This window comes from Podarcis erhardii (genome assembly GCF_964252035.2).
Source record: "Podarcis erhardii genome assembly, chromosome: 7".
In the NCBI taxonomy this organism is placed as follows: Eukaryota; Metazoa; Chordata; class Lepidosauria; order Squamata; family Lacertidae; genus Podarcis; species Podarcis erhardii.
Genome location: NC_138511.1, coordinates 83,300,399 through 83,443,021, shown reverse-complemented (window position 1 = coordinate 83,443,021; position 142,623 = coordinate 83,300,399). Strand labels below are relative to the sequence as shown.

Below are 142,623 nucleotides of genomic sequence, written 5' to 3'. Positions count from 1 at the left end.
CTTTCTATAGGTTCTTCCACCGTTAAGACCACATCGTCTGCATAGGCTTTAACCTTATACTCATTAAGGCCTAAAGTTACCCCTTTAATTTGTTTGTTTTGTCTGATTGCATTCAATAACACCTCCAAAACCATTATGAAGAGCAGAGGCGAGAGCGGGCAGCCCTGCCTCGTTCCTTTACATATTTTTATGTCCTCAGTAATCACATTATTAATTATCAATCTCGCCTTCTGCTCTGTGTAAATTGCCTTTATCCCATTTAAGAACTTTTGTCCCACCTCCATAGCTTCCAAATTCTTTAGCATAAATTCCCAAACTACATTATCGAAGGCTTTCTCCGCGTCTAAGAAAATTAAACTTGCTGGTTTATCGCATCTATCAGAAAGATACTCAATGATATTAACTATATTTCTCGTATTGTTTCTTATAAACCTTCCAGGAAGAAAGCCCGCTTGATCTTCGTGTATCGACTTTATTAATATCTTTTTTAATCTTTTAGCCAAAACTCCGGCGAATATTTTATAGTCCGTATTTAATAGGGAGATGGGTCTGTAGTTCTTGATTTGAGTTAGGTCCGAGTCTTGTTTTGGGATGATTGTGATAAGGGCCTCTTTCCAGGAGCCGGGAATATCTTTTCCTATTAGGATGTTATTCATTACATCAGTTAGTGGCATCATTAACGTGTCTTTCATTTCTTTATAGTAACTTGCAGTAAACCCATCTGGGCCCGGGGCCTTTCCTCTTTTTAATTCTTTTATCACTTCTTCTACCTCTTCTCTACGAATTGGGACATTTAGCTGTTCTCTTTGATCTGATGACATCTTCTTCACCATCTTTTCTTTTAGGTATCTTTCTATTTTTTTCTTATTATTCCTTTCCTTGAACCTATACAGTTGCTCATAGAAATCCTGAAATCCTTTTCTAATTTCTTTCGAATCAGTTGTTTCTTCTCCATTTATTATTATTTTACTAATTGTATTTTGCTCTTTCCTTTTTTTGACTTGCCACGCAAGCCATTTTCCTGACTTATTTGCATATTCAAAGTTTTTTTGTCTTAATCTTTTGATATTCCACTCAACCTCCTTATTTATTATCATTGCGAATTGCGTTTGAAGGGATTTTATTTCCTGCATTATCTTTTCATTGTTTGGTTTTTTAATCAGTTTTTTTTCATAGTCCATAATCTGTCCCAAAATCTCTTTTGACCTCTTTTCCTTAATCTTATTTTTCAATGCGTTTTGTTGGATGAAGAGGCCCCTCATTACAGCTTTACTTGCATCCCACACCGTGCTTGTTTTCACCCCTTTATCTAAGTTATCCAAAAAGTATTCCGCTAATTTCTTCCGTATTCTTTCAGTAAATTTTTGGTCATCCCATAAATTATCGTTTAGTCTCCATCTAAAAGTCCGTTCTTCTACTCCCTTCATCTCCATTTCTATTGGGTTATGGTCTGATATAACTTTAGCCTGAATTTCAATTTTCTTTATTCTTGGTGTCAGCTCACTCGATATCCATATTTGGTCAAGTCTTGAAAACGACTGATTCGGTTCCAAATGATAAGTAAATTGTTTCTCTAGGGGATGTTTCAACCTCCATATATCTATTAAGTTACAATTTTTAATCAACGTAAAGAAGGTCTTAGGAAGTTTTCCTTCACTGTTCTTTGATTTTCTTAATCTGTCCATTTCAATAGAGGTCACATCATTCATGTCTCCCATTATAATAATTTTCTGGTCCGCATATTCGAATAACTTTTCTTCCAATGAGCTAAAAAATTGTGTCTTATTTCCATTAGGTGCATAAACCCCTACTATTATCATTGTTTCACCTTGCCAGCGAATGCGCACCGCAATTATTCTTCCTTCCTCATCCTTAAATAGTTGGTGAGCTTCAATTTTATTTTTAATATAAAGTACTACTCCCCTTTTTTTCTCTTTATCTGAGGAGATAAATTCATTCCCTAGCCTCCTATTAATCAGAATTTTCCTGTGTTTCTTAGCCACATGTGTCTCTTGAAGGCATATGACATCTAGGTTTTTCTTTTTTAATATATGCTCAATACCGTTCCGTTTCTTCTTATCGTTCATCCCATTGATGTTCCAACTCCATAATTTTAGTGTCATTTTTTTTTTTTTTTAAAGAATTAACCACTAATTAGATTTGGGTTTAAATTTAAGTTTTTAGCTAAAGCCTTTCTATTTCTTCTTCTTCTTCCTCTTCTACGTCTTCCTCCAACTTTCTTCTAATCTGTTCTTCCTCTTCTCCCAGCTCTGAGTCCTCCCTCTGTCTTGTTCCACCTTCAGCTCCTTTCAGTTCCTCCTCTCCTTGTTGAAGTTCTTTGTATCTTCTGGTAAACTTTCCTATTTCCTCTGGGCTTGTTAATCTTCTTTTGACTCCTTTATAGAAAAAAGAGACGCCCTCCGGAAATTCCCAGCGGAAATCTATCCTGTTTTTTTTAAGCAGTTGCACCAGTGGTTTATAAGATTCTCTCCGTTTCAGGAGTCTTATAGGTATATCTTTGAAAATAATTACGTAGTTCCCGTCAATGTACAGTCTCTTCTCTCTATTCCTCTGTAGAATCAAATTTCTCATCTCTCTATCTTTAAATGTGATTAGGCAATCACCAGGAAATCTCTTTACTTTGCTTGACTTAATTTTCATCCTGTATGCATTTTGTATTGTCTTTGCCACCTCCTCCTCCTCTAACTCCATCCATTGTGCTATTTCCTTTATTAATCTTTCCTTTATATTTTCATTTTGTAGTTCCGGGATCTGTCTAAATCTTAAGTTCACTTCTCTTTGTTTTAATTCATTCATCGCAATAGAATCTTTTAATTCTTCCTGTGTTTTACTTAAATCTGCTATTTCATTTTTCATTTTTTCTTCTTCTCTTTTCATTTCTTTCATTTCCTGTTTAGTCTTTTTAAATCCCTCATCTACTCTTTTCGCGACTTCTTTAATCTGTCCTTTAAGCTCGCTTACTGTCTCCTCAATTTTCTTATCCATTTTTCCGATTTTGTTGTCTACCTGTTCTAATTTTGTCTCTAGATTTTTCTCACTTTGCTTTATTTCTGCAAACATCCTCAATATTTCTGTTCTAAATTCTGTTTCTTGTTTTGATGCTCTCCTATCTGTTGGGGTTCCCCCCTCCGTCCCTTTTTTTTGATTGTATGACATTATCACTGGTCTCTGAATAACAAATATTCCTCTAACTATACCTGTCTTTCCCACCTTTCTCTGTTTTAGTATTCTTACCCTTACTAATTACAAATTCTATATTTAGCCACCAATGAGCATATATCGAATCTCAAACATCTGCCATCATATAACAATAATAGAGAACATGACTACTAATAGTAAAAATCAAAAAGAAAACCAAATCAAAAAAGCCAGAACACGGGATAGTACCTCCGGCTTCTTTCACAGTTCCCCTCTATTTATAATATTTGGTCTGTTGTCTCTACCCCCCCCAATGTCAAGGAAAGTTGGATGATCGCTGATTCTTAAAAATAATCAGTTTGTAGTCTTCTTGCCCCTATTCGGGCTAATCCAACCGGGATCTTCTTGCCCCTATTCGGGCTAATCCAACCGGGGTCTTAATGACCGTGGACCTTCTTTATGGATTTGTGAGCCCGTGCCAGTCCCAATAATGATGATAAATGATGATAAAGAGCAATATGACGGCAGTACTTAAAGCTTCCTATATAGTCCAAATTTAGATATCAATTTTAATATATTAACTGTTTTCAAGTTGCCTATTCTTTACTAATAAGCGTTCGTGTTCAGAGATATTAGTCCAGCAAGAAAAGTGAGATTTCTCTAAAGCTATCACCTTACAAATGGTCCAAAAAAAGAAAATCCAGGAGAAACTCAGCTGGGAATTTCCTCAGTTATCAAATAAGGCAGTGCAGTGTTATGCACCTACCTTCGTGATAGACGGTCTATTTTCACTCCCGAGAGAGTTTCTTATTTAGCTTTCCAAACAAAAAAAGTGGAAGGAGAGTGGCCACACAGCAAACGTATGGTAGAAGGATGAGGTAGCCCCCCAACGCTAGGGGTTATTTTATGATGTTTTATACCCCCAAAGTTAAACGTTTTTTTACAGCCACTTAAATATGGTGTCTGCAGCTCCGTTCCTTTTCTGCCTTCCTTTCCTCCGCAATTAATATGGCGTCGGAGAGTCTTCTCTCTGTTTAACTTTTCCACAGGGTTCTAAACGTCGATCTTCTCTATATTTTCCAGTGTCTCCTACACTCTAGAGACTGGGTTCCCCTCTATCACGCCTCTTCTCTGCTCCCTCTTGACTCCCCCCTTTCCTTTTAGAAGAGAAAGGGTTTCTTTTTAGACTTTTAACTTATAAGTCCTGAGGGAGACGGAAACAGTAACCGCTAGCGGCAACTTACTTTCTCTTTAGGCTCTGCTCGCCGCGCTGCGTCTTTTTGAATGGAGTCAAAACCACCGGCGAACTCGAATTTCCCTCCTGTCACTCGGAGACTTCCTTGTTGACCCACTCGTTATTAATGTAAATATCTATTTTACGAGTCCGAGTTTCTTTATATCGAGAGTGGAGCGCTATCCCTCGCAGGCTCGGGGCTTCGCTGAATCGCCGTTAAAATCGCCGCTGTAATGGCTGCTCAACTGCCTACCGCTCGTTCCGTCGCACTCTTCACCCTTTTCCAAAGGCTACCTGACGACCGGACGAACGGCTGCTTGGCACTGCCGAGCACCTGGACCTCTGGACACCCACCAGAGGTTTAAACGGGAGGTTTTGGCGCCCTAAAAACCTCCTATTTTAGGCGAAACAGCTAGGGTTTCCTCCGCAGAAAGAACCCTCGCCTGCGGTCGGTTCCGCGCTCCACCGGAAGTCGAATCCCAAGCCGGAATTAAGATCGCCGGAAGAAATATCAACAACCTCAGATATGCAGATGACACAACGTTGATGGCAGAAAGTGAGGAAGAATTAAAGAACCTTTTAATGAGGGTGAAAGAGGAGAGCGCAAAATATGGTCTGAAGCTCAACATCAAAAAAAACTTCTTCAAAAAAAACGAAGATCATGGCCACTGGTCCCATCACCTCCTGGCAAATAGAAGGGGAAGAAATGGAGGCAGTGAGAGATTTTACTTTCTTGGGCTCCAAGATCACTGCAGATGGTGACAGCAGCCACGAAATTAAAAGACGCCTGCTCCTTGGGAGAAAAGCAATGACAAACCTAGACAGCATCTTAAAAAGCAGAGACATCACCTTGCTGACAAAGGTCCGTATAGTTAAAGCGATAGTTTCCCCAGTAGTGATGTATGGAAGTGAGAGCTGGACCATAAAGAAGGCTGATCGCCGAAGAATTGATGCTTTTGAATTATGGTGCTGGAGGAGACTCTTGAGAGTCCCAGGGACTGCAAGAAGATCAAACGTATCCATACTTAAGGAAATCAGCCCTGAGTGCTCACAGGAAGGACAGATTGTGAAGCTGAGGCTCAAATACTTTGGCCACCTCATGAGAAGAGAAGACTCCCTGGAAAAGGCCCTGATGTTGGGCAAGATGGAGGGTACAAGGAGAAGGGGACGACAGAGGACGAGACGGTTGGATAGTGTTCTCGAAGCTACAAACATGAGTCTGACCAAACTGCGGGAAGCAGTGGAAGACAGGCGTGCCTGGCGTGCTCTGGTCCATGGGGTCACGAAGAGTCGGACACAACTAAACGACTAAAAAACAAAAAGCCACCCTTCTCCTCAAAGAGCTCCAAATGGCCTACATCATGTTTCTCCCCCTTCTCATTTAATTTCCAACAACAACCCTGTGAGGTAGGCTAGAGTGAGAGACTGATTGGCTCAAGGGCACCCAGTGAGCCACACTGGTCGTTGAGGAATTAAGATGGTCAGCGGCTGGTGAGTTCAGCCAGCATTTTGCTTTGACAGTAGGTCCATGTGCTATATATATGAAGAATTGATGCTTTTGAATTATGGACTGAAGGAGACTCTTGAGAGTCCCACGGACTGCAAGAAGATCAAACCTCTCCATTCTGAAGGAAATCATCCCTGAGTGCTCACTGAAAGGACAGATCCTGAAGCTGAGGCTCCAATACTTTGGCCACCTCATGAGAAGAGAAGACTCCCTGGAAAAGACCCTGATGTTGGAAAAGATGGAGGGCACAAGGAGAAGGGGACGGCAGAGGACGAGATGGTTGGACGTGTTCTCGAAGCTACAAACATGAGTTTGACCAAACTGCGGGAGTACCAGAAACTGTTTGTAAGAAAGTTCAGATGTTGCATGTGCTTTGCAGACTCGATCTGGACAGCTGTCTAAAGATCTTTTGTAGCCTTGCGGTTGAATTCCAAGGGATGGAACTAGCACAGAAACTGTATCCACCTCCGAAAAGGGGAAGGGGGTGAGTTTTGCTTGCTATCAAAATCTGTGCTTCGAATTCCTATGCAAACTGCTACAATGAAATGCCACCAAAAAATTACAGCACACCTTTCCTTTAACTACATGGCAGGACACACAGCAATCATCTTTGATCCTTTAGTTGTTCTCACAGCAGGAGGTGAGAGTGCCTAGTGGGGTGCTGGAGATTTTAAATCAGATTTTTAAAAGTGGGTATCATTGGATCAAATCCATCAGTTCTGTTGGACTAATTGAACTAATAGTTTTAACTGCATTTTGGAAAAAATGTGTAATTAATTGTTACTGAATTTTCTTGTGTTATTATCTTCCTTAGCGGGTTGTGCAAATGGCTATTATGAACAACTTTTTTTATAGGGTACTGTTTTGGGGGGACAGGGGGCGGGCAGGTGTGGATGACTCCCTGTTCCTGAATGGGGCAACTGTGCCCCTGAAGGACCAGGTGCGCAGCCTGGGAGACATTTTGGACTCAGCTGTCCATGGAGGCATAGGTTAATTCTGTGTCCAGGACAGCTATTTATCAGCTCCATCTGGTACGCAGGCTGAGACCCTCCCTGCCCACAGCCTGCCTTGCCAGAGTGGTGCATGCTCTAGTTATCTCCCGCTTGGACTACTGCAATGCGCCCTACATGGGGCTACCTTTGAAGGTGACCCAGAAACTACAACTAATCCAGAATACGGCAGCGAGACTGGTGACTGGGAGTGGCCGCCGAGACCACAAAACACCGGTCCTGAAAGACCTACATTGGCTCCCAGTACGTTTCTGAGCACAATTCATAGTGTAGGTGCTGACCTTTAAAGCCGTAAACGATCTTGGTCCTGTATACCTGAAGGAGCGTCTGCACCCACATCGTTCTACCCGGACACTGAGGTCCAGCACCGAGGGCCTTCTGGCGGTTCCCTCGCTGCGAGAAGCCAAGTTACAGGGAACCAGGCAGAGGGCCTTCTCAGTGGTGGCACCCGCCCTGTGGAACGCCCTCCCATCAGATGTCAAGGAAATAAACAACTATCTGCCTTTTAGAAGACATCTGAAGGCAGCTCTGTTTAGGGAAGTTTTTAAGGTTTGATGTTTTATCATGTTTTTAATATTGTGTTGGAAGCCGCCCAGATGGGTGGGGTATAAAATTATTATTATTATTATTATTATTATTATTATTATTATTATTATGTGGGATGGGGATGGGTTTATGGAACCAAGGAGGCAGTGGCCCCAGAAAGTTTGGGAATCACACATCTGCAGCCAGGGATTACGCTGCCGCTCTCTTGGTAAGCGAGAGAAGGAGGAGCGAGAAAACAGGTCACGCTGAAAGTATCCATTTGAAAAAGAGAATGTGAAAGTTGCAGAAATATGAGCTCCCCCAACCTCCATGAGAATCTCATCTCTCCTGGTTGTTGAGCTGCAAGATGGCATTTGTATAATGCACGAGGTGGGGTTTGTATCATGTAATTCAGTGTTGAAATGCAGTGTCCAGGAAGTCTTCAAAAGCCTCGGCCACATTCCTGACATACATTTAAAGTGCTACGATATCACTTTCAATAGTCACGGCTTCCCCCAAAGAATTCTGGGAGGTGTAGTTTGTAAAAGATGCTAAGGCCTCCCCCCCCCCCAGCTACAAAGTGGTTTATCAATCAATCCCCCTTCACAGGGAACTATGGGATTTGTAGCTCTGGAAGGGGAATATTGGACTTTAACAGCTCTCAGCTCCCTTCACAAACTACAGCTCCCAGAATTCTTCGGGGGAAGCCATGACTGTTTAAAGTTCTGTTGTGTCTCTCTCTCTAGCTCTCTGCCTCAATTCCCACCATCTGCAGCGTGAGTGTGCTTGTTAATAATGCCGACTGTTTTTCAGCTGCTTTGAATACTTAAAAATGATACGCAGGTGAGCAGCACAATGGCTTTACTGCACAAAGACAAAGCCTTCTGCAATTTCTCAATTCATACATGACATGCAAAAATTACCAAGCAGTATAGCATACATACATCCAGGGTCCTCAGCACAGTGCCTACGGGCTCCCTACGACATTGTCTGATCCTCCCAATTATCCCCATATTTTTTTGTTTTTACATTTTTATTTGAGTTTTTTGGGAGGTGGGGTGGGGACTGGCTGCCAGGTTTTGTTGGCCTGTGTTGCTGAGTGTGTTTTTGAGTGTCTGAGTTTTGCTAGGGTTTCTGCTGGGGAGGGCGGAGTGTCCGAATCTTGCCAGTTCTTCTGTGAATTTCATAGATTTCCACATATGCTAAGGTTACCAGACGTCTCTGTTTCCCGGGGACAGTCCCCGGATTTACAAATCAGTCCCCATACAAAATCCATTGAAGTTGAAAAGTGTCCCTGGATTCATTGAACAAAATCTGGTAACCTTAACATATGTCCCACAGGGCCCTAGCAATATTCATAAAAGCAGCCACGATTAAGTTGCAATAGCAAGAATCCACACCATCCGTCGCTGCAACCCATGTGAATCAATTCAGTTCAAGCAAGAACACAGTACGGTTTTTAAAAATTTGCCCAAGCAGTTTATTGGTAGTGGTGGGGATACCGTGACCCCTTCCCATAAGTAATATAAAACTGATTACAGACCACTAATATCCAGGAGTCAAGTCGCAATATTTTGCAGTGTTTTATCCAAACGCAGAGACTACACAAACATCAAAGTACAGTGGTACCTCTGGTTACGTACTTAATTCGTTCTGGAGGTCCGTTCTTAACCTGAAACTGTTCTTAACCTGAAGCACCACTTTAGCTAATGGGGCCTCCCGCTGCCGCCGCGCGATTTCTGTTCTCATCCTGAAGCAAAGTTCTTAACCCGAGGTACTATTTCTGGGTTAGCGGAGTCTGTAACCTGAAGCATATGTAACCTGAAGCGTATGTAACCCGAGGTACCACTGTATCTGGTTCTCACCTGTGCAACACATCACAGGCGGCAACTACACAGGAACGGCTTCTCTCCCGTTCCTTCGTAGTCATGCGTTGAGGGTGGGGAAGGAGGAAGCCTCACCTGTTGAATACTTTCCTGTCACCCAGCAGTTAATAGAAGGATAGCTTCCGGAATGGATTTTATTTCTCAGGGTGCAGTCTGTATTTTGGCCACATGGTGTCACTGCTGCTCCACAGAGGGGGAGAGAGCGCGAACTGCGGGAAAACCCACGAGTTCTTTGACTCACTAATCAGCGGCTATTTATATCGCCTCTGTTCCCACCAGGGATCGCCAACCCGGCGCCCTCCAAATTATGCTGGACTCCAACATTGGTCCCCTTTAACTTGCAAGCTGCAGTTGCCCGCATGTTCAGCAGTTCGGGCAGAAATAGCTAATAAATACCGACCCCATAGCCAGCCTGTGAATGGGGGTGCACAGAGGTTTCTTTGCAGAGCTTGTGACAGCATCACCCCCTGAGCTTGCAAGCGGTTTGTTTGCTATGATGGTCAGGGGCAGATGGGCAGCGGCAGACTGGCAGTGTCCACGGAGAAGAAGCAATTCTTCTTGCATGGGAACTTCAGGTTAGGTCATACTTCTTTTCCTGTAGCTTGCTCTCCGCTCCCACTTCCTGTTTTACACTAAAGCATCGACAAACAGCGGGCGCTGGGCATGATGGCAAACCAAAGGCCTGGCATGATTCAGATGCGAGGAGATAAGCTGTCATCAGGCCAGCTCATGCTCAGAGAGGCACAAAGTCCTCAGTAAAAGTCAGAGATCCATAGCCAGACACTGGAGTGTCTTCTCAGGAGTAAGCATGGACCAGTGGTCCCAAATAGTATAGGAAACAGCCTTACTAGAAAATGCTTGCTAGCATTCGATTGACGTTGGAGATAGACTGAGTTGAGAAATAAGACCAAGGGTACATATTAGATAGGAATGTATTAGATAAAATGTAAAGAAATATACAGTAATAAGAGTACAGTGGCACCTCGGGCTTCAGGTTACATACGCTTCAGGTTACTGACTCCGCTAACCCAGAAATAGTACCTCGGGTTAAGAACTTTGCTTCAGGATGAGAACAAAAATCGTGCTCCAGTGGCAGCAGGAGGCCCCATTACCTAAAGTGGTACCTCAGGTTAAGAACAGTTTCAGTTTCTTCCGGGTCGGCGCCATCGCCGAATGGCGGACTCCCTCCGAGCTCCGGAGGGAGCCTGCACGGCAGGGGCTGGGTCCTACCGCACCGGCGATGCGGGGACCCTTAAAAACCACGGCCACGGGGGCCGTGGACATGGAGACTCGGCTGACACCGTTAGCGCCCTCCCGACTCGTGAAGGAGCCTTTTTAAAGGCTACGGATCGGGTGCCGGGGAGAAGCGTGGTGTTTTGAGTCCTCTGCTATCCCTGCCGTGCGAAGCCGCATGCCATTCGGCGGAGAGCGCTGGCTTTTTCCTTTGAAAATTCGGACCTAAAAGAACAACCCGTAAGTAATTGGAACTTGGACTAAAAAGAGGGACAAAAACTTTAAAAATTTCGGAGCGAGCGGGGGAGGCGCAAAAAAGGAAGTCAGCCACCCCCTCCATTGTAGAAGGGTCAAAGCAAAGGATCTGATAACTAAGATCGGAGTAACATCATTTTGGCAAGTTTTTAACCTCACGAGTGAAGAATATGAGATTGAGCTGGAGGAGGAAAGTAGAATTCGGACTTAAAAACAACCCCCCCTGGAACCCCGGGAGCGATCGATGACGGAGTTTGGAGAGGAGAAAGGCAAGTTTTGACAGCTGTCAAAGAGCTGTCAAAGCGGAAAATAAGATAGAGACTATGTTACAAGGACTTTGCTGGTTATATTTGTTATAAATTGGATACAAATTGTTTTAAATAAGGATTATAAAGTTACTAGGGCTAATGGACGCGATCTGGAAGAGAACTCAGTTTTTGCAATCCACCTAGAGGAGCCGAGGGATATTACAAGTGGTTTTAGCTGGAAATTGGAACTGAACTGTTTATCTCCTGGGAAACTGCAGAAATGGAACATTATTATGACTACAGAGGCCACTACACCGAAGAAGACAATGGAATCATCTGTTGTGGAATGAAAGGAACTTGACGTAATGTTTTGTTTCTGAATAACAAGCCTCTGTAAAGGAACTAACTTTTGGAATTAGGACATTTGTGCAGGAAAACAGGGACAGAAAGAAATAGAAAGAGGAGTGTGATCAATAAGAACAACAAAATAACAAGAATTGGACCAAGTCAAAAGTGGGGACATTTGGGACATCCAGATTTGACAAGCTTAAGGATTATAATTTGGAGTTTTTCACTCCTGGATATAAAAATCTGGATGGAAAAAATGGGCCCTTCTTTGAGACAGAATCCTTCCATGATTGGACATTCGAAACTAAAGAGGACTGGCAAAGGACTATGACTTAGAGAGACGTGGAAATATCGGACATTGAGGAACATTGGGAACGCAACCGGGAAAAGGGGGGGTGGGAAATGTGGAATCCAAAGGGCGTAAACTATGTTTTATTTAGGCTATATACATCTACATGGTATTCTAAAGTGGGGAACTCGTGGTGGGAATAAGCCGATTTTAGGGGAATGGAAAATAATGTTGTTGTTGTTTTTTTTAAAAAAATTTGGGTTAAGGATAACAAGTCTGAATTGAGGAGAAGAACTTGTTGAGATCATTTGAGAGATTTGGAATACAAGGGGGGGAGGGAAGGGGAAGTCCTGAAAGGATGTAATTGGAAAAAGATTTGAAATTGGATGTTTTATTAATTTGTAATTAATTGGAAAACTTTAATAAATATTATTTAAAAAAAAAAAAAAAAGAACAGTTTCAGGTTAAGAACAGACCTCTGGAACGAATTAAGTACTTAACCTGAGGTACCACTGTACGTTCATTTGTAAAAAAGGAATATACAACGGGATAGACAGGAAGTCCAAAGTGTTGGTACATATACGATTTTGGAATAGTTTTTTGTCCTTGTTTTTTGTCCTTTCCCCCCTTTTAGTATATAAACTTTGTATAAAAAGGTAAAGAGATCCCTGACCATTAGGTCCAGTCGTGACCGACTCTGGGGTTGCGGTGCTCATCTCGCTTTATTGGCTGAGGGAGCCGGCGTACAGCTTTCGGTTCATGTGGCCAGCATGACTAAGTCGCTTCTGGCGAACCAGAGCAGTGCACGGAAATGCCATTACCTTCCCGCCAGAGCAGTACCTGTTTATCTACTTGCACTTTGACGTGCTTTCGAACTGCTAGGTGGGCAGGAGCAGGGACCCAGCAATGGGAGCTCACCCCGTCACGGGGATTCGAACCGCCGACCTTCTGATCGGCAAGCCCTAGGCTCTGTGGTTTAACCCACAGTGCCACCCGCGTCTGTAAACTTTGTATACATGTTGAAAATTATAGTATAATAAGCTTTGTGATGTAATAGGGTAATGTTTACCGATTATTCTTAAGTTACAAGAACTTTAATAAATAAATAAAATTCAAAAAAAGAAAAATTAACCAATAAACTAAAACGGACACGGGGACAAATAGAAGAAGAAGGTATGGCTCCCCTTTATCACATACACAACCCAACAAGACAGCGGCAAAAATCCACCAACATCATACAAATCAATATGTCTAACCTGACCCAAAACACCCACCCACCCCACTCACACATGAAAACAAAGACCACCACAGCCAACCACAAATGAAGAAACACACCCTAGGCCAACCCCAACCTCTCTCACCACCAAAGGAACACAAGTGAACAGCAGAGAACCTGCACAAGAAACGCTAACACCAAACCCCACATATATTAAGTATAATAGGAACATCGCCACCCAACCCCATCCCCACTCACCTCTCTCCCCCTTTTCTTACTAATGTCTGATCTGTAAAAAATGTTACTTGAAAAAAGAGAGAGAGAAAGAGAGAGAGAGAGAGACATTGCACATACTTTTGTAAACCAAGAAAATCATTAATAAAAATACTTTTTTAAAAAAAAAGTACAGTCAGAAATCCGGCTGTGGGCTGGGGAGACCTGCTTTCACCTTCCTCAAGCGCCTATAAAGCTGTTTTGGGAACCTGGGGCTCATAGTAAACTATCACCCCATCCTACCTCGCTGGGTTGTTGTGAGGGTGAAAAATGGGACCATCCCTTATGACAGGAGAGGCCCAGATTAACACTGGGAGAAGCCAAAGGTTAATAAGAGGAGGGGGCCTAAGAAGTGTATATAGCCCCCCCTCCAAATCACATCATCAAATATATGTTTCTGTGTGTGTATATATGTGTTCCCTGGTAAGAGGGAATGAATGTTAAAACACTCTGGAAATTGTAGCTCTGGGAGAGAAATAGCAACTGTCATCACCCTTAAAAAAACCACAGCTCCCAGAATTCTTTGGGGGGAGCCATGACGGTTTAAAGTGGCATGAGAGCGCTTTCATTATCTCGCGCGAATGTTGCACTAATTTTCAGTTGCGACCAACTACGCAGCTCAGAACGAGTTCCCCTTTTCGTTCCACTTGAGGAAGAGCTTTGTGTGACGCGAAAGCCTACACTTGTCCCAACGAAAGCCGTGTTCCCTCCTGCCCCATTCTGTATGGTCAGCATAGATAAAAGGTAAAGGACACCTGGACGGTTAAGTCCAGCCAAAGGCAACAATGGGGTTGCGGCGCTCATCTCGCTTTCAGGCCGAGGGAGCCGGCATTTGTCCACAGACAGCTTCCCGGGTCATGTGGCCAGCATGACTAAACTGCTTCTGGCGCCCACCGTGACGGAAACCAGAGCGCATGGAAACGCCATTTATCTTCCCGCTGCAGTGGTACCTATTTATCTACTTGCATTGGTGTGCTTTTGAACTGTGTTGGCAGGAGCTGGGACCGAGCAACGGGAGCTCACCCCGTCTTGGGGATTCGAACCGCTGACCTTCTGAACGGCAAGCCCAAGAGGCTCAGTGGTTTAGACCACAGCGCCACCTGGTATGTTCGGCATAACTGGCACTCTGTGTCCTTAGCTGGAATGTCGACGGGGCCGGCGTGTTCTCCTGATAAGAAGGGACATCCCTTTGAACACAGGATGTGTAGCAACCCTATCAAGATGGTCCTTTCAGCTGAAACCTTCCTCTGCCAACCACAGTACGTTGGTGGGAAGCTGTGTTTCCCCTCCTCTGTAAAAACTAAAAAAAATTCACAAGGCGACAGCAAGCATCCCTGCTCCTGCCTGGATCCATATTGCGCACCTGGTGAAGTGGGGGGAATCCATGTGGATCCCTGCTTTGTAACCACGTTTTTGCACCATTGCGGCCCCACAAACAATGGGTGCATGATTTTTTTGGTGCAGGCTGTAGCCATGGACATGCTATGTGATCTGATGGTGAATTTGGGGTGACCCAATGTAAAAATCCTGAGGATCCATGAGCTTTTACCTCCCCCCTCCTAGGAGCCTCCTTTATTGCTAGCGTCCCTTTTTTCCCTCCCGATTGCTTGCTGATCAGCTGTTTCCTTTTCAACACTCCCTTCCCTCTTGTTTGCCTTAGTGTCTTTTCCTTAGCTGGAGCAGTTTTTTGCTCCTTATTTTCTTCCAATTTCTCTCCTCATTGCCTTAGTCTTCATGTCTCCTCTCCTTGCAAGTTCACTGTCTTTACCTCCCCGCTCCCAGGCAGCCTCCTTTATTGCTAGCATCCCTTATCTCCCTCCCGATCGCTTGCCGATCAGCGGCTTTGTTTCAACACCCCCTTCCCTCTTTCAAAAAAATAAGCATGATCTGCTTTTTGCCCCTGGGCAATTCAGCTCCAGGGACCACACATTCGCCCCATAAGACGCACAGACATATCCCCTTACTTTTTAGGAAGAAAGAAGTATGTCTTATGGAGCGAAAAATACAGTAGTTGCTTTAGAAGACGATCATCAGGCACCCGCACAACATGACCAGTCCAACGAAGTTGATGTTGAAGAATCATTGCTTTGGCGCTGGTGATCTTTGCTTCTTCCAGTACACTGGTGTTATGGTACAAATGTGGCCCCATATGCAGAACATACAAAGAATCGAAGAGCCTACTGGATCAGGCAAATGGCTCCAGCATCCTGACCAACCAGATACCTTTTGGAAACCCACAAGCCGCCCCACCCCCAACCTTGTGGCTTCCAGCAGCTGGGATTCCTAGCTGGAGGGCACCTGGTTGGGGACAACTGTTCTAAGCTACGTCACAGGTTCCCCCACCACCTCAGCTTCCTGCTTATCTTACAACAAACTATGAAGAAGACGAGAGTCTTGGCTGGAATCTAAATATCTACTTTAGCGGCAGGTCGGATTCCCTTGCATTTTTGGGTTCTGTATCCTCCCCTGACATATCACAAAACTATTTTGGGAAGCTGGCCTTGGTTTCAAAAATGGCTTGCCGCACGGCACGGATTCTGGAGCAATAAGGAAAGAGGTTGTGCCGTTCTTTTGATCCTGGTCTCCCATTTCAGACATCAGCGGTAAAAACAAGGGAGGGAGGAACAAGTTGTTCCTGTGCATTCTAGGCTTCTTGATAATATTTGAACTGGATTTGTCTGAGGAAAAGCTGCAGAGCACTTGCTCAGCAGGCAGGTCCCAGGTTCCCCCCCCCCCCCCGCCGGCATCTCGGGATATAGCTGAGAAAGAATCCCACGCAAGCTCCAGGAGAGGGATACTGTAGATAGTTTTCACTCAGCTCCGCATATGCAAATAAGGAATTGAAAGTGATGTTCAGTGATTGGATAGTTACAGAAAGTGGTTACTGTTGCATTGTAGTGGAGCTCTATATAAGCAGGCTGGCTGAACCCTTCAGTTCAGTTCTGTTCTGGCCTGTGAATAAACAAGAGCTTCTTTGAAGAATCGCTGTGTCGTCTGATATGCTCACCCTCAACTTAACACATTCTTTATCAATCTTCTGAGAAAAATACAAAGCCTTGTGCAAAGCCACAGAAACTTGCGAACTACCCAGTCTAAGATGAACTTATAATGTCTGATTTCAATAGAGTTTTCAAATGCGTAACTCAGTCTTTTGTTTTCTGTATCTTTTTAGGTAAGTTCATGAAGATACCAACAAAAGGTAAGTTCGGTGTTGTTCACAATACCGAGAGAAGCTAGTGAAGTTGTAGATGCATGTTAATGAGGTTGTATACGACAGGTGCCAGCGTTTTGCACCTGTTTCGCCCTGGCAGTCCAAGTAGTAATCAAGAGACTGCTGTTCACCCCCGATGGGGCCCTTTTACTGGGGCTTGCAGGTAGCACACTCCCAAAGTAGTTTTCCAGGCTTCTTCAGTGGTCTAATCTCAAAGCCTTGATACGTATATTGATATTCAATTTCATAGAAACAAAAGTGTTACGTTGTGGGCGAACATGGTCAAAGGCCTGGAAACGATGCCTTATGAGGAACGGCTAAGGGAGCTGGGCATGTTTAGCCTGGAGAAGAGGAGGTTAAGGGGTGATATGATAGCCATGTTCAAATATATAAAAGGATGTCACATAGAGGAGGGAGAAAGGTTGTTTTCTGCTGCTCCAGAGAAGCGGACACGGAGCAATGGATCCAAACTACAAGAAAGAAGATTCCACCTAAACATTAGGAAGAACTTCCTGACAGTAAGAGCTGTTCGGCAGTGGAATTTGCTGCCAAGGAGTGTGGTGGAGTCTCCTTCTTTGGAGGTCTTTAAGCAGAGGCTTGACAACCATATGTCAGGAGTGCTCTGATGGTGTTTCCTGCTTGGCAGGGGGTTGGACTCGATGGCCCTTGTGGTCTCTTCCAACTCTATGATTCTATGATTCTATGATTCTAACATATCAGACGACACAACGATTCTTCAGATGGCTCTTGTTTGTTCACAGGCCAGAACAGAACTGAACTGAAGGGTTCAGCCAGCCTGCTTATAGAGAGCTCCACTAGAACGCAACAGTAACCACTTCTTGTAACTATCCAATCACTGAACGTCACTTTCAATTCCTTATTTGCATATGCGGACCTGAGTGAAAACTATCTACAGTATCCCCCAGCTGGCCCAGGGTGAGAACTTCAGTACATAACAAAAAGACTGAGTTAAGCATTTGAAAAATCTATTGAAATCAGACATTATAAGTCCGTCTTTGACTGGGTAGTTCGCAAGTTTCTGTGGCTTTGCACAAGACTTTGTATTCTTCTCGGAAGATTGATAAAGAATGTATAATTATTTTGGTCATTATTGTGTGCATATTCGTCGCCAACGTGTTGCATGAGTCGTAGTACTTCAATCAGCAGAGACTAAGCTAGAGCTCATCATAAGGTTACTTCATAGTTTTGATCACCATTCTGTGAACTGCTCCCTTGCTTCTCGGAAGTTGGACTGCTTTTGAGCATGCCGTGACTTCACAGCAGGGATTTGAGATGCAGAGGACCGGTAGCTGAGTGGGCACATCTGACAGATTGCCTGTTTTAACGCCCGGAAGACATGACATCCAATCTGATGCTATAAACTTATATTACAGTCAGAAGCACGAGGAACTGAGTGATAAAAAGTGGCAAGGGGGGGGGGGGAGATTATCAGAAAGCAAATTGCGCATGAGATTCAGAAATCTGGAGTTGGCAGCACTTCACATGCAGCCACTCAGAGCACATCCAGCACCAATAATCTCTTTCTGGGAGCATTGGGTTTCAGCTAATGGCTGTCCAGTTTCCATTCATTTAAGTGTGCAAAACATAAAATGCAAAGGTGGCATTGGGGTGGCATTTCAAACTAGCCCAGATGATGGTTTGTGCCAGATCTGTGGGGCTCTTTTGAGGACCCCCTTTTGCAAAGGAGTCTAACTTTGCAACCCCCAACCCCGCAGTCCTTCATTCAGTGAACCCCAGGCATTGTCAAGCAGGTAAATGTCCCAGCCTGGGACATTGGAGCACTTTGGGAAAGCTGCTTTGTATACAGAAAATTGATATCACCTGAATGAATCCAGCAGCTTGGAGCCCATTACTGGCAAAAAAAAAAGCAAAAGCAACACACAAGCCCCAGAAAACAACTCCTTTTGGGTGCGTTTTAATCAGCTGAAGTACGTTGCACATTTTCTTGATTCCAAAATACATTTGAGCGTAGATCCCAAACTTTCAAAAGTCAAGTTGCCCCAGAGGAAAATGATAGCATGCCCTCTCTGCAGTAGCTTTCCCCCTTTCCAGTGGCTGAGTCTTTCCTTGTTTTGCTTCTCTTTCAAGCAGCCCATTATTGCCCTACGTTAGCTTCTGTTTCCATGCGGAGTTATCAGACTTTTCCAAATATCTTGGCACGGGCCCGAGGTTTTGTTTTGAAACGGCAGGTTTTGTTGCCAGTAGCTTCTGTGCATTTTCTGTCTGAGGAATCTGAAAATAGTCCATGAAGGGCTGTGTGTGTGTGCGAGAGTGCGTTTTGGGCATATGGAACTCACTGCCACAAGAGGCAGAGATGGCCATTTGCCAGATCCAACAGACTCTTCTCAAATTCTTAGGGGTATAAATTCAAGCTTTTTGAAACCTGACCAAGGAAAGCAGGTATACTTAATACGATTAAATGTGATACGATATATGTTCCGTGCAGATTTATTTATTATCATTTACACTTATCAACTGCCCCTCGTCCCACACAATCCCAGGCAGTGAACATTTTGTTGTTGGTGGTTGGCATCTCAAGAGACAATGGAGTTCGCCTCCAGGGGTGAAGTCAAAGCACTGCATTAGCAGCACCGAAGGGACCTCCCCTGGGTGCAAGCCTGGGCAGAGTGTGTGGGGGTCCTGAGTGGCCCGGACGACAAGACCCCCCCCTTAGCCTTGCTGATGTTGTCCAAAGGAAAGCAGAGCAAGGCATTTGGCACCAGCTGGGCTGCAGGAGTTGCCGGAAGGCGCTATCCAACCATCTTAAGGACTCCATTCCGGATTTTTGTAGCTTTTTCTTTTCCAGAAGATATCCTGCAAGGCAGGTTTAGGATCTGTTATGTACTGAGTTGAATAGGATCCAAAAGGCAGCAGTCTGATTGGTCCTAGAACAATAGGGTCCAGAATGCAGCAGTCTGATTGGTCCACAGGAGCCACCCAATCCAGCTGCAGGTGGAAGTGAATCCGCAACCTGATTGGCCTACAGGTGAATCCCGGAATGAGCCAATCACGTGGGGCCCATTGTGTAAATAATGTATATAAAGCAGAAATTCTGGGGGAACTTCCATTCCTCCTCACCACTATGAGCTGAATAAAGAGCATGAAATCTACTCTCAACTCCGAGTATATTTCAGGATCAGAGTTTTCCTTCTCCTAGATGGGCTATCTTCCCAGGTGGACGAGCCCCATCTGCCCCTTACTTCCCTCCAGTGGCGTAGCGTGGGTTGTCAGCACCCGGGGCAAGGCAAGTAATTTGCGCCCCCTAACCCGTGGATTTGCGGCCCCTAACCCTAACCCCCAGATGTTGCGCCCGGTGCGGCCGGCCCCCCCTGCACCCCCACGCTACGCCACTGCTTCCCTCTACAGTGGACGCTCAGGTTGCGAATATGATCTATGCGGGATGCACGTTCACAACCCGCAGCATTCACAACCCGCATCTGCGCACGTGCGGGTTGTGATTCGGTGCTTCTGCGCATGTGCGATCGCTGAAACCCGGAAGTAACCCGTTCCGGTACTTCCGGGTTTCGCCAGTCCACAACCCCAAAGAACGCAACTTAAAGCGTCTGTAACCCGAGGTATGACTGTATATAATCATAATAAACCCACAACACTCTCCATTTTCAATGTCATTAAAATCCAATTAAACCGGTAAGCACAATTCAAAACAGTTTGGTGGCAGCATCCGAAATTGCCTTGTTAAGTCACTGATGTCCCCCAGATGTGTGAACAGATGTGTCTTAAGCTCTTGTCTGAATATCATCAGGGAGTAGGGCAGCCTCATCGCCACAGGGGGAGAGTTATACAAATTGGGGAGGGGGCTGCAACAGCGGGTGCCCAATCCCATGTCGCTTTCTTAGGAATTGCTTTTAAGGGGCAAAAAAGAGCAGTATATCTTGATTGCGGGTGGGCGACAGAAAACAACAACAACAAGTACTCTGTCTCCACTGAATCTAAAGTAAAATGTATGCTTCCTCATCCTTTAAAGCCCTTTGTGGGAGCCAGTGTGGTGTAGTGGTTAAGAGCGATAAGACTCGTAATCTGGGCAACGGGGTTCGCTTCCCCGCTCCTCCACATGCAGCTGCTGGCTGACCTTGGGCTAGTCACACTTCTCTGAAGTCTCTCAGCCCCACTCACCTCACAGAGTGTTTGTTGTGGGGAGGAAGGGAAAGGAGAATGTTAGCTGCTTTGAGACGCCTTAAAGGGAGTGAAAGGCGGGATATCAAATCCAAACTCTTCTTCTTCTTAGGGCCCTCATATTTACGGGACCGCCTCTCCTGGTCTGCCCCGCAGAGGACCTTAAGGTCCACGAATAATCATAGTTTAGAGGTCCCGAGCCCTAAGGAAGTCAGATTATCCTCCATCAGGGCCAGGGCCTTCTCAGTGATGGCTCCGACCTGGTGGAATGCTCTGTCTCATGAGAATAGGGCCCTGCAGGATTTAACTTTCTTCCGCCGGGCATGTAAGACAGAACTATTCCAAATGGCTTTCAATTTGAACTTAGCCTGATCTTTTATTCCCCTTCCTTCCCTCCCCCTCGCCTTTTTATGATGATTACCCGCTCTGGGATCCCACATCTAATTCTCCCCTTCCAGTAGCACCTTAAAGACCAACTAAGTCAGTTCTTGGTATGAGCTTTCGTGTGCATGCACACTTCTTCAGATACATGACAAAGCCATTTTTCACCTTTTCACCCCTTGCTTTTTCCTGTAAGACCTATTGCAGTCGTTAAGAGTCGTCAACAGGCTCATCACAGCTATCTGCCAATCACCCATTCCCACCACCCTTCTGAGTAATACCCCTCCCCACCTTCTCACTATATAGAAGGGTCTGGAAACTTCTGTTTCAGTGTATCTGAAGAAGTGTGCATGCACACGAAAGCTCATACCAAGAACTGACTTAGTTGGTCTTTTAGGTGCTACTGGAAGGAATTTGTTTTGTTTTGACTATGGCAGACCAACACGGCTACCTATCTGTAACTAATTCTCCCCTGATCTCCTCACTGGCCGAAAGAAGACTAATTTAGCTAGCTAGCCCTGGTGATCATCTAATGTTTGTTGGATGGATTTCCTCCCTAAATTGATTTTTGATTTTATTGTTATTCACGTTTTATACCATATTTTATGCTGTTTTTTGTAGCATCAATTAAGTGTTTTAAATTTGTTGTTAGCTGTCCTGAGCCCGGTTTTCTGAACCGGAAAGGGCGGGGTATAAATAAAAAATTATTATTATTATTATTATTATCCGAAAAGCGTTGTTGTTGTTGTTTTTCTGTGTTTTAGTAAAGGTCTCGTGCCCCATGCAGGGATTCATAGAATAATAGAATTGTAGAGTTGGAAGGGACCACAAGTCATTTAGTCCAACCCCCTTTGCCTCAGGTGGGTCTTGAACCCTGAGATTAAGAGTCTCATGATCTGTGGAGTAAGATATCCAGCTTCGACTGAGCTATCCCAGGAATGAGGGCTGCTGCTGATCACCCCCCACCTCAGCTCTCCAGGCCCCCTCCGGGGCGTTTGGTCATAGAAACGGGATGCGTGGAATTTTCCTGTCCTTGCTCTCCAGTACTCTGGCTGCAATTTGCAGAGGGGATGCACGGAAGGCCCAAAATAGCCTCAGAAAATAAACAAGGGTGACCTTAACTCTCAATTAGCCGCCGCCAATTAATCAACGAGGATTTATTTCTGTATCTGAGTGGCTGCCCCCTTCTCCACAGACCTTCTCAGGTGTTAAGATCAGAAGAGGGGGGCCTATTTGTGAGTAGTTTCAGTGCTCTCAGAAACTTGGGTTTTGAAATATACTCAGAGTCGCAAAGTGATTTCATGCTCTTTATTCAGCTCATAGTGGTGAGGAGGAATGAATGGATGTCCCCTCAAAGTATCTGCTTTATATACATTATTTATACAATGGGCTGCACATGATTGGCTAATTCCAGGATTCTACTGTAGGCCAATCAGGTTGTGGATTCACTTCTATCTGGAGCATGATTGGGTGGTTCCTGCTAACCAATCATACTGCTGCATTGTTCTAGGACCAATCAGACTGCTGCATTCTGAATCCTATTGTTCTAGGACCAATCAGACTGCTGCCTTTTGGAGCCTATTGTTCTAGGACCAATCAGACTGCTGCAGTTTGGATCCTATTCAACTCAGTACATAACACCCCTCCCCTCTAAGTTCCAGTCCTGCCCGGAAGGTCGCATTCATAGTCCTCAAGGTACGCCGGTGGCCTACGTGTGCGTTGCGGCCTGGGGTGTTCCCTGGTCCGGGGTTCAGGTTCTGGCTCGTGTTCCAAGGATGGGGCTGTTTGGTCTGGCGCAACCGGCTCGCTCAGTTGTGGTTCTGGTTCCGGTGTCCTTTCGGCCTCGCGGGTCCTCTCTGTATTTACTGATTCTGCCTCTCCTGCTTGCCCCTGCTGCTCTATGGGCCTCACTGCCCCACTGTTCCCTTGGGACTCCTCTGACCTGTCCTCCTCCTCCTGGTTTTCTCCCGGGAATCGTCGCCGTATCTGGTCGCAGTGGCGGCGCCAGCATTGCCCCCCATCTGTTAGCACCTCGTACGACACGGGGCCCGTGACCCTGGTGACTGTGGCAGGTACCCATGCAGGGCCTGCCCCAAAATTCTTTGCGTACACTGGGTCCTGGGCCTCGAAGGTCCGGGGGTTCCTGCCTTCCCCCACCACTACCTCATCCTGAGCTCTATCGGGGTGAAGGCGCCGACCCATTAGTAGTTCAGCGGGGCTCCGGCCAGTCGTTGAGCTGGGGGTGCTGTGCTGTGCTAGAAGGAATGTGGCAAGGCGGTACTCCCAATCCCCTTGCGTCATGCGGCGAAGGGTGTCCTTGGTGGTCCGCACCATGCGTTCTGCTTGGCCATTGGTGGCAGGGTGGAATGGCGCCGAACGGATGTGGCGGATGGCGTTCTGCACTGTGAAGGTTTGAAATTCTCCTGATGTAAATGCAGTCCCGTTGTCTGAGACGAGAGTGTCAGGGAGCCCGTGGGTTGCAAACAGCCTGCGTAGTACCCGGATGGCTGCGGACGTAGAAGTGGACGGTACCAGTGCGACTTCCAGCCATTTGGTGTAGGAGTCCACCACTATGAAGAATGTTTTCCCCTGAAAGGGGCCAGCGAAGTCCACATGCAGGCGTGACCATGGTGCTCGGGCGGACTCCCAGGACTGGACTGGGGCCCTTGGGGGATCTGGGCGGGATTCCTGGCAGGCCTGGCAGTGTTTGACCCAGGCCTCTATCTCTCCGTCGATCCCCGGCCACCACACATAACTCCTGGCAAGGGCCTTCATTCTTACTACCCCTGGGTGTGTCTCGTGTAGGGCTGTGAGGACCCTTTTGCGGAGGGGCTGGGGAACAACGACCCTGCTTCCCCATAACAGGCACCCCTTGTGGGCTGACAGTTCATGTTTGCGGGTTGTGTAGCCGGCGAATTCTGGCCCGGGGCTGCTGCTGGGCCATCCCCTCCACACCCAGTCCAGGACCCGGGAGATGACCCTATCTTTCTTGGAATGGTGTGCAACTTCTTGTGCCTGAATGGGGCGGTCAGGAAGCAGCTCCAGGCTCATAACCTCTTGTGCAGGTGCTGGGTCGGGGCCTGTTTCCGGTAGTGGTAGCCTGCTGAGGGCGTCTGCATGGCCCATCGCCTTTCCAGGGCGGTGAATCAGTGCATACTGGTAGCTGGCAAGGAAAATTGACCACCTGAGGACGCGAGGAGACAGCACTTGGGGGGTCTGCTTTTCGGGGGCAAACAAGCCAAGCAACGGCTTGTGGTCAGTCACCACGGTGAAGGGCCGCCCGTACAAGAAATCATGGAATTTTTTTACTCCCTTCACGATTGCCAGACCCTCCTTGTCGATTTGCGAGTAGTTCCGCTCGGTTTCGTTGAGTGTCTGGGAAAAGTATGCTACCGGTACCTCTCTTCCATCCGGGAGTTGGTGTCCCAGGACAGCGCCGATGCCATAGGGCGAGGCGTCGCATGCTAGCACCACCGGCAGCCTCTCGTCGAAGTGTGCCAAGACCGAGTTTGAGACAAGCAAGTCCTTGACTGCCTGGAATGCGGCCTCCTGGCGCTGGCCCCACACCCAAGGGGCCCGCTTGTCCAGGAGTCTGTGTAGGGGCTCCGCTACCGCCGCCTTGTGGGGAAGGAAGGAATGGTAAAAGTTCAATAATCCCAAGAAGGCCTGAAGTTCAGTCTTGTTCTTGGGCGCTGGGGCATCACAAATGGCCCGTACCTTGTCCCCAGTCGGGTGAACCCCTTCTGCATCCACCATAAATCCCAGAAAGTCCACTTGAGGTACTCCTAGTAGACATTTTTCCCGCTTCACCTTGAGACCCGCCATCTGGAAACGGTGCAGAACAGTGCGGAGGCGGTCCTCAAACTCCTCTGGTGTGGGCCCGGCAATCAACACATCATCAAAGAAGGGGGTGACACCAGGAATCCCTTTAAGGAGAGAGTCCATTAGATTCTGGAATATGCCTGGTGCCACGCTGACCCCGAATTGCAGCCGCTTTACCCTGAACGCTCCTCTGTGCGTCACAATCGTCTGTGCCTCTGCTGTGGCCTCATCTACTGGCAGCTGTTGATATGCTTGGGCCAAGTCCAGCTTGCCAAAAATTTTCGACCCAGCCAGGGTGGCAAGGACATGGCTGACCACTGGCACTGGGTATGCATGGGCCATGAGGGCCTTGTTTATGGTACATTTGTAGTCTGCGCAGATGCGGACCGAACCATTAGGCTTGACGGGTGTGACGATTGGGGTTTCCCAGGGGGCATTAGGCACCGGCTCCAGCACTCCTTGCTCCACGAGTCGGTCCAATTCCTCGTCTATACGGGGTTTCAGGGCGAATGGGACCCGGCGGGCCTTGAGCCTGACTGGTCGTACTGCGGGGTCAAGCTGTAGAGCAATGGGGGGGCCCGTATACTGTCCCAATTTCCCATCGAAAACCCCCGGAAACTCCTTGCATATGGCGTCCACGTCCACTTGTAAGCTCATGTGGTTCACCCCGGTGATGGCTAGTCCCAGTGGTCCAAACCATGCCAACCCCAGTAAGCTAATGTAGGGGCCCTTGACCACAAGCAAGTCCAGTTGCCGCGTCCGCCCTCGGTATTGCACCCTGAAGGTCCCCACCCCCATTGTGGGGACCTTACGTTTCTGGAAGTCCCGGAGGGTGAATGGGGCCGGCCTGAGTTTGGGACCCCCAGTAGGACACAGTTTCCTTAAGGTCCTTGCCGAGATTATGGATAGAGTTGAACCCGTGTCAAGCTCCATGCGGCATGGGGTCCCCTCTATCTGTACCTCTACATAAATTTTCTCTACGTTGGGGTGGGGCAACTGGTATACCTGGAAGTCTGTGAGCTCCGTCGAGTTGCCTTGGTGCGTTGGGCCCCGGGACCTGGGGCTCTTGGATTGGTCATCTGATGCCTGGCTTCGGGTGGGCCGAGCCCGACACACCCGGGCGATGTGTCCCAATTTTCTGCACTGCCTGCACTCTGCGTTGCGGAAACGGCAGGTCCTCCTCTCGTGACTTTCTCCACAGCTTGCGCAGTTCCCTCCTTCTCGTCGAGGCAGCTGTGGTATGTGGGCTGCTTGAGTGCGCTGCTGTACTCGGTGCACCTCCTCCCTGTCGGATCCCGAGTCGTTGGTGAGGTCTTCGTGGTGGACCCTCGGTTGGGACGGCTGGCTCAGCCGTGCCTCTTGCGTCGACCTCTCAGCAGCTTCCGTTGCCAGGGCCTCCTCCAGAGCGACCTGGAACGTTAGGTTCTTCTTAGCGTAGAGGCGTCGTTGCAGCTTCTCATCCTTCAGGCCACCGACGAGGCGGTCACGAAGCATGTTCTCCAGCTCTGAGAAGTTGCAGAACCGGGCAGCTTGGCGGAGAGAGGTCACAAACCCAGTTATGGTTTCCCCAGGGGCTTGCCGCTTTGCGTAGAAGGCATTTCGACAAGCCACCACTGAGGGCTGTGGCGAAAAGTGCCCCTTCAGCTGTTCCATTATTGTTTTGTAGGGAACAGTAGCGACGTCTTCAGGCGCAAGGAGAGCCCGGGCGATTTCAAATGTCTCCTCTCCGCAGACGCTGAAGAATATTGCCCTCTTCTTGGCGTCTTCTTCATCGGTGACCCCTTTGGCTTCTAGGAGGAAGGTGAAACGGGAGGCGTACGCTTCCCAGTCTCCAGATGCTGGGTTGAATGGCGAGAAGCTGCTGTCAGTTGCCATTCTGAGTTCCTTGTGTCCCGGAGCTGAAGCCTGGATACACGGTGCGAGGCAGCGGTGCGGCAGGTGGCGGTGCTGCGGTGCTGTGTGTGGCAGTCAGCTCAGCGGGATCCCATCCTCGTCGCCAGTGAAATATACTCAGAGTCGCAAAGTGATTTCATGCTCTTTATTCAGCTCATAGTGGTGAGGAGGAATGAATGGATGTCCCCTCAAAGTATCTGCTTTATATACATTATTTATACAATGGGCTGCACATGATTGGCTAATTCCAGGATTCTACTGTAGGCCAATCAGGTTGTGGATTCACTTCTATCTGGAGCATGATTGGGTGGTTCCTGCTAACCAATCATACTGCTGCATTGTTCTAGGACCAATCAGACTGCTGCATTCTGAATCCTATTGTTCTAGGACCAATCAGACTGCTGCCTTTTGGAGCCTATTGTTCTAGGACCAATCAGACTGCTGCAGTTTGGATCCTATTCAACTCAGTACATAACAGGTTTTGTGGGGGGGGGGGAGGCATTTTCTCTGGCAGCCCCCGAATCATGCACCTCCCGCCTCACAGAGGTGCATCTGGCAATATCATTATCCAGCTTTCATATGCTGAATATGGACCTCTCTCTCCCCCCTGGCCTTTGACCCCAGAGAGAGATATTTTTAGGAACCACTCCAGTTGCAACTGCAATTCGCTTTTAAGTTGTTTTTACTGCTGTGTTTCACACACTGCTTTTAATGCTGTAACCCATCCTGGAACCTTACTGTGAAGGGACAGGTGATAAATGCAATAATAATCATCATCAGTCAGTCAATCAATCAACCAACCAACCAATCAATCAATCAATCATTTGTTTATGTGATTTGTGACTCGTTTCCCAGAAGGCACCCTGAGGTCCTTTACAACATAAGAAAAACACAGATTAAAAACAGCTTAAACAAATTGCACCTACAAAAATATGTTATACACACTTTAAAAACAGCAGCAGCACAAATAAATCCATTTGGACCCAACCCAGACACCAACTGAGATAAAGATCTCCGTTTAGAAAGCATGTCGTAAGAGGTACGTCTTTAGCAAATGCCAGGAAAAACAACCAGATAAGTTGCCCATCTGAGATATAGTGGCAGGGAGTTCCAAAGGGAAGGAGCCGCCAAGCTATGAGCCCGACTCTGAGAGCATTTGGAACTGATGTCCTAGCAGGAAAGTGCCTGCAGGATGCCCTCTCCTGCAGAATGTATTATGACAGGAGCTCGGCGTTTACAAATAAAAGAGTAAAAGACCCCAAACGCCCTAATCTGGCTGCCTTGCAGGCTGGGGGATGAGTTCATTTGACCCAGAATACAGCTACAACCCTCCTCCAGGACATCTTCACATGGCACAAGGTTAAACTACGGAACTCTCTGCCACAGGAGGCAGGGATGCTTACAAAAGAGAACTGGACAGATTCATGGAGGAGGGGGCTATTAATGGCTACTAGCCAGGATGGCTTTATCATAGAATCACAGAGCATCTAGTTCAACCCCATGCAGTGAGACTCTTTATGCCCAGCATGGGGCTTGAACCCATGACCCTGAGATTAAGTTGGAGGCAGCAATGCTTCTGAATGCCCAATGCTAGAAACCGCAGGTAAAGCATTCCTGGACAGTTAAGTCTAGTCAAAGGCGACAATGGGGTTGCGGCGCTCATCTCGCTTTCAGGCTGAGGGAGCCGGCGTTTGTCTGCAAGCAGCTTTCCGGGTCATGTGGCCAGCAGGACTAAACCGCTTCTGGTGCAACGGGACACTGTGACGGAAACAAGAGCTCACGGAAACGCCGTTTGCCTTCCCGCCGGAGCGGTACCTATTTATCTACTTGCACTGGTGTACTTTGGAACTGCTAGGTGGGGCAGAGCAATGGGAGCTCACCCCGTTGCGGGGATTCGAACCGCCGACCTTCCGATCGGCAAACCCAAGAGGCTCCAGTGTATCTGAACCAGCGTCTCCACCCCCATCGTTCTGCCCAGATGCTGAGGTCCAGTGCCGAGAGCCTTCTGGCGGTTCCCTCCCTGCAAGAAGCCAAGTTACAGGGAACCCAGCAGAGGGCCTGTTCGGTGGTGGCACCCACCCTGTGGAATGCCCCCCCACCAGATGTCAAAGAGAACAACAACTACCAGACTTTTAGAAGACATCTGAAGGCAGCCCTGTTTAGTGAAGCTTTTAATGTTTGATGTATTACGGTATTTTAATATTTTGTTGGAAGCCGCCCAGAGTGGCTGGGGAAGCCCAGCCAGATGGGCGGGGTATAAATAATAAATTATTTTTATTATTTTTATTATTTTTATTAGTGGTGGTGGTTTAGACCACAGCGCCACCCGCGTCCCTAGAACCCGCAGGAGAGGGCTCTCATGCACAAGTATCTGGCTGTGAGAAAAGGATGTGGGACTTGCTGGGCCTGATCTCCTGTTCTTAGCACAGGAGAGTTTTAACAGGTCTGCTTTTCAATCCCCGCTTGGGCGCACCAGGCACCTGAGAGGCCAGGAATGCGGAGAAGGCCCCAGGGTGGGAATTATGGCCTGTCCAGATGGACGCCAGCCCGCCATCCCCTGGTCTGACTCACGCCTCGCTGTCAGCTGTTGACAGGCCTCGCTGGAGGGAGGAGATGCCTGATACCGGGCTGAGCTGCCTCCCGCCCCAGGGCTGCCTCTGTTCAGAATAAAAAACCCCACATGCGTGTGTGTGGCTTGCGCCTCCTGCCAGGCCCGTTGTCTGCAGCCAGATATGGTCAGATAACACAAACACACACAACTCAGAGGCTCCCCTTGCGTGTTTGCGCCAGAGGCGCTGGCGAACGGAGGCTCTCGCAGCGCAAGGTGGCTCACGAAACAGACCCACAACACACCTCAGACCCGCAACCCTGCAGTCTAGAGGAACTTGCGGCACATAGTGGACGCGCCACGCAGCTTCCTAGCTTGGCAGAGGGTGCTATCTAGGGAGAGCAGACCCCACCCCCCACCCCACAGCCAAGTGTCATTCTTAATATTCTTCCACAGAAAGACCTAAACGCAGGTTTGTTCGAGTGTCTGCCGTTGCAGGGAAAAAGGCAGCTTCCTTCTGCATTTCCTGAATTGTCTGCCACACACGAACACAACACACAGTGTAATGTTTTCATTATTCAAGTTCATACCAGCCCCTCACCAGCAGCTCCCAAAATTCAGAATTAAAAGCAGAAAGGACATATCACATTTGCAAGAGCCTTGAGTTCTTGCCAAAGGATGCAGATTTGGGTGGTTTGTTTTGTTTTGTTTTGTAATCTTCAGTTATTCATATGCCCACATCAGTCTGTGGTATTTTTTCAAGTCTTGATGAAAAGTCATCATTTCAGTGTGAATTTCCACAACAACAATAAATTTATTATTTATACCTTGCCCATGTGGCTGGGTTTCCGCAACAGAATATTAAAAACACAATAAAACATCAAACATTAAAAACTCCCCTAAACGGGGATGCCTTCAGATGTCTTCTAAAAGTCAGAAAGTTGTTTATTTCTTTGACATCTGATGGGAGGGCGTTCCACAGGGTGGGCACCACTACCGAAAAGGCCCTCTGCCTGGTTCCTTGTAACCTCACTTCTCGCAGGGAGGGAACCACCAGAAGGCCCTCGGCGCTGGACCTCAGTGTCCGGGCAGAACAATGGGGGTGGAGACGCTCCTTCAGGTGTACTGAGCAGAGACCATTTAGGGCAGGGGTTGGCAACATTTTTTGAGGCCAGTCCGGCCCTCTCTCTGGCAGACCTCTTGGTGAGACGGAGTGTGCACACCATTTGCAGTGCACTTCCGGGACGGAGGAGCTCCCGTGCGCATACGCACATGCTGTTTCCGGCATTCTTCCGACCCGGAAGCTGCTCCCCGCGGCGAGGGAAAAAATGGTCCTGTGAAAAAAAAGTAAAGAATCCCCACACTGATCCATGGAACGGCTGTGGGCCGGTTCCAGGAAGCTCATGGGTCGGAACCAGCCCATGGGCCTTAAATTGCTGACCTAAGGTTTAGGGCTTTAAAGGTCAGCACCAACACTTTGAATTGTGCTTGGAAACGTACTGGGGGCCAATGTAGGTCTTTCAGGACCGGTGTTATGTGGTCTCAGCAGCCACTCCCAGTCACCAGTCTAGCTGCCGCATTCTGGACTAGGTGTAGTTTCCGGGTCACCTTCAAAGGTAGCCCCACGTAGAGCGCATTGCAGTAGTCCAAGTGGGAGATAACTAGAGCATGCACCATTCTAGCAAAGCACCTTTCCCCTAATAAAATGCAGCTGTATTTTATTTCCAGTCCTGTTAACGCATGCTTTGCTCGAGTATATGCCTCTTTGTATACACCTGGCTGGGGGACTGCACCGCAAAAAAATTCATAAAAGCGCCAGTTTTGACGTACGCCTGTGTTTCGGCTCATGTGTTGTTCCAGTTTGAAAGATTCGCCTTGTAGCGGGAACTGACTTGATTTCTCTCCCAGCTAGGGACACGGATGCATGTGTAGGCCATGAGAAACACGCTGCAGCTCACATGTACTCTCCCACATTACTATCCGCCTGGCACGCAAGTGCTGCCCGCTTTTGCAATCTCTCTCTCTCTCTCTTTCCACACAAACACACACACACACACACCATGTGCCCTGCAAGTTCAGCTGGCTCATGCTGACCTTGCCTAGGCCAAAGGGAGTTAATCCCAGCGATCGGTCCGGGGATGGGGGGGGGGGCAGAAGAGTGCCAGGCCTCCTCCATGTGCAAAACTTTGCCGTAGCCACTGGCAACCTAAGGGGAGGAAGGGGAGAGGGGAGAGAGAAGGAACATTGTGGGAAGAGCGCCCAGCGGAGGGGAGATTCCTTCATGGACCGAGCCCTCGCGGCTGGCAGCCGGCCAACCTGTCTATGCCCCTAATCCCTGAGCATGCCAACCTTACATGGCAGAGGCCCAGGCCTACTCTAAGAGGGCGCAGCGAGGCCAGGCGGCAGCTCTGGCTGAATACTACGCATGCCTTCGCTGAACATTTGCAGGCCTTCCCAGATTTGAAGGGGCGGGGAAGGGACGGTAATCCTCCTTTTATGTTACTCAGGGGAGAAAGGAAAAACAGGTTGGCAGCAGGACAGCAAGCCAGAGAAATGAAGAAACCTCTTCTCTCTTCTGCAGCACCTGTGGAAAAAATGGCACAGGTGCCCAGGGAATTTTAGGTGGCGCTGTGGTTGTTGTGGTGGTCCCCAAGTGAAATATACTCGGAGTCGAGAGTGGATTTCATGCTCTTTATTTAGCTCATAGTGGTGAGGAGGAATGGAAATCCCCCCAGAATGTCTGCTTTATATACATTATTTACACAATGGCCCCACGTGATTGGCTAATTCTGGGATTCTCCTGTAGGCCAATCAGGTTGCGGATTCACTTCCACCTGGAGCTGGATTGGGTGACTCCTGTGGACCAATCAGACTGCTACATTCTGGACCCTATTGTTCCAGGACCAATCAGACTGCTGCATTCTGAATCCTATTCAACTCAGTACATAACACCAAGACGAAGGAATGAGGGCTTACCTATACAGTGGTGCCTCGCAAGACGAATGCCTCGCAAAACGAAAAACTCGCAAGACGAAAGAGTTTTCCGTTTTTGAGTCATTCCGCAAGACGAATTTCCCTATGGGCTTGCTTCGCAAGAAGAAAGCCCATAGGGAAATCTTCGGGGACCTCTTTTAAATGCTGGCGGTGGGGAGCAAAGCCTTTCGCCCCCCTCCGGCCTTCAGAAGAGGTCCAGGAAGGCCGGCGGGGGCCGAAAGGCTTTGCTCCCCAGCGCCAGCATTTTAAAAGCAGTCCGGGATAGAAGTCTCCGCTGTCCCGGGGGCTTTTAAAATACTGGCGGTCGGCAGCAAAGCCCTCCTGTCCCCAGAGCTTGTGGGGCGGGAGGTGGGGAGAAGGGCTTTTACTCCCACCGCCAGCCTTCAGAACAGCCTTCCGAAGAAAAGCCCTTGTCCCCCCCCCCCCAGCCTTCAGAAGAGGTCGGGGAACAGACTGTCCCCGGACCTGGTCTGAAGGCGGTTTCCATAGGAACGCATTGATTGATTTTCAATGCATTCCTATGGTAAACTGTGCTTCGCAAGACGAAAAACTCGCAAGAAGAAAAAACTTGCAGAACGAATTAATTTCGTCTTGCGAGGCACCACTGTAGTGTCATTTAATGCAGAGATTAACGAACCCTCCAAGTCTCCTGTTTTCCAGGGACGGTCCCCGATGTACAGAAGCCACCCTAGTTTCTGATTTGATCCTGGAATGTCCTGCTTTTCCTTAGGACGTCCCCTTTTCATCGGAGAAATGTCGGAGGGTCAGCTTCCCGTGCCTCCATCAATTCTCCGTTGGCCATATGACATTCTCCTCCGAATTATGGCCTTCCTGCACTTTCCCCTCTCTCGTCCGGGAGCTGCAGATACCAGGAATGTTCTGGAAAGGAGAGGGTGTCGCCACATTCACACCATGCCTTGAAAGCACTACAATGCTGCTTTAAGCACTTGTGGTTTCTCCCCGCCCCTGAGTATTCTGGGAGCTGCAGTTTGCGAAGGGCGCTGAGAGTTGTTTAGGAGATGCCTTCCCTCCTCTCAGAACTACAGTTCCCAGAATTCCCAGGGGAAAGGGACTGGTTGTTAAAGCACTCTGGAAATCGTAGCAACCCATATTCTGCAACCCATACACGCAGTCACAGCGACCAGAGCTCTTAGTCATGGGTAAGCAAACTAGGGCCCGGGGGCTGGATCCGGCCCAATCGTGCCTAAATCCGGCCGGCGGACGGTCTGGGAATCAATATGTTTTTATATGACTAGAATGTGTCCTTTTATCTATAATGCATCTCTGGGTTATTTGTGTTGCATAGGAATTCATTCATTACCCCCCCCCTTCAAAAAAAATATAGTTCGGCCCCCCACAAGGTCTGAGGGACAGTGGACCAGCCCCCTGCTGAAAAAGTTTGCTGACCCCTGCTCTTAGTGGTGTAGTGATTAGAGTGTCAGACTAGGGCCCAGGAGATCTGAGTTCAAATTCTGCCACTCAGCCTTGGGCCAGTCACAGCCTCTCTTCCTCACCAACTCCCAGGATTGTTTTGAGTATAAATCAGGGAGGCGTAACCACGTATACAAGCTTTTTGGAGAAAAGGTGGAATAGAAATAGTAATTAAACATCTTCACAGCAGTAATCTTTATCACATCACAGTGAAAGCGGCCGGTACTGTTGTTTTTATCAGCAAACCTATTTATTTTGAAGACGTAGGATCTAAGGCTGAGTGGATTGGTCTTAAGGCTGCCTAGAGAGTATGTAGGTCCAGTGAGATTTGAACCGGGGACTCCCAGGCTTGCCCTTTTAGGAATTATGCGGTGCCAGCTTTCAGATAAATTATTGCTTTGCACGCAGGCGTTGAATAGAAACATCCAGAACCTTTCACCAACAAAGTCCCGGGATCCAGTTCTCAAACAAGGCAAAAACATCGCCCGTGTGCAAATTTTCTTCAGTTCAGCACACTGCTGACCTGTGGTAATCTTCTGGTGGAAATAAAGATCCCTTTATGGCCAGTTAACATGCTGCAGTGAAGCATGTGTGTTTCTGGAAGTCTAACCATCTGACCTGCAAGCCTTGCCCCTCCCTCCTCCATCTTAGCTGTGCGAAGGCTGCCTGTGGTTACTCAGTTGTTAGTGAAAGACTCATAGTTGACTTAAGCCAGTTTATCAGTGAAGGTGAGCCATAACCACATTATAGCCTCAGGTATACAAAGGATCAGCAACAGTCATTCCCTAGAGCAGCGGTTCCCAAACAAAAGAAAGCCAAATATTTTATTTTTACGGTCCCCAATCCTTTTCTATTTCCCCAGACCACTTGAAAATAGCCAAGGGTCTCTTGGCGGACCACTTAGCGGCTTCCCCCATCTGTGCTACATGCCGTGCGATTTTTAATCGCACTTCTATCGCTTCCTTCGTTTCTTGTACTGGGGTTTTGCCTGCGTTAAAGCCTGCATTCTGCAGGGCTCAAATTGCAACGCAGTAAAATGCAACGTCATAAATAAAAGGAGCAAAGAAGTACAATTAAAAAACCTATATAAATATTTCACTTGGATATGCCACAGAACACCGGGATCATGAGTAGGCAAACAAAGGCCCGGGGGCCGGATCCGGCCCAATCGCCTTCTAAATCCGGCCTGCGGACAATCTGGGAATCAGTGTGTTTTTACATGAGTAGAATGTGTCCTTTTATTTAAAATGCATCTCTGGGTTGTTTGTGGGGCTTGCCTGGTGTTTTTACATGAGTAGAATGTGTCCTTTTATTTAAAATGTATCTCTGGGTTATTTGTGGGGCATAGGAATTCGTTCATATTTTTTTCCAAAATATAGTCCGCGCCCCCCCCCCAAGGTTTGAGGGACAGTGGACTGGCCCCCGGCAGAAAAAAATTGCTGACCCCTGACCATAGCTGTCAACATTTCCCTTTTTTAAAAGGAAATTCCCTTATTCCGAATAGGATTCCTCACAATAAAAGGGAAAAGTTGACAGCTATGCCCCTGACATGGATGAAGTCCACAGACCACTGGGGGTCCCCAGACCGCGGCTTGGAAAGCTCCTCGACTTCCAATCACAAAAGGAAAAGTTGAGGAAGCAGCGGCTTGTGGGCAGCCTTTGCAGAGGCTGGATAGAATCCCATCACCGTTGACTCCATGGGCGGGGAACCTTAGTAGAAGTGGGGCACCAGGTATCTCCGTCTGGACTCTGGAATTATCCCCAGGCCACACCTCCTCTTGCTAAGCCACGTCCCTCACAGGTCCTGCCTTGCACCCTGAATGTCTTTGCCTGAACGCAGTGCATCCTTGATTCAGCGGTGCGTGCATGTGTGTCTGTTTTTAAACTATCCTACCATACGCAGGAAAATTTTGTATTCCTTGCTCTGTCCGCTTTTGCGGGTAGCCCTGCCCGTCATTGGAATGCGGCCCCTGGAAGCTTCCTTAGTAAGGAATTTGGCCCTTGGGCTGATAAGACCCATCCCTTCTCAAAACGGGTCTCATAGCTGCCAACCAGATGATGCTGATGTGGACCTGTGTACATCAGGTACCCAGGTGATCTTCCATACAAGTGGAATCAGGGCACTACTATTCCTATTATTTTAATTTATTATACCCCCTTCACCCTACCGTCCCAGGGAGAGTTGCAACCATTAAAAAACAAACAGTTTAAAGCCACTTGCAACCTTCCAATGTGTTTGCATTGTGCCAGGATCAAACATGAGTTCGGGTTATTCTTTTAAACGATGGATAAATTTGGAACCAATTGCATATGTTTATCTATGCAAACACAATTTTCATCTACAACAATAAAAATGATTAGCAGCCCCCTTTACAATCACAAAAATCGGGTGGGTCCTAAAAATGTACATCTCACTGGGTCAAATGTCAGGGTTTTGTCTCACAACTCGTCCTCTTAAACATCATCATAAACAGAAACATCCACCCTCTCTTCAAGGTGCTCAGGTCAGCGTCCACAGAACTCCTTCCTTTGTCCTCCCAATAACCTTGGAAGATAGGTGAGCCCGAGAGATAACCTAAACAAACCAGGGCTTAGTGTTATGTCCAGAGGAGGACAGCGATTGGTTCAAAGTAACCTTGGCGGCTGTAGAATCGTGAATGCCAATGCCTTTCTTCATTTTATTCAGATGGTTTCCATTCTGTCCTTTTGCAGGAACCACAGGGCAGTTTGCAACAAGGCAAATCCATAAAGATAACACAGCCCTTCAGAAATACAGCACAGTGCCAGGTAAACAAAAAACAAAATATTGAATTGCAATTCCTAACAGCGGCAGCAGCAGCAAGCAGGTCCCCGTGGTTCCCAAACAGGCATCTGATTCCTAGATATCATGTCAGAAATATATGAAAGTAAACAGATTGTTGTTGTTCTTGTTTAGTCCTTTAGTTGTGTCCGACTCTTTGTGACCCCATGGAGCAGAGCACGCCAGGTACTCCTGTCTTCCACTGCCTCCCGCAGTTTGGTCAACCAACACTTATATGATTGGTTAGAACGCACCTTGTAACATAAAGGTAAAGGTAAAGGGACCCCTGACCATTAGGTCCAGTCATGGCCGACTCTGGGATTGTGGCACTTATCTCGCTTTATTGGTCGAGGGAGCCGGCATATAGCTTCCGGGTCATGTAGCAGCATGACTAAGCCGCTCCTGGCGAACCAGAGCAGCCCACGGAAACGCCGTTTACCTTCCTGCCGGAGTGGTACCTATTTATCTACTTGCACTTTGACATGCTTTCAAGCTGCTAGGTTGGCAGGAGCAGGTACAGAACAATGGGAGCTCACCCCGTCGCCGACCTTCAAACCGCCGATCGGCAAATCCTAGGCTCTGTGGTTTAACCCACAGCGCCACCCGCGTCCCAACCTTGTAACATAAAATGTGTTAAACCCAATACACAACAGCTGCAATTCACAGATCCAACCCTCTTCCCTATGAACTCTGGGAATCGTAGCCCTGTGAGGGGTTCTCCTGGCCATTCTTTGCACCCCGGACAAACTACAGTTCCGAAGATTCTTTGGCGAGAAACCACGAGTGTTTAAAGACGCTGCTTTAAATGTGTCACCATGCAGATGTGTCGGGAGTTAAGTCGGAGGGGAGAGTTTGAGCAGGAGGCCTGTCTCACATCCCTGGAGACACCGGCCTTAGCCGAAACCAGGACTCCCTCCTTATCCCCCCCCCCCCGACAGGAGAGCGACCTTTATCCAAAAGTTGTGGGGGCTGCAGTGTTGCTTCATCCCAGTGGAACATTACTGGAATGTGCAAAATGCAGGCTCTGGTTCCCTGCTGACTGGGAAAGCGAGGGGGCAAGCTCCGGCGTGCTAGTGGCAAAGAGAGGTCACAGCCTAGAGATGGACAGACCTCCTGGCTTCTGTTCCTACATCAAGATAACAGGTTTTCAAAGTTTCTACCTTCAGGGATCCTTTGTCCAAGGAGCCCATGAGTGCCTGTCAAGGAGCAGCACTGCAGAGGATTGTGGGTCAGATTCTAGAGTGTGTTGCACACTCGGTTTACACAGCACTAAGCAGTGTAAACTGCTCTGCCTCAGCAAACCCTCCAACATTTCTCCAATGAAAATAGAGATGTCCTATTCCATACCCTCCAAAGTTTCTCCAAGAGTCTCCTCCAGCACCATAATTCAAAAGCATCAATTCTTCAGCTATCAACCTTCCTTATGGTCCAGCTCTCACTTCCATACATCACTACTAGGAAAACCGTAGCTTTAATTATACGGACTTTTGTCGGCAAGGTGATGTCTCTGCTTTTTAAGATGCCGTCTAGGTTTGTCATTGCTTTTCTCCCAAGAAGCAGGCGACTTTTAATTTTGTGACTGCTGTCAGCATCTGCAGTGATCAGGGAGCCCAAGAAAGTACAGCAAAATCTCTCACTGCCTCCATTTCTTCCCCTTCTATTTGCCAGGAGGTGATGGGACCAGAGGCCATGAACTTCGTTTTTTTGATGTTGAGCTTCAGAACATATTTTGCGCTCTCCTCTTTCACCCTCATTAAAAGGTTCTTTAATTCCTCCTCACTTTCAATAGGGGAGTCCTATTCCATACCCTCCAATGTTTCTCCAATGAAAATAGGACGTCCTAAGGAAAAGTGGGATATTCTGGCATCATATAAGAAACCGGCATGGCTTCTGTAAATCCAGGACTGTCCCTGGAAAATAGGGGCACTAGGAGGGTCTGTGCTCAGTATTGCCCCTCGTGCCTCCGGAATCCATCAGAAACGCACTCAAAGTGGGCCATTGTGGTCAAACTATAATCCGGGAAAGCCTGCCTGCCACGCCTGGTCTTCTCGTCAAAGGATCCCTTGATGCACTTCTGGTGAACTGCAGGGACAACCCTCCCGTCCCACAAAATATGGCATCAAAACCCAAAGCTCTTCTCATGCAGAAATGTCTATCTGCCCTTGAAACGCCTATGCCCTATTCTGGGCGGATGGCAACACTTTAAAATCACACTCGATGTTCAAAACAATATATCCAACAACTACAACAGAGGCCGCAGCTACCGATAAAACACAGCCTTTAAATAAAACATCGACTACTTAGCGAGGTAGAAGCCTGCCAAGATTAAAAAATGTCTTCCCTGGCCAGCAAAAGGCAGCCGGGGGGCGGGGGGAGGTCTAGAGCCTTGGCTGGTGACTTGGTTTTACGGGGAGCGGCATTTTGAGGACACATTAATTGCGTTAAGACCCCCAAATTTCCTGAAAGGGTCTAAGGGGTTCCTCATCCCTACCTATACCTGCCTCACCCCCTTTTCGCAACTCCTAGTTGGGCAAAACGCCATAGCTCAGTGCAAGAGCATCTGCTTTCCACACAGAAAAGCCCCAGGTTCGAATCCAGACATCTCTAGGTGGGGCTGGGGGCATTGCTTGCGCGAAGCCCTGGAAAGCTGCTTCCAGCCAGGGCAGGCCATACTAAGGTATATGGAGCACAGGTGTGACTGGGTTCACCCTTCTTTCTCTCTGAGCCTGTATTGCTCAGTGAAGGTGTCTTGGTATTTTATATACATATATGACACAACCAATGATGGCAGAAAGTGAGGAGGAATTAAAGAACCTTTTAATGAAGGTGAAAGAGGAGAGCACAAAATATGGTCTGAAGCTCAACATCAACAAAGCTAAGATCATGGCCGGTGGTCCCATCATCTCCTGGCAAATAGAAGAGGAAGAAATGGAGGCAGTGAGAGATTTTACTTTCTTGGGCTCCATGATCACTGCAGGTGGTGACAGCAGTCACGAAATTAAAAGACGCCTGCTTCTTGGGAGAAAAGCAATGACAAACCTAGACAGCATCTTAAAAAGCAGAGACATCACCTTGCCAACAAAGGTCCGTATAGTTAAAGCTATGGTTTTCCTAGTAGTGATGTATGGAAGTGAGAGCTGGACCATAAAGAAGGCTGATCGCCGAAGAATTGATGCTTTTGAATTATGGTGCTGGAGGAGACTCTTGAGAGTCCCGTGGACTGCAAGAAGATCAAACCTATCCATTCTTAAGGAAATCAACCCTGAGTGGTCACTGGAAGGACAGATCCTGAAGCTGAGGCTCCAATACTTTGACCACCTCATGAGAAGATAAGACTCCCTGGAAAAGACCCTGATGTTGGGAAAGATGGAGGGCACAAGGAGAAGGGGACGACAGAGGACGAGATGGTGGGACAGTGTTCTCGAAGCTACGAACATGAGTTTGACCAAACTGCGGGAGGCAGTGGAAGACAGGAGTGCCTGGCATGCTCTGGTCCAGGGGGTCACGAAGAGTCGGACACAACTAAACGACTAAACAACAACAACAAAATTAAATTATTATTTGTCATTATTATGACAGAACACGGACCTGAATCCTGGGATTTTGCCACACCCCAGCGCTTATTTGCAACCAGCCTTCCTCTTTTCTGGCCTTCTGAAATGTCAAAGGTTTGTAAATTTCCTTCCATAGGAAAGGGGATTTCACAGCAAAGTGCACTGAAACCACAAGAAAGAGGGGAGCGCTTGCAGTCTCCTCGCCGCAGGCCAACAGCAACACACACCAAATCGCCCTTCTAATAAAAGGGTATGGCAGTCATAGAATCATAGACTTGTAGAGTTGAAAGGGGACCGAGGGTCAAATAGTCCAACCCCTGCAGTACAGGAGCATGAGATTCTATTATTATTATTACAGTATTATTATTATTATTATTATTATTATTATTATTATTATTATTATTAAAAATGTTTTTATTTGATTTTATACATATATGTATAAAGAAATTTCTCTGAATCTCGAGGCTTCAAACCATCCCTTCCCTGGGTCCTACTGTCGAAATTGTCAACTGCATATTATTTCATAATCTCTATTTTGCATCTGTCCATATTGCCCACAGTGCTTGTTACGTTACAAGAGTCATTAGAATCCTGCACATGTTTCCATCTGCTTACAGTGGTCTCCAAAATAAATTATAAATCCCCCCCATTTTTTCCCTTAAAGTCTTTGTCGTCTGGTTCCTGAGCTTTCCAGTCAGTTTTGCCATTTCAGCATACAGTGGTACCTCAGGTTACATGTGCTTCAGGTTACATACGCTTCAGGTTACAGACTCCGCTAACCCAGAAATAGTGCTTCAGGTAAGAACTTTGCTTCAGGATGAGAACAGAAATCGTGCTCCGGTGGCAGCAGGAAGCCTCATTAGCTAAATTGGTGCTTCAGGTTAAGAACAGTTTCAGGTTAAGAACAGACCTCCAGAACGAATTAAGTACTTAACCCGAGGTGCCACTGTAGTCCAATAGCTTGGTTTGCCATTCCTCTCAGATAGGGACTCTTTCATGTTTCCATCTCTGGGCTGGTAAAATCCGTGTGGCTGCTGTTGCATACATAAAGAGTATTTTTTGCTCCGTATAGTTAAAGCTATGGTTTTCCCCGTAGCGATGTATGGAAGTGAGACCTGGACCATAAAGAAGGCTGATTGCCAAAGAATTGATGCTTTTGAATTATGGTGCTGGAGGAGACTCTTGAGAGTCCCATGGACTGCAAGAAGATCAAACCTCTCCATTCTGAAGGAAATCAGCCCTGAGTGCTCACTGGAAGGACAGATTGTGAAGCTGAGGCTCAAATACTTTGGCCACCTCATGAGAAGAGAAGACTCCCTGGAAAAGACCCTGATGTTGTGAAAGATGGAGGGCACAAGGAGAAGGGGACGACAGAGGACAAGATGGTTGGACAGTGTTCTCGAAGCTACCAGCATGAGTTTGACCAACAGTGGGAGGCAGTGGAAGACAGGAGTGCCTGGCGTGCTCTGGTCCAGGGGGTCACAAAGAGTCGGACACAACTAAACGACTAAACAACAACAACATTTTCTGCTCCTCTGGGATTTTGGAACCTAGGAGCATAAGACTCTTAATCTCAGGGTCATGGGTTTGAGCCCCACGTTAAGCAAAGGATTCATTGCAAGGAGCCGGACTAGACGACCTTCTTAGTCCCTCCCAACACTACAATTCTATGATTCTACAGCAAAGAGAGGCTCCTTCTTATGGTGGGAGATTCGCAACTTTGTACAAGTTCCTCTCCTCAGTGCGACAGGCTGAGGCAGACAAGTGTGAGCAGATACGTGGTGGTCTTGTAGTAAGGTTAAAGCTTACTGGGAAACGATATATAATGAATTGAAAAGGATGTTCAAAATAACTTTTGTAAAAAACAAACCAACCCAGAATCTTTTCTTTTGGGAATTATAGGGACAGAATTACGTGTCGGCAGCAAGAATGCTACTTGCCCCAAAGTGGAAAGAAGCAGAAGTCCCAGCAAAGGATACAAAAGATACAAAAACTTATGGAATGTGCAGAAATGGCGAAACTTATCGTGAGAATAAGAAGTCAAGATAACAAACTTTTTATAAAAGAGTGGAAATGGTTTATTGGATATTTACGGATAAATTGCAAACAGATAAAAACATTGGCAGGATTACTGTAATAACCTGCAGTTTCATAAGAGTGTATATTTAAAGTAGAGAATTAAATGAGCAACTTAAATGAATTTGGTTATGCAGAAGATATTAAAAAACAAATTTAAGGAACCGCAGGAAGAGGGGGAAGGAAGTCAAACTTTGAAATGTTAAATTGATTGTAAAACTAACAAAATGTATAAACTTGAAAAGTATAAATAAACACTTAAAATAAAAAAGTGTGAGCAGATAGAAATCCTTTAAACCAGCACATTTTGGAGGCGCAAGTTACAAGAACAGAAAGCCTAGCTTTCTTGAAACGGGCAAAATTAGAACGCCACCTGCTTGCTGTTTCCTAAGAAGTTAAAGGAAATCCCCCTCCCCTTTTGTTACAATGCTTTTCAATACTGAGGGAAATTTCCCTTTTATCATTAAAAAGGAAGAATGGAAACAGAAACATTTGGGCAGCAGTCAAGGTTAGCACCCTTTGAGCAAACACTTACCCACAGCCAGAAAAGATATCAAAGGATTCTCTCATCACATCTGCATGTGCTGGTTTGTGTTATAGATGCCCATAGAGAAATGATTGCTGTAATTTAAATGGAAATTGGAAAAAAAAATACAGCTCAATATTGTGGTAGGAACTGTGACCCAGTGACTTGGCAGGCTTACTGTTGATGGGAGTTCATAGAATTGTAGAGTTGGGGGGTCCCCATGGGTTTTCTAGTCCAACCCCGTGCAATGGGTACCACCTTGACCAGGGGTAGGCAACCTAAGGCCCAGGGGCCGGATCCGGCCCAATCGCCTTCTCAATCTGGCCCGCAGACGGACCGGGAATCAATGTGTTTTTACATGAGTAGAATGTGTCCTTTTATTTAAAATGTGCCTCTGGGTTATTTGTGGGGCCTGCCTGGTGTTTTTACATGAGCAGAATGTATGCTTTTATTTAAAATGGATCTCTGGGTTATTTGAGGAGCATAGGAATTCGTTTATTTATTATTTCTTTTCAAAATATAGTCCGGCTCCCCACAAGGTCTGAGGGATGGTGGACCAGCCCACGGCTGAAAAGGGTTGCTGACTCCTGACCTTGACAAAAGCTGAGTCCTTGCTGGCATCATGCATTCGCAACACTAGAATTCTGCTTTAAATGGCTCCCTCCCCCTGGGAGTTATAGTTTGTCAAGGGCGCTGGGAGTTGTTAGGAGACCCCTGTTCCCCTCCCAGAGCTACAATTCGCCGAGCGGTTTAACAAGCAATCCCTCTTCGCAGGGAACTCTGGGAACTGTAGCTCTGCATGGAGAACAGGGTTCTCCTCACAACGCTCAGCGCCCTTGACAAACTGCAGCTCCCAGAATCCTTTGGGGGAAGTCTGTCTGTTGGCATCAGTCTTGAGAAACAATGGAGTGTGCTTCCAGGGGTGAAGTCAAGCCATTGCGTTAGCAACACTGAAGTGCATAGCTGTCAACATTTCCCCTTTTTTTAAGGGAAATTCCCTTATTCCGAATAGGATTCCTCGCAAGAAAAGGGAAAAGTTGACAGCTATGACTGAAGTGACCTCCCCAGGGCACAAGCCCGGGTAGCGTGTAACAAACTACAGTTCCCAGAATACTCTGGGGGAGGCCGTTTAAAGTGGCATTGCAGCGCTTTGAAAGCATGGTGTGGAGTTGACTGCCTGGCCTCCAACTTAAAGCCTTTGTGAGTCTCCTCCGGCTTTGAGATGGGAGACGAAGATTGGCTTGCAGCCAAAACATGATCGGATCTCTGATGTTGTTTCACTTCAAAGCAGTTCTCCAGTTTGGATCCGAATGAGGGAAGAATCTGTTTCACCCTCCTCTGCCTGCCGTCTTCCTGGTGCAAATGCAATGGAATAAATACTGCGAATTGCCCCCTCCTCCCCACCTGGGAAGAGAAAATACAGGCATGAGAGACTGCGCAGGGAATTCCCAGGTCCTCAGCCCAGTTTGTTTACCCAACCTTCTTTTTTTTCCTGTTTTGCCTGGCTAGCCTTGAGCTGGTCCTATCTGCTTGGGACAGCTGGGCTGTCCGTTTGCCGTAGGATTCATCCGGACCGCAATTAAACAGCTGCTGACCCAGGTTAGCCGGATAGCAAAGGCTAGGAGAGATTTCTGACCTTGCAGCAGAGCCCAGCGGCTTGCTGGGATACCCGGGCGAGAAGGGGGCAAGGCCGTGTGGGGGTGCAAAGGAGTTTTTACAGCAGGGGGATGTGAAAAAAGGAATATCCTGCATGCCAGTAATAGAACTAATTCTCCAAACGTGCGGCATTGAAACAGCGCCCCCACCGCCTTAGGCCCCATCTGTGAATTGCATTTAAAGCAGTATCATGGCACCTTAAACAGCCATGGCGTCCCCCACTGAATCTTGGGAGTTGCAGTTTGTTCAGGGTGAAATGCAGGAGTCTTTTTGACCCCAGTTCCCTTCACAGAGTTGCAGTTCTCAAGAGTGGTTCAACAAACAACCTCTCTTCCCAGGGAACTCTGGGAAATGGGGTCTCCTAACAACCCCCGGATACCTTTAACATACTACAATACCCAGGATTCTTTGGGAGAAGGCATGTCTGCTTAACGTGGCATGATAATACTTTATTTTTTCAGCGCAGGTGAGGCCTCGTTGGCTAAAACTGAAATGAATTCCCTCCTCCCTCAGAATTCTCTAAACGCTAATGCTCAGTATCGCCCTAGCATTCTCTGGTTAATCAAATATTTCCAGAAGGTTTGATGCTGGTCATAAATATACCGATAACCCAGTTTAATTATTTGGTACACAATATCTGACATGCAATGCTGTCCGGCATTATTTCATCGCTGACATGCAATGGTGTTTCCTGCTTTTAGCCTTTTGAAATTTTCGGTTGGACGGCACCTGCCATAATGAAAACAATGAAGATATATATGAACAAGTCTAAGGTGCTCAGGTTTCAAATGCTGTGCGGAAAAGCAACAATGACATTTGGGATTTCTGTTTCCAAATGTTATGTCTGATGTTGTTTGGCCAAATTTTGTGAAGGTGTTTTGGCTTAACCACTGAATGGCGCAGCAAAATTAAGCCTCCAGATGCACGGAGGACGTGTCCCAGAGAAGATAAATAAGGGATGCTGAAAGAGCAGAGGTTTCCAAATTGTTTTCTGAGGTACCCAGACCAGCCCCAAACATTTTGGTACCTGAGGCTGTCTGAGGCAGAACAGCAAATGTCCAGGGCCATTTTGACCCCTGAGGCAGCAAATCCCACAAGCACCTCTCCCTGGCAGTAAAAATACAATAGCAATGTATTAAATCACTACCATTTTCTCATAACATCCAACCTCAGGTGCCTGGAAACAGAAGCCTCTAACTAATGGTAGATAGAGCCAGCCAACCCTGGATTCTCTGAGAGCCTATGGGGAGTTTCTCAAGGAGAAAATTAGTAATAATGCATAAGCTTCCGTGAGAGAAAGAAAAAAAATCATACTGATTGCCGACTTCTTTCTGCAAGAGGCGATGCAAGAAAGTTTTGGAAAACGGTCCGTATGAGCTATGTGCCATAGAATCTTCTGCAATGTACAGGGTTTCCTTCCGTGGCAAGGCATGGCTCCATAGGAACAATTTTGTTTACATTTTCATACGTGGATTTATATGTAAATATTTTTCTATGTACATATATGTATATGACAAAAGAGCCTTGTGGAATTTTAACAAATGTATTATGGCATCGGCTTTTTGTGGACTTCATCAGACACTGGTTCTGAAAGTTTGCAAAAAACTGATGCCTTAATTAATGTAGTCGCTCTTACAAGAGCCTTTGTAGTTCTGGCCTTCTGGTAATTTAGATGTATAAATGCAAATTTAGAATTTAGATGTCACAACTAATCTTCCGTCCAAATCACCCCAGATAAACACTTCAATTAATTTGTGCCACATCCCAAATCACCCTCTCTAATCAGTTACCCTTTCATTCATTTCTCCCTAATTAACTTCCCCAAAGACCCTACTCAAAATCAGTTCAGTTCCCCTTCATTTATTCCCTTCATTATCCCAAATCATCTCTAGATAAAGCCATCTGAAATTAATTTATTGCGCCCAAATTAATATCCTGCTCAGCAATCCAGAACATTGCCAATTCGATTCCTCCTGAATTCACTGCCAACCCAGAATCGCTTGGGGAACTCAGGAAAAGATTTGGGGGTCTCTGCCCTATATGCCCACCCATAGCAACATCTGTGTGCTCAAAAGTTCACTGGGAAGGGTTGACGTTTGAAAACGGCTCCTCTAGAGGGTGGGGGTCAGTGGTGAGGTCAGGATTGTGAATTATGTGGGGAGCCAATGGTGGAATTGGTGACTGATGATAATCTCTGCAGGGAGGTTTTGGAGCCTGGAGTCAGCACTATGGAGAGTGGAGGGCTGGAATTAAGTAGTAATAATCAATAGCGCTTCTGAGCACATGCAGAGTGTCTTTTGCAGCCCTGAGAGACCAGGGCATGCGCCATCACATCTGAGAACGCAGAAGGCTTGTTTCTTGGAAGAGGGCTGCTTATTTTCTCATTTTGCAGCTTTGTTAATTTTAGATCTAGTAAAGTAAATAAAGACATCTTTGGGGAAATACTCTTAGTCTTACAACATACTTGAAAGTGACACAAGGATGAACATTATCATTAAACTTATTATTCCGAAACATTGCAAACCTGCCCCCCCCATTTTCCCCATGTGCCTATTATGTTGATCTATATGTATTCTTTTGCAATAAGTTAATTTAATCATTATAGACCAGCTACCCCCTCCTTTCACATATAGCAGGAGATACACTGGAGAGATGCTTATTTTCAAAACCAAAAAGTGCCCAAGTCTTCCAGCAGACATTATCTCTAAACCCAGATGTGTGAGAGTTGTTTTTCCCCTTCTTCCTCCAATTAATAATTTTACTCCGTATATTTCCTCTCTTAGCCAACATAATTGGGGAGATTCCAAAGGGGGGGGGGTTGCTGTTCATGTTCTTGGTCAGAGTCCTTCAAGGTCCCTGATGCTATTTAACATCTACATGAAACGACTGGGAGAGGCTGCCCAGGAATTTGAGGTCGGGCGGCAGGAGCAGGCTGGTAACACCTGAACTCTACCTCTCTTTTCCATCTAAGTCCAGGAAGGCTGCGGAGATCAGCAGCCAGAAACATCATAACCAGACACTGGAGAGACCTGTCAGGAGTAAGCATGGACCAATGGTACCAAATAGTATGGGAAACAGCCTTACTAGAAAAAATAACCAATAAACTGAAACTCACACGGGGACAAATAGAAGAAGATGCCTTCATGGCTCCCCTTTATCACACACACAGCCCAACAAGACAATGACAAAAATCACCAACAACATGCAAATCAGTATGGCTAACCTGACCCAAAACACCCACCCACCCCACTCACACATGAAAACAAAGACCACCACAGCCAACCACAAATGAACAACCACACCCTAGGCCAACCCCAACCTCTCTCACCACCAAAGGAACACAAGCGAACAGCAGAGAACCTGCACAAGAAACGCTGACACCAAACCCCACATATTTGCTGCCAAGGAGTGTGGTGGAGTCTCCTTTGGAGGTCTTTAAGCAGAGGCTTGACAACCATATGTCAGGAGTGCTCTGATGGTGTTTCCTGCTTGGCAGGGGGTTGGACTTGATGGCCCTTGTGGTCTCTTCCAACTCTATGATTCTATGATATAGTAAGTAAAATAGAAACATCGCCGCCCACCCCCACTCACCTCTCTCCCTCTTTTCTTCCTAATGTCTCAACAAATGAAACTGATTTGTAAAAATGTTACATGGTAAAAATACGAGAGAGAGACATTACACATATTTTTGTAAACCAAGAAAATCTTCAATAAAAATACATTGCTGTTGTTGTTTAGTCGTTTAGTCGTGTCCCACTCTTCATGACCCCATGGACCAGAGCACGCCAGGCACTTCTGTCTTCCACTGCCTCCCGCAGTTTGGTCAAACTCATGCTGGTAGCTTCGAGAACATTATCCAACCATCTCGTCCTCTGCCGTCCCCTTCTCCTTGTGCCCTCCATCTTTCCCAACATCAGGGTCTTTTCCAGGGGGTCTTCTCCTCTCATGAGGTGGCCAAAGTATTGGAGCCTCAGCGTCAGGATCTGTCCTTCCAGTGAGCACTCAGGGCTGATTTCCCTAAGAATGGAGAGGTTTGACCTTCTTGCAGTCCCTGGGACTCTCAAGAGTCTCCTCCAGCACCATAATTCAAAAGCATCCATTCTTCAGCGATCAGCCTTCTTTATGGTCCAGCTCTCACTTCCATACATCACTACTGGGAAAACCATGGCTTTAACTATACGGACCTTTGTTGGCATTAAAAACAAAAAAAGGGGGGGGGGGCTGAATGGGGACTCACAAGCCAAGACTAAAGCACATGACTTAACAGGAGCCCTGATATCTCAGGCCAGTGGCCCATCTATTCCAGCATCCTGTTTTCACAGTGGCGAAACAGATGCCTGTGGGGAACCCCCAAACAGGATCCAAGCACAAGAGCCCTCTTCCCTCCTGCAGTTTCCAGAAACTGGCATTAAGAAGCATTACTGTTTCAAACTGTGGAGGCACAACACAGCCATCATCAGAGGTGATTTTAGGGTAGCGTGACCGGGGCAGCCCCACCGGGTGCCGCACTGAATTTTTAGCGCCGTACTGAAATTTGAGAGCCCCAAGTCCACCCTGCCATCATGTCTAGCAGATTTCCCCCAAAGAATCCTAGGAACTGTAGTTTAAGGGTGCTGGGAATTGTAGTTCCGTGAGGGGCAAACTACAGTTTCCAGGATTCTTTTGTGGGGGGGAGGAAACCATGTGCTTTGAATATGCTTTAGATGTAGGGTGTGTACATAGCCTTTCTTCTTTTTCTTTGGCGATCACTCGTAATGGAGTAAGATTGTCTTCCATAAACACAGTTTTAACAATGAGTCTGTAAGTGACTGTGGAGGCCAATTCTGGATCCACACGTCCTTCCACAGTAGGGAGATAGGTTTCCAGCATTATGCTTTCCATTTTTAAGTTCAGAATAGAGTAGTTGCTTTGGAAGACGATCATCAGGCATCTGCACAACATGACCAGTCCAATGAAGTTGATGTTGAAGAATAATTTCTTCAACAACGGTGATCTTTGCTTCTTCCAGTACACTGATATTAGTTCGCCTTAATCTAGCGGACAATGCAGAAGGGATATCTGTTGAGGAGCAGGAGAGAGATTTTAGCATTAGGCATGCAGCTGGTTCTAGACAGGACCACACAGTCATCTTCTGGAAGAGTTCAGGCTTGCAGGCTGGAGCAACTCTCGGGACATCCCGGTTGCAGCTATGTCTAGGAGCCGGATTTAGGTTTGATGAGGCCCTCAGCTACTGAAGCTAATGGGGCCCTTTATATGTCCAGCTGTCCTTTGTCAATAACAAATTGTCGCTGTTTTTCGTGTTGAATATATGCTAGTTTATGGACCTAATAGGTATTTAACGCCATTTGCACATAACAAAATATGTATTTTATCAAAGTAATTGTTGAACAGAAATACAATTAAGAAAAAGTACAGTGGTACCTCGGGTTACATATGCTTCAGGTTACATACGCTTCAGGTTACAGACTCCGCTAACCCAGAAATAGTGCTTCAGGTTAAGAACTTTGCTTCAGGATGAGAAATTGTGCCCCGGCGGTGCGGCAACAGCAGGAGGCCCCATTAGCTAAAGTGGTGCTTCAGGTTAAGAACAGTTTCAGGTTAAGTACGGACCTCCGGAACGAATTAAGTACTTAACCTGAGGTACCACTTGTATATTAATAGTGAAATACAGGCAGGGCTCATTACGTACATCACAGGAGCCTACACGACACAAAACACTGTTGCTGTATGTAGGTTTCATTTGTTTTTTTATCTTATATTTTGGAAATGTACATCCAGGGTTTTTTTTCCTTTAATTTTTTTGGGGCTCCCAAGAGAGTGGGGCCCTAAGCTATAGCGTGTTTAGCTTATACGTAAATCCGGCAGTGTCTAGGAGTGAATTTGCACAGCACTGGTTAACATGCCTGCTCAGTTGTGCCCTTTTACTGAAACAAGCAACTCCAGCCTCTGCCGCTCGTGCCTTGATCGCATCCAGATTAGATTAGTACATTGCATCTGCGTGGGGACGGTCTTTGAAAAGTTTCCACAAACCTCAGCCAGAGAATTAACTGTGGTTTGCGAAACTTCTGTTCAATTTGCATTGGCTTCAGTGCCCAGTTTGAAGTGCTGCTATGAAGCTCTAAAACTGTCTGGGACCAGGCGATTTGACGGGGCCCCCTCTTCCGCCAGCCTGAACCTGCTCACCCCTTGCATGTGAAATCTGAGGCTTTGATCTCAGGCCGAGATTGTTCCTCAGGGCCTTCTTGGTTGTGGTGCCCGGAGCATAGAACTCAAGCTCGACTGGCTTCCCTCCCTTCATGGCTTCCCAGCCACCTGTAAAAAATGAGCCAAGTTCTTGGTTTGATCTGAATTTTCTTCTTCCTCTTGCCACGAATGCATTTTAGACAGTCTTTCAATTTTATTCCATTTTACTTTTGGATGCGATTGGAGCTTTTTTACTTGACTGCTTCTTATGTGAACTGCTTTGAGCACAGATGTATTTATGGAAACTCCGGTATATAAATAAATTGCGGCTATTATTACCATGACCATTGCTTTGTTACAGCTATACTGTACTGTGTATTTCACTACAGTGGTACCTCGGGTTAAGTACTTAATTCGTTCTGGAGGTACTTAACCTGAAACTCTTCTTAACCTGAAGCACCACTTTAGCTAATTGGGCCTCCTGCTGCTGCCGCGCCGCCAGAGCACGATTTCTGTTCTCATCCTAAAGCAAAGTTCTTAACCTGAAGCACTATTTATGGGGTAGCAGAGTCTGTAACCTGAAGCGTATGTAACCCGAGGTACCACCGTATTTGGGGTTGTTGCTCTTGTTTAACTCCAAGCTGCCTTGGAGACCAATTTGAGCAAAAAAAGGAGGTAAAAATACAAATAGGCTGTATAAAGCAATGTTAATTTCTGGAGTGGCACCCCCCCCCGCAAAAAAAAAAAAAATCTTTGGCACCTGAAAGTGTAGATTTACTGTCATAAGATTCCATGTGTTTCATTACAGCACACAAAGCATCAGCTTGAGTGACAGCTTTATGCATCAAGAAAAGAACGACACTCTGCACTTGCTCAGAGGTCCTCTCTTCTTATTTCTAGGTCTCAATCTCGGCGCTTAAAAGTGGATAGGCAAGGGGAAGTATAACCTCATTTGTATTTTAAGGGGATATGATATTGTTGTTATATTGTAATGTAACTCTAGGAGTAGGAATTGATAAATTGACAACTGATGGATAATGGGAAATAAAAAATAATACAAATTAAGAAATAATTGCAAATTGTATATACGGACTGAAATGTGAGTTAAGAGATAAATATGGAATATTTACGCAAACGGGAAAACTAGGGACGCATCTAGAAGGAGGAAACCATTCTGGGAATTTTTTATTAAATTTGATTTAATTTGGCAATGATCTGTTAAAAAACTGGAAAACTAAGAAATATTATTTGGCAAAAAGAGAGAGACTCCGGGCCTGAAATCCGGGTCCAACGAAGCCCTGCGCAAAGGAGGACTGAGTCCCAGCACCTCGCTTTTTAGAAACCAAGCCCCGAGGGAGAAGGGAGGGTGTAGGTGGGGGGGGACGGATCTCGGCGCTGAAAAGCGGGACGGGAGAGTGACGGCAACCCCCTTTACCTGGGAGTAAGCTCCGTTGAATTCAACAGAGCTTACTTCCGAGGAGAGGGGGCTCGGATCGCGCGCCGAGCTGGCGACCGTCTCCCCTCCGGCCTCCGCCGGCTGGGGAGCCGCTCGCTCGCTCGCTCGCTCTCCCGCAGACCCGGGGGGCGCGGCTGGGGCTGGCGCTGAGCCGCTGGGGGCGGGCCGGGGGGCGGGCCGTCTCGCCGGGCCGGAGGGGGCGAGCTGGCGGCGGCGGCGGCGGCTGGGGTGCCGGAGTCGCTGGCTGCAGCTCCTCTCGGACGCACCAAAGGCGCACCATGGGCTCCGCTCGCTCCCCGACTGCGCTCTCTCTGCGCGGCCTCGTGCTGGGGCTCTTTCTGCTCGCCTGCTCAGGTAAGGGGCTCGGGGAAGACCCCCGATCGCGGCGGCGAAGGCTGCTTCCTTTGCCAGCCGGGAATGGAAAGGGAAAGCGGGAGCCCGGGCGCGCGCGCCCCGGGGGGAGAAGAAAGAAAGAAAGAGACCGAGCGCAGCCGCCGGGAATGGCAGCGCAGCTCGCCCGGGATCTCCCTGCGCTTTCGGAAACCCCCTTCCCCAAAACACCTCTTTGCCCACCGAGGAAGCTTCCCCGGTCTTAATTCCTCCCCCTCCGCGGGTTTAAGCGTCGGATCCACCTGCTCTTCTCCGCAAGTCCCTCCCTTCCCAAGTTTCTGGCAACTTTTACGCGTCCGCGGGAGGAAGGATTTGGTGGCGAAGAGGGGTGGGGGGTCGCCTTGCACCTGCGATCTGCCCCCCCCCCGTATTTTTGGAAGCAGCCAGCCTGCCACCTCGCCCCGCAGAAAGGTCTCTCTTCTTTCTCCGTGCGTGGCGTTTTGTGGCAGATGATCCTTCTTTTCTACCCGATCCCTTTTAGCCAACCACCTTTCGGGACCAGGAAAGGCGCCATGCGTTCTCTTCTCCAATCCCAGGGAAGAGAGAGCCCCAAATGAATGGGGCGGGGTGGTGGGGTTGGCGGCGGCCAGGTTCAGTTCTAGGGGAGGTGGAGAGGACGGGGGGGGGAACCTAGTAGATCAGGGTGGGGTGCAGGGACTGGGAATAGTTCTCTGTGTTACTGGATAGGTATCTCTTCTTTGCAAGGAATTCAGCTTAGTAGTTGGAAAAGTCTGGGGTTGGGGCGTAAGTGTCTCCTAATGGGGACCAGTCAAAGACCCCATCTTTGCCTTCTCCATCCTCCCCTCTGACACCGCCCGCATTCTGCACCACCTCTCCAATTAATATGCCACAGAGCCCCTTGGCAAGATCTAGGGTCCCCCTTGGGGTCACCGCAACATAAAGCGTGTGACCCCCCTTCTTTCTCCCCCCCCCAACTCTCTGCGCTTCCACCTTCCCAGGACTACTGCTGTTCCCTGCTTCCCCCCCACCCCACTCATATCCTCCCCATCCTCTCTTGGCACCGATCCTCGTTTCCTGGCACTCTTTCTTGCTCAGCGGTGACTTGACCGTTCTTAAGTGACTCATGGGCAGGGTGAGGTGATTTGGAACGTAATTAAGGGAGGAAAAATAATATTCAAGTTCCTTACCGCCCCCCCTCAAGTACAGAAGAGGAACTGTGGAGAAGGGTGCCATCCTGGACTCAGTCGCACCTCTTTTCGTCCACACACACACACATACCAGATGGTGCTATTTTATTCCAGGCTAATTTAACCTGGAATAAATCCTGAAGCCCGGTTCTGTGCACATTCTTGCTCGCTTGTTGTAGGAAGCTTGCATTTAAAAACCTCACCCTTAAAACCTCAGCCATCTGGATTATGAAAGGTGTTTAGTCCTTATCATCTCAAAAAAAGCTGTTTTGAGTGCTAAACATGAGTGCTCTCTGGAGCATGAGGATTAATACAAAATAGTGCCTCTGGGCATGTGCAGAGTTTTAAAAAAAATATCTAAGGAACCACTCAACCCACCTTTACATATTTGGGATTAGGACACTGAGCTCAGAGGGTGTGGCTTTTACACAGGGGTGAGATCCAGCACCTCTAATTCTTGCTACTTGAAAAAAATAAACCAAAAACTACAACCCAGCTTTCAGTCCTCCTCATTGGAACTGTAGCAAAGAATGGCTCAAGCGGCCTGAGATTCAGAAAACAAGCTCTGCAGAGCCTTTTCGCTTGGGTTCAAAGTTACCCCTCAAGTACACTTTCCTCCCCCACTCCCTTTCAAATCATTTGGGGGGGGGCCTTTCTCTCAGGACACCGGGATTTGCCCCACCCTGCCAACACCCCCTGAGTCATGACCCCCTCACGCTGGATTTTGTAGATGCCAGAGGCTGGCACACAGGGGAGGATGTTTATACAATCTGCTCTTAGGGAGGCGGATGGGCTCGGATGCTGGAATGGTGCTGGGTTGGGTGTGGAAGGCTCTGCTGGAATGAGGCAGGGGGTGCCCAAAAGAGTCGAGGAGGAGGAGGTGTAACTCAGTTGTAAGTCTCCCCCAGTCCCCTTCCCCCAGCTTGGAGTACTGGGAGAGATGCTCTTACCCAAACAAGACCCAGCTCGTTGTTTGCTCAGCCCCAGCCTCTTTGCATTCCTGGTCCCCTGCGTTAGCTTTTCCCAGCCTCCTGGGCTCTTCAAGAACCGCTCCCTTTACCCCTCCGAGCAGTGGCTGAGATTGCTGCTCCAAGGCACCTCTGTCTCACCCCAGGCGGAGGCAACAGCAAGCACCTTGGGAGAGGATTTTGGGGGGTGTCCCTCTAGTCCCCCCCCCTTCTTGAAACCTTCCCATCCAGAGCAACCTTTAGAAAAGGAGGTGTTCTGAGACTTGAGCCCCTTTGAAAACCACATATCCGATTATTATCAGTTGGTAAGCCTCTTTTATGGCAGGCCCCTTTAAGAATCCATTTTGTAAAGTGCTTAATTCATCTGATCCTGGCGAGCTCAGCTTGGGCATCCTTCATAATCTTGAAGTATTTTCTCCAGGTCCAGAAGTATGAGATCAGGGCGGCTCTCCTGGTTTCCTGACTGGTGGGGAGGAAAAAAAGAGAAGTCACTCTGCACATGCTCACTACAGCCATCGCCACCATGTTCCAGAATTGAATCTTGGCTGAGATTTCAGTTCTCACGCAGCCCCTCTTTAGGCGTATCCTCCTCCTCCTCCTTCAAAGATTTTTACCCTTTTTGTGTACGTAAGAGCCACGAAAATCAATAAATTACAGCAATTAAAGCATCTCCAGGTACAATTTCAGCAACTACAGCAGCCAGAACATTAAAAAGGGAGGGCAGAGAAGACAATATCAATTTCAAATGCCAGGATAAATAGAAAGGTCTTTAACTGCCTGTGAAAGCAGCCCATTGCCACGGCTTTGCTAATTTCCATTGGTAGCTCACCTGCAAAACGGGTGCCACCACAGATAAGGCCATCCTCTGAACCCCTGGCCAACCAGGCTTCAGGAAACGGGGGTCCGGTCTGGAGGGCTTCACGCATAGATCACCCTGAGCTGTGTTGGGAAAGGTGATCTTGGAGAGAGCCTTGTCCCAAACGCTTTCAGATCTTTATAGGTCAAAACACGCACCTTAAATTGGATGTGTGGCAGCTAGCTGGCAGCCACGCCCTGGGTGGCATAATGTGTACTGGGCACGATTCCTGGTTTCTCTTATCTGCGTTCGCAGCTTCAAATGACAAGGGACTGAGATAAGGAGTTTCATTTACTTCAGTTTAAATTAATATCGGCAACCGCCTTTTGGATTTAAGGCTGCATTTTAAGAGAGTGTGTGTGTGTTTTATTAATGCATGCTGTCTTAGTGGTGTAGCTGAAAAGTAGGATATTTATTACATATTACATGAATATATACTTTTTAAAACAAATATCTTATTGTATAAAATGGGAGGCATTAACTAAGAGTTCCAAATGCAATGCTATATGCTTAAAATGCATTAGTTGCTCGTGACGCCCATTGTAAATCTCCTTGTACTCTGCTAATGGTGAGCATCAAGGAGATGTGCAGACAGAGTTGTGGCATCAGTGCATGGGGTGAGGAGGGTTTTATCTAGTCCCCTGATTACTAATGGGGTGCAGACGTGCTGTGAAATCATCCCCAGCTACTGTGTAGAAGCAGTGCAGATGGCCATCTCCCCATGTGGCCGTATATCTGCCCTAATAAGTCCCCACTTGCTGAATTGAGGTGGTTAAAGAGGTAAGGAGATTTGATTTCTTGCAGATGCAGGGGTCCCTGTCCTTGTTAATGGTGATGAGGGGCAGGATAAAGGGAGGAGAATAAAGAAACTGCAAAGCTCAAAAGCGTGATGCAGAAATCGGGTGTCGTGTTCTCTGGCAGTGCGCTCATACAAGCTTAAACGGGCTCCTCGACTGTGGTGCGTGTAGCATCGTGGAAGCAGCCTTGAGCCCTTGAGGGGGTAGATAGTTGTTTTTGCTCCCGCTGCTTCATTTTTTAAGCCTGCAGTTTATAGCTGCTGCGTTGTTTTTACGCCGTTGCGTTTGTATGACGGTTTTGGTGGGTGGGTTTGAACTGCGTTGTGGATTCCTAACATTCTTACGGGAAGGCAGCATAAATAAATTGTTGTGGGAATTTCTGGCTTGTTTTTTTAAAAACTGAGTTTCTAGTCCTCATGGAGGTGGAGAAAAATTTAAGAGTCGCAGGAGGGACTAGCTTGCAATTGGCTTCTCAATAGCTATTTTCTTGCTTTCTTTATGTGGCTTCTCCTTCTTAGAAGTAGCTGCTCTTCTTACCCCGAACCCCACACTTTGGTCACTCGGTCTTCTGACCAGTGCCTCTCCTCGCCTATAGTTTGGAAGAGTGGAGAAAGAAAATGAGATTTGCAACCCAGTTTGTTTGTTCTGACGTGAGTCCCCTGTGCTCAGTGAAACGTATTCCCAGGTAAATGTGCGTAGAACTGCAGCCTGCGTGTCTATTTTGGTTCTCAAGAGGATGGAAAGTTAGGAGTCAGATACCAAGCTGACAGATCTCTGCCTGGGGAGATGGTGGCGCTTGGATTCTGCGAGATGCCTCTTCCAGGCTCAGCCTCAGGGCATTGTGAATGAGACCGGTGTGAGCCTGCTGCCTTTTGCCCAGCCCATGTGTGTGACATTTGAGGTGTGAAAATTGCCTTGGCTCACTGCGTAATGAAACAAGACTCGGAGCAGCTTTCCACAAGTGGCACGAAGGATGCTAGAAATAATTGCCTCTGCATGGGAGCCGTGCATGGAGCACACCATGTCCTGCTGGGAGCTGCAAGCAGAGTGCATGCATGGCCACATTTGCACCAACCGTTGAAAGTGCTATGATACCACTTTTAAACTCCGGGAGCTGCAGTTTGTAAGGGGCACCGAGATTTGTCAGGAGACCCCTGTTCCCCTCCCAGAGCTACAATTCCCAGAGAGGTTTTAACCGTCAATCCCTCTACACAGTGAACTTTGGGAACTGTATCTCCCTGAGGGGAACAAGCCATAACAAATGGCAATTCCCAGAATCCTTTGGGGGGGGGAACCCATGGCTGCTTAAAGCCCTTTAAACATGGTGCGCATGGGGCCTGTGTGGGGCAGCGAGGGGTCAGGCAGTCGTGGCAGCTCTTCCACACAAACAGCTTGCCCCGTGGGCTGACCCTCGCGCCCAAAGAAGCCCGGGGCTCGCCCGGGTGCCGCAGGCCTGTCATGGCTCCCTCGGCGACGGGCGACGTTTTCGTCTGTTTGGGGACACCTCTCATTTCTTTTCCAAATCCTGCCCGCTTGCTTCACATCCGCACAAACGCTCTCCCCTGCCAAAGAGAAAATGTGCCTGCCAGGAGGCGGCTAAGCGGTGCCGGTGACAGAATATGCCGCTCTTGTGTGCCAGCCGTGGCACTCACAGTGCCATGCTGCCAACTCTGGGCTCTCTTCCTCCACCTTCTCCCCCTCGGCCTGATTCCCTGATAACATCTCTTATATCCCTGAGCCAGAGAGAGGGAAGACAACCGGTCTGGCCACTTCAAGGGGCCCTCAGAGCCCAGAGCAGCGGCTGGGGGCTGGGCGGCTGTCCTTGCAGAAGGGGATGTTGCCAAATCCGCCCTTCAGGCCTACCTAAGGGGGCAGCGCCCGTCCCCTATTCCCTTGGCAACCGTCCTCTGCTTTGTTCCCCTGCCTTTCCCATCAAGGCCTCTCAAAGCCCCTTTATGCGGCGGCTTCTGTGGTTTCAGGTGTGTTGAGGCCTGTTCCGTCCCACAAGGAACGCCTTTCATTGAAAGGCACCTGCCCCGGCTTCCTTCCTCCCTGGGGCAAGGCCTGTTTTCGTTCCCCTGCTGTCTTTCTCTGCCTCTCCCTTCCCGACACCCATTTCTCTCTCTCTTTCTTTCCCCCTCCGTTTCTCTCGCTCTGCCTGACTCCTTCTTCGCCCGTCCATCCCCTTCACCACATTGTGTTTATCTGACCAAGCGTGTAAACTTCTCTTCAAATCGCAGGCTAGAAATTAATGTGTGTGATTCCCCCCTTCAAACACACACGCGTTTCTCCGTGGCAGAGCCTGGGCAAAGATTGTCCGGTAAACTCGGTCAGAAAGGACACTTGACGTGTGTATTTTGACTTCTGGAGCGCTTTTGTGCGCGAACTGGGCTTTGTGTGCTGCTTCTTCTAAGTAGCCATGCTTTCGCAAGGAACCCTGGAGTCCTGGAAATCCTCTTCCCAGACCTATGGTCTAAAGGCTCTGCCAGAAATTGACCCCAGAACCTTTTATTTTAAAACGCCAAGGCTAAATGCGGAAGCAGGTGTCTCTGAGCACGTGCAGAGTGCCTTTATCTTTCCAGTGATTATCCATAGCTTGCAGGTTTCTGGAGCCGTGGTTGATAAGCAGTCTGAAGCCACAGAAATATTTGCGTTGTCTTCTTAGAGCTGGGGAAAGAACCCAGGAGTTCTGGCTTTGATTTTTTCCGCTTGGAGTGACCCTTCTCCTTGCTCCTCCTCTTGCTCTCAAATTCCTGAAAGTTCCCTCTTCCTTTGCTCTATTTGGCAGCTCCCACACCAGGCAAACTCCAGTTCTCCCCCATGTTAATTAGCTGGCTTCATTAAGCGTGTCTGCCGGCGCCCCAGCCCGGCTGGGATGCTGAGCTGATGCCTTGCTCTCATCACTGCCCTGGGAGCCAGGGAGATAAACAATGTGCCCAGCAGCACCGCCTTCCCTTTCATCCTTAGACTGGCACTGAGGGGTGGGGTGGGGTGGGAGAAAGCTCATAAAGTAGTTGCTCTAGCACCAGCTTGTGGTTATTTCTAGACCCCGGGGCTTTTTTTAGCTCCTCTGGGGATTTGGGGCTGGTCCCCCCAGGCAGCTCTGGGCTGGAGCTATTCATAGCTGGGCATTTGGTCTGTGGGAGCTGGGAAAGAAAGCGTCCCTCGCTGTCATTTGCTCTGAACGTGACGCTGAAGAGCAAAGGAACTTTGTCGGATTCCAGCCCCCTTGCTCCCACCCTCTGGAATCCATGTGCCGAACATAGCAGGAACCCGCATGCATGCATGCTACCTGGCGTGCCCCGGATCTGCGGGAAAGCTGCGCCACGGGACTTGGTGTGCGCATGCAAACCGCAGGAGAGTCTGTGGTGCAGACACGCATGTCGCTACATGTACTTAGAAACACGCTTAGGTATGTGCCACAGGGGACGTTTGCCGTGGGTGTGTGCATGTTCTGCACTTGATTTTAAAAAAAGCAGAAGCTCTTCCGAGGCAATCCGGATTCTGCAAGAAGATGAGCTGAATTCTGCGACTTCGTACATTATACACATTAAGTAAATCTTAATCCCCGCTTCCCCGAGCTTGCAGAATTTACTTTGCAGAATTGTGCTTATGTCACACAGAGGAAGAGAATTCGGCCAGGCGCTGAAATTTACAACACATTAAAACGTGAAATAAAACAACCTGGAATAAAACAAGTTCAAGCTACCAGGAAAATATTTCAGATCCTTCTTAATAATAATAATAATAATAATAATACAGTGGTACCTCAGGTTACATACGCTTCAGGTTACATACGCTTCAGGTTACAGACTCTGCTAACCCAGAAATAGTGCTTCAGGTTAAGAACTCTGCTTCAGGATAAGAACAGAAATTGGGCTCCGGCGGCAGCGGGAGGCCCCATTAGCTAAAGTGGTGCTTCAAGTTAAGAACAGTTTCAGGTTAAGTACGGACCTCCAGAACGAATTAAGTACTTAACCTGAGGTACCACTGTAATAATAATTTATTATTTATACCCCGCCCACCTGGCTGGGCTTCCCCAGCCAACTTGATCCACAGACATTGCCAGGGAGTAATGATGCAGAACATCGCCTGCATTTTTTTTTTTAAAGCTGATTTCTGCAGATCAGCTGTTGCTAGAGGCATGGGGCAACTATCCCTAACTTGGTGTGGGTGGCTTCCAACAAAATATTAAAATACAGTAATGCATCAAACATTAAAAGCTTCCCTAAACAGGGCTGCCTTCAGATGTCTTCTAAAAGTCTGGTAGTTGTTGTTCTTTTTGACATCTGGTGGGAGGGCGTTCCACAGGGAGGGCGCCACTACCGAGAAGGCCCTCTGCCTGGTTCCCTTAACTTCTTTAAGTGACATGTTGCTTTCTCCCTATTTATTTAACTACTTATCTTATAGAGCTGCCCCACAGCAAAAGGGCTCTCGGAAGGCAATGTGGGGTAGTGGTTAGAGTGTCGGACTCGGACCTGGGGGATGTGGGTTCAAATCCCCACTCAGTCCTGACGCTCACGGAGTCCGTCACAGCCTCTTGATCTACCTTGCAGGGTCGTTGTGGGGAATTAACCGAGGAGAGGGACAAACCATGAACCCCTTGGGGAAAGCGGGGAGGAGAGAAAATGCAATGAATAAGCTCTTCTCCTTACCTGCTTAAGATCGCCAGAGGGGCCGGCCAGATGGAGATTTCAGTTGCCAACCTGGCACCCAGAGATCGCCACGTGGTCGCAATTGGACCAGCGCCAGTAGCAAATTGGATAATTTCTAACACCCCATCAGGACCAGTAGCTCTGATGCTGCAATGCCGGAGGCTGCATCCAGCATTTCTTGGTTGCACATGCTGTCAGGATGGGAGTCCCCAAACTTCCTCTCTCCTTGCTAAGTGAACTTTTCTGAGCCTGCTTTGTGCAGCAGCTGTTGCTAAGTAAACTGGGGAACTCGCTATCTCCAGCCGTCCATCCAGCCTCCCCTTGACCTTCTGCCATCTAGTCAAGATGTTTCTCTTCCAACATGCATCTGGCCTCTCAGGTTCACTTTTTTAGCAAATCGACCTTTTTATTTGCACTGCATTTCTACGCTGCTCCTTTTTCTTGTTTTATTGATTGCCAACATGTTACAAATTGATTTTGCAGTTTTTTTAAAACTGTTGTTAGCTACTCTGAGACTGCAACAGAAAATCAGCTGAAATAAAAACGAGCCAAAGAATAAATATGAGCATTGCAATATGTTTTTGTGCCGAAGCTGGACACCCTTCCTAACTGGTGCTGTTAGGGCTAGGGTGATGGTGAGAATTGCTCCTCTGGTGAGAATTCGCCCTTTTCTAGATCAGGTGTAATATTATAGACTTGATTACGTGTGTGTGGTGGGGGAGAATGGGCAGGAAAATGGAGGGATAGGTCTGTGGACTGCAAAACTGATTTCAGCTGCAGAACTGATTTCTTGCTTGTCCTTGGAATCATAGTGTTGTCGAGTTGGGAGGGACCCCAAGGTCATCTAGTCCAACTGCCTGCAATGCAGCTGTCCCTGGGTGGGCTCGAACCACTGACCTTCTGGTTAACAGCCAGACATACTGACCCATGGCGCCTTTGCCTGCACATCTGGTTTCCTTACATACCACATCAAGCTTTCTTTCCCTCTTTTGCCTCTAGGCTGTGTGTGTTTATGTGCGCAAGCATGATATTATCGAAATTCTTGTTGTAAAAATCTTAATTTTATGGCAAGGAAATCTGGTTTCTGTTGAAGTGGAAATAAAAATCAATTGGTTTGCACCCATTTTTATTTTCAGTTCTGCAGAAACCGGATTTTTATTTTTTTAAATTTATTTATTTTATTATTTCTTTAATGTGTATTACGCCTTTCTCCCAAAGCAGGGCCCAAGAATAAATTAAGCAGATGCAACTTTAGAGTGGGGGAAAATCAAATAAGGAACCCTATTAAACAAATAACTACAGTGGTACCTCAGGTTAAGTACTTAATTTGTTCCGGAGGTCCGTTCTTAACCTGAAACTGTTCTTAACCTGAAGCAGCACTTTAGCTAATGGGGCCTCCCGCTGCCGCCAGAGCACGATTTCTGTTCTCATCCTGAAGCAAAGTTCTTAACCTGAAGCACTATTTCTGGGTTAGCGGAGTGTGTAACCTGAAGCGCATGTAACCTGAAGCGTATGTAACCCAAGGTACCACTGTAAATCGATCGTGCATTGTGCGATTTACGCAAAAAGATACACATGCATGTCTTCATTTTTGTTTTCAAGGGTCCAGATATTCAAGGCATCATTTCATATTCATTCAAAGAGGACCAGGAAAATGATGGAGAGGCAGCTATGGAAATCTGATTTCTGTAGAACTGGAAATAAAAATGGGTGCAAATCAATTGGTTTGCACCCGTTTTTATTTATTATTTCCCTAATGTGTATCACGCCTTTCTCCCAATGCAGGGCCCAAGGATAAATTAAGCAGATGCAACTTTAGAGTGGGGAAAAATCAAAGAAGGAACCCTATTAAACAAATAAGTAAACCTATCGTGCATTGTGTGATTTATGCAGAAAGATGCGCACACATGTCTTCATTTTTGTTTGCAAGGGCCCAGATATCCAAGGCATCATTTCATATTCTTTCAGAGAGGACCAGGAAAACGATGGAGAGGCAGCTATGGGACACTGGGGGGGGGGGGGAGCCTGTTATCATGGTTGGATGCTAGGAAAGAAAAACAATGCGAGGGGACTGAAGTTTGCCTCTTGATCTTTGGTACCTCTACATATACTGCAAGGCTTCTCACCAGCCACGAGGGCTAGCCAGTTTTCTTTAACAAAGGAGGGAGTGAGACTCCCAGGACGCCAAGTTTTGAGCTGGCTGCCCAGCGCTGCAGTTGCAAGCCCAAATCCCAGTGGTGCAGAAACGCTGCGTTCTTTCTGCTCCCATTAGTCCTTGGCTGCTCGTCTTCCTCTGGGTTCCTCCTCCTTCTCCCTCGGGCCCTCCCCCCGCTCTTCCTCCCCCCCTCCCTGTTTTTATTCCTTGGTTGTCCCTGGCTCCTTTTCATGGCAAGCCACAGCTGTTCCCTGGGTCAGCGGCACCTGTTACTGTTTAATCAGCCTCCCCTTTCTCAGTAACTCCTTCGCCTCCGCCACCCCACCCCACCCCTGGGACGACCTGGAACCCGCAAGGCTAGCAAGGGAGATCCCTCCCTCTGGGGATCTGCAAATAGAGAACGGCCTGTGTGATCCACTTCTAGGACTTCATCAGGATCCTCCCCTTTTGCTCTTTTTAGAAGTGACTAAATAGCCGTGCTTCTCAAGTCCCTAGGAAGCATGACATAGAAACATGTGCATGGCCTCAGGGTATGTCCTTGGAATTCTGCACCTTTTCTCCTTCTGCCCCGTGTTTCTTCTTTTCCTTTCCAGAAGTGGAATTCAGGTGCCTTTTGAAAATCAAACTGTTTCAACAGGACTTTGGCCTGGTTGGCTGATGATCAGCGTTCGAAACTCCCGTTGTTCAAGGCACATTATGCGAGCGTCATCACCGCGAGCAGTTTCTGAGCTCTGGGCGCAGTACTGTGCCTAAATTTCAGATTAAAACTGCAGAGGGGAAAGAAAGGAGGACCTTTTTCTGCCTCCCCACTTCCAGCTACTCTCTGAAAACTGGAGAAGAGAGATTCTCTTAAGAATATTAGGGGGCTGGGCAGGGGAAGGACTAGACCATGTGAAAAATGAACACAATATTTTAGCTGCAGTTCGTTCATTTTCAGCTTTGTATTCTTCTTTTAAAAAGTGCGCCTAGACATTCTTTTGTTGCGCCCATAACCTAGGTTTAAGCTGCCATTTAGCCGCTAGCTTCATATCTCAGTTTCTAGTACTGATGATGATATATTTATCCCCGGTGCCCCAAGAAGTCTCTCTTATCTAAGTGGCTGGTTTGCATTTATTTTTTTTTGGGGGGGGGGGGGTTGCCTGGTGCGAGAGAGAGAGAGAGAGGGAGAGAGAGGGAGAGAGTGAATTGTTCTGTACGCCATTCTGGGAGGTTGAGAAGCAGAAACAGAAAGGCGACGAGACACCAATATTTTAAGTAAATAAATAAGCGTGCTGCTGGGCTCCCCATGGATGGGGCATGCATCCTGCCTGAAGGAGCTGTGTCCTAAATGCCTTTTCATGCTGTGACTTCATGTCAGCTACTTGTAGACATCTCCTGGCTATGCGTGTGGCGGGGACAGGAATCACCTCTCTATGTGTTTCTCTGTTCTGTCCCTCCTCCTCCTCCTGTGACATGAAACCATATCAAGGTGCATGTTCAGAACAGCTAGCTTAACCCATGAAGCTGCCTTTGGGTAGGCCTGACCATCTCAGCACTCCTCTGGAGATCTGTTTGGCTAACAAAGAGTTAACGCCAACTCACTCGGTGTGATTTACTGCTGCTCGCTTCAAGGCAGACGTCTTCTCCATCAGCCTTCCTCAACTGGGCGCCCTCCCAGCTATTTTGGACTATTACCACTTCTATTCCTTGGAGGAATTGTGGGAAATGGATTAAATCAATGAAACACCTGGAGGGCACCAGGTTGGGGCCAGCTGTTCCACACCACCTGCTACCTGATCCTCATAAACTGGAAATGCCTGGGATTTAAAAGGACTGTGCCAGCTTGAACTCCCTACCACTGAGTTGTGACTGCCCCCTCTTAAGTTTAAGGGGCACGGGTGGCGCTGTGGGTTAAACCGCAGAGCCTAGGACTTGCCGATCAGAAGGTCGGCGGTTCGAATCCCCGCGACGGGGTGAGCTCCCGTTGCTCGGTCCCTGCTCCTGCCAGCCTAGCAGTTCGAAAGCACGTCAAAGTGCAAGTAGATAAATAGGTACCACTCCGGCAGGAAGGTAAACGGCGTTTCCGTGCCCTGCTCTGGTTCGCCAGAAGCAGCTTAGTCATGCTGGCCACATGACCCAGAAGCTGTACGCCGGCTCCCCCGGCCAACAAAGCAAGATGAGGGCCGCAACCCCAGAGTCGGCCATGACTGGTCCTAATGGTCAGGGGTCCCTTTACCTTTACCTCTCAAAACCTTTCGCTGAGCTCTTGCCCGATGGGAATCATTGCAGTGGCTTCTCCCACAGGCCACCCTTGCAACTTTAATATAGCTGCGTGTAAGCGGCTGGCTAGGAAACATGTTGCAATTTAACTAAATCTTCTGCTGCAGCAGCTCCCTGTTTGGAAGCCGAGTCATCTTTACGGTCTCTCTTTCATTCCCCTAATGCATTAAGACGCCGCGGCCAAGAAGGTTCGGAGAAACCGCAAGCCAAGCATGCCTTTCCATCTCGGTCCCATCCATTAGGAGCCTTCCCTCCAATTGGCTGATTAACCTGCAGATTATATGGTTTCAAGCTTTTCAAGGCCAGATAATATGGAGGAGTCCTAATCCGTGTTTGCGATTGGGGTGGTAATTCTGGATTAATTAACACAGAGCAGGAGAGTGTGACATTGAGGTTGCTAACAAATGCTTCCTCCTTGTTGATGTTTTCCAGCAACAGGTTTTCGTCATTGCTTTGTTTATGTGACAACTTGTTCTTCCTCCAAATTTGAGGAAGTGTCTTCTGCTTGACCAGAGAGGTGTTGTCCAGTCTCTGTCCCCTTTATCAGCTTTGCGTCCCCCCACAAAAAAAAGGACTTGTTTGGGATGATAGCAGCTTGATGGGCAGGAAAAGCAGAGCATAAATGCTTTAGCGAATAGATTAATGTTCAGTGGCAAGCATCCAAGCCACCCAGATTGTTTCTCTTTGCTTTGGAGAGAGTCTGTTTTCGTTCTGCGCTTCACACTACAGAGGTGTAGGGGCTACGTAGTGGCAAAGAAGAGCAGTTCCCTTCTGACGGTCTCCTTGTTTATCGTGGGATCTGTTGCTCTGCTGTGGCTATCGATTAGTTCCTGGGCTCAGTCCAAAGGGCTGCTTTTGATCTCTAAAGTCATTTATGGCTCAGGTCCAGCATATCTCAGGGACCTGGGCTCCTCATATGAACCAGCCCAAACCCTTTGTCAGAGGCCCTTCTCTGTGTGCCCCACCTGAGGGCTGTCACCTGGAGGATGGAGCGAGCTTGTCTTCTCCTGCTCCGGAGGGTAGGGCCCGAAGCAACGGGTTCAAGTTACAAGAAAGGAGATTCCCGACTCAACAAGAGGAAGAACTTTCTGGCAGCCAAAGCTGTTAAGACAGTGGAACGGATTCCCTCGGGAGGTTGTGGGCTCTCCTTCCTTGGAGGTTTTTAAGCAGAGTTTGGATGGCCATCTGTCATGGAGGCTTCAGTTGAGATTCCTTCATTGCGGGGGGTTGGACTAGATGACCCTCGGGTCCCTTCCAACTCTTATGATTCTATGTTTCTAAGTTTCAGAATGCTGCAGTATGAGTTCTGACAGGAGTGAGGCCCTGTCAGCATATAATAACTCTGCTCAGAAAGCTGCACTGGTTTCTGATATGCTACCACATAGGTAGGCAAACTAAGGCCCGGGGGCTGGATCCGGCCCAATCACCTTCTAAATCTGGCCCATGGACGGTCCGGGAATCAGCGTGGTTTTACATGCGTAGAATGTGTCCTTTTATTTAAAATGCATCTCTGGGTTATTTGTGGGACCTGCCTGATGTTTTTTACATGAGCAGAATGTGTGATTTTATTTAAAATGCATCTCTGGGTGATTTATGGGGCATAGGAATTCATTCATATATATTTTTTCAAAATATAGTCTGGCCCCCCACAAGGTCTGAGGGACAGTGGACCGGCCCCCTGCTGAAAAAGTTTGCTAACCCCTGTGCTACCAGGCCAAGTTCAGTGTGTTGCTATTAGTATATGAATCCCCACCTCTTCCCCTTGAAAACCAGCTCTTTAGTGCAAAATCAGTTCCCCAGAGATGCAGATAAACTCTTTGTCATCTTTTAGGCAGCAGGCTAAGACCTTCCTGTTTCCCCGTTAATGCCTTTGGTACGTTAATGTTGCATCTATTTTAATGGGGTGGGTAGAAGTGGTTGCTGGGTTTTATTTTGTATTTTGTACTGCCGTTGACTTTTCCGTTTTTCCGCTTTTAAATTGCTCCGACGTGTTTCGTTGTGCCCATCCGATTTCGAGGCTTTTCAGTTGTATAAAGTGGACCGGCAGATGGAATAAAGAGATAAATAACAGCAATAAGAACAGAAAGGCGCTGGGGATAATCAATACTGGGGAGTGAAAGAGGCACCGCATTCTGCAGCAAAGCAAAGTGGATTCTGAGACTGGCATAAGTGAAGCAAAACGCATTGTCAGCTGTTGTGCATCACATATCGAATCTCCTAGACTTGAGGATCGACAAGGAACTAACCTCGCAGCGCCATAAACCCCTGCTCCCTAGAGATCCTGATCAGCCCCTTCCCCAGCTTTTAAGACTTGGAAGCATAAGCTTGCCTTTCCCCTGATATATAGCTATCTATTTTAAGCTGCTGCATTATGTCGCCATTTCAAAATATTTTTGCCCCTGTACCATGCAGTCAAGGAATATGCAGTTCTGGCTATGATGTCTGGGGCCAGATTGCGTGTTTTCTGTCCATTCATGAGACTGTGGCTTTAGAGACGGAAGAGAAAAGCCCACTTTAGGGCTGTAGGTATAGGAAAACCTTGAACCTGCCGGACAGCTCAGTCGATTAGTATGTGGTGTTGATAATGCCAAGGTTGCAGGTTTGATCCCCATATGGGACATATTCCTGCATTGCAGGGGGTTGGACTAGATGACCCTCCGGGTCCCTTCAAACTCTGCGATTCTATGATTATTTCCACTTGCCGCTGCTCCGCTCCCAATTGTCTCTTCCAAAGATGTCCCCCCCCCTTTTTTCCTTTTGGAAAGAGCTTTCAAGCTGCAGTAACAGGCTTTTGTGTGTCTTGTGTAATTTGGCACTGACGAGAAAGGGGGGGAAAAACGAGGCGGGGTGCTGACCTGGCTTTGGAAACTAGTTAAAAGAAAACCGCTCTTTTGGACGCAGGTTAGTGTGTCGAAGAGAGGGATGATATGTCTGAATTATTGCATCACTTCCATGGCTCTCAGCAAGGCAGAGTTGGGACACTTACAACCTGACACTGTATTGTTTCGATTCCAGTTCCCACCGGCACCAACCAACCAGCATGCCCAGTGGTCAGGAATGATGGGAATTGTAGTTCAGCAATATGTGATACAGTGGTGCCCCGCAAGATGAACGCCTCGCAAGACGGAAAACCCGCTAGATGAAAGGGTTTTCCATTTTGGAGGCGCTTCGCAAAACGAATTTCCCTATGGGCTTGCTTCGCAAGACGAAAATGTCTTGCGAGCTCCTGTGCGGTTTTTTCCCTCCCCCCCCCTTTTCCTAAGCCCTAAGCCGCTTATCAGCTGATCCGCTGATAAGCCGCTTATCAGCTGATCCGCTAAATGCCCCTAAACCGCTAATAGCGCTAATCCGCTAAGCTGTCAATGGGCTTGCTTCGCAAGACGAAAAAACCGCTATACGAAGAGCCTCACGGAACGCATTAATTTCGTCTTGCGAGGCACCACTGTAAAGGGACACGGGTGGCGCTGTGGGTTAAACCACAGAGCCTAGGACTCGCTGATCAGAAGGTCAGCGGTTCAAATCCCCACGATGGGGTGAGCTCCCGTTGCTCGGTCCCTGCTGCTGCCAACCTAGCAGTTCAAAAGCACATCAAAGTGCAAGTCGATAAATAGGTACAGCTCTGGCGGGAAGGTAAACGGCATTTCCGTGCGCTGTTCTGGTTCGCCAGAAGCGGCTTAGTCATGCTGGCCACATGACCCGGAAGCTGTACACCGGCTTCCTCGGCCAATAAAGCGAGATGAGCACCGCAACCCTAGAGTCGGTCACGACTGGACCTAATGGTCAAGGGTCCCTTTACCTTTACCTTAATACATGAAAAGTACCTAGTTCGCTATCCCTGCTGTAGGGGATGATTTCAGGTGTGGAGGAAGAAGGTCAAGTTTTGCAGCTGAGGTCCCTGGTTTCTTTTCCCATTTTTGGGAAGAGACTTGTAGGGTCCAAGGTGTGAATCTTCTCTGCATCAGGGCAGGAGTTAAGGATCACATATTTATTTATTTATTTATTTATTTGCAAACCTGCCATCAAGCTGGGAGGTAGGACTCCCGGGTGCTGGATCCATTATTTTTACTAAATGTTCACGCTCCAGGAGCTCTGTCTTCAACGAGCAAAAAGTGTGTTAGAGTTGTGGTTTTGTTTGTTCTGGTGAGGACGGGATTTCTTGCCCAAGTGCATTTCAATCTGTTTTGGCTCTGGTTTTGAAAATGTGCTTGGAGGCGGAGAGGAAAAAAAACTTCCTGTTTTCTTACGGATAGGATGGTTATCTGGAGAGTCCATAAAAGGTGGTAAAAGCTTGGCTGGAGTTGGCTGGACAGAGTTCAGGGCAGGAGGGATTAGGAACTTTGGGAACTGTAGTCCAAAACAGCTGGAGGGCACTTGGTTGGGGAAAGCTGGGCTAGACCCAAGTTCAAATCCTTCCCCAGTCACGAAACCTACCTCACAAGGTTGTTGTGAGTATCAAATTGTGTATGCTGCCGGAGCGGAGGGTTGAGGAACAATGTGCGCTGACCGCCCCGAACTCCTTCGAGTGAAAGTGGGATCGAAATATAATAGCAGACAAACATTTCACCCCACATTTTACTACACGTTGGCAGTGGTAAAAATTCTCTTTTTTGATGCAGGACACGGAGGCTGTACATTTGGAGCACAATCAACACACATGTAAAGCCTTTAAACATATAAAAAATCCCACCAAGAATCTAGGGAACTGTAGTTTCTTAAGCTTACTGGGAATTGTATATGTGAGGGATGAACTACAGTTCCCAAGGATTCTTAGAGGGGAGCAGTGTGCTTTAAATGTCTGGTGCAACTGATAAAGTTATATCAGGCATCAGCAAACTTTTTCAGCAGTGGGCCGGTCCACTGTCCCTCAGACCTTGTGGGGGGCTGGACTATATTTTTTTTTGGGGGGGGGAAATGAATGAATTCCTATGCCCCACAAATAACCCAGAGATCCATTTTAAATAAAAGCAAGCATTCTGCTCATGTAAAAACAGCAGGCAGGCCCCACAAATAACCCAGAGATGCGTTTTAAATAAAAGGACGCATTCTACTAATGTAAAAACACGCTGATTCCCGGACCGTCCGCAGGCCAGATTGCGAAGGCGATTGGGCCAGATCCAGCCCCTGGGCCTTAGTTTGTCTACTCATGAGTTAGATTGTCTGCAGGGACTCATTGCTTTTGCAAATCCCCCACCCCTTTGCTTTCTCCTTTGTCCTGAGAGAAGTTGGCTATTCTTAGGAGACCCCTCCTCAATATGAATAAAGAGGCTGGCCTGGGTGCAAGCCGGTCTCTTTCATCTGCCCTTCCCATGCCACTGCGGGCTGCGTCTGGCGCAGGCTCGGGGATTTGGGGTGGGTGTGGGCGAGGGGGCTCCCTTCCCGGCCATCCCCAGCGCCAGCTGTCACTGGTCTGCGTCCCCTCTGCGGGAATCCCACTAACAAGGCTAATCTGTCACTCCTGCTTCTCTTCCCCGGCAGGGAAGGCCTGAGGGAGCACAGGGCAACCTGAACCCAGACAGGGCTGGGGGGCTGGGGGTGGGAGAGAGAAAGATGGCCGGGTTGGGCTCAGATGGGACTGCTTTTGTTTGTGTGCCTCAGAGGTGGGACACCGTGGTCCCCCGTTCTGATATGGGGCGAGGCAGCTTCTGCAGCAGACATTTTAAGTTAACCAGACAAGCCTAACATAGCTTTTTGCAGTGGGAGGTGGTGTGGAGTCACGGATTGGGGTTTGGCCAGAGCCTCGGAATTTGCTTTTAAAAACAAGTAAACAAAACCTTTGAGTGAAATCTAGGGGGCTGTTAAGCTGTCAGAAGTGGCTGGGTATTTACAGTTTGGATAGGGCGGTAAGAGGAAATTTAAGAAAGGGGAAAAAAGCAATGCTTTGCCAAATTCTGGGAGAACTAGCACCAGGATAAAATCCATTTAGCTGTTCTTTATACAGGGCAATGCGGCTTTAGGTGGGTGTTAAGATGCACATTTCCTTATTTTTCAAAGCACCAGTGGCTCATTTGACAACCAGGGTTCAGGGTCCACCCCCCCCCCCCATTTTACCCTCACAACCATGCTATGAGGCCCACAACAGTTTTTTTGTTTTTGTTTGCAAATGTGCCCACTGGCCCCCTCAAAATGGTGATCCCTCGTGTAGCTGAATGTTCCCTTCTACATAAAAAAATAAAATTCAAGAATGTGATAGCTCCAAAAGCTCATCTGGTTGGAGGTGGCGCGGAGATGAAGAGATGAACACAAACATGGCTATGTGCACATTCCCAACGTGAAACTCAGCTGCTTCACTCTGTTCCTCAGTTTCAATGGAAGATGGTTTGGGGGCAGATGCATCAAAGCACAGTGTTTCATAAGAAACTGCAGGATAGGGAATATAGCAGTTATTTTGTGTGTACGTACTGTGTTTCCAGAACAGTGGTGAGTGAACTCTGGGTGCTGACTTAGGCACCAAAATCTAGTTTTTTCAGTGTTGGAGTTAAGAAGAAGAAGAGTTTGGATTTGATATCCCGCTTTATCACTACCCGAAGGAGTCTCAAAGCAGCTAACATTCTCCTTTCCCTTCCTCCCCCACAACAAACTCTCTGTGAGGTGAGTGGGGCTGAGAGACTTCAGAGAAGTGTGACTGGCCCAAGGTCACCCAGCAGCTGCATGTGGAGGAGCGGAGACGCAAACCCGGTTCACCAGATTACAAGTCCACCGCTCTTAACCACTACACCACACTAGCTCTCACCTACCATCTCATTGTTCCGATGTGCATGAGGCTAATTTCCTTTGTGTAGTGGGGAGAGTGCCCCTAGGTACATGCAGAGTTCAGTTCCCTTGACGCAGCCACCACAGCCAGTCCTCGCTCACCCAGGATCTTAGCAGGGCTAGGTTTCTCCACAAACAAAAGAGCCTTGGTGAATCTCGTTTTGCAAAGTTGGCAGCGTACAAAATGCATTTCAAGGTCTTTTGCTTGCCCACACACATGGCTAGGAAGGGGGGATTAACTGCACACTATTTGCAAACATGTACATGTGCTCATGCATTTGTTTGCATGCAGGCACGCAGCAGAGGGGGCAGAAAACCATTTTTTTTCAGTCAGTCACACTTTGGGTTCAGTGAGTTGTTACCAGAAGCACAAGCTTTCCTCTTCTGCCAAAGGGACACTTTTCTGCTGCAGAAACTCACTTACAAGATGGACATTCTTCAAGGGACTGCCTTAAATCTAGCCTATGCTTCTAAGCCCAACTGCTAAGATTATCTGAATCTGAGTGGCAAAACCAAATGCATGGTCCAGCATTTGAGTGAAGGGGGCTTCCTTTCCTTGCCCTTTCCCAATCTCAGCTTTTGGGTGTAATGCCGGGAATCCTGGCTGGTTGAAAAACACGTTGACAGTTGAGGTCGCTGCCTGTATGTTTTATCACTTGATCTTGTGTAGTTTTCATAAGTAAACATGCGAATTTGGCTCTCGTGATGAGTCAGAGTGCCGTTTCATCTAGCCCGGTGGTTTTCCCCTCTAAGCATCTCGGTCATTTTCCGCTTCAACTTGCCTTTCGAGTGATACCTATGCATCACCTGAACTTTTCTGTGTTGAAGAGGATTCTGGGCAGGTTTTTGTGCGAAGGCTTGGCTCCCGCATGGCGTTTGTTGCAGACCTATTGAGTCTTGCTGTGGCCCTATGTAAATTGAAAGGTTGCCCTAGGCAGGAGTGTGTGAAATGACCGCGAGCTCATTTCTGAAAATAAATGCTCAGGCTGAGTGTGTGTTCATGTGTGCTGTGTTCTTTAATTTTAAGAGTGTGACTTGTCCACACTCCCCATTCTTCCCCATTCTTGTTTTGCATCTGGCTCCTTCTTGGTGAATAAAGTAGATTTGACAAGCCTGGCATCTGCCCGCCCCTTCCTCACAGCACACCCAATACACCCTGAATCTCTCTCCATTGCAGAGGAATCAGAGAATCATCGAGTCGGGGGACCCCAAGGGACATCTAGTCCAATCCCCTGCAATGCAAGAACTTCAACTAAAGCATCCATGACAGGTGGCCATCCAACCTCTGCTTAAACAACCTCCCAGGAGTTTCCCAGGCACAGTGTGAAAAGCCACAAGTCTAGCCTGGATCGCCATGTTCTCTGGCAGAGTTCCTCCCTGATCTTGCTACTGGAGATATCTTTTAAAACAAAACAAAGCTTGGGGATGTTGCAAGCTGAGCAATGGGACTGTTTACCTACATGAGTAATGGTTCCTCTCCTATACAAGCGGAAGGGCCCATACATAGTTCAGTAGGAGGACATCTGCTTTGCATGTAGAAGGTACCAAGTTCAACCCCTGGCATCTCTTGGTAGGGCTGGGAATGTCTCCCTTTCTGAACCTCTAAGGAGCTTCTGCCCTTGGTGTGCGCACTACTGAGCCATGTGACCCAATGCTCTTAACTTCTAATAAAGCAGCTCATGATGATAATAATAATAATAATTTATTTATACCCCGCCCATCTGGCTGGGCTTCCCCAGCCACTCTGGGTAGCTTCCAACAAAATATTAAAATACAGTAGTCCATCAAACATTAAAAGCTTCCCTAAACAAGGGACTCCTGCCAACCTAGCAATTCAAAAGCACGTCAAAGTACAAGTAGATAAATAGGTACCGCTCCGGCGGGAAGGTAAACAGCATTTCCGTGCGCTGCTCTGGTTCGCCAGAAGCGGCTTAGTCCTGCTGGCCACATGACCCGGAAGCTGTACGCCGGATCCCTCGGCCAATAAAGCGAGATGAGCGCCGCAACCCCAGAGTCGGCCACAACTGGACCTAATGGTCAGGAGTCCCTTTACCTTAAACAAGGGAGGATAATGGTCTGCTCAGGTTTAAATCCTACTTCAGCCATGGACTGCCTCTCTGGAGCTGTCCTTGACATACGGGTGCCAGATGTACCTGGTTAAGTGGAACAGTTCTGGGTTGTGCATGAACTTTTCCCCTGTCAGTAGAGCGCAACGTCACCTTTCTCTGCCGTGCTCTCAGTGCCAGCGAACTGAGAGGGAAGGAGGGAGATGTTCATGTTGCAAATGTGCTTTGCCACCACTCACAGAAAGGCATGAAGCCATGCATCCCAGTGGAGCCTTCTGCCTGGGCGCAGCCGGTGTGCCACTATGGCCCTGTCTCCCTCATGGTGCGGACAGGAGACAAAGTGAGCGAGTGGCACACATCTAAGGCTGGCAGCTCGCATTTTTCTCACCATTATCTATACAGGCCTTTCGAGAATAACGTTCTTCCCACAGGGGAGCCCTTGAAAATCTCTTTCCCACCCTGCTTCTTCTATGCGCATGGCCCCAGGGGAAAGTGTGCTTCACAGGCCCAAACCAACAAGGCCCAGCCTGACCAAAGAGCCTCTGGATGTGGGCCAGAGGTCCTCATTCTTGTCCTTTCTCGGTCACGATGGAAACAACTGGTTGGCCTTCCCAAGTTTAATGTCCCCAAAATAAAATGAAATAATCCCCAGACAAAACGGGCCTGGCAGCGCACCCTGGGGACTAGAGAAAGGCGTGTGGGCCTGTATGGTTCCATACGGTTTTAGACCGCTGGAGGCGCATCTCAGGTGGAGGGAAAATGTGTGTGTGTGTTTTTGATTCCTGGTGTCGACCATTCTTGTGAGGCATGGCGTCACCCAAGCTTTGTTTTCACTGCTGCAGGGTGGCAGCAAGCTGGCAAGCTGTCTTCTGGTACAGACTGCCAGTCGCTGGCATCTGTCTCGGCCTCCTTCCCACGGGAGACCTGACTTGCACTCTGAACATTAGGCATGCAGGCAAACCCAATCCTAAGCTAAAGGGCATCCATTTTCAGGGTTGTTGTTATTGTTTTGGTAATGTTTGGTAATGCTTTGGTTGTTATTTGTTTTGGTAATGTTTATTGTAGAATGTATTGTAGAAAAACAGAGCTCCGCATCCACATTTGGTCACAAGATACAGTCAGACAGGGGGTCTCTTCATAGCTCCATCATTATCAGACTTCGTAATATATCAATATATCGTGGTGTTTAGCTGGTGATATATCGTGATGCTGAAAACCAGATATTGCCCAGCCCTAAAGAACAAAGCACTGAAAGGAGGCAGGCAGGGGGGGAAAGACACTGCCTTTTCCCCCATCAGTTAACCAAGTCGAAACTCACATATTATTATTATGTGCAAAGCTGCTGAATGGTCTAAAATTTAAAAATATCTGTAAGCAATATAAACGAGAGACAGGGGAAGAGGGAGGGAGATTTTTAATTGCTTCGGTTAGGGCCATCAGTTTTCCACTACTGGGTTTAGAGGAGATTAATGTAACAATGCATATTTGCTGTTGTAGTTCGGCCTCGCCACCTCTGTGGCCGACAGTTGGTTCAGCTTCGGCAGCCACATTGTGAGCTGACAGGCGGCAGATAACCTGCCCATCTTATTTATACATAATTAACCTCATTTGCATACAATTAAGCATGTGCTCGGCGAGTGGAAGACTACAGCCGGTGGACATATTGCAACATTTCCGCGCCTGTCTTTTGTGTAATTTCTAGGCTGAGGCCAGGAGTGAGCTGTTGTTTATTTTCTTGTTGCTTAAGTGTGAGATTGCTGCACCTTCTCAAGCTCAGAGCAGTTACACCCCCCACTCTGCAGTTGTTCGTAATAAACCTATGTCACATTGGAGACAAGTGAGAAAATGGATGGTTTCAACTCTTTGCAAACGGAGGTCATAAGTCTCCTTTTGCAAAGGCTTCCAGTCATATTTAACGGAGGCTGTGAGTCAATGATTGTGAAGAAAGGTGAATGTAAACAAACAGAACATTTTCCACCTGGGCCAAGGCAAGGTATATCTGCCAAAATGCCTTTCATTGATGGTGACAGGAGTGCTCTCCTTTCCATTGCCTTGCCCCAGCTAAAATGAGGGTTTGTCAACTCAAACGTACCAATCCTAAGTTAATTAACCTAAAGCATGGTTTGCAAACCCACTTCAAACTACAGTTTTGGATTCCAGTTTGCTGTCCAGTTGTGAGCCACGGTCTGTCAACGACATTATGCCAAGCCATAGTTAAACTACAGGAACCATGCTTTGAAGCTGATGCCTAAATTCAGCCAGAGCCATAAAGCTGTTTTCCCTAAACATTCAAAATCACAATTCTGTCTCTCAGCATTATAGGGGTGCATTATATACAGAGTTGCATCTGCAACTCAGGAGGCTGAAAATTGCAGGGGAAATTGAGTTCTTTCCTCCTCTCACTGTTCCGCAACTAGAAAAGAAAACAAATTTCAAAGTGAAGAAATCAATTTGCTTAGTTTAGATAAACCTGTTAGTGTGCCCCTGTACGAGGACTGGATCGCAGGACTTGCCTGTCACAGTCCTGATCTTGTGCATATCACTCATCTCACCGTATGCAAGAGAGGAACGCTCAGTATTTTCTCGGCTCCATTTTGTCACTCGCTCCGGGGCAATTGCCTTCTCAGAAGCGTGTTTTAGCCTGCTGCAGGAAGGAGAATGGTAAGGGCTTGTTCTGTAACCATTCCTCCCCTTTCATCTCTTTTACCAAAGCTTCTGCTTCTCCCAAGAGAGAAACCCAAATTGGTTTTGCTCAGCATCTGCAGGGCTTGGGCATTTTAAAACAACAGCACGTGTTCTTTCTTTGAGAACTTGCCCCATGCCTTCATGTCTTTCTGCTGTGAATCACCCCTCCATACCTCAGCATGCAAAACGGCATTATACAGAGAGTGATTATGGGTGTATCTACTCCAAAATGTTGCAGAACGCTCAAGAATGCTTGGCCTTGGTTCATTATTTTTTCTGATGTCCGATATTGAAGCTGTTTTGCCCAAGACCGGATTATTGCCCAGACTAACAAGGCCAAAGCCTCAGGGCTTTGGTTTTCATAAAATGGAGCTGGTGCATCAATTCATTTTCTTCTCTAAATTTATCAACTAAAAGGCCTCTTCTCAATGGCCTGGCCGAGGGCCTGTGATATTTGGATAAATATGGTGCTGTTTTTAATGGTTTAAGCTGGTGCTGGGGAGAGGAGAGGAGAGGATTTCACAAGTGGGGGGCCACCACAGAAAAGGCCTGCCCTGGTGTTGCCACCCTCCGGACCTCTCGTGGAGGAGGCACATGAAGAAGGGCCTCAGATGACGATCACAGGGTCCAGGTTGGTTCATATGAGGAGAGGTGGTCCTTGAGTTATTGGGATCCTAAGCTTTACAGGTCAAAACCAGCACTTTGAATTTGGCCCGGAAACTAATCAGCGGCCAGTACAGTTGGGCCAGGATCGGTATAGTATGCTCAAATCGTCTTGCCCCGGAGAGCAGCCTAGCCGCCAAATTCTGCACCATCTGGGGTTTCAAAACTGTCTTCAGAGGTTATTCTTTCGGAGTGACCTAGGTTATGTTTTCTGTGAAGTTCCATTGGGCATAACAGAACTAAACGGGCTCAGCCCTGTATACCTGAAGGAGCGTCTCCACTCCCATCATTCAGCCCTACACTGAGGTGCAGCTTTGAGGGCCTTCTGGTGGTTCTCTCACTGTGAGAAGTGAAGCTACAGGGAAGCAGGCGGAGGGCCTTCTTGGTAGTGGCACTCGCCCTGTGGAACACCCTCCCAAATGTCAAAGAGATAAACAACTATTTGACTTTTAGGAGACATCCGAAGGCAGCCCTGTACAGGGAAGTTTTTAATGTCTGATGTTTTATTGTGTGTTTAATATTTTGCTGGGAGCCACCCAGAGTGGCTGGGGCAATCCAGTCAGATCGGGGGCATATACATAATAAAATTATTATTATTATTATTATTATTATTATTATTATTATTACACACCATTCTCTTGAAACCGAAACCACGTGTTTTCAGTGTTCCTAAAGGCTTAGGAGTGGCTACGAATCCCCACTTTCACACTGACGTTGGAGACAGGGACCCTGTTGCAGAAATAGTAAGGGGTATTCGGGACACACATACCTTGTGCCCTGAACCATTACTCTACTGGTTGGGACCCAGGGAAAGAGAACTTTATGTGGTCCTGCCCATTTATCACCAGCCCCATGTCCCCTTATAAAGTGCAATAGTTCTCCTCTGAGCTCCCAGAAGTCAGAGTGGAACAGAAACATCCGCCAAAAAGAGAGAGAAAAGGGTTAAGCACCACGGGTATGAGGGGTGTGGGAGGATATTTGGGAATGGTTGGCCTTGAAGCTAAAATCTTTTTAAGTTGCCAGGCCAGCTGCTTATGCATCTCTTTGCCACAGGGTTGTTTGAGCTTTGCTGCTGGTCCTTTAGCACAAAGGCGTTTGCATCTGAATAATGCCAGGAGCTGAAAGCTTTTCATTTGGCCTCTCTGTTCCTGCTGTGCTCTTAATTTCAATTTCATTTCCTCTTCTATCTGGGGGCACCTGTTTTCTCTTTCCCCATAAACATTCTAGGGTGGCAGCACTTAAATAATCCCCAGGCTGTCTTGAACCTCTAATAGTTATTCAGAACAGGGGTAGGCAGACTTCTAGAACCCCGGAATATGCAAGGCAGAATTACGTGCAAAAGACTTGGAATTAAAGAACAGTGAACAGGATACCTGTGCTCAGGACTGCAGTACTTCAAGGACGCCTTATCTCTATATGAACCAACCCAGACCCTGCTATCATCATCTGAGGCTCTTCTTTGTGTGCCTCCTCCATGAGAGGTCTGGAGGGTGGCACCACGAGAACGGGGCCTTTTTTGTGGTGGCTCCCCGTTTGTGGGATGCTCTCCCCAGGGAGGCTCACCTGGAGCCTCCATTGCATATCTTTAGGGGCCAGGTGGAAATGTTCCTCTTCAACCAGGCCTTTGATTCTACGGCCTTTTAAATGTGTTCGTAGGATGGAAGTTATTGTCTTGTTTTTGTATTAATACGTATTTGTATTTTCGTGTTTTGAACTGCCCCGTGACCTCTGGATGAAGGGCGGTATACAAAATGTATTAAACAAGTAATAAATGACTCTGAGCACTTTCTCAGATGAGGAAATTGCTTTTTGTACCGGAGCTAAACTTAGTTCGCAAACCTTTCACATAAACTTCTGCTCCTTACTGGCCTCCTTTTTCTCCCCCACTGCAGCCATTTAATTTACATGGAAAAAGGCACTTTGTGGTTGCTGTTGTAAAACAATCATAATCCCTTGCAGCTCCTGAGCCGGAGTTTTATTTTGTTTTAATTTAATTCAGACTGTCTTTCGATGGCCAGAGAGATAGATGAGAGGGCACTGGCTTAGCGGTCGGGATGTTGTGATGTTACATTGCCACAATCTGCCCTGGGACCAGGTGGGTTGTCAATCAGAGAACTCATAAAGGCATTTGGGCAGGAGCAGTTTATCTACATAATGGCTGACCTGAGCTGCCCAATCAACTCCCAGAAAACTGGTGGACCACGTGTTCTGCGTCATATCTACCAGTGGGCATTAAGAGAGCCAGTGTGGTATAGTGGTTAAGAGCGGTAGACTCCTAATCTGGTGAACCGGGTTTGCTTCCCCGCTCCTCCACATGCAGCTGCTGGGTGACCTTGGGCCATTCACACTTCTCTGAAGTCTCTCAGCCCCACTCACCTCACAGAGTGTTTGTTGTGGGGGAGGAAGGGAAAGCAGAATGTTAGCCCCTTTGAGACTCCTTTGGGTAGTGATAAAGCGGGATATCAAATCCAAACTCTTCTTCTTCTTCCATGGCAATGCACAGGTTTTGGAAGTAAAAAGCCTTTGATTCAATCCCTGATAATCTCCAGGTAGGACTGGGACAGACTTCCTGCCGGGAACCCTGGAGAGCCCCTGCCTCACGTTGTAGACAGCACTGAACTAGATGGATCAATAGTCTGACTTTGGTATAATGCAGTTTCCTAGATTTCCCTAGGGATGCATCTATGAAAGAACTACAGAGCCCTTAGAGGGCACCTGTCAGGGACTGCCTGGACGCAGAGGAATGGTGGGAGGAACCAGGTGGGGAACCCCCAAGGGAAGAAGGCTCAGAGCTCGCCCTCCTGCTGCAACAAGCTCCCCTCCTCCCTTGTCTCCCAGAACCAGGAGAGGCATGAAGAGGGTGGAGGAGAAATTAGCACCATGAAGGCGCAGTCTCAGATTGCTTGGGGAAAACTCTACAGAGGAGGGAACCTAGGCAGCTGTGAGAAGGCAGGGACCTTCAGCCTCCACAACTGCTCCATAGGGACAAGACTCACCAAAGATGATTTGTTGTGCTCAGTAGATCTGACACACTTTCCCCCCCCTTCTAATAAAGAGTCCGGCTAGCTCAGAATTGTCTCACTAACAGGCCCCTGCTTTCCAGAGTTTAAGGCAAGGGATGTTCTGAGCCTTACCTGGAGATTCCCAGGATTGAACCCAGCGCCTTATGCATACAAGACACATGCCGTACCCCTGAGCTACGCCACGCCCCATCCCCCAGGAGGATTGCAGATTGCCTCCCCCCCCCCAATTTTTTTATTCATTTTATAACACAAATAAAGAACACACACACAAAAAACAACACAAACAAATTCTTGTCATATCCTTATTTTTCTAAACATTGTTAAGTGGGCTTCCCCAGGTCCCACCTATCTGATTTTCATTTTACTTCATCTTCAGCAGTTTACATACATCATAGTTTCTAACCATCTTTTTTTTGTCACACTTAAAATAACTTCACATTTTATCACTTACAAATAATACTGTTTTAAAATACACTATCTTCTACTTCTAACCCTACAGCCTATATCCACTTCCAAAGCTATTCAAAGATTTAAATATTAACATATTTTTTCAAATATTCCTTAAACTTCTTCCAGTCTTCTTCCACCGTCTCTTCTCTCTGGCTCTCGGAGTCTCCTGGTCAGTTCGGCAAGTTCCATATACAGTGGTACCTCAGGCTACATACACTTCAGGTTACATACGCTTCAGGTTACAAACTCCACTAACCCAGAAACTTTGCTTCAGGATGAGAACAGAAATCGTGCTCCAGCGGCGCAGCAGCAGCAGGAGGCCCCGTTAGCTAAAGTGGTGCTTCAGGTTAAGAACAGTTTCAGGTTAAGAACGGACCTCTGGAACGAATTAAGCACTTAACCCGAGGTACCACTGTAGTCCATCATCTTCATCTGCCATTCTTTGAGAGTTGGTAAATCTTGTTTCTTCCAATTCTTCGCTAGTAATATTCTCGCAGCTGTTGTGGCATACAGAAAAAAAGTCAGATTGCTGGAGGTGTTTCACACAAGGCATATTTTCCCTGCAACACAAACATTCACCCCACCATCACCCTTAGTAAGCAAGCTTTCCTTTCAAAATCTTAAGCAGCTGAGTGCATCCGAAAGAGGGGGGAAAGGCATTTGTGCGTTGTACCTCAGAGACAGTGATGCCTCTGCCACCCCATTTTCAACCCTGGACATGCTTCTGCCTTCCCTTGGGCATTGTATTCATCCAGCATCCTTTAGACCTTGCAAACCCTCCCTGTCTCTGGGCCTTGTGCCTGCCTGCTCTGCAGTCTGAATAAGTTCCTTCCTTCCTTCCTTCCTTCCTTCCCAGAGAGTCTTTTACAGAGGAGCTTATCATAGCCCTGTCTCTGCCTCTAACTTTGGGTACCCTTGGGGGGTGCTTTGGTGGGGGGACCTGCTCCGTTCCTCCGTCTGCCTTGGTTTGAGATGTTACGTGAAGACGAGAAGCCTTCTGTCTATGCACCAGTGTTTATGAATCAATCTCTTTTTCTTCCTGGGTTTTCCCAGCTGGTTCCCTGGCGCTCAGCAGTTTCTGGGCATTCCGCCTTGCCAGAACCGCCCCCCCCCTCCCTCTCCATTACCCGGCTGGGAGATGAAAGCTGGCTCTCTCCCCCCACCCCCTCATTTGGAGGGGCTTATCCTGGAACAAAGCCCTCAGCGCCAGCCTGGAATCCCAAGCAGCTGCCGGCTTGCTTGCTTCCTTGTGGGCCCTTTCATATCGCCAATTTCTCTCTCTCCTTTCATACCCCCCCCCCCAGTGCCAGATAGCTGCTTTATTCCTCTTCTCTCCTCTTCTCTCTCCCCCGCCCCATACCAGCTCCTCCCAGCAATTCTCAATCAAGATTGCCTTAAGTGTAGCTAAAGGCATATAATATCTGATATTTGATGGAGGAAAAAGGGACACGCTTCTCCTGTTTTGAGTGCATGAGAAATGCACAACATACAGTGTAATAGAGAAAGCTCTGTGTGTGTGTCTTAGGTGTGTGTTAGGTATTTGTGTGTGATGCCGCATGAACCAGTCTCCCTACAACGCACACACACAACACTAAACTGTGGTTAACAGTGTTGTGATGAAAAGACCCATTCCTTAGTTCAGATGATCCCCTAACCATGGTTTGGAGGACTGGGGATAAACCATGGGCTCACACACTCCCCCTTCCCTTCTTCTGTGCTGCTTCACTTCCCCGTTTCCTGTTGGAGCTAACCATAGTTTGCCATGGCACCCAGGTCAGGAAACTATGGTTAGCTCCTGCTCTTCACTGTGCTGTTGCTTCTCTGCAAATTGGAAAGATGCAGTTTTGGCTCTGTGTGCGTTTGTGGGTATGTGCAGGAGTGCGAAAACCCTGTGTAGGCTTGCAGATTGTTGAGTTGCATATGAAAGGAGGAAAGGTGGTATATAGTGGTACCTCAGGTTAAGTACTTAATTCGTTCCGGAGGTCCGTACTTAACCTGAAACTGTTCTTAACCTGAAGCACCACTTTAGCTAATGGGGCCTCCTGCTGCCGCCGTTTTTGTTCTCATTCTGAAGCAAAGTTCTTAATCTGAAGCACTATTTCTGGGTTAGCAGAGTCTGTAACCTGAAGCGCATGTAACCTGAAGCGTATGTAACCTGAGGTACCACTGTATCTGGATCATATAATCATCTATAGCATCCATGACAAACGGTCACTCGCACTTTGCTTAAAAACCTCAAAGGAAAGTCCGTATAATAAAAATAGTAATATTTGGAGTTGTATTAATTAGTACACGCATACCAGCTACAATCCTATGTAGCACGGGAGGATTGGGTACAATTGTCAGGGTATCCTCAGACCCCACTTTACCAACTTTATTCTAGTAGTAAAACCGGAAGTTGCAGCAGTATACCTCTGGGACTTTAAACTTAGAATTTGAAATTTTTTCGCAGGATATTGCAAAGAACGTGGCTTCTGGATCAGAAGCATTAGGCGGTCTTGTGGTGGCCAGCGAGTGGAGAATAAAAGGATTGTGTTTTCCACTTAAAGCCAAGCTGCCCTGGCCCTTATCTGCTTCTAAGACACGGCAGCAGAGAGAGAGAGAGAACAAGCCATGGATATTTTTAGAACGGCTGAGGAAAGAGGAGCCGGGCATTCGGTGGTTCTGCTTTGCAGCTTAGAAACTTTCGAGGGCAAACTTCCCTTTGGAACCATCTCTCTCAACAGCGGTGGGGAAAACCAATGTTAGAAAACGTTTGTTGAGTAATGTGGGGATCTGATGGTTTTCAACAGTTGTGGTGACCCCCAGCCCTCCTGCCCCTCAGGGGGTGAATGTCAAGGACCTTACTCTACTGAACGCAGCATGTCTGCCTTTCCACATATTTGCAATTCCCAGAGTTGCTTGGGAAGAGAGGTGGATGGTTAAATTACCATGGGAAGCGTAGCTCTGGGAGGGGAATAGGGGGTCTCCTAACAACTCTCAGTGCTCTTAACAAACTACAGTTCCCTGGATTCGTTGGTGGAGGCTAGGGCGTACACTAGGGCGTACATTCACGGTGTACACTAAAATTTTATTTTATTTATTTATTACATTTATATGCCATCTTTATCTTCCAACGATCTCAAGATTGTGTACGTGTTTCTCCTCCCCATTTCGTTTAATCCTCACAACAACCCTGTTGTAAATCTCGCTCCCCATATCTGTGCAGCCACATGCGGGATTTTTTTTAAAGCATGGAAGCCCTCCAGAGAAGTTACCAGCGTTTTTAGTGGAAATCTGTCCTAATGTACATACATGTACACAGGTTTGATAAATTACAGTCATACTTTTGAAGCCAAACTCCTTGGCTCCCAAACAAATTGGCTCCTGAATGCTCGAAATCCGGAAGTGAGTCTTCCGGTTTTCGGATGATTTTCAGCCCGGTCTTATTCAACATCTTTATCAATGACTTGGATGATGGACTCAAGGGCATCCTTATCAAATTTACAGATGACACCAAACTGAGAGGGGTGGCTAACACCCCAGAGGACAGGATCACACTTCAAAACGACCTTGACAGATTAGAGAACTGGGCCAAAACAAACAAGATGAATTTTAACAGGGAGAAATGTAAAGTATTGCACTTGGGCAAAAAAAATGAGAGGCACAAATACAAGATGGGTGACACCTGGCTTGAGAGCAGTACATGTGAAAAGGATCTAGGAGTCTTGGTTGACCACAAACTTGACATGAGCCAACAGTGTGACGCGGCAGCTAAAAAAGCCAATGCAATTCTGGGCTGCATCAATAGGAGTATAGCATCTAGATCAAGGGAAGTAATAGTGCCACTGTATTCTGCTCTGGTCAGACCTCACCTGGAGTACTGTGTCCAGTTCTGGGCACCACAGTTTAAGAAGGACACTGACAAACTGGAACGTGTCCAGAGGAGGGCAACCAAAATGGTCAAAGGCCTGGAAACGATGCCTTATGAGGAACGGCTAAGGGAGCTGGGCATGTTTAGCCTGGAGAAGAGGAGGTTAAGGGGTGATATGATAGCCATGTTCAAATATATAAAAGGATGTCACATAGAGGAGGGAGAAAGGTTGTTTTCTGCTGCTCCAGAGAAGCGGACACGGAGCAGTGGATCCAAACTACAAGAAAGAAGATTCCACCTAAACATTAGGAGGAACTTCCTGACAGTAAGAGCTGTTTGACAGTGGAATTTGCTGCCAAGGAGTGTGGTGGAGTCTCCTTCTTTGGAGGTCTTTAAGCAGAGGCTTGACAACCATATGTCAGGAGTGCTCTGATGGTGTTTCCTGCTTGGCAGGGGGTTGGACTCGATGGCCCTTGAGGTCTCTTCCAACTCTATGATTCTATGATTCTATGATTCAGAAGCCGAAAGTCCAGCGTGCTTTGGTTTTCGAACGGTTCTGGGAGTCGAACGGATTCCCGGAACAAATTCTGTTCAAAAACCAAGGTACCACTATACACATTTGCGCAAGTGTTTTTCCTCACTATAATTAAGGACTTTGTACACTTTGGTTGCTTTAAGAACTCCGCCACAAAATTCAGAGAAGTGCAAATTTTGAAAGAATAGTCATGTTTCGAGAAGTGCAGATTTGGGGAATTTCTGATTAAGATTAACATCAAATTTCTCCTTTCAGAATGGTCACTGGTGATGACAGGGGCAAGGAGAGAGTCTGCGGAGGGTGTTTATTTCAACCACACACACACACACACACACACACACACACACACACACACAAGGGATCTCACATGTTGTGAGAATCATAATTCTATACAGAACAAGTTTCACACCTTTCAAATCAAGGCATTTAGAGGCGAGAGAGATGAATCACATTCCCTTCAGAGGCCGTTTTACTTCCCATTGGGAATGTTACCCATTGTGATAAAAGATGAGCTGCCAATTTCAATGTTTCTCCCCCTCCTTCTGTTGCCATGGATGGGGCAGAGGAAAGGGCCGCTGTTTACAAAAAAACAATAACAGCCCCGTGAAGGGGGGATGACCTGTTTGTTGAAAAGATAGGCTGGCGAAAGCTGCTGCTGTCACATAATAGATAAGAGCAAGTGCTGTGAGCCAGGAAGTACACGGTTCAGATTTCATCTCTGCTCTGAATTTATTAGATAGCTTTGGGCAAATAACCAACCAACCCCCCCTTCCCCCGCCCGGCTTTTTTCCCCTCCTCAGCCTCAACCTTTGCAATATGAGAATAAATGCCTATCTTGCAGGATTTCACCGGCAAGGCCTGAGAGGAAGCACTTTGAAAAACACTTTGTGAGAGCTGCATAAATCCTAAAACATGCTGCTGTTATTTGTTATTTAAAATGATGGGCGAGAGCCATAGCTCAGGGTCAGAGACTGCTCTTTTTTGTCGAAGGCCCACGGTTCAATTCCTGGCATCTCTGGGTTGGGCCTTGCCTGAAGGCCTGGAGACCTGCTGCCGGTTAGTGTAGGCAGCACTGAGGTAGATGGAGCATTGGTCTGACTTGGTTTAAGGCGGCTTCCCATGGATTTAAACCACAGGATGAACTCTGAACATAAGGAGAACCTGCTGGGTCAAGCCCGAAACAGAAACAGGCAAGCAGAAGGGCACTGTTCCCCCATTTAGTTTCCAGAAATTAGTATTAGAAGCACAGTATTGCTACCTCTGACCGTGGAGGCAGGGCATAGCCATCATGGGAAGAATCATAGAATTCTAGAGTTGGAAGGGACCCCGAGGGTCATCTAGTCCAACCCCCTGCAGCTGTACGGGGATCGAACCCGCAACCTTGGCAACATCAGCACCACGCTCTAACCAACTGAGCTATCAACAGCCTTATCCTCCGTTCACTTGTCCAGTCCTCTTTTGAGACCGTTATGTGGCCACAATAAAAGTATGTGTTTATGACTGCGACATCCGAAAACGTGCTGTTTCGTGCTGTAATTCATTTTGGCGGTTAACATTTTTGGGAAATTGAGTCTGTAACGAACGTGCCCCGTGAAAAAAATGGTGGGCAGCACCGAGCACTTTGTGAGGATTACAGTGAATGAGTTCTTGTCAGCGACACAGTTGTTAAGATAGAGGTCAGCAACTGGCTGCCCCCAAGCTGAATCTGGCCCCCCTTGAAGGAAACCCCAAAGTTGCCAGCTTGCAGGCAAAAATATGGGATATGGAAGAACCATTGACGGTGGATATGGGGCTTGCTTGGGCATGTCCTTAGGCAGGTGGGCCTTGGGCCTATCCATTTGGAGGAAACCTCTGACAAAATCTACTACTGAGCATGGCCTTAGGTTGTTTTCTGGTCAGTCCTGATCTTCATTCATTCATTCTTTTTCTCCTCCCTTCAGCCCCAGAATGCCAGGCAGAGGTGCAAGTGTCCGTCCCAGCTTTGTTGGAGGTCCAGCTAGGCCACAAAGTGACCATCTCCTGCACTCACACCACGGAAGGTCACGATGGCTTGCCCCTGGTGGAGTGGTTCATTGTGAGTATCCTGGTCTTGGGAAGGCGGATAATGGCGGCTGGGGTGTGTTGTGCTTTTAGATGCCCTTAGTAACCAGCCCTTTTGTCCTTGGCCGTGAATACCTCTGCAGACGGACAAGAACGGGGAGCAGCGGCGTGTGGCCTACAGCGATCAGGGTCGGCAGGGAGTGGACAGAGGCACCGAGTACACGGACCGCGCCTCCATGGAAGCCGGCCACAGTTTGGTCATCAAAGCGGCCGAGGTGATTGACGAGAGAGCCTTCTCCTGCCAGGTGACGGCGGGCGCCGCAGGGAGCGGAATGGGAGTGACGCAACTCAAGGTGTACGGTGAGGCTCCTGCCATCGCTTCTCTCGCCATTCGGACCACAAGACACTCATGCTGCCATCTTGTCTCCTTGTCCTTCCCTCGTAAAGCTCTCTTTACGGCTTGCCCTTGTTTTCGCTGCCTGCCCCCAGGTTTCCTGGCTCCACCCTTGCTCCCCTTGCACCTGAAAGTCTCCTTTGGGCCGGCCCTACCGTTGGGGCAGTGTGAAACAGCTGCCTCAGGGTCCTGGTTTTGGCTGTCAAAGAAGGCTAGCACACGACCAGCTACCTAAATTATTGCTAGTAGATTGGCAAGGAGGAGGAGAGGTGCTTGTAGGATTTTCTGCCTGCAGGACCAAAATAATTTGTCTACCCTCAGGCTTTGTGCATGTGAATTGCGGGCGGGTGGAGATTTATTGCTCTGCCTCAGGCGGCAAAATCTCTTGGACCGGCCCTGCAGATTCCACCTTCAGATCCCAACCTTGCCTTCAAACACACCGTTTTTTGGTTAACCCTTAGGCCTCCACATGAACTGGCACAAAGCCTAAATAAGTCCCTGCGGCTGGGATTTAGATCCTTGGAGCCAGAGACCTCTCTCCCTTCCCTTAAGTTATCTTGTGAATCAGTAAAAATGAATCTTGCTCTTCTTGGCTTGGCTAGCCCTTAAAAGCACCGTGTGAATCAATCGATAGAAGAAAAACAATCCCTGCTGCGCAACCCTTCTTGGCCAAATGTGTTTTTTTTTCTGTTCTGGGTGTCTCGGCCCTTTTATGTCATCTCCGTATTCCCTTTGCCAAGCTCTGAAAGGCTCCTAAAGAGGAAATTCTAGGCCCTGAGATGGCCCAATATATTTCTGGTACCTGAAGCAGAACATCCCTAATGGTGGTAAAATATTTCATGCTATTATTATGATTGGCAGCTTAATGGTGCCCTCAGAACTGCAGCCTGAGGTGTCCCTTCCTTGCCTTGTGAAATGATAAGGCCGGTCCTCTCTAGGCGTCTTCCTCCACATTAACCTGTGGATAAATTAGAACTAAGCCGGTGTTTTGTGCCGGTGTGGAGACAGGACACAGTGTTAAGATATTGTGAAACGCCTGCCTTGCATCAGTTCAACCTGTGTCAGCTTGCTTCCTTATCTCCTTAGAAGGCCCCTGTTTTTTGTGCTCCTTATCATTTCATTTCACTTTTAATTGGTATACCGCCTTCCTACATTACTGTAAACTGCAAGGCAGTTTACAAGCTGAAGAAACAGCACCTTATAACAATCTCATCCAGTACAAATAAGTCGCAATGGAAACATAACTTTAAAATAAACAACTTGTGTCAAATAATATAATACCTGTTAGAATATAATAGTACGCAATGAAATTTAATATCAGCAAATGACAATCAAATAGCAGTTCACTCTTTACAATTACAATAAAATAATTGCTATAGTCAGTAAAAATTACAGCAAGTCACGACGCAGAAAATACCACAATACAATCAGAACCACAAGGAAGGATCAAATCGAGAAACCAAGACACACAACTTGAGCCTGGTTTTGTGGCAGCCCTGCCTTGCTTAACGCTGGTCCTGCTTGAGAAAGATATAATATAGTTTCTTAGAGATAAAATAGCATCATAGAATTGTGGGGCTGGAAGGGACCCGTAGGGTCACCTTGTCCAACCCCCCTGCGGTGCAGGAACCTCGACTATCAGAACACCAATGGAACATATTGTCACATTGCAAGGAAATCACTCAACCTTCCCATTCTGAACTGGCGAGAAATACCCTGTGCCCCCATCTCTTTGCTATCCTGGTTGATCTCCCCCATCTGGGACTATCTAGGACTTCTCATAACTCCCTGCAACCCAGTCCTCCTGGGCCAATCTCTTTCCCTCCAGCTCCCAGCTGCTTCTTTGCCCGATGATGCGTAATTCCTTCCCTTACGAAATCGTTTCCCTGCCCGCAGCAAAACACCTGGAGATGCCACCTCCGCTCTTTTTTCCAAAGGTGGCTTGCATCTCTCATTCTGTCTGTACTTTCCCCCCTCCAGCAACCTAATTCTGATGGGTCTTACATGCTCCGAGCTTCCATGGCCATGGTCTGCCAGGTTCAGGCCAGCCTCCCTGACTTTGGGATAGCAAACGGCTGCTTGCAACAACATCCCAGTGGCTCTGTCATGCACCTGCAAACACAAATGGGACAAGAGAAGCAGCTGTGTTTGTCTACACACCTTCCATGCTAATAAACAGAGACGCCTGATCATTTCCCCCTCTCTGATCAAGAGGAAGCAATGGGGTTTGTGGTCCCGGAATCTAGCTCAGTGCTGGTTTGTTTTGGGGTCCACCCCCCCCAACCTTGCTTATTGAATAAGATAACTTCTATTGTGTTTGTCCTTGAACCGCAGCAGCACCAAGCGAGATAACAAAATTTAAACCAGATAACACAAACTCACACAAAAAATTCAATACTCTCTATTTATAACCAGTAATTCATAAAGTTAATCATTAGGATGGGCAAAATGAAAACATTCACACTGAAGCATGAAACATATTAAAACATATTCTTTTAAAAAAACAGCCATTTGTGTAATACAAAGCTGATATGAAGGTATGTTGCTTGTGTTTTCAGATCTCCAAGGTACCTCCATTCCTATATAAACCAGCCTTTATGGCAAAATAAGCAACTCTCCATACCACATACTGATTAGTGACTTGTAGCAGGAAACCCAGCTTCCTTTTCGCACCACAATTTTTGGGAAACCTGTTTACTGATTGGGGGGGGGCTGCATTTTGTGGGTGAGATCACCCTGAATTTTGTTCCGAGACCAGAGCTCCTCACTTGTTTTCCCAATCTCTTCATTTTCTCTTGAATCTGGGGGATGAAGATGGGAGGAGGCGGGACTTCCTAGGAAGGAATTTCCGCGGTTTGGGTGCCATTGGTGAAAAGGCCCCGCCTTGCATAGTCACCCACTCAGGACCCATCCTCAAAGGAAAAGCTTAATAAACAGGGATGTACACGCAGAACATGGCAAGTCTTGTAAGTGAGCAGAGTAGTCAATGGCCCTACTTTGTCTGACCTCTACTGTCTCCTCAAACAGGTGCACCTGAAGCCCCAGAGGTCATACCTAACAGCAGGACCCTCTCTGTGACTGAGGAGGACGCCTCAGAGGTGAGATGCTACTATCCTTTTCTTAAAGACAAAAACAAAACCTTGGAAGTGCCTGAAAGCCTTATTTCCTGACCTCAGGGCTTGGAATAGGTGCACTGACTATGGTGCCTTCACACCAAAGGGAGAGCACTCTGTACATGCTCAGAGGAATTCACCCTTCTCCAGCCCCTTTCCTGGCGCTGAAGTGAAATGGCTCAAAGAGATAGATGAGGATGAGCTGGAAACAGCTTTGAGTGTGTTCCCTGCCCCGTAATTATTATTGTGAGGGAGGTTTTTAAGCCTTTCCTTGGGTATGTGGATCTAGCTTCCCTTCAAGTTGGAAGACCCCACAGTTCCATGGGAATTAATATGGCATCAGTCTCAGATTTCAGCTTCTTGAACTTCTCCGTTTTGAGATCCATTTTAAAAAAGAAAGAAATCATCTTTCTAGCTCTCGTGCTCCAAACTGTGTGGGCTGTGCCTGGTGAATCTCAGGGGAGGCCACTGAATAAGATTTCGAGTTGTCCGGAGTCAGGCTTCTCTGCCCTATATAGCTTTGTCTCTCCTCATAATCAGCAGAAAGAATAAATCATGCAAAACACTCACTGCGCTCGGCAGGAGATGGTGCTCCAGCCAACTGCCATCTCCTCAGGAGGTCCCCTCCAAGTGACGTAAAAATTGGGCCTTCAGCCTTGCCAATATTACCTTCTTGGTTCCTATTGAATGCCTTACTTTTTCAACAAGACTTTTAAAATAGAGATTACAGTGGTGCCTCGCAAGACGAAATTAATTCGTTCCGCAAGTCTCTTCGTCTTGCGAGTTTTTCGTCTTGCGATGCACGGTTTTCCATAGGAATGCATTGAAAATCAATTAATGCGTTCCTATGGAAACCGCCTTCCCCCGACCTCTTCTGGCGGCATTTTAAAATCGCCCGGGACAGCGGAGGACTTCTCCGCTGTCCGGGCGATTTAAAAGCCCCTGGGAAGGCAAGCAGGGGGGACGAAGCCTGGGCGCTCCTTGCGGAGAGTTGCCAGCGCGCCCAGGCTTCGCGGCCCCGCCGCCCGGCTTCGGGACATCGTTCCGATGCCAGGCGGCGGGGGGAGGCTTTCTCGCCCCGCCGCCCGGCATCGGGACGATGCCCCGAAGCCGGGCGGCGGGGGGAGGCGTTCCTGCCCCGAAGCCGGGCGGCGGGGGGAGGCTTTCCCGCCCCGAAGCCGAGCGGCGGGGGGAGGCGTTCCCGCCCCGCCGCCCGGCTTCGGGACATCGTTCCGATGCCGGGCGGCGGGGGGAGACTTTCCCGCCTCGCCGCCCGGCATCGGGACATCGTTCCGATGCCGGGCGGCGGGGGGAGGCTTTCCCGCCTCGCCGCCCGGCATCGGGGCATCCTTCCGAAGCCCGGCGGCGGGAGGAGGTGTCCCCGCCCCGCCGCCAGGCTTCGGAGGAGGTCCGAGGACAGCGGGGAAGACGAGCTGCGCTTCCCCGCTGTCCCGGAGATTTCCCTATGGGCTGTCGTCTTGCGAAGCAAGCCCATAGGGAAATTCGTCTTGCGAAGCGCCTCCAAAACGGAAAACCCTTTCGTCTAGCGGGTTTTCCGTCTTGCGAGGCGTTCGTCTTGCGGGGCACCACTGTATTTTAACCCATTCCGTATCAGTGTTGCAGCTAAAACTTTTAATATATATATTTTTTAATTGTAAATGGCTTCGGGGTGTTTTATGCTGGGAAGCGATTAACAGGAAGTTAGGAAAGGTTGCAGAAACCAGCGCAATGTAGCGTTTCCTTTTTTTTTTTTTGTACAGCCCTGCTGGCAAGGTGGGAGGCTGTGACTGTAAATAAGGCTAACTGACATGCCAGGTGGGAGAACTTTCCTAAGGAGAGTGAGGGAGAGTGGTCACAGCAGGGCCTTACCAGTGATTCCCTGCCTTTCCTTCCTCCCCAGATTGCGACGTGCACCAGCAAAAATGCCAACCCGGTGCCAACCATCAGCTGGTACAAAGATGGCCGCTCTCTGAATGCCTCCACGGAACGCAATAAGGGTAAGGAAGCTGTTTTTCTGCTGTTGTCCTTCCTTCGAGGACATGAGCTGTCTGAGAAAACATAGCTCTAGGTACATCCCCGACTGCCACTGCCGTTTTCAGTCTTACGTTCCTGACTTCCATTGAGCATCTTACGCCATCCTGAGTCTAATTTGGAATAAGTGTATAGACAAACAGGTGCTCTCTCTCATCCCTTCCTCAGGTTGCTCTGTGCTAGAGTGCTGCCTGTTTAAATTTATTTTCCCCCTCAAAATAGGCCTGCATCACTCAAAATATGCCTCTATTCCTGCAGAACCTTAAAACCACCCATTAAAACAAAACTGTGGGTTACACCACAGAGCCTAGGACTTGCTGATCAGAAGGTCGGCGGTTCGAATCCCCGCGACGGGGTGAGCTCCCGTTGCTCGGTCCCAGCTCCTGCCAGCCTAGCAGTTCGAAAGTATGTCAAAGTGCAAGTAGATAAATAGGTACCGCTCCGGCAGGAAGGTAAACGGCGTTTCCGTGCGCTGCTCTGGTTCGCCAGAAGCGGCTTAGTCATGCTGGCCACATGACCCAGAAGCTGTACGCAGGCTCCCTCGGCCAGTAAAACAAACATTTCGGTTTTCGAACATGCTTCGGAAGTCGAATATGCTACGTGGCTTCCCCTGAGCACAAGATTCTGAGGCCTAGCTGTTGGCTATTGAGTTTTTGGTTTTCGGATGTTTCAAAACTCGAACGGTCTTCTGGAATGGATTGCGTTCGAAAACCGAGGTACCACTGTATTTCTTTCAAATCACCGAAATGATGCGTTGGAAAATATCCTTGTGCTGCCCCGTTTCCAGAGTTCTCGCCTCCCCATGTGCCCCTCGGCCGGCTGGCCTCACTCTGCATCACCGCTATACCTGTTTTCCCCCCACAGAGCTGTATGTCGTGTCACGGACAGTGAAAGAGGCGTCAGGGCTGCTCTCTGTCTCCAGCACGCTGTACCTGCGGGTGAACAAATCTGACAAGGACTCCAGCTTCCTCTGCCACGTCAGCTATGCAATGCCGCATGGAAAAGTCGGCATCGCAGAGTCGGACCCCTTCCATCTCACGTTGCACTGTAAGTTACGTGGAAATATTGGGAGCTTCTGTGGAGCATTCATCCTGTATGGTTTCAGGTGTGGTGGCCTTCAGTAAGCATTTTCCATGTGACAGTGTCAATGTTATCATTATTGCTTTGTTAATTCCCTTCCAAACCACCGTTCCGAGGCGATTTACACATGTTCGTGTCCCTGCCCAAGTTTTAAGATCTACTTTGGAGGCCTGCCTTTGATCCTCAGCGAAGGCCCAGTGGATGGCTGCAGGGCCTTTTTGGTGGTGGTGGCCTGCAGACTGCAAAATGCCCTCCAGCAGCTTTTCTCTTTGACCTGCTTTTAGAGGTACACCCAGAAGGGGTCGGTGCCACCTGAGGGATAGCTTATTTGGGAGAACATGGGACTCTTAAGCTCAGGGTTGTGGGTTTAAGCCCCACGTTGGGTGAAAGATGCTGGGGGGGGGTGGGCTAGAGATGACTCTTGTGGTCCCTTCTAATTCTGTGCTTCTACGAAGACACCCGCCTTTTGGTTTTGCTTTCAAAATTATATTTGTTGCAAGCTGCTCCGAGGTTCCTAGTCAGGTAGAAGGTGCAGGATTACAAATATTGTTCAGAATAAATCTGTTCCGGCAGGCTTTTAATATGCTTTAATCCTGGCTGAGGGCTTTGATGTATGACCTTAATGCTCCTGCTTCTAGGATCTTGCCGCGCATTTGTTCTAATTTTATTGTATCGTGGTCAGGCGTAGCTAGGTACTTAAAGGAATTGGTGCGCGGTCCCATGGCTCAAATTCTCTCAGCCTAGCGAGCCTCACAGGGTCGTTATGGGGATTAAAGGAGGAGAAGGAGGAGTACCGTATAAACTACCTTGATCTCCTTGGAGAAAAAGGTGGGGTTATAAATGCAAGAAATAAGCAAATAAATACTGTGTAGCAGCAGGCTTACGAGATCTTTGGAACGTGCAGGAGAAACTCTTCCACAGACTGCAGAGATCTACGATTAATAGTAGTAATAATAATAACAATACAGAAATAAATAGTCATGTGGTTTCAGTGTGACCCTCTTTCCTCAGACTTCACAGAGAACGTGCAGTTTTCTGTAGATTCCCCAGAGGTCATCAAGGAAGGGGATGATATCGAGTTGCAATGCCAGGCAGACGGCTATCCCCCGCCGGAGTACGTCTTTTACAAAATAAAGGTACTGTTGACCATGACGCATTATCCATGTCCAACCTCTTCCTTCCTGGGGGAAGGCAGTGGGGGTTTGAGACGATCTGTGTGTTTTGGTTTTATCTGCTGATATGAGTTGGAAATGAGGGACGTGGGTGGCGCTGTGGGTTAAACCACAGAGCCTAGGACTTGCCGATCAGAAGGTCGGCGGTTCGAATCCCCGCGACGGGGTGAGCTCCCGTTGCTCAGTTCCTGCTCCTGCCAACCTAGCAGTTCGAAAGCACGTCAAAGTGCAAGTAGATAAATAGGTACCACTCCAGCAGGATGGTAAACGGTGTTTCCGTGTGCTGCTCTGGTTCGCCAGAAGTGGCTTAGTCATGCTGGCCACATGCTGTACACCGGCTCCCTTGGCCAATAAAGCGAGATGAGCGCCGCAACCCCAGAGTCGGCCACGATTGAACCTAATGGTCAGGGGTCCCTTTACCTTTACCTTTACCTTTACGAGTTGGAAAACAAGGACATCCTTTCTGACCGCAGTGGGCATGAAGTCACTTCTCCAGGCCTCAGGCTGGGTGATGTTTGCCATTGCTGTTTCGCTCCAGATGAAACTGGCCTCCTGACCTTTTTTTGGGGGACCTCCCCTTTTTGCCTCCCTTGCAAATCCAGAGTGAAGACACACAGGTAGACCTGGGGTCCCGCGCCAATGGAATCCTGAGCCTTCCGCACGTGACCAAGGCAGACGGTGGGACATACCGGTGTCAGGTGCTGGACTTTGACAGCCCCAGTACCGTAGAGCTGGAGAAGGAGGTGACCATCTATGTCAACTGTGAGTGGCCCGTGGACTGCTGGGGGAGGGGGCAACGGGGCCTCATGCTGGGAGACAGGTTGGTGGGGGACGACGGCAGTGAGAAAAGTAATCCTGACAACACCTTAGAGAAGAAGCAAAAATGGTGTAGAATTTGAGGAGAATGTACATAGCAGGGAGATGTACAACCAAACATACAGAGGAGAAACTTCCTCCAAACTACACAGCCAACCAGAGCACTCGCTGCTTCATGGAAGATCTTGCCAATCTGTCTGGTTGCCAAGCAACACCTCCGCATACGCACACACCCTTCTTGGGTAGTTGACTATCACTGAGAATGGAATTAACCCCTTATGTTACAAACTGAATGATCCCTGCTGTTGCACTTCCATCAAAACCCTGAGTATTGTCACCTCTGTCACACTCTCTCTCTCTCTCTCTCTCTCCCCCCCCCCTTCCCCCTGTTCCCACTTTAGATCTGGACCCCCTGGTTCTGAACCCAAACAAGACGGTGATGGCAAGATTGGGCGAAAACATCGAGCTGACCTGCTCTGGTACTGGCTCCCAGATGCCCACCTTGCTATGGAAGAAGGTGGGTGGAGGCACCACACGCTTACGAAATAACGCAGGAGCTGCCATCTAGCTCAGCATCGCCATTTGTTACGATTCATCAGGTTTTCCTGGGGGAAAGTGGGGGAGCAAACGGAAGTTGGACTCATGTCCTTGTTCTCTTGCAAAGCACAAACTCCGCAGGTGCCGTGGGCGGGTTGTGATGGGTTTGCACATTTCTCACCCTATTGTCTTCATTCCTCTAGCGTCTTAGCTCAGACCTTATCTCGTCTCGCAGAACTGTGTCTTTAAATTTGCAACTTGCAAGGCTGAAACGGCACTTCTCTCGAAAGGCGCAGCTAGCAGAACAAAGCCTAAAGTTGCACGCTCAGAGGAATTCTACGGTTCTCTTGCCCAGCTTCCCATAGTTGTAAATGGAGCCTGTGCAAGAGAAACACCCTGTTGGGTAGCAGACTGTCCTGCTGGTCATAAGGGTGGAAATGGTAGGCAGTCAGAAGTGATGAATCTGCAAATACCAGAGTCTTTTCAAAAGGCACCCTGCCTGTGGGTTATCAGACCTGCTGCAACCACACTGAGGGATAGAAACTTGCATTTTAAGCGTAAGACTGGAGATGCTTGGAAAATTCATCTGGCGGTGGGTGGTGAGTCTAGGAGCAATCTCTCTGCCTGGTTTGTTTTTAACTGTACTTCGCCTTGTAGTTATTTATTTCATAAAATTTATATACCGCCTGATTGTGGAAAAAGCCTCAAAAGTGTTTTTTTAAAAAAAGATAAAGCAATAACCTTATCACTAAAAGATTTGCAACCGTAATTTAAAACATACAGAAAGTTTAAACCGCAGTAGAGTAGAATGAAACAAATCAAAACTCCTACAAACTTTCTGGGTAGGCTTGTCTAAATATGAATGCCTTCTGAAAATCCTGCCCATTCTCGAAGGCTTGAGGCAGGTGACCCCACTTTCAGAAGTAATGATGATGGTTTAAGGTCATTTATGCCCTGCCTTTATCCCAAGTTGGGGTTCAAGGTATGGCTTACGGCGTTTAAAAAGGGCGAGGCAACAAACTAGCTAAAAACAATCATTAAAATGCATTGGAACACATTTAGGACCAGCAGTTCAGATCCACTTTGCCTGGACAGCAGCTGAGTGAGCAGATCCCGTCTTCTGCTCTGTTTCCTGAGCAGGGAGGTCTCAGGCTGCCGGATGACAAAGAGGGAGCTGGGCTAGCCTCTCTTGGGCGGGAATTGCACCATTCAGACGCAGTCTCTTGTTTTTCCTCCCCCATCCCCCTGCAGGGAAAGACTAAGGTGGGAGACGGCGAGACGTTGGCCCTGAGTTCACTCAGCTACCACATGGCCGGCGGGTACACATGTGAAGCCTCTGTGCACAGCATACCTGGGCTGCAACGGACCCAGACAGTGGAAGTCGTTGTGGAAGGTAGGCTGGTTGGGGGGCGGCGGAAGCTAAGAAAAGAATCAGGCTGACGGCCCATAATACTCCAGCATCCTTTTCTCACAGTGGAGACAACCTGATGTTCAAGTGAAGCCTCAGAACAGGACATGTTATTTATCTGTCTTGATACATTCCTCCAAGGCGTTGTTGTTGTTTGTTGTTATTATTATTATTAATTAATTAAATTTGTAAACCGCCCTTCATCCGTAGGGCTCAGGACAGTTCACAAACTACCAAACTTTTAGAAGACATCTGAAGGCAGCCCTGTTTCGGGAAGCTTTTAATGCTTGATGTATTACTGTATTTTAATATTTTTTTTGGAAGCCGCCCAGAGTGGCTGGAGAAACCCAGCCAGATGGCTGGGGTATAAATAATAATAAATTATTATTATTATTATTATTATTATTATTATTATTATTATATACAACATAAAAATACAGGACAAAAGCACAAAATACAGAACAAAAACAAAAAAGGACACCCCCTCCCAAAAAACCAATAACCTCCACCCCCTCTCACAAATACATTTAAAAGGGTGTCAGACGTTAATTAGCCAAAGGCCTGGTTGGAGAGGGACATTTTTGCCTGGCTCCTAAAGGTGTATAGTGAAGGAGCCAGGTGGACCTCCCTGGGGAGTGCATGACACAAACAGGGAGCCACCACAGAAAAGGCCCGTGGTCATCTTGCCACCCTCCAGACCTTTTGTGGAGGAGGCAAATGAGGAAGGGCCTCAGAAGAGGGTCACAGGGTCCAGGGCACTTCATGTGGGAAGAGGCAGTCCTGGAGGTATTGCGGTCCTGAGCTGTTCAAGGTGGCATGCATGGTTTCCCCCCCACAATAACCCTGTGAGGTAGGTTTGCCTGAGAGTCAGAAACTGACCCAAGGCCACATGGTGAGCTTGAATCCTTCCTTCCCAGTTTCTCTTCCAACTCTCATCCGTTGCCCTTTTAAAAGTGTTGTGGGAGAGGGGGGATTATTTGGTTTGTTGTTTTTCATATTTTTACTGCGTGCTTTGTGGTTTTGTGTTGTAATGTTACGTCATGAACTGCCCTGAGATCTGCAGATGAAGGGCGGCATACAAATTAAATAAGCATTAATAATATCAACCACCGCAACATGTACTGCACGAGTGACACAGTCTTCCAGTCACTGGCATTCAGGCGTTGGTTGACTGCTTGGGATAGGCTTGGGCCTATGGCTGTCTCTCAGCCCAGCCTACCTCAAAGGGTTGCCGTGGCAATAAAAATGGGAGCTCCTTGGAGAAAAGGCCAAGATTAGGCAAATCTTGGACACAAATCTCGTACATGATTCTGTGAAAGGGGGACGGGGGACAACGTTTGCTGCTGGGATTCCTTCCTTCCTTCCTTCCTTCCTTCCTTCCTTCCTTCCTTCCTTCCTTCCTTCCTTCCTTAGCAACTTTCCAGTCCCTAAGACTATGAAGACCAGCTTGAAGGTGTATAGGCCATATTAGAAGCTCACTAGAATACATAGATGGATATAATTCATGCTGTTAGTCACGGAGAGAGGCTGGCTGGCATTTTCTGTGCATGTTGCAGAATCCATTCTTTTCCTCGGCCCAGAACTTAAAAGCCTTTGGGGGGCAGGGTTCATGTGCCCCCTCCTGGTTGTCATGTCCTGACTTCCTCCTCCTTCCCGAAAACAGGAACCCCGCAAGTGGAGCAGCCCCAGTCCACACGCCATTACCAGAGCCTGGGCCAGAAATTGACCTTTACCTGCTCTGCTTTCGGCTACCCTGAGCCAGAGATCAAGTGGAGCGTCACTGGGGAAGAGGTGAGTCCAGCGGCGAAGAGCTTTGTCGGGGAAACGCAGGGGACCGGCTGGCGAGGATTGTGGAGCAATTGTAGCACCCTACAGGGACGCTGGGACGCGGGTGGCGCTGTGGGTTAAACCACAGAGCCTAGGACTTGCCAATCAGAAGGTCAGCGGTTCGAATCCCCGCAACAGGGTGAGCTCCCGTTGCTTGGTTCCTGCTCCTGCCCACCTAGCAGTTCGAAAGCACGTCAAAGTGCAAGTAGATAAATAGGTACCACTCCAGCGGGAAGGTGAACGGCGTTTCCGTGGGCTGCTCTGGTTCGCCAGAAGTGGCTTAGTCATGCTGGCCACATGACCCGGAAGCTGTACGGCGGCTCCCTTGGCCAATAAAGCGAGATGAGCGCTGCAACCCCAGAGTCGGTCACGACTGGACCTAATGGTCAGGGGTCCCTTTACCTTTATCTTACAGGGGCACTGGACCTTCCCCTTCACCCTACTCTGGCCTGAGGGCACAGAGGTTTGCAGAGTGTGTTTCTGCTGGATTTCTTGGGAGCTGGTCAGGTCTTTCTCAAATGAGGCCATTGGCCGCAGATCAGCTTCCATCAAGGGTGTGTGTGTGTGTGAGTGTGTGTGTGTTGGGTCTCTTCTTTTGATTCTGTGGAGCAGACAATTTGCTGCCTTAGGCCAGAGAGGGCTTTGTTCCCATGTGGCTGGCAGTGCAGTGTGCAGCTCACCCCACAGATCACAAGGAGTCCTGACAGGACTGCTTGGGGGCCCCCTATTCAGCACCTGTGCCCCAAAACGAACCCAGATAATCCCCTGCAACATCCTGGAGCTGAAAAGCAGGCTTGCAAAGGGTTCATTAGTGGGCGAGTCAGCATCCGCAGGATTCCCTGCTGGAAGATGATTCGCAAACCGCTGTTTTTAGGGGTCCTTCTCTCCCCCACACCCTTGCCTGCTGATACCCAGCTGCTCTCAAGCTGTCAAGCTGGGGGAAGCGGACTCCCTGGGTGGCCTCTTTGTGCGCCGAGATGAACAGAGGGAGTGGGCAGGGGCTGCGAGAAAAAGCCCAAGGTCACGAGTAGACACAGAAGAGCTGTCTCTTCTGTGACTTCGCCCCAGTCCGCCCCCTCACCACCAACACGCAAGGCACACTGGGAATTGTAGTCCACAGGACAGCGCTGAGAATTCACCCTTCGTTTTGTGAGGATTCCCATTTGTCCATCTGACTGGGTTGCTCCAGACGCTCTAGGCGGCTTGCAGCCTATACAAAAACATAAGGAAACATTAAACCTTAAAAACTCCCCTATACAGTCATACCTCATGTTAAGTCTGCTTCATGTTACGTTATTTCAGGTTACGTCCCGCGGCGACCCGGAAGTACCAGAAAGGGTTACTTCCGGGTTTCGCCACATGCGCAGACGTGCAAAATGACGTCACATGCATGCGCAGAAGTGGCAAATCGCAACATGCACAGATGTGCCACTGCGGGTTGCGCTCTTCTCATGTTGCGAACGGGCCTCCAGAACAGATCCCGTTTGCAGCCAGAGGTACCATTGTACAGGGCTGCCTTCAGATGTCTTCCATAGCTTGTATAGTTACTTATCTTATAGTTATGCAGGTTTGGGGACACATATTGGCCAAAGTAAGCTGTAGTTCTGCCCTTGGGCATCCTTGCAACAACCTTGTGAGGTAGGTCAGTATTTGTAATGAGGCCGGGTCCAACATTGCACACGTCAACCTGGTTCTCAGCTGAGTCTCTTGACCCCTACTCTGCAGCAGCAATCTTGACTGCTTTCATTGTAGCTCCTGCATGGAGAAGGGCCTCTGGCATCCCAGCCCACGTGTTCAGGTAGAAACAAAGGTGTATCTGGTGCAATGCAGAGAGCTGGGGATGGAGAGAGACTCTGCCCCATGCGAAATGCTGCCATTCTTTGCTTCTCTCTTCCCAGCCATCTGCGAGGACCTTTGGCAACAGAGTCGTCAGTGAATTGTCGGTGGAGGTGACCCCTGAACTGGCCCAGAACGGGGTCACGTGCTGGGCAGAGAACGAGCACGGCAAGGCCGAACAGACGTTCCTGTTACAGATGGGTGAGTGTCCACAAAGAGAAGTGCAGGACCTTTCACCCTTTCGCGCCAGACGCCTCTGCTCATCTTTGTTCACAGATGACTTGTAGTAAATAGTCCAAGCAGCAGCATAAACCAGGGTCCGAATTAAGCAGGATGTTCACTGCACAATTGCAATTTAACCTGCGTGGTTTTTAAAATTTAAGTGGCAGCAGTAATGGTCGTGGTAAGAGCAGGATTGCCTCCCCAAATGCTCACCACGGCCTTCTCCTCACCCCATACTGCTACCTATCCAGAAATCACAGGATTATAGAAGGGACCCCAATGCAGGAATCTCAACTAAATAATCTGTATTCAAAGCCTCCTCCCTCCCACAAGCTGCTGTCCCAATCCTGACAGCCGCTACCGACATCTTTAAAAGCCGGGCATGTTAAATTGCAGTCGTTTAATTAATCACATGCTCAGTTTGGCTCTGGCTTAAATTGGTTTTGGGGATGCCCAAACCCTTCAGATGAGTGGAGGTTTTTGGCCCAGGTGTGGCGCTTAGTCATTTGCAGCGCTCAGGCTGCTTTCTTCCCCCGCAGGCTGGGCAGGTATAGACAGGTTGGCAGGGAAAGGGAGCACACGGCAGTGGTTAGACAACCACAGACATCGGTTGAGGCCACTACAAGGTGTGTTTCCACCCCCTTACAGTAGGTCTGCCTCTCTAATTTCCTGGCATTAAGGCTGTTGACAAATTATTAATCTTTGCATTTAAACCAGTTGTGGGGAACCTGGTGTGTGACGATGGGCCTCTTGGCATGCCTTGATCCAGGACCAGAAAGGGGTTTGCATTGAACCTGCTGCTAAAACTGAGAGTTCCCCTCTCCGTATTAGCCGGGAGTTCAATGCACACGCCTCCCCAGTTCTGGAGGAAGCTGCGCTCCCAATGCCCAATCGCCAGTTTAAAAATCGACGCCGTCAAGTGCACAGCCTCGTGGGTAAACTGGTCCCAAGCTGATATGTGGGATAATCTTGTGAGGAGGGGTGTTGCAATTTCTGTGCAGGTTCCCTATCTGGGGGGGGCGCATTTGTGCGCAGGGGTTGTGGACGTTAGGGTTTGACTTGACTCCTAGACAAACCTTCCCCAATCTAGCACTCTCCAACATTTTGGACTACAAATCCCATCGGGCCCATAGTCCAAGACCATTGGGGGGGGGCACCAGATTAGGAAATGACCCAAGGAGACTTTCCCATGGCTGCCTGAACTCTGCACAAAGTCACAGCCCAAAAGTGTGCACTTAGAAAGGCTCAGTTCTGCCACAAACTTTAATAATAATAATAATAATTTATTATTTGTACCCCGCCCATCTGGCTGGGTTTCCCCAGCCACTCTGGGCATCTTCCACAGAGACCAAAAATACACTAAAATGTCACACATTAAATTAAAAACTTCCCTGAACAGGGCTGCCTTAAGATGTCTTCTGAATGTCAGGTAGTTGTTTATCGCTTTGACATCTGGTGGGAGGGTGTTCCACAGGGCGGGCGCCACTACCGAGAAGGCCCTCTGCCTGGTTTCCTGTAGCTTTGCTTCTCGCAGTGAGGGAACCACCAGAAGGCCCTCGGCGCTGGATCTCAGTGTCTGGGCAGAATGATGGGGGTGGAGACGCTCCTTCAGGTATACTGGGCCGAGGCTGTTTAGGCCTTCTTGCAAGGTGTGTGTTTACTTCTGTGAAAACATGCCTAGGTCCTTCCTCTGCTAGGCCACGGATGGGGCAATACGCCTCATTCCTGGAGCAACAGAAATCGTACTCGGCACCAGCTTCCTCCCAGCATCGAAGATTTCGCCATACGTTGCCTGTATTCTTTCAACAGACATCTCCCCCCCGCCCTTTGTTCCCAAAAAGGGAACAAAACAAAGGTGCTTGTTTTTCTTTAACTGCCCAACAAGCCCCTTGGAACGGAAAAAAACGTACATAGCCGTTTCACAACAATGCGGGGGCACTGCAGAAAGGGAGAGCCTCTCTCGTGAAATCCAAGCACTAGTGGGCCGTGCAGTTACAGAATCTTTTTTTAAAAAATAATATTTATTAAAGTTTTAAAAGTTACAGAAAGAAAAGAAAAAGAATTAAACATAACAAAACCATACAATACAATACAAAGACAGAAATACTACATATACATAACAAAAAACAAACAAACACATCCAATACTTTCAATGTTATTAACTTTCATTTACTTGTTTCAGCGACCTCCTCACACCTCCCTTTTTTTGTATTCCACTTCGATTAATTATCTCAGCAAATCCTTTCCATCTTCCTCAATTTTCTGTCTAATCATTTAACTTAACAAATTCTAACATTATTTTTTCCCTTAATCCATTTACAATCTATTGTACTTAATTCTTTATAGCATTTCTGCTAAAGCCATGTAACTTCATTCCAACATCTTTCTAACATTCCTTAATTTTACAATATTTCTGTTAATAATCTTTAAATTTCTTCCAATCTTCTTCCACCATCTCTTCTCCCTGGTCTCAGATTCTGCCAGTCATTTCCGCCAATTCCATGTACTGTAGTCCCATCAACTTCAACTGCCACTCTTCCCAGGTGGGTCGTAGAGTTGGGACCCCGAGGGTTATCCAGTCCAACCCCCTGCAAGGCAGGAATCTCAGCTAAAGTATCCATGACAGATGGCCATCCAAACTCTGCTTAGAAACCTTCAAGGAAGGAGAGCCCACCAGCTCCCGAGGGAGAACGTTCCACTGCCGAACAGCTCCTACCGTCAGAAAGTTCTTCCTGATGTTTAGTTGGAATCTCCTTCCTTGTAACTTGAATCCATTGGTTCGAGTCTTACCCTCTAGAGAAGAAGAAAACAAGCTTGCTCCATCCTCCATGAGATATTCCATTGAGATATTTGAAGATGGCTATCTCCTCTCAGCCTCCTCTTTCCCAGGCTAAAAATACCCAGCTCCTTCAACCATTCCTCATCAGGCCTTGTTTCCAGACCCTTTTTTTTTTAAAGAAAAAGTTTTTTATTAACAATTTCAATATAACAAAATATCAAAACATATCATATTCATTATTTCCCCCCTTTCCCCCCCCACCTCCCCATCAAACCCTGCCTCCTCCCCCCCCCAGACCTCCCTCAGCTCCTCTCTCTGATTTATCAACACATATTATTCTCTGCATACTGTTAAATTGTATAAATCCTTATATTATCTGCCTACTACGTTAACAATCAATACATCTGTGTATGATTATTCAAAATCTGCCAAGGAGTCCAATTCATTTTGTTGTCTTTTTAAGTAATTTGTATAAAGTTCCCATTCTTCTTTCAAGTCACAGTTGTCCTTGTCTCGCAGTTTGCATGTCAGTTTAGCCAGTTCTGCATAGTTCATCAATTTCTCTTGCCACTGTTCTTTTGTTGGGGTTTCCTCATTCTTCCATCCTTGTGCTATCAAGACTCTAGGCCTGGTTTCCAGGCCCTTGATCGCCTTGGTCGCCCTCCTCTGCACACCTTCCAGCTTGTCAATATCCTCCTTAAATTGTGGTGCCCAGAACCGGATGTGAGAATCTTTGGTCCTCTGAATGATGAAAGCGATAAGGGGAAGTGGGGATTTGGGTGCAGGCTGAGCGACTGCAGACCGCAGCAAGAATTCGCCCTGTACCTGCTGCCGCGTTGCCGTGCGTGTGGGGAGGGCTTCCCCCTGCTAGCCCATTCTCCATCTTGGGCTTGGGGACGGGCCCCAGACTCCACCTCAGCATAAAAGACTCCAAGTAGGCCCGGGACACTGCTGCTGCCGCTTTGCCGGTGAGTCTTGGGGAGGACCGCTCCCCCTGCAAGCCCATTCTCCATCTTGGGCTTGGGGACGGGCCCCAGACTCCACCTCAGCATATAAGGCTTCAAGGAGGCCTTGGAACACCACTGCTGCCGCTTCGCCGTGCGTGTGGGGAGGGCTTCCCCCTGCAGGCCCACTCTCCATCAGGCCTTGGGGCGGGGCCTACGCTCATCACTGCCGCACCTTTGGGGACATTGGTGCTGCGGCAGCGGTTGTTTGAAGTGTTTTTATATGTTTTAAACTGTGTGGGTTTTTTTGTTTTGTTTTGCTTTGTTGTACCACCATAAGCGGTGATTTTTATCCATGTATTTTTATTTTGTTTTGGTCTATTTTGGGTTGGGGTGGGGTGGTTGTGGAGTGGGGTGGGGATTGGCTTTATTTTCGTGTAATTGTTTTTGTTTGTTTGCTTTTATATTCTGTAAATGGAGGTGAGCCTGAGGCTTGGGATTCCTACTGTGGAGGGGCAAGGGAGGTATGGCGGTGGGGGCAGATGTCATAGGCGAAGGGGATCGAGATACGGATATGCTCGTACCCCTTCCAATCTGCGCCCCATCCCGAGAGACGAGGGTAGGGTGAGCAAGGATTACTCACCTCCGTCACTGGTGTTGTGCAATGCCAGGTCTATAGGCAACAAAACCGCCACCCTGCGAGATTTCTTCACCTCGCAGGGGGTTGACCTGGCATGTGTGACTGAGACCTGGGTGCGCGAAGGGGATACTGTTACCTTACGAGAGATGGCGCCCCCGGGTTTCTCCGTCCTCCACCAGTCACGGACTGTGGGCCGGGGGGGAGGGGTGGCGTTATTAATCCGGGAAGATTGTCCTTTCAGGGCTCTACCATCGCCATCGATCCCCGGCATTGAATGTGTTGGCCTAGTGTGGGGCTCCGAGGTGAGCTTGGCTGTCTGGCTGGTGTACCGGCCACCCAGCGCACCAGCAGCCACCCTGTCAGGCCTGCTGGAGGCGGTGGCCGGCTGGGCCTTGGAGTTCCCTAACCTATTGGTATTGGGGGACTTCAACATCCATGCTGATGCCACTCCCTCCTCGCAGGCTCTGGACCTGGTGTCTTCCATGGCGACACTAGGGCTCTCCCAGTTTGTTTCGGGCCCCACACATCAAGCAGGCCACACGCTGGATTTGATCTTTGGCATCGGTATAGATGTGATCATGTTTCCTTCGATGAAGGTGCCATGGTCTGATCACTATGCCCTGAAAGCCAGGATTGACGTTCCACCCCCACCCTGCTTGGGTGGCGAGCCAATTTGGGCTCGCCCGCAAAGGCTGATGGACCCTGATAGATTCCGTCAAGCCTTGCGGAACCTTTCTCCCCCTGGCGACTCATTGACTGAGCTTGTTGAGGCCTGGAATACCCAGCTCCTGGCAGCCATCAATGAGATCGCACCTAAGCGCCCTCTGCGACCCCGCAGAAACCGGGCTCCCTGGTTTACCGAGGAGCTCCGGAAAATGAAGCGGGACCTCAGACGGCTAGAGCGAGTATGGCGGGGTGCCCGTGACGGAGCCTCAAGAACATCTTATAGGGTTTTTATGAAAACCTATGAGATGGCAGTGAAGGCCGCTAAGAAGTCTTACTTCTCGGCCTCCATTGCATCCGCTAGCTCTCGCCCGGCGCAATTATTTAGTATAATTCGGTCTTTAACGTCCCTCGAAGGACAGCCAAATTTAAATAACAATTTGACACACAGCTGTGAGGCATTTGCGAGCTTTTTTGCGGAGAAGGTCTTGTTGCTCCGCCATGACCTCCCTGCCAATTTGGATACAATAAAGGAACTGGAGGCCCCTCGACTGCCCTCGGGTTCAGTATTGGACCACTTTGACCGGATATCCCCAGCCGATGTGGACAGACTCCTCCGAGCTGGAAAGCCCACCACCTGTCCTCTTGACCCGTGCCCGTCCTGGCTGATTAGAGCGTGTCCAGACGAGGTGCGGGCCCCCCTGGGGGATATCATCAATCTGTCCCTTGGCACCGGGACATTCCCAGGGGAACTGAAGGAGGCAGTGGTGCGCCCGCTCTTAAAGAAAACATCATTAGATCCCTTAGATCTATCCAATTACCGCCCGGTCTCGAATCTTCCATTCCTGGGTAAGGTGATTGAGAGAGCGGTTGCTGAACAGCTTGGTAGGTTTCTGGATGAAACATCGGCTCTGGATCCATTCCAGTCCGGCTTCCGCGCTGGTCATGGGACTGAGACGGCTCTGGTCGCCCTAACAGATGATCTCCGCAGGCAGCTGGATCGAGGCGGGTCGGGGCTGCTGATTCTTCTAGACCTGTCAGCAGCCTTCGACATGGTCGACCACGAACTCCTGGACCACCGCCTTGCCGACGTGGGGATCCAGGGCACAGTCCTTCAATGGCTGCGCTCGTTTCTCTCCGGTCGGGGACAGAGGGTGGCGCTTGGGGGGGAATTGTCATCCCGCCACTCCTTGGTGTGTGGTGTGCCCCAGGGTGCAATACTCTCCCCAATGCTTTTTAACATCTTTATGCGCCCCCTCGCCCAGCTTGTCCGGAGTTTTGGGCTGGGCTGCCATCAGTATGCTGATGACACCCAACTCTATCTGTTGATGGACGGCCACCCGGACTCTGCCCCAGACACACTGATCAGATGCTTGGAGGCTGTGGCTGGATGGTTACGTGGGAGCCGGCTGAAGTTAAATCCTTCGAAGACAGAGGTCCTCTGGCTGGGACGGGACGACAGGGGGCTGAGGGGGCAACTCCCATCTCTTGCGGGGGTGCAATTAGTGCCAGCACCGTCCGTTAAGAGTTTGGGTGTAATCTTCGATACCTCCCTCTCCATGGAGGCGCAGATTGCAGCTATAACAAAGGCGGCATTCTTTCATCTCCGCCAAGCTAAGCAGTTGGCTCCTTACCTCTCACGCCCTGACCTAGCCACTGTGATCCACGCGTCGGTCACCTCCAGACTGGATTATTGTAACTCGCTCTACGTGGGGCTGCCCTTGAGACTGACCCAGAAACTCCAGCGGGTGCAAAATGCTGCAGCGAGACTCCTTACGGGGTCTTCGCTTAGAGATCACATTCATCCGGTGCTATACCAGCTGCACTGGCTCCCAGTGGAGTACAGGATCAGGTTTAAGGTGCTGGTTTTAACCTTCAAAGCCCTATACGGCCTAGGGCCCTCGTACCTACGGGACCGCCTCTCCTGGTATGCCCCACAGAGGAACTTACGATCTTCAAATAAAAACATCTTGAAGGTCCCAAGCCACAGAGAGGTTAGGCTGGCCTCAACTAGAGCCAGGGCTTTTTCGGCTGCGGCTCCAACCTGGTGGAACGCTCTCTCACAAGAGACAAGGGCCCTGCAGGACTTGACATCTTTCCGCAGGGCCTGCAAGACAGAGCTGTTCCACCTGGCCTTTGGTCAGGGCGCAGCCTGACTCCCTCCTCTGGCAATCTTTACAAAACTTTAGTTTATGGTTGCCATCAATTTTGATTTTAATTCATTTTAATCCATTTTTATAATGTTTTATAATGTTGTACTGTTTTAGTGTTGTTAGCCGCCCTGAGCCCGGCTTCGGCTGGGGAGGGCGGGATATAAATAAAATTTATTATTATTATTATTATTATTACCTGTCTCTCTTTCCAAGCAGTTGCACCGACGACATCTGCTTCTCCTGTGCCAGCAGGTAAGTCCCTCTTTGCCTCCCTCCTTTTCCATTCTCTTCCCACCCTGCTGCCTCCAGACTCTGCACTGCTATTACAGTGGGTGGGCAGGGTGGGCAGTGACAGCACAGCTTAGCTGGGTGGGCTTGCTGACAGTTCAGGTGGCTAACTGCTTTTTCCTTCTCATGCATGCTGCCTCAGGGAACCCCGAGCTCCGTACAGGTGGGTGTTTGAGGATGAGAAGGCAGGGCAAGAGTCACATGCACAATTGCCCTATGGAAAGGGTAGAGACAGGGCCTTTTTGGTGGCGGCTCCCTGTATGTGAAACTCCCTGCCCCAAGAAATCAGGTCGCCTTCTTCTTTATTTGCATTCAGCCAAATAAAGGAAACAGCCTTAATAATAATAATAATTCCCTTTGAACAAGCTTTTGAGTCTGTTGCTGCTTAAAGGTATCAATTGTCTGTGCTGGTTTTCACTTTTTCGCTGCCGTTTTTAAGATCAATAATTTATGTCTTAACAGTTGGGTCCCTTTGGCTTTTCTGCTTGCTTTGATATTCACAAATCTCTTTGAGCAACTGCTCCGTGAAGGGGAAATAGTGGAATATTATCCCTTTTGGGGGGGGGGGTTGGGGAGAAGCCTAATAATAGGTATTCTGGGGTTGACTTATTTCCACTTCTCCCTCTCCACGTGAGGGGAAAAACAGGCAAAATAAAAGAGGGAAGCCTTTGGTGGAATCTCTTTCCACCGCAGAAAGATCAGAATAGATTAATTTCCCAGATGTTTTTGCTTGCAGGTTTCTTATGCTTTCAAGTGTAATAAGGTCAGGGAAGGTTCATTGTGTGTAATTTCGGAGCTCAGAAATGCTGTCCAGGTTTGAAGTAGTACATGATTCACTTACCACAGTTTATTTCTCCCTGAGGTTTTGGGTTTTATTGGTTTTTTTTAAAAAATCAAGATTTCAATGTGTGTGTGTGTGTGTGTGTGTGTGTGTGTAAAACACACCACATGAATAGGTGTGGCCTTGTGCTGTTGTTGCCCTGTGGCTGAGACTACACTGTGGAGCGAGTTTTTCCTCAGGTTTGAGTCCCTAGCTGTTGTTGGACTACAACTCCCATCATCCCTACCTAGCAGGGGTCAGGGATGATGGGAGTTGTAGTCCAGCAACAGCTTAAGAACCTGAGTTTGAGAACGTGGCTAGACCTATAGAAACTGCATTTGGCTCCTCTTCCTCCCGCACTCCAGCCCAAATTCTGAGAATTGTGGTTTTGCCCCACCTCCTTCAGAATAACAGTTCCCATGGTTCCCTGGGGAAGGTCCAGGGCAGATAAAAATAAAGCAGCTCTGCACGTGGCACGTAGTTAAACTCTGGAACTCGCTGCCTCAGGAGCCAACCAACTTGGATGGCTTTAAGAGGCAAATTCATGGGGAGGATAAAGGCTATGATTGGCTACTAGCTGCGATGGCTGTGCTCTGCCTCCACAGTAAGATTCCTCGTAAATCTGCTGTAAAATGTAGCTTTTATGGTGTTTCCTGTTTTAATGTTGTACACCGCCCTGATGCATTACAAAATGGCGGTGTTGAAATAAATAAATAAGCAAGAGATCTCTACCAGCAAATCCTGATCTACATTCATTCATTCTTCATTCATTCCCTGACCAACCTTCTGACCTGCTTTAAATGGCCAGAACATTAAGTACCTGTTGGAATAGTAACAATTGACTGTAACCCTCCTGCAAATTTTATGAGAAGTCATTGGGTCCTTCAAAATGGCCCTCCTGTTCAGCATTAGTAGTGATCAGAACTACAGATGATCACACACGTGTGTGTGTGTGTGTGTGTGTGTGTGTGTGTGATTTTCTCTAATGAATATTTAGTTTAAATGGCATTGTTATAATTGTCAGGAATGCAGTTTGCTGTTCTCGTTACAAGCTGAACAACATTGTTGTTGATCTTATTAATGATACAGTTGTACCTCAGGTTACATACGCTTACGGTTACATACACTTCAGGTTACAGACTCCGCTAACCCAGAAATAGTACCTTGGGTTAAGAACTTTGCTTCAGGATCAGAACAGAAATCGTGCAGTGGCGATGCAGCGGCAGCAGGAGGCCCCATTAGCTAAAGTGGTGCTTCAGGTTAAGAACAGTTTCAGGTTAAGAACGGACCTCCGGAACAAATTAAGTACTTAACCCGAGGTACCACTGTAATATGTATTTCATTTATACGTATTATAACAGTAAATACATAGCAGCAAAAAGTAAATAAAAATGTTATCGAATAATACTGTTATTGCAGCACGTTTAACAACAGACGTTTCTCGGGTGAACCGCTCTGTGATCTTGCGATGCAGGGCTGCGTTTAAATCTAATAAATAACAACAACAACAACGCTTTAAAAGCAACAACAAAGTTTTTATCTGTAGCAGCGAACAAAAATGTGGGTAGAAAAATGGTACCGCTGTTCAGGCGGTCCTTCCCAATCTTTGCCAGACAGAAGTGGGCTACAGGCAAGGAGGCTGGGGAAGGATCTGGCGTCTGCAGGGCCTCAAACCTCCCTTCACTTTTTCTGCTTCCTTCCCTCCAACAGTGGACGGGGACCAGAGCCAGGGCGGCAGCACCATCGCTGTGATTGCCGTCTGCGTCTGTGTCTTGCTCCTTCTCCTCATCGTGGGCTTCTTCTACTTCATGCAGCGCCGCGGCCAGCTGCCCTGCGGCGGAGGCGAGAAGAGATCTTTGTAAGTAATAATAATACAGTGGTGCCCCGCAACACGAACGCCTCGCAAGACGGAAAACCCGCTAGACGAAAGGGTTTTCCGTTTTGGAGGCGCTTCGCAAAACGAATTTCTCTATGGGGTTGCTTCGCCAGACGAAAAAATCTTGCGAGTTCCCGCAGGTTTTTTTTGCTCCCCCCCCTTTCCTAAGCCGCTAAGCCACTTATCAGCTGTTCTGCTGATAAGCCGCTTAACAGCTGATCGCTAAAAGCCGCTAGACCACTAATAGCGCTAATCCGCTAAGCTGTCAATGGGCTTGCTTCGCAAGACGAAAAGACCACTAGACGAAGAGAATCGCGGAACGGATTCTTTTCGTCTTGCGAGGCACCACTGTAATAATAATAAATTTTAGTTATACCTCGCCCTCCCCGGCCAGAGCTGGGCTCAGGGCGGCTAACACCAATAAAAACACCGTAAAAACATAATGGGGGGGGGGGGGACCCAATTTAAAATACAATTTAAAATGCAGCCTCATTTTAAAAGTAGCCGATAAATCAAAACCATAAAGGGAGGGAAACATAAAGGTCAGACTGAGTCCAAACCAAAGGCCAGGCGGAACAGCTCTGTCTTGCAGGCCCTGCCCTGGAAAGATGTCAAGTCCCGCAGGGCCCTGGTCTCTTGCGACAGAGCGTTCCACCAAGTCAGGGCCAGTACTGAAAAGGCCCTGGCCCTAGTTGAGACCAATCTAACCACCTTGCGACCTGGGACCTCCAAAATGTTATCATTTGTGGAGCTTAAGGCCCTCCGCGGGGCATACCAGGAGAGGCGGACCCGTAGAAGGCTTATGCTGCAGCCCTTCATTCTTGCTAAGTCCAAACGGTGCCACACTTTTTTAAAAAAAAAACCTACCTGCCAGCTCAGAGGTCTATGCAAATCTGGTTCACTTTGTGCTCATGCGCAATTCAATGTAGACAAACCAGTGGCCTCTGGTTCTGTCTATGTGGGTGTTTTGTTCGCATCTGTCTGTCTCGAGAGACAACAGAGGGGTCCTTCGGGGGCGACATAAAAGCACTGCATTAGCAGCACCTAAGTGACATCTCCGGAGTGCAAGCCTGGGCAGTGTGCATGGCATGGAGGTCCTGGGCTGCCCCAATGATATGACCACCACCACCCCCTCGGCCTCGCTGATGTGGTCCAAAGGAAAGCAGAGCAAGACGCTGGGCACCGGCTGAGCTGCAGGAGTTGCTGGAAGGAGGCGTAAAAAGCGCCATCCAACCGCCTTAGGGTTTCCACTCCGGATTTGTGTAGGGTTTACTGCTTAGCCCTTTCTTAGCCAGCATGGTGTAGTGGTTAAGAGCGGTGGACTCGTAATCTGGTGAACCGGGTTTGCATCTCTGCTCCTCCACATGCAGCTGCTGGGTGACCTTGGGCCAGTCACACTTCTCTGAAGTCTCTCAGCCCCACTCATCTCACAGAGTGTTTGTTGTGGGGGAGGAAGGGAAAGGAGAATGTTAGCCACTTTGAGACTCCTTAGGGTAGTGAAAGGTGGGATATCAAATCGAAATTTCTTCTTCTTCTGAAGATATCCTGCAAGACAGTGGAGTTTTAGGATCAGAGTTTCCCTTCCCTTCCAAGGTGGCCATTGATAGATGATAGATAGATAGATAGATAGATAGATAGATAGATGATAGATAGATAGATAGATAGATAGATAGATAGATAGATAGATAGATAGATGATAGATAGATAGATGATAGATAACAGATAGATAGATAGATAGATAGATAGATAGATAGATAGATGATAGAGATGATAGATAGATGATAGATAGATAGATAGATAGATAGATGATAGATAGATAGATAGATAGATAATAGATAGATAGATAGATAGATGCCCCCCTTTTATATGTAAATCTTCGCCAGCCTTCCCTGGGCTGCAGAGCCATAAATGGATGAAGGACTGGGGAGTTGTGCCGTGTGGGGTGGGTTCGGGGAGAGGCTGGACGTAACCGTACCCTGTTGGCTTTCTTGACCACCTGTTCCCGGAATGCGGCGCTCAGATATATCTGTTTCCTCCTCTCGCCAGGACCCCCAAGGAAGGGAGCCCTGACGACACCGTGGTGGAGATGAAGACGGACAAACGGAACGAGCAGACGGGGCTCTTGAGCCCTGGGGGCAGCGGTGGCGGTGGGGCAAATGAGGTGAGGAATGGAGGAGAAGTCGGATGACAGTAACCCTGCTCACTGAGCCTGGGGCAAGGGATTCTCCCTGTTTCTTGAGGGTGCCAGGAATCGTAGCTCGGGAGGCCTCGAGCTCAGTGGGAGAGAAGGTGATCTGTATGCAGAAGGTCCCTGGCAGCGTCTCCAGCTGGGGCTGGGAGAGATCGCTGTCTGAAATCCCACCTGCCGGTCCGTGTGGACAGCACTGAGCTGAGTGCAAATCAGGTGGTTTCCTACTCCTTTTGCAGACCTGGGGCGAAGCTGGGGCCTGCTTTGAGAAACAGGGCTGCATACATCTATTTAAAGCACATTTAAAACTTTGAGCCCCTAACACCAAGGTGGGGTGAGGGGTGGTGGATGGTGATGGGAAAAGGAATTATCTGTGGGATTGAGTGTAGGTATGTTTGAACATTTTTAAGGATTGTATGAAATGTATGTTTGCATGTTTGTATATTTGCACTATGTGTGTATTAATGCCGAATTATTTTAACAATGAAAACTTTTCAAAACAAAACAAAACAAAAACTTTGAGCCCCGCGTTGGGCAAAAGATTCCTGCATTGCAGAGGTTTGGGCTAGTTTGCCCTGAGGGGGTCCCTTCCAACTCTGTGATTCCATGAAAACATGAAAACGTGTCCAGAGGAGGGCAACCAAAATGGTCAAAGGCCTGGAAACGATGCCTTATGAGGAACGGCTAAGGGAGCTGGGCATGTTTAGCCTGGAGAGGAGGAGGTTAAGGGGTGATATGATAGCCATGTTCAAATATATAAAAGGATGTCACATAGAGGAGGGAGAAAGGTTGTTTTCTGCTGCTCCAGAGAAGCGGACACAGAGCAATGGTTCCAAACTACAAGAAAAAAGTTTCCACCTAAACATTAGGAAGAACTTCCTGACAGTAAGAGCTGTTCGACAGTGGAATTTGCTGCCAAGGAGTGTGGTGGAGTCTCCTTCTTTGGAGGTCTTTAAGCAGAGGCTTGACAACCATATGTCAGGAGTGCTCTGATGGTGTTTCCTGCTTGGCAGGGGGTTGGACTCGATGGCCCTTGTGGTCTCTTCCAACTCTATGATTCTATGATTCTATGAAAACATATTCTGCCCCCCGAGAATCCTGGAAACGGTGGTTTGCTACTGGGAATTGTAACACAGTGAGGGGTAAGCTACCGTTTCCAGGATTTCCTTGGTGCGGGGATGTGCTTTCAATCACACGGTTACAGCCCGTGTCTCTGTGGCAGGACTGCAATGGGTCCCCTAGGGAGAAGGCTGGGGGGTGGAACTGAGGGGAAAGTCTGGGGCGCAGACTCCCTGTTTCATTCTCCCTCTCTTTCCAATCCTATCTCCCTGCAGTGCTGAGAGCAAGCCTGGAGTTGCCTTCTTCCGGAGGATCTGCCTCTTGCCTGCTCTGTACCACACAAACCACGGGGCAAAGAGGACGCCAGGGCTGGACTGTGCGAGGGGAACCCGGTCCCTCCGGGGCCCTTCCTTCTTCGAGGGCAGGGGAGCTTCCTTCCTTGCGTCTGGACTTCTTTATTTTTTTGTGCAAATGGGGTGAGGTGAGGGGGTTGTGCTGCCGCTACTACTTCTTCCTCCTTGAAACGCCTGATTGTTATTATTGTTCTTGTAATTATTTTTGAAGAAACTGACACTTGCCCGGACCCCTCTGGCGTGAGTAGATGCGCCACTGACACACAGGCCCCTGTCTCTCCACACACCGGTATGCCTCTTGCTGACTTGCGGACCTGAACCAAGCCCACACGTGCACTTATGTCCTGAACACGGAAACACGGCCTTGGAAGAAAATTCACACAAGTTGACTGGCCCGTTTCTGCTGGCACATGACTGTTAGCCGCTTGTGGTCTGAAAGGACCCGCTTTTTGTAAACCTTCCCACCCCCACCCCATCCTGCTTAGTCGCTTTGAGGCGATTCTCGCTCGCCATAGGTGACCAGGCTAGCAGTGTCTGTCTTTCGCCGTTGGGCAAGGACATGTGGACACCTATATTCCTGCATACACTTCTTCTTTATCCTCCATGTGAAGCATGCAATGTGAGTGAACACATACAGGCACACCCTTGTTTCGTCACGCATCCACACACCCCCACACCCGCTGAGCGTGCTTGTCGGGAAATCGTGCGAAGACTTCCAAAGTTGACATGCTCTCCACATGCATGTGAATGTGTTCCGTCCATACATTAACATGTTCATGTGTGTGTGTGCACCCAAGGCTTTGCAAATTACGTGTGGGCATCGTAGCTGAGTATTAATTTCTACTAGACAGCCCCGAAGTCCACTCCACAATAACAGCACAAACAGCATCCTATGCATTTATCAGCACAGAAACTGTCTGATGAAGTGATATCGCTCAGGCTTCAATTCTGTATATACTAAACTCCATTTATCTCAATAATCCTTGCTTCTGAGTAGATCATGCTGTCACGCTTTTATCTAGGTTGACAAATACATGGCATCTTTTTTTAAAATTTCATGTTGTGATTCATTCCACAGCTTCTGCCTGTTTTTGTCTCCTTCAGATTCATAGGGTTGTTCTTTACACACACACACACACACACACACACACAGAGAGAGAGACACACACATTTTCTGGCACCAAACCTCAAAATACAGGAAAACGTTGGGTTTGGCTAATCAGTTACTTGTTTTTAATTTTCTGACTGAGGAGTTTTAGTACAAAATTGAAGAGCGGAGGGGCAGTTTTTGGAAGAGGACTTGCTTGAAAACCAGATCTTTTTTGGGTGACCTGACTTCAGGATCTACCTGGGGAGTTTGTTCCTTTGAAGTCAACAGTAAAACTAGTTTGATACCCAGCTTTAAGAGAGTCCATCTTCAGCTAGCCAAGGTTCAGCTTTCATTTAGGAATGTGTACAATCTCACAAAGAGGTTATTCTGTTTAAACTGCTGGCCTGAAGTAGAAATCCCATCAGTTAAGAAAACAGTTTCCCTTCTCTTAATGAGCGCAAGCAAGGATCTCTGACTCTGCCGTCCTGCCTGCTCACCCACCCTCCCACCCTCCTGTTTTTAGTTCCGGATTCTTGGCCTGACACAGTTGATCTGCATAGATAAGAACAAGCATTGCCCTACAGAGAAAATCTCTCTGTTCCATACATTTTTTTTTTTTTGAAATGCAGCGAATATGTCACGGACAGTAGTAGAATTTGAAAGCCTTGTTATCACTTAGTTGTAGAATTTGAAAGCCTCGTTATCACTTGCCAGAGGGAGAGCCTTTTGCCACAATTGCTCTGCTGTGTGGTTTTATGGAAGCCTTATGCATGCGTGCCTACACACACACACACACACACGTGTGTGCTCACCCCATAATAAAAACAGCTGCCACCCACATACATTTCCTAAGTATATTTGTGTTTCTAGCACATTCACAAGCCAGTTGATGGGCATATTAAAGCAGCCAACTTCTGGAACCAGGCTACCCCTTTTAAACAACCGTTTGATTTCCAGCAACAAGTAAAGGAGAGTGTTTAGGGCACCATGCCATGGAAAAGAGATAGAAGAAAAGCTTTGCTTGCAGATTTCTCCTGCAGATCAATACTCCATTGCAGCAGCCCAGGCTGGTTTGGGTGTGCTTGTTTCCCTGCTGTAGTTACACGGCTGGCAACCTCGCAGCATGCTGGTGCCAGATCAAGCATGCCAGCAAACACACACACACCCCCCCAATGCGGAATAGGTGCACAGGTTCCCAATCAGTTGCGTCAGGATCTTGCTTTTTTAAAAATCTCTGTTCCCGGAGGCTGGCTGCTGCAGAGCGCTTTCCTCCCTCTCTGTGTCTCCCTATGCAAAATGCTCCCATCCCTAAAGGCAGCCTTACGTCCCGGAGGGGTTTGATGGTGGGGCCGTGCCACCAGAGATGGTGTGGCTTCTAGGCAGGTTTCGACTGCCGCCATCTTTCTCGCAGATTCAGCAAATCTGTGCCTGCCTTCCCTCCTCTGTGTACACATCCACACACCGCTTCTGACAAGAGTGAGGAACATGTGGTTCCCTGGGATTTCAGCTCCCATCATCTCCAGCCAGGGATGGAGGGCTACAGCCTCACCCCGCCTTAACGTTTTTCCATGCATGATGAAAAAAGCCACAGCAGCTGGACAATGGGCAACCTGCCCCTAAACACCTAAGTCTTACCCCTAGGCAGCCATTCCCATTTCGTCTCTGTCCGTGCTCTCGTCGTTCACCACCCCTACCTACAGGGGGCGTCCTGATCTCTCGGCGTCCTGATTTTCTTCATTGAAATGCATTGGGTTGTGTGTGTTGCTGTTGCTGTTTTTTTTTAAAAAATGGCATCCATTAACGGTCTGTACGGGACAAGCCTTTTGGGGTTCTAGTCTTCCTACTCTCCCCTGATCCCCCGACGGCTCGTGTCCTTTCTCTGTCTCTTGCACTGTCTTGTCGAGACACTGGCTCTGTTTTGGGTGGGTGGGTGGGTGTGGGGAGACTTGGGGCTTTTAAAAAAACCGTAGTGTATTTAATGGTGTTGCATCTTAGAGAGCAAGCTGAGGCCGCTGAGCTATGGCAGAGCCCAGGGTGGAGGTGTGGGAGAAGGCAGCAGTGAGGGCAATATTCTGGCTACTGAGCTTTAATCATCCTTGCAAGAAACAAAGGTGGGCTTTTTCCATAACTCCCCTCCCGGTATGGCAGCTGCAAGACTCCTTAGCGACCCCTTCTTCAGGCCCTTCCCCACATTTTCCTAGCAAGGGATGGTGTTGTGTCTCTCTTAAACACAGCCCACTAGCCCAGACTGCCCCCTCGTTACACCCCTCCGTGTTTCATGACCACCTTTTAAACAAACAAAAAACGAAACAGATACCTAACTCTACCTTCCACAGCTGTTCGATCTGCAAGCTGCTAGCAGGTAAGACTGCTATGAAAAGTTTCACCTGCCATTCTCCACCCTGTCCACACACAGACTTAAGTTTACTGCAAAAACCACGCAGGAGTAGGTCAGTTGGCAAACGCAGCCACCTGCCACCCCTCTCTCAGCTCCTGCCATAGCTCCAGCTTCTCACTCCCCAACCCTTCGGATGTCTCTGTTACCTGCTGCCCCTCCCCCCCACTGGGTTACACTGTACATTAGCAAATAAAAAATATTGTAACCTCAGTTTGGCTCCCGCGTTTGTTTCTTCTCCCTGCGGACCTTGTGCCCCTTCCTCTAAAGTCCCCCTTTTAAACTGGATTTCAAAAAAAAAGGCAACCTCTTTCATCTGGGACGTACCATTTGGAGTCGTCCCTAGTTATGGACGGAGCAAAAAATTCTGTTGGCATTGGCTTTGGAGATGTTAAGGCTTCCTTCCTCCTGGGAAGGAAACTTCAGCTGGGAGCGGGAGCGAGTTTATGTTTTGTTTTGCTTTGTTCTTCTCCCTGCAAGGTGCTCGTGGTCGGGTTTGACCTTCTGCCTTGCGTGACCTGCTTATTTTTGGCCCTGGATTCCCACAATTCACTGCTGTTGTGGAAAACGCTGAAAGCGCAGGCTTGAGATCTCTTGAGCAGTGGAACGAGGGACGCTTGATATTTGTTAAGAGATCTTCCTTTGGTAGGGCAGATCCCTACTTTTAAAGTACATTACTCTCTCCCCTACCCCCAATATCAAAGAATCCCAGGAACTGTGGTTTGTTAAGAGTGCCGGGAACTGTAGCTCTGGGAGGGGGAAACTACAATTCCCAGGATTCTTTGGGGAAAGTTGTGTGCTTCAAATGTGTATTAGGTGTGTCTCTTCTATTTCTCTCTATCTTTGGCGATCCCTCGTAGCCGAGTAAGATTGTCTCCCATAAACACGGTTTTAACAGTGAGTCCGTAAGTGACTGTGGATGCCAATTCTGGATCCACACGTCCTTCCATAGTGGGGACATTGGTTTCCAGGCGGGAGTTGATCACAGTGAGGGTTTGCCAAGCGTGCCTTCCTCTTAGTGTGTTTCTCCCTTGTGCCCTGAGTTCAAGCATCTTCAACACCTTTGGTCAAGGCTGTTCTCCAATTAGAGCGCTCGCAGGCCAGTGTTTCCCAGTTGTCGGTGTTTATACTACATTTTTTTTAAGATTTGCCTTGAGAGAGTCTTTGAACCTCTTTTGTTGACCACCAGCATTATGCTTTCCATTTTTAAGTCCGAAATAGAGTAGTTGTTTTGAAAGACTATAATCAAGCATCTGCACAACATGACCAGTCCAACCAAGTTGATGTTGAAGAATCATTGCTTCAACACTGGTGATCTTTGCTTCTTCCAGGACACTGGTATTAGTTCTCCTGTCTTCCCAAGTGATATGTTAAATTTTTCGGAGACACAATTGATGGAATCTTTTGAGGAGTTGGAGATGGCGTTTATAAGTGGTCAGTGTTTGACAAGTGGTCAGGTTGTTAGTACAATAGCTTTGTAAACAAGCATTTTGGTTTCCCTGCAAATGTTCCGGTACTCAAACACTCTGCACTTCAATCGGGAGAAAGCTGCACTTGCAGAGCTCAGGCGAAAAGCAAAGTCACTGCTTTGACTTCAATAGCACCTCATCCCACAAGACGAAGCTTTACAGGTGAATCTTTACCTAGCATGGCACTAAGTCATGGGGCAGGTGTTGCCAAGAAAGGTTGCTCAATTAGACAAGGACCCAACTTGGTTGAGTGCTGCTTGCAATAATCTCAATAACAGGCAGGCGCTATGTGGTCCATTGGAAATTCAGCACCAGCCAGAAATTCTCAGCTGGAAGCATCTGTCTTAAATATTTGAATGGGAGTACAAGTGTAAAAAGGTTCATAGAACCATAGAATTCTACAGTTGGAAATTACCACAAGGCTCGTCTAGTCCCAACTCCCTGCAATGCAGGAATCTTTTGCCCAACCTGGAGCTTGAACCCATGACCCTCGATTAAGAATCTTGTGCTCTGCCGACTGAGCTATCCCAGGCAATTATAAGATCATTGTATAATCTTAGACGGAGGCATGGCTGGGTCTAGTGGGAAGGAACCCTGCCCTTCTAAATTCACCATTACACTACTGGCAAAGAGGGAAGGTCGCTATAGGCAGAGATTGGTGACACTTGCTTTGGGGGTGAGCAGCAGAAAGCTGAAAGAAGCCCAAGGAAGTGTTATAAGAATGTTAAGGTCTTAGATATGTAATAAATGTTCATAAATGTACCAAGCAAACATGTACATAAATATATAAACCACACGTCTGAAACCCCACAGAAAAAAAGTCCTGAACAAATTGACCTCAAATATTTCTCTGCAAGGTCAAAGTGGGAAACCTCCCCATAGTCTCTTTCCTCACAAATCCTGTCTTAAGGGCACATTTAAGATATGAATAGGGGGAGCCTGTGACGTGGCCCAGGAACGAAGTATTTATCATTACAAAAGACTGGCCAGGCTCCCCAGGCAATCCAATCAAGTGACCATTAAACAGGTAACCTGCCAGACAGGAAATAAACAACACACTCAGATTTCTGTTGTCGACCGCCTTTTCTGTGATGTAGGTATGATGTGCCTGGGGTGGTGGTCTTGGGCTACACCCCTTCTGTGATGTCTGTATAATGCTTCTGGGAGTGGTCTTGGACTCGAGGGTGGGCAATTTTAAATGTCTATATAAGGGCAGGCCCGCTTTTGTTAGGGATTCCTCCTCCTTTCTCCTGTCTGTGAGGGGGCACCCTGTTGCAATAGTTGAATAAAGATCGAGCTTACTAGCTGCTTTGCTTCTCAAAATTCTCTGGTTGGCCTCTGTTATTTTTTCCTACCGATAGAGAACCTACAAAGGACTCTACAAGGGCTCTTATGTACCCCATAAGGGAATAAGGGCAGATTTTGTTTATTACAGAAAGAAGCAGCAATGAAAGGAGGGTTAGATTTCTTCCAGCAGAAAGAAAACTGGGAAGAGAGGAGTTCCACACCTCTCGGCGCTCCAGAGGTTCCTTTCTGCTAGTGGTTTGCCTTGGTGCAAGCTAAGAACGTGGCCAGGCTAGGCAAAGTACAGGATTGAGAGCCCAGGAACCCACAGAAACAGAAGGAGGAAACTTTTTTTTTCCCTTTCCAGAGGCCTTTGGCAGCTCCTGTTGCTGCTGCCGGTCTGAACAGCTGCCAAGGTTCCTTCTCAGGAAGCAGGGATTTGCCTGCGGAGACCTGAACAAAGGAGAAAACGTAAGCTGGGACTGGGAGGGGAAGCCTAGGGGATGCATTGGCTTGGAAATGCCCAGCCATGTTCCGTAGGAGCCTGGTAGACAGTGACATTTGGGGGCTGCAAGAGCCTGCCCTATTCTTGCCTATATCTCACCTCCGTCTCCAAGGAAATCTCCCCCTCCTCATTTAATTCCTTGTGAGGTAGGTTAGGCTGAGAGGCAGTGACTGTCACCAGATCGCCATTTGAGCTTCATGGCTGAGTGGGAATTTGAACCCTGGTCTCTTTTAAGAGTCTGACACTAGTCTAAACGCTATATCTCACTGCTACTCTCAATGCAAGGGAATGCCCCAGTTACAGGAGGCTGCCAGTTTGAGTCGATGTCTGTCAGGGGGAGACATGTCTGCTGTTAAATTCTGGCAACGGTCCCTGCTCAAAATCTTCCCCAGCTGTTTCCCTATCCATTAGGGGAGTGAGGGAGGTAAAGAAAAGGCAACCAGAGGAGGAGGGAAGGGGTTATGAACGGAAGACCCCAGAGGGGACAGGGTTAAGCAGCCTGGACTCTCAGGACAGGCATGGCCAAACTTGGCCCTCCAGCTGTTTGGGGACTACAACTCCCATTATCCCTAGCTAACAGGACCAGTGGTCAGGGATGATGGGAATTGTAGTCCCAAAACAGCTGGAGGGCCAAGTTTGGTCATGCCTGCTGTAGGAGATGGAATGGGTGAGGGAACTACAGGCCACTTGAGATTGTTGGACTCCAGTTCCCATCATCTCTTGCTATTGGCAGTGCTGACTGAGCCTAATGGGAGCTGGCGTCAGTCAAGCACACAGATGGCCAGAAATCTTCACCGCAGAAGTAGGGGACTGTTCTTTCAACCTGAGGAACCTTTAAGAGGCCGGGGGGGTGGGGGGGATGTTTGGGGCAATGGATGCCTTTCTACAGTCGGTGACTTTCCAACCATGCAAAAGGCAGATTTTGAGACAGCCCCTCTCTGCCCTCCATCAGGCATTGCCGCAGTTCCCAGGCACATTCTAGCCAATCGAAAGCATTTCAGGAGAGGCCAGAGCAATGCCACCGAGGGCTGTGGTACTATGAGGAAGTGTCATGGCCTGAGGGCCACATAGGGAGTGCTAGAGGGACACATCCGGCCCTGAGGCATGCCCTTCCCCACCCCTGCTTTGCAAGGAGTTCCCACCCCAGCGCTTCGGTTCTTGCCATATCAAAGGAGGACCAGAGCCGTCAAAACATGGATGCCCATCACAGGTTAAAAATGGCCTATCTCTCCTGCTTTGGGGTAATCACAGCCGACTTCCTATTAGGACTTCAAAGGGAGGTTGTGACCTTCATGCATGTGTGAACTTGTTCGGAGGTCCCACCTACCCTTCCTGTGGTTAGAACAGGGGTGGGATAAAACATGGATTCCGGAGCTGGATCTTTCTATGCCGTGGGCAGCCGCCACGGCTGTACACGCCTTCCCGAAAGTGTATTAGACTCCCATCTTTTGCACCTCTTCCGCAGGGACTCTCTCAGTCTCTGGAAGACTCATAAGCTGCTAATTAGAGCAGTTCCTTCCTGCCTTCTTGGTCAGACATCCTTCCTTACTCCCTTGACTCCCCACACACCCCTTTTGCTTTTAACTCATTAGCTCTCCTCCTCGTTTCTTTCCAAGGAATGTCCAGGGACCCTCGCCTGCCCCAACTCAGCCTGCTCTGCTTCAGGGGCGCCAACTTACTTCCTGGTCTTGGCTCCGGTGCTCTTAAAACCAACCAAGTTTTTCTGTATACTCCGAATAAGAGGAGGCTGTGAACCAGGAGTGTGTCTGGTAAGACAGTGAGATGGAAACATTGGTGCCAACTCCCCGGGGTTCTGGGTGGCCCAGCACCCACAAAATTCCCCATGAATGGGCTGGGCACCCACAAATTTCAGGACCATGCGTGGGACATTGGAGATCATTGGAGATCACTGGCCAGTATCTTTGGAACTCTGTGCTGCTGGGCCTGTGAAGAGAGACAACAGTCACACTCAGCAGTGCCCTTGGTTCCTTACCCTTGCTGTAAATCTGGGGAATTATCCTGTGGGTTGTTGTTTCTTTCTTTTTGCAAAATTAATAAAAATTGCATGCATGAACAAGTTTGTACTTCTGCAACCAGCTTTCTAGGTGGTCTTGCTTAGGGCAACTGCTGTCAATCAGGCCCCTCCTTGCCCTACAGGAATAACAGCAGTGGCACAACCTACAGGCCCTGTTTTGCAATAATTTAGGAGAATACGCACAGGCTGAAGATTAATCCCACAGAAGGGAAAAAGCATTGCTGGGGGGTTGCAAGGAGATGGTGGTTCCGAATACTTTTCTCCAGCTCACCTGAGGAAGAGGGTTTCTCATAGTAATATATGTCTTGTCAGCATATAACACCTGTGCTCAGAGATATACCTTGGTTACGATCTGCTACCCGGCCAGGTTTTAGGTGCTACTATTAGTATCTAAAGGGACGCAGGTGGCACTGTGGGTTAAACCACAGAGCCTAGGACTTGCCGATCAGAAAGTTGGCAGTTCGAATCCCCGCAACGGGGTGAGCTCCCGTTGCTCGGTCCCAGCTCCTGCCAACCTAGCAGTACGAAAGTACATCAAAGTGCAAGTAGATAAATAGGTACCGCTCTGGCGGGAAGGTAAACAGCATTTCCATGCACTGCTCTGGTTTGCCAGAAGTGGCTTAGTCATGCTGGCCACATGACCCAGAAGCTGTATGCCGGCTCCCTCAGCCAATAAAGCGCGATGAGTGCCGCAACCCCAGAGTCAGCCACGACTGGACCTAATGGTCAGGGGTCCCTATTAGTATCTAAAGCCCTTGAGACCAGTTTACCTATAAGAGCACCTCACCCCACCTCTGGCCACTTGGCTGGACCTGCTGAATTTCTGCCTGCAGTGTATCTGTTAAAGACATGGGGGAGGGCGAATTGGGAGTCCCCTTTCTGACCTGGAATCCTTTCTGACTTGAAAACCCTTAAGAGGTGAGGGCTGTGTGTGACTACTCGGAATAGCACTCTGTATACGCTCAAATGAACTGATACTCTAGTGCTGAATGACTGAAAGTGAGAAGAGCAAACTGGGAGGCTAGGTCTCGAGGATGTTCCTTGATTTCGTTTAAGCCTCCTGCTCACAAAAATCCGGGGGGAAGAGAGACAAGGCTTAAACATGAAGCTTTCTTTGTGTTTTACATGTACCTAAAAATCCTCTGGGGAGCCAGAATCTAGTAAATAATGTAGGGACGTTTATGATCTCAGTTTTACAGCGTTCAATAATGCAGTGTGTGTAATCTGCAATCTGAGACCCTGAAAGCATTGTGAAAAAAATTTGTGTGCCTGTGTGTGTGTGCCAGAAAACGAGCAAGCATCTGTGTGACACAGAAATCTTTCGTCAGGCAAAAGACAGCAACACCTCTTAATTTATGGTTGGTAGCATTGCACACAAAATTCAACAGGTTCGGAATTCAACAGCATGGAGTGGGCAAGGAAAGCTCGACCTGTTGGATTTCTGCCTGCCATGGGGAAGGGAAAAAGAGAGAGAGAATGGAAGAAGGGTGGTGGATGGAAACTCTATCACTTCCTGAACTCTATAGGTGGTCCCTGACTGGATGTGTTACAGCTTCCTCTCTCCTGTATGGATGTCGTTCAGCTGGCTAAGTCAGAGGGACACAATGGTGGCTGGCAACTTACTTTGGAAATAATGGTTGAACAGGTGTGTTTGTGGGAAACCGTGGTAGAAGGACACATGCTTAGCATGCAGAAGGACTCAGCCCCCATCATCAACACCAGCCTAAAGAATTCTGAGATCAATGGAGTCAGATATGGGGTCTTTGGCCAAGTTCCCATAGAATCATAGAATTCAAAGTGTTGGTGCTGACCTTTAAAGCCCTAAACGGCCTCGGTCCTGTATACCTGAAGGAGCGTCTCCACCCCATCGTTCTACCTGGACACTGAGGTCCAGCGCCGAGGGCCTTCTGGCGGTTCCCTCACTGCGAGAAGCCAAGTTACAGGGAACCAGGCAGAGGGCCTTTTTGGTGGTGGCACCCGTCCTGTGGAACGCCCTCCCACCAGATGTCAAAGAGAACAACTACCAGACTTTTAGAAGACATCTGAAGGCAGCCCCATTTAGGGAAATTTTTAATGTTTGATGTATTATGGTATTTTAATATTTTGTTGAAAGCTGCCCAGAGTATTATTATTATTATTATTATTATTATTATTATTATTATTATTGAATTGGAAGGGACCCCAGGGTCATCTAGTCTAACCCCCTGCAAAGCAGGAATCTCAACTCAAGCATCCATGACAGATGGCCATCCAACCTCTGCTTAAAACCCCACAATGAAGGCAAGTCCACCACCATTCCACGGCTGAACAGCTCTTACTGTCAGAAAGTTCTTCCTGATTTTTCATCGAAATCTCCTTCCTTGAGATTTCTCGAGTCCTGCCCTTTGGAGCAGTGGAAAACAAACTTTCTCCATCTTCCACATGGCAGCTCTTTGGATATTTGAAGGTGGCAATCACGTCACCTCTCAGGGGATTTGGGGAAGGCTGGGCGTGTCCCACGGGATCTTTGCTGATCCCTTCTTAACCAAAATGCCGTGCCCAAGAACAAGCCAAGTTGGCGTGGATGGCAGAAAGCAAAGGGTGATCACACCCAAAACCCAGTGTATGTTTGCATCTCTCGCCATTGTCTTCACCCTGCCAAATCACCCAGGCAGCTGAGCACTAAGTTTCCATGTGGGTGCTTCCTAAAATAAATCATGGGGTGCAATGAATCATAGAATCATAGAATCATAGAGTTGGAAGAGACTACAAGGGCCATCGAGTCCAACCCCCTGCCAAGCAGGAAACACCATCAGAGCACTCCTGACATATGGTTGTCGAAGCCTCTGCTTAAAGACCTCCAAAGAAGGAGACTCCACCACACTCCTTGGCAGCAAATTCCACTGTCGAACAGCTCTTACTGTCAGGAAGTTCTTCCTAATGTTTAGGTGGAATCTTCTTTCTTGTAGTTTGGATCCATTGCTCCGTGTCCGCTTCTCTGGAGCAGCAGAAAACAACCTTTCTCCCTCCTCTATGTGACATCCTTTTATATATTTGAACATGGCTATCATATCACCCCTTAACCGCCTCTTCTCCAGGCTAAACATGCCCAGCTCCCTTAGCCGTTCCTCATAAGGCATCGTTTCCAGGCCTTTGACCATTTTGGTTGCCCTCCTCTGGACACGTTCCAGTTTGTCAGTGTCCTTCTTGAACTGTGGTGCCCACAGAATGTGGTGCCCACAGAATGAAGAACCATTGGGGACGAAACGGGACTAGGAACTGCATGCTGCCAAAGGAGTAATTTTTAATAATAATAATAATAATAATAATAATAATAATAATAATAATAATAATTTATTATTTATACCCCGCCCATCTGGCTGGGCCTCCCCAGCCACTCTGGGCGGCTTCCAAAAGAATATTAAAATACTATGATACATCAAACATTAAAAGCATCCCTAAACAGGGCTGCCTTCAGATGTCTTCTAAAAGTCTGGTAGTTGTTGTTCTCTTTGACATCTGGTGGGAGGGCGTTCCACAGGGCAGGTGCCACTACCGAGAAGGCCCTCTGCCTGGTTCCCTGTAACTTGACTTCTCGCAGTGAGGGAACCGCCAGAAGGCCCTCGGTGCTGGACCTCAGTGTCCGGGTAGAACGATGGGGGTGGAGACGCTCTACTTTTATTGAACTGGTTGCCAAATCAAGACAGAAAACATCAAGGTTGCCATGGTACAACGACACAGTCCTTTCTGTGGAGCAAAGTTTCCTACAGATGCCCTCAAGCTGTGGCCAGTCCTTTAAATATAACTCTTCCCCGTTGATATCTGTCTTGATGGAGGTTTGCACAACTCTTCGTGGAGGTATCAGATAAAGGACCACCATATTATGTCAAGTTTATCTCTCTCTCTCCTGTCTGCAATGCCTCTCGCCCGCTTGGGTGTGATACACCAATTGCTCTGATAACACTGCGTCCTTGTGTTCAGGCTAGCCAGGGTGTCAAACTTTCTGGCCTTTGGTGACCCCTGCCACCTCCAGCTGTTTCTAGTCTAGCTGCTGTCAGCAGCAAGGCGGCCAGTTCCCCAGGAATTATTTGAAAGCCATCAGAACTTGGAATCATTAATAAAGCTTAAAGGTAAAAGGCAAAGGTACCCCTGACTTTTAGGTCCAGTCGCGGACGATTCTGGGATTGTGGCGCTCATCTCGCTTTACTGGCCGAGGGAGCCAGCATACAGCTTCCGGGTCATGTGGCCAGCAGGACTAAGCCGCTTCTGGCGAACCAGAGCAGCGCACAGAAACGCCGTTTACCTTCCCGCCAGAGCGGTACCTATTTATCTACTTGCACTGCGTGCTTTCGAACTGCTAGGTTGGCAGGAGCAGGGACCGAACAACGGGAGCTCACCCCTTGGCGGGGATTCGAACCGCCGACCTTCTGATTGGCAAGTCCTAGGCTCTGTGGTTTAACCCACAGCGCCACCCGTGTCCCTAATAAAACTCACCCTGCCTCAAAGCCTCGGTGGGCCATTTGGCTGCATAAACACCAGGCATTTAAAGCACACCCAAAGACACTTTTGCCAGAATCCTGGAAAATAAGGGTGCTGGGAATTGTAACTATCTGAGGGCTAAACTGCAGCTCACAGCAATCTTTTTTTTGGGGTGGAGTGGGGGTAGAATGTGCTCTAAATATGTTGCATACCAGTTTCTTCGAAAAGCCCCAGCTCTGAGAGCGATGTGAATTTTCTGCCTGCGTCCTTTGACCTTGAAAGGTCTTTTATCCTCAGATTGAGGCGCCTGAGGAAAATGCCTGTGTTTAATGGGGCCCATTCTCAGCTCCCTTTGCTTCATAAAGAGGTGTTATCCATCATCGTGCCACAGTGCTGTGCATCTTCTCGACATGCCCTGCACAGTTGGCACACGCATATGCCAACCCTGGCCCCTGGGGGTTTGTGTCAATGTGCTAAATATGACATCCTTTGCTAAGATGTGGAAGAGAGAAAGATCACGGAGTGCCTGGCGATTTCTGAACCAGTCCATAAAAGGTAGCAAGGGAGTTTCTGCCGAGGCCTCTTTGCAGTAACTCTTTAACAGGGGACCAGCACTCTGCAAATGCTTTAGTGCACTTGAGATCATCAGCATCCCCGCTGCCAGCTTTTGGGGTTCTGTTCCTGGTTCCTGGGCAGCAGGGTTTAGAGCTGGACTCCCGGGCGGGTTGCTGCCCTCTGTTAAAGGCACAGGAGACCCAGGGAAAATCATGGTCCCACTGCCGTCTCCCCACAAACAATTAGGTATGCCATGCTCTTTATGGACTGAACTGCATTGACTTTAATACTTCTTCTTTGGCGATCCCTCGTAGCCTGGTAAGATTGTCTTCCATAAACACGGTTTTAACAGTTACAGATAGGTAGCCGTGTTGGTCTGCCATAGTCAAAACAAAACAAATTCCTTCCAGTAGCACCTTAAAGACCAACTAAGTCAGTTCTTGGTATGAGCTTTCGTGTGCTTGGTATGAGCTTTTCGTGTTTGGTATCTGAAGAAGTGTGCATGCACACGAAAGCTCATACCAAGAACTGACTTAGTTGGTCTTTAAGGTGCTACTGGACGGTTTTAACAGTGAGTCTGCAAGTGACTGTGGAGGCCAGTTTTGGATCCACACGTCCTTCCACAGTGGGGACATAGGTTTCTGGCCAGGCGTTGATCACGGTGAGGGTTTGCCAAGCGTGCCTTCCTCTTAGCATGTTTCTCACTATTGTCCTGAGTTTGAGCATCTTCAAAACCTATGACACTTTTGGTAAAGGCTGTTCTCCAATTGGAGCACTCGCAGGCCAGTGTTTATACTACATTTTTAAAGATTTGTCTTGAGAAAGTCTTTGAACCTCTTTTGTTGACCACCAGCATTACGCTTTCCATTTTTAAGTTCTGAATAGAGTAGTTGCTTTGGAAGATGATAATCAGGCATCTGCACAACATAACCAGTCCAACCAAATTGATGTTGAAGAATCATCGCTGGTGATCTTTGCTTCTTCCAGGACACTGGCATTAGTTCGCCTGTTTTCCAAAGTGATATGTAAATTTTTTCGGAGACACCGTTGATGGAGTCTTTTGAGGAGTTGGAGTTGGCGTTTGTAAGTGGTCAGTGTCTGACAAGCATACGGTCAGGTTGTTAGTACAATAGCTTTGTAAACAAGCATTTTGGTCTCCGTGCAAATGTCCCGGTCCTCAAACACTCTGCACTTCAATCGGGAGAAAGCTGCACTTGCAGAGCTCAGGCGAAAAGCAAAGTCACTGCTTTGACTTCAATAGCACCCCATCCCACAAAATGAATCTTTACAGGTGAATCTTTACCTAAAGGTAAAGGTGAAGGTACCCCTGACCGTTAGGGTCCAGTCGTAGACGACTTGGGGGTTGCCACGCTCATCTCGCTCTATAGGCCGAGGGAGCTAGAGTTTGTACGCAGACAGCTTCCGGGTCATGTGGCCAGCACGACTAAGTCGCTTCTGGCAAACCAGAGCAGTGTATGGAAAAGCCGTTTACCTTCCCGCCAGAGTGGTACCTATTTATCTACTTGCACTTTGATATACTTTCAAACTGCTAGGTGGGCAGGAGCTGGGACTGAACAATGGGAGCTCACTCCATCGCAGGGATTCGAACCACCAACCTTCTGATCAGCAAGCCCTAGGCTCAGTGGTTTAGACCACAGTGCCACCCACAGCATGGCACTAAGTCATGGGGCAGGTGCTGCCAAGAAAGGTTGGCAACCTAGGTAGTTCTAGGGATGCCAACCTCCTCTCCACGCAAGGAGATTGGAGGGATTCAGGGTTCGGTGGCCGATCACCTGTTTTGTATGCAGAAGATACTGGGTTCAAATCCTCAACACCTCCAGATTGGGCTGGGAAAAGACCCCTCTCTGAGACTGCCTCCGCTTTGAGAAGTTGCTCACAGGATGCTGGCAACAGGGTGTCGTCGCTTGAGAGCCAGTGCTGTGTAGTGGTTAGTGTGTTGGCCCAGGGTCTGGGAGGGACCAGGGTTCAAATCCCAACTTGGCCACGTAGGATGGCCTTAGGCCAGTCACCGTCTCTCAGCCCAACCTACCTCACAGGGTTGTTGTGGGGAATGAATGAGGAGGGGAGAACGATGTACAGCTCCCTGGAAGGGAAAAATACAGGATATGAATGCAACTGATTGCTCGATCGATGCAAAATACAATTAAACACGAGCAGGTGGTACAATCTCAGCAGCCCTGATGGAAATCCAGCAAAGGTTTGTAGAAAAGGGTGTTTGTGTGGGGGTTAAGTGATCCTGCACATGTGTGTGTTCATGAGCGAGAGAGACACACACAGAGAGATTTTTCCTGATTATTAAGGCAACCGTGGTCCTGAATCTGGGCTGGGTTCCCCTTTGGACGGAAGGGCTGGGTGGGAGCGGCGGTGAATTTCCTTCCCTTCACGGGCAGCCCTGGGATGGAGCTCCAATTCCCTAGCAACTGAGTGCTTGCAAGGGGTTGAGTGTGCTTTGCTCTCTCTCTCTCTCTCTCTCTCTCTCTCTCTCTGTGTGTGTGTGTGGAGGTTCACTCAGAGGTGACACACAGACACACAGAGGACACATTCCCTTCAGGACCTCGGCTTAAGTGTGATGTCAAAACCAAGAAGCCCCTACTTATTTCAAATCAGTACATGAGCTGCAGCCAACCCACACCTTTGCAGCCAGTGGGGGTGGGCATTTGGGACTGGTAGGGTGGAAAGTGGGGAGCCCAACAGCAGGTGGCGCCAGAGCCAATGTGAGGCAGGGACAACCAACTCTCGTTTGGTCTCCATCTCCCGCTCCCAGCTGACTCCTACAGGGGGCAGCACTGAGATAGAGGAGGAGGAGGAGGAATCTGACAGCCAGTCAGTCAGTCAGTCTCCAGGGCTGGATGGTACCCAGCCACAAACACCCACAATAAACCCCATTGCCTGGGGGGGAGGATTACTGGAGTGCTGCTGCCACTACAATAGTAGTGCCTATAGTACTGAGCTGGATCGACTGCTGGCCTGTCTAGGCAGATTCCTGGGTGTGCTCCATTCTTGGTTTTTGCTATGGGTATCAATGGTGCTGCATACCCACCAACATTTCTCCAATAGAAATTGTTGTCGTTTAGTCGTTTAGTCGTGTCCGACTCTTCGTGACCCCCTGGACCAGAGCACGCCAGGCACTCCTGTCTTCCACTGCTTCCCGCAGTTTAGTCAAACTCATGCTGGTAGCTTCAAGAACACTGTCCAACCATCTCGTCCTCTGTCGTCCCCTTCTCCTTGGGCCCTCCATCTTTCCTAGCATCAGGGTCTTTTCCAGGGAGTCTTCTCATGAGGTGGCCAAAGTATTGGAGCCTCAGCTTCAGGATCTGTCCTTCCAGTGAGCACTCAGGGCTGATTTCCTTCAGAATGGAGAGGTTTGATCTTCTTGCAGTCCATGGGACTCTCAAGAGTCTCCTCCAGCACCATAATTCAAAAGCATCAATTCTTCGGTGATCAGCCTTCTTTATGGTCCAGCTCTTACTTCCTAGTCCATAATAATATTATTAAAAATAATAATAGTAATTTTTATTACTTATACCCTGCCCATCTGACTGGGTTGCCCCCGCCACTCTGGGTGGCTTCCAACATTTATAAAAACATAATAAAAAATTGAACACTACATTTACCCCCCCTATACACAACTGCCTTCAGATGCCTTCTGAAGGTTGTATGGTTTCTTATCTCCTTGGCTCGGGGGTCTCATAACTCCCACCCTCCAACATTTCTCCAATGAAAATTGGGACGTCCTTAGGACATTCTGGGATCAAATCAGAAACCGGGACGGCTTCTGTAAACCTGGGACTGTCTCTGGAAAATAGGGACACTTGGAGGGCCTGGTGCGGATCAGGTCTCAGTGTTTGAATTCTCCGAGTATGTATACCCTACAAAAATGTTCCTCCTGAGCATGGGCGCCTGGTGCCTGCAGAAATGGGAGAAGCATGTGCGTTGTCTTTTGAGACGTGGCGGTTGAATGCAGCCGCTCCCAAGGTAGACTTCGAGCAACCATTTATTCCTTTTCCTCGACACTTCCTTAACTGTTAGGTTCTGCAATGTACTTGAACTTTCGCACAGTGTAAAAGCCCCTTTTGGAAATATAACACAACAGTGGCACAAATGTGGTGCTTGTTTTCATGTTATTTCTTTCCGTGGGTGGGGGTGGGGACCATTTGCAAAGAACATAGAAATGAGCGCTGGGCTTGTGCTATATATTCCTCTTTTATGTGGCACAAACGCAGTGATATTTTCTGAAGGGGGGGGGAGAGCTGCCGGACTTCTCTGTGAACGCCTCCCTCGTTCTCTTAGAACGACAGCAGTGGCATTGGAGTACAGTCATACCTCATGTTACGTCCACTTCATGTTACGTTCTTTCAGGTTATGTCCTGCGGCGACCCGGAAGTACCGGAAAGGGCTAGTTCTGGGTTTCGCCGCTCGCACATGCGCAGAAGCGCAAAATGACGTCACTCGCATGCGCAGAAGTGGCGAATCGCAACCCGCTTGTACACAGACGTGCCGCTGCGAGTTGCGCTCTTTTCATGTTGCGAATGGGCCTCTGGAGCCAGTGTGGTGTAGTGGTTGAGAGCGGTGGACTTGTAATCTGGTGAACTGGGTTCGCGTCTCCGCTCCTCCACATGCAGCTGCTGGGTGACCTTGGGCCAGTCACACTTCTCTGAAGTCTCTCAGCCCCACTCACCTCACAGAGTGTTTGTTGTGGGGGAGGAAGGGAAAGGAGAATGTTAGCTGCTTTGAGACTCCTTCGGGTAGTGATAAAGCGGGATATCAAATCCAAACTACTACTCCTCCTCCTCCTCCTCCTCCTCCTCCTCCTCCTCCTCCTCCTCCTCTTCTTCTTCTTCTTCTTCTTCTTCTTCTTCTTCTTCTTCTGGAATGGATCCCATTCGCAACCGGAGGTACCACTGTATTCTGTGAGCAGGGATGTCCCCTCTATGTACTGTGTGGAGCCGGGATGTTCAAGGTGAAAGCTGAGATGAGCAAGACGACATCTGGCAGTTCCTCTTCCCTTTGGGCATCAACCTGACCTCAAGAGGAGCATATGGGAGAGGTCTCACCCGGCGAGCGCTAGTCAGCCCCTCACCCCAACGCCTGGCTGGGTCAGACCAAAGGTCCTTCTCTCTAGGCCCCTTCTCTGGCTGCGAATGGTAGACAGCCAGCTAGCTGCCTCAGGGATGGTCATTACCAGGAAGGGATGGAGACAGACCTCTGTCCCTGGAATTGACGCCATTGACGCTGCCTGCTATTAATGCAGCCCGGTCAAAGTGAAATTCAGGAAGCGCTGCCCCACAGGCAACTTTGACCAGCCTTGCTGCGTGGATCTGCGGCAGAGCACTGGGGCTCTGAGCACTGCCATACCCTAAACTGGTGGCAGTTGGGGAGCAGCGGATGTGACCCAGCCCAAGATGAAGAAGGCCTTTCGAAGTGGGTTTGTGTTCTGAATTCACAACCCTCCAAGTGTCCTTTTTTTATACCCTGTCCATCTGGCTGGGTTGCCCCAGCCACCCTGGGTGGCTTCCAATATATAATAATAATAATAATTTTTAAAAAAATTCCCTATACAGGGCTGCCTTCTCATGTCCTAAAGATTGTATGGTTAATTATGGTTACTTATATCAAAGTTTTTGTTGTTGTTTAGTCGTGTCCGACTCTTTGTGACCCCATGGACCAGAGCATGCCAGGCACTCCTGTCTTCCACTGCCTCCCACAGTTTGGTCAAACTCATACTGGTAGCTTCAAAAACACTGTCCAACCATCTCGTCCTCTGTTGTCCCCTTCTCCTTGGGCCCTCAATCTTTCCCAACACAAAAGGGTCTTTTCCAGGGAGTCTTCTCTTATGAGGTGGCCAAAGTATTGGAGCCTCAGCTTCACAATCTGTCCTTCCTGTGAGCACTCAGGGCTGATTTCCTTAAGAATGGATGTGTTTGATCTTCTTGCAGTCCATGGGACTCTCAAGAGTCTCCTCCAGCACCATCACTACTGGGAAAACCATAGCTTTAACTATACAGACCTTTGTTGGCAAGGTGATGTCTCTGCTTTTTAAGATGCTATTGAGGTTTGTCATTGCTTTCCTCCCAGGAAGCAGGCGTCTTTTAATTTCGTGACTGCTGTCACCATCTGCAGTGATCATGGAGCCCAAGAAAGTAAAATCTCTCACTGCCTCCATTTCTTCCCCTTCTATTTGCCAGGAGGTGATGGGGCCAGTGGCCATGATCTTCGTTTTTTTGATGTTGAGCTTCAGACCATTTTTTGTGCTCTCCTCTTTCACCCTCATTAGGGGTGCCCAAACTTTTTTCAAAGAGGGCCGAATTTGATAGCTTTTTAAAGGATTTTACCCCAGTACATGTACTGCCACTGGGGCCAGATTAAATCAAACGGTGGGCCACATTAGGCCCCCAAAACGGACTCTGGACATCCGGGAGTCTATCCCTGGAAAAGAGGGGGGGTCTGGTGTGTCCCTTTTGGTGTGCGGAATGCAGCCCTGCACCCCAATCTCTCTCTGTCCTTTGGAAATCTCTCAGGCCACGCTCCCTCTCAGCCAGCCCCCTCTCTCACCAGGAGACACCTGTCCCCTGTTTTGGGGGGTACGCAGCAGTGCAGACACTCAGGAGCAGTTGTCCTGGGATAAATCTTAACCTCCAGATTCCCAGCTCCTTCCTTCCTTCCTTCATCTGAGAGAGAGAGAGAGAGAGGAGCTGGCTCTCTCCTTTCAGTGCTTCATCTTGGTGCTTGCTAGAACAATTCCTGCAGGTGCCCCATCTGACCCGCCCTCATTCCTCCGCACCCTCCTTGAGTGTTTGCCAGCCTGGAATGTGCTCTTCAGCTCCGATAAGGCCTCTTGCTTGCCTGGGTGGAAAATAGACAGGAATGTTTCAGTGTGTGTAGAAAGTCACCAACCGTGCGAAGGTGAACTCGACATCCGTTGCTCTCCCTGCTTTTGCCCAACACTGCCATGTGCGTCCCCACAACCCTGTGCCAAAGGTTCCCCCTTTTGGCTGAAAATGGCTCCCTGTCCCTGGCCTAGGGCGCTTTGGCTGGCTCGAGGAAGTGAGCCAGGCCGCATGCTGCAGGAATGAGTGCTTAAGCACTTCTCCCTCCTTCGGCTCATATCCTGCGTTGAGTAGAAAGTGAGGAAACTGGTGAGGAGCTTTGATCACCCCCTTAAAAGAAAAGGCATGGGGGGGGGAGGAGAGACATGGGCCGCTCTGCTCCGATTGCTAGAGCAGCAGGCGGGGAAGAGCTGCAGCGAGTGGCTAATGAGGCGGCTCGATTTAATGGACTCAGAGAAAATCAGCTTCCGCCAAAGGGAGCCAGAAAACCCCTATTAAGGCTGGTGAGTATCCGGCCTTTCAGCGCCATACGGGGACTGCCTGAGTGTGACGGCAGAGGAAGACAAAGAGGGGTTTCGTGTGCATGTCCACGAGGGACAGGCTCCTGGGGGCAATCGAGCAGGGGGCTTCGCCATCACGTGACCCAGAACTTGGGGGACAAAGCGTCTTCCAGGAGATTGGGCAAGCGAGGTTGGGTGCAAGGTTGCGAGCATGCAGAGGCAGCCGGATCTTCACCACTGGATCCAGGCTTCCCATTCGGTGATGCAATGGAATGATTGATGAGGGTATATATACAGTTCCCTGGCCGGGCTCTTAACACAGGCCTGCGACGAAAAGCTTCCTTTACATCAGGGCTGGGGAACGTCTTCTACCAACCATCAAGTCATAGTTTGACTCAACAGTCCCAGCCCACATGCGATGATGGGAAATGTAGTTCAGTGATGTTGGGGTGTGTGTTCCGGCTCCCCCTCCCCACCTTAGAGGAGGGGAGGGGAATCTGGGATGTTTTCCACTGACTGAGGCGTCAAGGGGACCAGGGTGAGGACCGACGTTCCCCTAGGAACTTGTGAGGCTTGAGCAGCCCCAGGCAGTGCCCTATATTAGGATGGCTGCCTCCCTCCCCCCCCCCCCCCCGCAGCTCCCCAGGTCTGTCAGACCCTATCTCTTCCCCTCACTGAGTCTCCTCTGTGGTGCGTCCCTCCCGGCAATGTTGCCCCCTCCCAAATCCCAACCCCCCACCCACCCACCCATCCATCCCAACCTTGAAATCAACTGTCCGAGCAAGACACTTCATCTGTTGCCGTAGAAACCGCCTCTTCTCTCCCTGCCAACTGGACCAAATCCTATGGATGCTGGGAGCAGCAGCAAGACTAGCCTGATTCATAATAGGCTCGGAAGCCATGGCTGCTTTCCTCAGGGGAGGGGAGGAGATAATCCCCCCCCCAATAGCCCAACAATATTATCTCCCAGTTCCTTCCCATATTTTATTCTGTGGGATGTGGCAGCCTATATCTCACCCCAGGCAGTAGAATTTTGACTCCCGTTTCTGATAAATGCATTCCCTGGTCCTGTCAATCGCACCAGGCCTGTGCGGTTTGTGTTGTGTGGGGAGGAGGCCATTTTGGAAGCCTCTCAATGATTTATCCGTCGCCTACCCCTCCCTAATGTCCTTCCCCACCTCTTGTTTGCTTCCAGCTCTCGCTGAGGGGAAATTGGATGGGAAATGGAGCGTGGTTACAGCTGGCGCAGTGGCGTCTGGGGGGTGGGTATAGGATGCCGGGGGGGGGGGGGGGAGATGGATGGAAAGAAAATAAGATCGCAGGAGCCAGAATGGGGGAGAAGAGGCAGGAGCTATTTTAATCCCCCACACGCCGCCCAGTTTGCCTCAGATGGAGAACAGAGTTAGGAGTTATGGAGGAAAATGGCAGATCTGTAGCCCGGCAGTGATCAAGGCTTCTCCCTCCAGGGCCAGCCTGTTAGGGATGTCGGACCTGGGAGGTCTGGGTTCAAATCCCACAGCCTTAGCCCCAAAATTCAGCTGGGTGGCCTTGGGCCAGTCGCTGCCTCTTCCAGCTCGACCTACCTCACAGGGTTGTTGTGAGGAGAACATCAAGCGATGAGGGGGAGGACCATGCATGCTGCCTTGGGCTCCTGGGATGAGAGGTGGGGCAGAAATGGAATTAAGTAATAATAATAATAATAATAATAATAATAATAATAATAATATTTATTTATATCCCGCCCTCCCCAACCGAAGCCGGGCTCAGGGCGGCTAACAACAGGTAAAACGCCAAAGGCAGGTGGGGAGAAGGAGCCGAATGGGTGGCAGTGGCTTTTGCTGGGATCAGGAAAGCGGGTTGTAAAGGGTTAAACTCCCCCTCCACGCCCATTGGGATTGTGATCTTGCTTCCCCCTCCCGCCCCCCACAAGCTCAGTGATTGCTATATACATTTTAAAACATATATACAGTACTGCAAATTACATCCATGCCATTAGCATCATTTCTGCTTAGGCCACAAAGGATGAGCACAGGGTAACTAAAGAGCTGTCCTATACCTTATTGGCTGCTGTGTATACAGCCTACGCTGAAAGCCCATGGCTCCCCCCCACAACACCCCTGTGAAATGTAGTTTACCCCTCACAGAGCTACAGTGGAGGAGCAGGTGCGTAGTTTGGGGGTGCATGTGTCCACAATTTGGAAAACCACAAATTGATGTTTGCTCCAGTTGAGCGCTAAAGAGAGGGTTTCCCCCGGGGAAAACTCCAGGGCAACCCCCCTAAAAAAAACAACAGCGCTCAGACACTGAGCTATTAAGCGTGTCCCTGTGAAGAAGTCCTGAGTAGTGATGGCATGGGCACTGCCCAATAGGAGCCTCCGACAGGATCACAACTGCTATTCCCCTGAGGAAAGGGAGGGGGGAAAGCAAGTTGCACCCTACGAAGCCACCTCTCATAATAGCACCTCATCTCGACGGTCCAGAGGAGGGGGGGGGGGTTCTTCTGAGCCTCCTCTGTTTTTGCGCAGATTCTATTCTGCTCGCCTCCTGAGCTCTTCATTCCACCACAGAGCATTGATCTGTGCTCTCAACAGTTCCCGGAATAGGAGCTGATCTCACCAAACCACCCGGAGCCAGTGAGCCACCTCTTCCTTCCCCCTGGGGAAGCGAGATCAATAGTCTTGCCGGAGGAGCAAATTGCCACACGGGTCAAGGTAGTGGAGAACATCTATTGGGGGTGTGTGGAATCCCCCCTCCAACAAACTGTAACCTCCAGGTCCCCAGCTTCCTTTTTCTTCCTAGCAAATATTCCTAGCATTTGCAAAAATTGCAATATGAGGCAAAATGCTTTGCCCCTTTTCTTTTTCTCTTTTTTTGGCAAGAAATTAGTTGTTCTTGCCCTTTCAGTGTTTTGTTTTGCTTTGCTTCCCCCCTCCTTCGGATGTCCTGCCTGATATTTTGGGCACATCTCAGGGCCATGGTTTCATTGACAGGCTCGGATCCTGCAGCCTCGGATGGAGGAATTTCGCAGACAAAGTATTTCCTCGTTGGTAGTGCCAGGGGCGGGGTGGTGTTGAGGTGGGGTGGGCGCTGGCGGAGCTTCACATGAAAACGTCCCTTTTCATGTGTGGCTAAAGGGACAGCAGGGACTTCAGTTTTAAAATGGCAGAAACCCTAAATCTTGGACACTTTCCAGCGCTGCATTTGAAATTTAAAGGTAATGTAACCTGGACTTGTTAAAGCTATGGTTTTTCCCAGTAGTGATGTATGGAAGTGAGACCTGGACCATAAAGAAGGTTGATCGCCGAAGAATTGATGCTTTTGAATTATGGTGCTGGGGGAGACTCTTGAGAGTCCCATGGACTGCAAGAAGATCAAACCTCTCCATTCTGAAGGAAATCAGCCCTGAGTGCTCACTGGAAGGACAGATCCTGAAGCTGAGGCTCCAATACTTTGGCCACCTCACGAGAAGAGAAGACTCCCTGGAAAAGACCCTGATGTTGGGAAATGACACAAGGAGAAGCGGATGACAGAGGACGAGATGGCTGGACAGTGTTCTCAAAGCTCCCAGCATGAGTTTGACCAAACTGCGGGAGGCAGTGGAAGACAGGAGTGCCTGGCGTGCTCTGGTCCATGGGGTCACGAAGAGTCGGACACGACTAAACGACTAAACAACAACAAACCTGGACTTGTCATTATGACATTTTAAGACAGTAGCATCCCACATATAATGTATACCTTTATCTTATAAATAAAAATAGTAAGAAAATCCCTGGTCTCGCCCAAAATCCCTGCATCCATCAGCACCCATAATAAACAATGCAAGCTTTAAAAAGCTGAAAGGAGACTCTGGTCGCTTCCAGGCGACCTGTTTATTACACTTTCATCCTGATTTGTTTGCACAAGGTTTGCAAGGAGGTTAGATGACATGTATATTTACCGAGTATACATTCTGATTGGTTTGAGGGGAGTTTGCACAACGTGAGGTCAAGCAATTGTCATCTCATACTTTACAAGGACATTTCCCCCATCATTTTCCTTATTGCAATAAAATCTGATTTGGGGGGGGGGAGCAGGGCTGCTGCAAAACAGCAGTCCAATTGTCTTTAGAAGTGCAACCTGAATTTGCGGGCATGAGAATGAACCCCACTTGGAAGCAGCAGTAGTCTGGAAATGCCCTAGAAGTGCACAAGTGTGTGTGTGTGTACACAAGTTTGAACTTGAAGTTGTGGTATTCGCTGCCTCTGTCACTTGAGTGTTGACACCACCTTGTGGATGTGGCTAATACAGCATCCATTCAACCAAGAAAAGCATCATGCACACACAGCTAGCTTGAAATGCTAACCAAAACTAACTCTTTACCCTCGTAACACAGGCCAAATTCAACCCTGGCCTCCGAAGGTCTGAAAAAAAATATATTGGACCCTTCCTTCTGAGTTTGCTCCCAAAAGGAAAAAACAAGGCATCAGAGCAATTTACAAAAACCAGCAGCCTGCCAAACAATGACGCAACTAGGCAAGGAATGGGATGGGGCGATGACGGCATGGACACTGTCCAGTCAGAGCCCGCAGCATGAGCACCACTGCCATTCTCACAAGGAAAGGAGGAAGTTCTTGTGATGCATCAGCAGGAGCGGGAAATAGCTGTTTCCCAGCAGTGATGCTTTGAGTGCTGAGCGACTTTCTGCTGGCAAGAGTGGCTGTCTGTGTGATGTGGTTTGCACAGGTTGTGCTGTTCTCCTGGGAAAACCAGTACCCGTCTGAAAAGGCACCCAGGAGTCGCTGAAAAATACAGAGGAGCCACTTGGCTCTGTCCTTCGTCCTCAGCAGGGGAAGTCTGTGTGGTTCAAGGCTGCGAGGCAAAGAGTTGCAGAGGAGCAAACCCGTCTTTCCCCCTGGTAAACAGGGAGCTGCAGAGTGGGTGACAACCAGTGCGATGGAAAGTTCAGTCTTGTGTGGCTGCTGCCCCCAATGGATGCAATCCAGGCTGGCGATGGGATGCCGGAGGCAGAGGACAGGGGTACCTTCTAGCGGAGCAGATTGTGCGTTGCAGATGGCATCAGCTGTGCAAACACAAAAACGGGTTAGGCGACATCTAGCCTTCTGGCTGCTTCTGTTGGCTCTGGAGAGGGCGGAAGCTTTGGAGTCGGGTAAAGGAGGCACTGCCTGGCCAGGAGCACCCTAGAGAGCCAGTGTGGCTTAGTGGTTAGAGTGTTGGACTAGGACTTTGGAGACCAGGGTTCAAATCCCCACGCAGCTATTATTATTATTATTATTATTATTATTATTATTATTATTATTATATACCGCCCTTTACCCGGGTGTCTCAGTAATGAAGCTCAGTTGGTGACCTTGGGCCAATGGCTATCTCTTAGCCCAACCTACCTCACAGGGTTGTTGAGAGGATAAAACCCACATACCCTATCTCAGTGGTGTAGTGTGAAGGGGCTGGAGGGGGCCCCGTGGCCCTGGGCACAGAATCTGGGAGGGGGGCACAAAACAGGCACACCCTGCAGAAATCCTTGTTGCACCCTGCCTGGCTCCGGCAGCTCAAAGTCACTCTCTTTCAGCCTGACCAAGCTTACTGGGTTGTTGACGAAGGAAGCATTTTTAAAAAATATACTGAAAAACTACAGTGGGGCTCTCCCACCCCCTCCTCCAAGCAGCTTGGGGTGCATTTCGGCTGCTGCACAACGATCCTGCGAGGTAGCTGAAGCCAGAAGATGGATGCTTACCCAAGGCCACCCATAGCTGGTTGGAACAGGTTCTGCTGAAGGACTCTGTGTAACTTATGAAGCTTGCACCCTTCCACCAACGGACATTGCTCCGATAGCAGAGAGGGCCTTTCAGATTTCTCCCTTCCCTCTTCTCCCCTTTCTCCTCCCACTGTCCTTTTTCATTCTGCTCTTCACTAGCTGGAGCTTTGATTCAGCACACGGGTCTCATATTCTCCTGTGATATTCATATGCCATCGGCCTAACCTTCCCTCCTCAGTCAATCAACTCCAGTCTCTGGTTGATTAATCTGCTGGCGATGTCTCTTACCTGTCTCTGCTGCCGTCTCAGCCACAATCAGCTCAGCTGCTGCTCCCCAGGAAACGGCGAAGTTGCCAGGGTGTCCCAGGGCG

The 142,623-nt window shown here is 48.3% G+C and overlaps 3 protein-coding genes and 1 long non-coding RNA gene across 5 annotated transcripts in view; 2 read left to right on the top strand and 2 right to left on the bottom strand.

Annotated features, from left to right (window-relative positions):
- Positions 1-52,081: 52,081 nt before the first annotated feature.
- Positions 52,082-116,414, top strand: BCAM (basal cell adhesion molecule (Lutheran blood group)). Of its 2 annotated transcripts, none has more exons than XM_081869050.1 (16): positions 52,082-52,223; positions 87,063-87,196; positions 87,306-87,522; positions 90,584-90,654; positions 92,570-92,666; positions 93,565-93,747; positions 94,792-94,916; positions 95,555-95,714; positions 96,170-96,285; positions 97,557-97,698; positions 99,377-99,504; positions 101,439-101,577; positions 108,994-109,029; positions 111,596-111,743; positions 113,808-113,922; positions 115,284-116,414. In XM_081869050.1, exons 1-16 carry the CDS (start codon positions 52,148-52,150, stop codon positions 115,287-115,289), a joined length of 1,893 nt encoding a protein of 630 aa, XP_081725176.1. In that variant the 5' UTR covers positions 52,082-52,147; the 3' UTR covers positions 115,290-116,414. The 2 variants fall into 2 exon arrangements, with proteins under 2 accessions (XP_081725176.1, XP_081725175.1); XM_081869049.1 differs by having other exon boundaries at positions 108,991-109,029.
- A 3,493-nt stretch (positions 116,415-119,907) lies between these two features.
- LOC309346220 lies at positions 119,908-122,112 on the bottom strand. The gene is made up of 3 exons (XR_014158485.1): positions 121,449-122,112; positions 121,088-121,396; positions 119,908-121,006 (listed from the first exon to the last, which is right to left on the bottom strand). It is a non-coding gene; the product is annotated as an uncharacterized lncRNA (long non-coding RNA).
- A 7,689-nt stretch (positions 122,113-129,801) lies between these two features.
- Positions 129,802-142,623, top strand: part of LOC309345987 (cell adhesion molecule CEACAM20-like) — a 188,980-nt gene continuing 176,158 nt past the window's right edge. The window contains exon 1 of the mRNA XM_081869542.1: positions 129,802-130,170. The gene's annotated coding sequence lies outside the window, so the exon portion shown is untranslated. The remainder of the gene's footprint in view (positions 130,171-142,623) is intronic.
- The window catches only part of CBLC (Cbl proto-oncogene C), a 27,924-nt gene continuing 25,635 nt past the window's right edge, over positions 140,335-142,623 (bottom strand). Inside the window, exons 10-11 of the mRNA XM_081869161.1 lie at positions 142,541-142,623; positions 140,335-141,559 (exon numbers count right to left, since the gene is read on the bottom strand). The exon at positions 142,541-142,623 is cut by the window's right edge and continues 73 nt beyond it. Of these exons, the coding sequence (XP_081725287.1) occupies positions 142,568-142,623 (56 nt within the window). The 3' untranslated portion in view covers positions 140,335-141,559; positions 142,541-142,567. The remainder of the gene's footprint in view (positions 141,560-142,540) is intronic.

What these genes read in the sequence shown, in the direction of transcription:
- BCAM (XM_081869049.1), top strand. Translation starts at nt 52,148, where the DNA reads ATGGGCTCCGCTCGCTCCCCGACTGCGCTCTCTCTGCGCGGCCTCGTG. An exon ending in ACGTCTTTTACAAAATAAAG is followed by an intron (nt 94,917 to 95,554) that starts GTACTGTTGACC and finishes TTGCAAATCCAG; the next exon opens with AGTGAAGACACACAGGTAGA. An exon ending in TGCTTCTCCTGTGCCAGCAG is followed by an intron (nt 109,030 to 111,595) that starts GTAAGTCCCTCT and finishes TCCCTCCAACAG; the next exon opens with TGGACGGGGACCAGAGCCAG.